The 130,752-nt window shown below is 46.0% G+C and overlaps 5 protein-coding genes across 6 annotated transcripts; 1 reads left to right on the plus strand and 4 right to left on the minus strand.

Annotated features, from left to right (window-relative positions):
* Window positions 1–12,132: 12,132 nt before the first annotated feature.
* On the minus strand, window positions 12,133–17,245 carry FAM177B (family with sequence similarity 177 member B). Its single transcript, XM_056110542.1, has 4 exons — window positions 17,075–17,245; window positions 15,426–15,492; window positions 12,558–12,655; window positions 12,133–12,297 (listed from the first exon to the last, which is right to left on the minus strand). The coding sequence occupies exons 1-4, from the start codon at window positions 17,243–17,245 to the stop codon at window positions 12,133–12,135; spliced, it is 501 nt and encodes a 166-aa protein (XP_055966517.1).
* Window positions 17,246–22,625: 5,380 nt separating this feature from the next.
* BROX (BRO1 domain and CAAX motif containing) lies at window positions 22,626–43,284 on the minus strand. The gene is made up of 13 exons (XM_056110757.1): window positions 43,040–43,284; window positions 40,610–40,726; window positions 38,591–38,697; window positions 38,069–38,165; window positions 35,476–35,571; window positions 34,394–34,466; window positions 33,364–33,469; window positions 32,655–32,744; window positions 30,682–30,767; window positions 29,588–29,669; window positions 27,398–27,548; window positions 26,589–26,748; window positions 22,626–25,286 (listed from the first exon to the last, which is right to left on the minus strand). Exons 2-13 carry the CDS (start codon window positions 40,708–40,710, stop codon window positions 25,200–25,202), a joined length of 1,236 nt encoding a protein of 411 aa, XP_055966732.1. The 5' UTR covers window positions 40,711–40,726; window positions 43,040–43,284; the 3' UTR covers window positions 22,626–25,199.
* Window positions 43,285–43,483: 199 nt separating this feature from the next.
* AIDA (axin interactor, dorsalization associated) lies at window positions 43,484–75,786 on the plus strand. The gene is made up of 10 exons (XM_056110633.1): window positions 43,484–43,756; window positions 51,364–51,433; window positions 58,514–58,567; window positions 59,843–59,897; window positions 66,185–66,248; window positions 66,475–66,581; window positions 69,530–69,652; window positions 71,978–72,100; window positions 75,083–75,200; window positions 75,302–75,786. Exons 1-10 carry the CDS (start codon window positions 43,647–43,649, stop codon window positions 75,396–75,398), a joined length of 921 nt encoding a protein of 306 aa, XP_055966608.1. The 5' UTR covers window positions 43,484–43,646; the 3' UTR covers window positions 75,399–75,786.
* A 3,056-nt stretch (window positions 75,787–78,842) lies between these two features.
* Window positions 78,843–97,018, minus strand: MIA3 (MIA SH3 domain ER export factor 3). 2 transcript variants are annotated; one of them, XM_056110669.1, is made up of 23 exons: window positions 96,828–97,018; window positions 96,299–96,424; window positions 93,785–93,806; window positions 92,338–92,426; window positions 92,044–92,121; window positions 91,855–91,965; window positions 91,088–91,159; window positions 90,811–90,915; window positions 90,162–90,284; window positions 89,942–90,053; window positions 88,308–88,363; window positions 88,131–88,221; window positions 87,816–87,954; window positions 86,605–86,706; window positions 85,472–85,532; window positions 84,932–84,967; window positions 84,152–84,219; window positions 83,944–84,044; window positions 83,674–83,823; window positions 82,591–82,670; window positions 82,378–82,449; window positions 80,442–80,601; window positions 78,843–79,868 (listed from the first exon to the last, which is right to left on the minus strand). In XM_056110669.1, exons 1-23 carry the CDS (start codon window positions 96,936–96,938, stop codon window positions 79,498–79,500), a joined length of 2,436 nt encoding a protein of 811 aa, XP_055966644.1. In that variant the 5' UTR covers window positions 96,939–97,018; the 3' UTR covers window positions 78,843–79,497. The 2 variants fall into 2 exon arrangements, with proteins under 2 accessions (XP_055966644.1, XP_055966646.1); XM_056110671.1 differs by lacking the exon at window positions 82,378–82,449 and having other exon boundaries at window positions 96,828–97,017.
* Window positions 97,019–105,752: 8,734 nt separating this feature from the next.
* On the minus strand, window positions 105,753–121,691 carry LOC130020042 (transport and Golgi organization protein 1 homolog). The gene is made up of 4 exons (XM_056110668.1): window positions 121,507–121,691; window positions 118,320–118,453; window positions 111,299–111,385; window positions 105,753–107,962 (listed from the first exon to the last, which is right to left on the minus strand). Exons 1-4 carry the CDS (start codon window positions 121,673–121,675, stop codon window positions 105,869–105,871), a joined length of 2,484 nt encoding a protein of 827 aa, XP_055966643.1. The 5' UTR covers window positions 121,676–121,691; the 3' UTR covers window positions 105,753–105,868.
* Between the last annotated feature and the right edge of the window lie 9,061 nt (window positions 121,692–130,752).

Below are 130,752 nucleotides of genomic sequence, written 5' to 3' on the forward strand. Positions count from 1 at the left end.
GGACCATAGTTAAAGTGAGCCCAGAATAATTTCCCACAGCAATAATAAGACTATTAATAGCTAACAAACAGTGAGTACTTAGAATTATGCCAGAAACTGTTCTGAATGCTTTACAGATTTCATCTCCTTTAATCCTCACAATGACCCTAGTAGCAAATAATAATTTTTCATCATCTTGGCAGGATTCTTCTTGCTTCAAGACTACTGACTCATTGGTATGTTACACAAGATTGATCTGTTCATCAAAAGGGAAAACCAGATTGGAATGAAATATAACACAACTTCCGGGAGTATCTGAAAACACTTTGTCCAAAATGAGTAGATAAGAGACTGTGTGTTCCAACAATCGTCATGCCTACATAATCTTCAGTCCATATGACTTATATACTTCAGTGTAAAATTGGGCTGGAGCGATAGCACAGTGGGTAGGGCATCTGCCTTGCACGCGGCCAACCCGGATTCAATTCCTCCACCCCTCTCAGAGAGCCCAGCAAGCTAATGAGAGTATCTCGCCCGCATGGCAAAGCCTGGCAAGCTACCCGTGACATATTCAATATGCCAAAAACAGTAACAACAAGTCTCGCAATTTGTTGTGAGATGTTACTGGTGTCCGCTCAAGCAAATTGATGAAAAATGTGAGGACAGTGACAGTGGCCGTGTAAAATTGTGGCAGGCAGAAGCCCAAAGGCAGAAAGGTAAAACCAAAAGCTCCAGCCCTCAAATCAAGAACAGGTTCTAGAACAGTTATTGTCACCTTTCCCTTACACTCAGCTCTAGACATCTCACGCAAGGCTATTTCTGTTGACTAGAAGCTTGGCTTCTATGTAGATCAAACATTGCCCCTAAGTGCTGCTGGAGTCAGAAACCAGAAATGTATATTCTACTTTCTGACAAGTGGCTAAGAAAGTGACTTCCATCAGAAAGTCCATCTGTGAGAACGGACCCAGAGGGTGTCTTACACATCTTGCAGAGAACGGAAATTTAGACCCTTGTTGCTTATCAATGAACAACTCCAAAGGTGAGAATATGCACATGTTAGCATGTTACCTGCACATATTAGCCACACTGAACCAGGAGAGTATTGATGTAGCAACTCTGGATTAACTCAGAGTACATGGATCCTAGAGTAGTGTAGGCAAAATTAGCAAACCTCCAAATGCTGGAGCTGGAGACATAGCATAGCAGGTAGGGCGCTTGGGTAGGGAACATGCCTTGTACACGACTGACTGACCGGATACCTAGTATCTCATAGGGTTCCCCAACATGCCCAGGAGTGATCCCTGAGTGAAAAGCCAGGAATAATCTATGAGCATGGCCAGGTATGGCCCCCAAACAAAATAACAACAATTAAAAAGAAACATCTCCAAATGTTGATGACATTACAATCATTTGTTTCAGAGTTTAAATTAGTAATTCTAGGTTCCCTGAGGTCCCGTGTACAAAGTCCTGGTCTCCTCCCTCAACAATTCTGTCCCTTGATGAACTTTTCCCATAATGGCAGGGCCCTGTGTCGCTGTCCAGTGCTCTGAGGTCTGCTGGTGTGTCATTGGTACTCCGTGGTCTGTCCCACACTGTTGGCATCTGGTGTTCTTTGGTTTGTTCCTAGTCCTGTGTGTGAAAACAACTGCTTTTCCTGCTGTCTGTGCACAGGTGAGGAGAAAACTAGAGATGCTGAGAGGTTTGGGCGTGAGTGTGGGTAAGCAAGGAGTCACTTGGCCTGTGCCCTAGACCCCACTGATGTTTTGGCCATCTCAGACCCTGGATGTTTCCATTACCTTCAGCTGGAGCTCCTGGTTGAGAGATCTAGAATGAGCAGCTGCAGTAGCCGGTTACTTGGTGCCCTCTTCCTGCACTCTCGCCCTATCGCCATCACAGCTTCCCAGAATGCCTGCACTGTGTTTTATTAACATAGGAGTTACAAATCTAGAAAAGAACATCCAAAAATCGTTATTAGGATTACAAACCCGCTTTTTTATTGATATGAGAAATAAGAATAGTGGCATTTGAAAAGCTCCTGATTAGGGTTAAGTGAACTTTCATAAACTCTACATAAATTATCAAAAAGAACCTCCTCTTGTTAAAAAAAAAGACCATGTAAAGCTCGTTGAAAATGATGACTTTGCTTCCAATACTAGCTACAGATGGTGCCCGACTTGCAAGGAATGACTTGACTTAAAATGTTTCAACTTTCCAGTGGTGAGAACTGATTGGTGCAGCCGCTAGAAAGCATATTTAAAGTTTTGAGTTTTGATCTTTTCCTGAGCCTGCAATCTGTTATGGACACCCTTGGGAGGCCTGACCGAGCTGGCTCCCCATCAGGCTGGCCTCAGGGAGGGAAGCCCCCAGCGAAACAGGCTGTTCTTCCCTTTCAGAACAGCAGACAGCTGACTGCCTGAGCATTGCCACACTTGATTACAAAATGGGCTTTATATGGACTGATTTTGCCAGCTGTATGTGAATGTAAAGAACACTTATGGGGGCAAGGCTGAGCCTCACCTTGGGTAGGTTAATGCATAATATGCATTTTTGACATACAGTATTGTCAGCTCAGAACGGTTTGTAGGGGCATCACCCTCTCATCCGCCTCGGAGCAGCTGTACTTTATGTCAATTGCAAAAGAAATTTAGTTAGAGGAGCGGTTCAAATGCGCAGGTAAATCAATTACTAGACTGGGATGTGATTTGAATATCCCTGGCCAGACAGAATAAAATTCACTTCTGAAAAACAGCTGGGATATCTGAAACAATGACCAAAAAGTTGGCTCTTTGAAAGCCAGCTGAAGACAGGTGTACAGAATTGAATTCAAACTGTTTTGTTTGTTCCTTTGGGGCCCACCCTGGGCTATGTCCTTGGGATTTGCTTCTGGTGTTTCTGGGGGATCACATGAGGTCAGGAAGAAAACTTGCAAAGCAGTTTGAGCTATCTCTCTGACCGTAACTCTGTTTGGTTTAATTCAGTTTGGGCCTCATGTGGCAGTGCTCAGGGTTCACACTTGATTCTGCACTTACTCCTGGAAGTGCTTGGGGACCATTTGCGTGCCTGAGATTGAATAGTTATTGGCAGCATATAAAACGAATGTCTGAATCCCTATATTATCTCACAAGTCCCAAACTAATTTTTTGTTTGGGGACATACCTGGCGATGCGTGGGGCTTACTCCTGGCTCTGCATTCAGGTATTACTTCTGGAAAAGCTCAGGGGACCATATGAGATGCTGGGGATCAAACCTGGGTCGGCCGCGTGCAAGGCAAGCGCTCTACCATCTGTCCTATGGATATACATTCATTAATTTCAACAACCTATTGCTGCCTTGGCTCAGGGATGAGAGAACAGAGTCAGAGGAGTTACCAAACCCAAGTTCAGATGCCTGCTAAAAGCCAGTAATTTAAGAGATCAAAAAAAAAGTTGATACAAGAAAAAAAATGTTTATAGAGGGGCAGGCAACCTGAGAGTGGCAAACTCTTGTTCCCATATCCGATCCAATTCTCAGGTTAAGAAATGTCAAAGTTGGAAGAACTGTCCCGGGATCATTCCAGCTGGCCCTGGTAGTTAATGGAACTGTGGAGAAACAGACACATCTGTTCCTGTGATATGGTCCCTCAGGTCCCTTCTTCGGGGTCTGCACAATGACCGTGAAGAGTCCTAGTCCTTCCAAGAGGCTGCTGCTGCTTCTCCCAGTGAGACAGGAACTTGGGCATGGTGAGGCTCCATATGTTTTGTAAAGGATCTGCTGTTCTTTTTGTTCACCAACACCCCCCCAAACACACACACACACACACACACACACACACACACATACACTGCCACCGCCCGTAACTGGGTCTGGTTCAACATCAAACAGAGCACAAAGACAATTTCTTTTTTTTTCTTTTTTGGTTTTTGAGCCACACCTAACAGTGCAGTGCTCAGGGCTTCGTCCTGACTCTGCTCTCAGGGATCACACTTGATCAGAGGACTATATGCTCAGAGGACTGGCCTTGCACACAACCCGTGGCAATTGATAAAAGAGCAGGGTGGTGTTCTTGGTCGTAAATCAAGATCTTAACTACATATAAGACTCACTGGAAGCAATCCCTCTGCCCAGCACAGAGCTGAGAATAGTCCCAACTGCCACTGAGTGTGGTCCAACAAAAAAAAAAAAGAAGAAGAAGAAGAAAAAGGAGGAGGAGGAGGAGGAGGAAGAGGAGGAGGAGGAGGAGGAGAAGAAGAAGAAGAAGAAGAAGAAGAAGAAGAAGAAGAAGAAGAAGAAGAAGAAGAAGAAGAAGAAGAAGAAGATATATAGATAGGCTTGAGTTTGTCTATTTTAAACTCAAACTATTTCAAAACAGAAGTTTGTCTGATTCAAGATATCATCTCCCAGGCTGGAGTGGTAGCACAGCGGGTAGGGCATTTGCCTTGCACGCAGCCAACCTGGATTTGATTCCCAGCATCCCAATGGTCTCCTGAGCACCCATCAGGAGTAATTCCTGAGTGCAGAGCCAGGAGTAACCACTGTGTCTCTCCGGGTGTGACCCAAAAAGCATATATATGCATATATGTATTATATATATGTGTATATATATATATATATATATATATATATATATAAAATCTCCTACCCTTAAGACCAAGAGACCAATCCTTCTCAGAGATGAGATCTTAAGTATATTACATGTCTAATACCAGAACAGATATGAAGGCCTGCTTTCTTGTGAGCAGCATTTTGTGTGTCTTCATCTAGGTGTTTGAACTGTAGGAACTTGCCGCCTTGGTTCTTCCAATTCTATTCAAAGAACCTCTGATTTGTGCTGCAGGTTAAGATCATCCTCGGAACAGAAGTTTCCTCAAAAAATAAATACAAATGGCCAAAAGGCACATTAAAAAATGCTCCAGTCATCGCATTAAAATCGCTAGTCATCAGGAAGATGCAAATCAAAACCACAGTGAGATATCACCTCACACCACAGAGACTGGCACACATTCAAAAGAACAAAGACAACCAGTGCTGGCGTGGATGTGGGGGAAAAGGGACGCTCTTTCACTGTTGGTGGGAATGCCAACTGGTCCAGCCTTTCTAGAAAACAATATGAGCATTCCCTCAAAAACTAGAAATTGAGCTTCCATATGGCCCCACAATACAACTTCTGGGAATATATCTGGAGGATGCAAAAAAGCACAGTAGAAATGACATCTGTACCTATATGTTCATTGCAGCACTGTTCACAATAGCCAAAATCTGGAAACAACCCAAGTGCCCTAGAATAGATGACTGGTTAAAGAAACTTTGGTACATCTACACAATAGAATACTATGCAGCTGTTAGGAGAGATAAAGTCATGAACTTTGCTTATAAATGGATAGACATGGAGAGTATCATGCTAAGTGAAATGAGGCAGAAAGATAGGGACAGACATAGAAGGACTGCACTCATTTGTGGAGTATAGAATAACATAGTATGAGGCTGACACCCAAGGTCAGTAGATACAAGGACCAGGAGGATTGCCTCATAGCTGAAAGACTGCCTTATGAGCGGAGGGGATAAGGCAGATGGAATAGAGAGGGGATCAGTAAGAAAATGATGGTTGGAGGAATCAGTTGGGGTGGGAGATGTGTGTAGAAAGTAGATAATGGATCAAACATGATGACCTCTCAGGGTCTGTACTACAAACCATAATGCCCAAAAGTGGAGAGAGAGAGAGAGAGAGAGAGAGAGAGAGAGGAATATTATCATCTGCCATGGAGGCAGGGGGAGGGTGGCGAAGGGGGGGTACACCGGGGATATTGATGGTGGGGAATATGCACTGGTGGAGGGATGGGTGTTTGATCATTGTGTAATTGTAACCCCAAAATGAAAGCTTATAACTATCTCACGGTGATTCAATAAAATTAAAAAAGAAAAAAAGTTCACAACTTTCTGCAAATTGACTGGAACCAGAAGGGAATTCTTTTAAGTGAAATAAATAAAATGGAGAACTGAAAAAAAAATCATACTCGGAATGGTTTTAAATTAATTGTGCCTCCCTTTTCCTGCTCACCATTTGCGTATTTCATCTAATTAGCTTAGATATCCTTTTCCTTCCTATAATGATAAATGAGAAACAACTTGATGAGATCATGTAGAAAATTGACTTTCTAACCCCAAAACCACACTGTAGAAGCAATCGCACCCCCTCCCTAATATTTCCATCAATTGCTCTTCTCAAACTTGACATCCATATAGCAGAAAAAATGTCTTTTATTCCCACATAATAGTAAAAACCTGCAGGGGCTCCCCCACAATAGTAAACCTTGAATTTACAAAGTTGTTAGCAACTAACACTAGCTTCTTTGAGGCTTCACACATTTTGAGAGTGAGAGAACAGAATAAAAGATCCCTGGGGTTCCAAAGAGGGATGGGAAATGGGCAACGGGAGGGAGATGACTAGAACAAAAAGGGAAAAGCAAATGTCACCTGCTGCCCTCTTTTCCTAAAGCAAGAAAAATACCACTTCTCACTTGTCAGCTGGATACACACGCAAAGTAGCACATGTGTTTAAAGACTTGAGTTATGGCCAAGAGTGCCAGATTGAAAGCCCTGTTTTGCCATCAATCAGGTGTGTGAGTTAGGGCCAACCCCTTTCCATATTTCAGTCCCCTCATCTGGAAATCAGGTGAAGAGCAGCAGCATTTCATAGGATGCTGAGAGCATCAAGATAAATGGTCAGAGCATCTAGAAAAGTGCCCACTCCATAGCAAGTTCCGATTAAGTTCTATTAATACAAGTTCTATTAAGTTCTATTAATACTCATGTTGCTCTTATAATTTAGTGATGATAATAACTAAGAGATCATTATTGTCTTTCTTTGCAAACATGAGTGATAGTACAGTGGGTAGAGCATTTCCCTTGCACGGGGCCAACCCGGTTCAATCCCCTGCATCTCATTTGGTCACCCAAGCAACACCAGGAGTAATTCCTGAGTGCAGAGCCAGGAGTAACCCCTTAGTACCACCAGATGTCAAAAAAGCAAAAAAATCAAAAGCAAAAACAAAAAATATGAATAATGAATGAAAGGGAAAACAGGTAACACTTCTCTAGATATTTCTTTATAGTCTCATGAGTAGTACTATCACACTGTACTCAATAGGCACAAAATAAAAAACTTTTGAGAGCTTTTATTAAATATGCATGCCACTGGCTGCCAAGGTTATATCAACTACCCTTGGAGGTTATTTGCTGATCAAAAAAGATGTTAATCTCATCACAGACTGCGGTGGAGGAAAAAAAAACACACTGCTCTCCATCACTGGGCATTTAAAAAGTTATTTAGTCAGATTTACAAATATTGACACATGAGTCATTGAAGACTAGAACTTTTTGCCTTTTTTTAGATAAGGGTATTTATAATGTTCTTCTATAATTTAGCTAATGTAAATTATGACTCCTCAATTCAATTGTGTGCCGCTTGCATCATTCACTCTGACATTATTGAATGTTAAAATATGAAAATGAATTACTTAAAGAATGAATTCAGAATCATTGGATTTGGGAGCTGAAAGAGACCTTTGAAATCAGATCCACTTCAGCTCGGGGAAGCCAAGGGTCTAGGCCAGCACACCATCACCAAGAAGAGGAAATTGGAGCTTCTTTCAAAAAGACATATGGCTCTGTCATCTTATATACACAGCCCTATGTATCTGAAAATTTTCATGATGCGTTTTCCTATAAGCTCTGGAGACCAAAATCCCCCCTGAAATTTTCCTCTAGAGGTTACATAAGAAGGTATGAAAACAGTGCAAAGATACTCTGTTGTTACTCAGTTCTTACTACCTAAGCTTACTCTGTTGATTCAATTATTTCAGCTAGACACTGATATTACACATCATCTTTCACCCTCGCCAGCTGCTCTATTTTCCATCAAAGCACAATGATGAGATGAAAATAGCACTTGCTATCAGTATTGTGATTGGAGAATTGTTGGCATTGCTCCCCCAGAATGGAAACCTCGGGAGGGTAAGTCATCATGTCCCCAGTTCATTGGATGTCCCGATATTGGATGGAGAAAATGAGGACCATGAGCCCTCCATGGTGCACATTTCAGCAGAGATAGATGACTTACCTTCAGTGTTTAGCCCTGAAAGATGGAAGATCAACCCAGGAGAGAGAGAGTTTTTCTCTGGTTCTATAACTAAGAGGAGTGATGTAGACAGAGGCTGCCTGCTGCCTGCTACCTTCCCTTTACCAACAAGAGTGAGAAGAACTTGATAAAGAAGCCAAGGGAGAAAAGTACCCAAGAAGGAATGGTACTGATAGCACGATTCATGGGAATGGAAGGCCAAGCTTTACCCGCCAGCCCTCTGAGTTTTTCAACTGGGTTCTAACAAAACCAACAAGAAAAAACACATTAAGAAAAGAAAAACAGAGGCTGGAGTGACAGCACAGTGGGTAGGGTGTTTGTCTTGCATGCGGTCAACCCGGGTTTGATTCCCAGCATCCTATATGGTCCCTTGAGCACTGCCAGGAGTAATTCCTGAGTGCATGAGCCAGGAGTAACCCCTGTGCATCACCGGGTGTGACCCAAAAGTAAAAAAAAAAGAGAAAAACAAGCAGATTGTGAGCTATCACTGCCTAAGCACACATGACGTGGAAGAAACCTGTGCCCACAGCAACTCAGAACTGGCAGCTGAGAATGCCTTCATCAAAGAGCATGCTTTCTCCAGAACTCCCCCAGGGGGCTCTCTGGGGTTGGGGGTGGAGGGGGATTAACAGAGGTTTGGTGGGGGAGTTCTCTGGGCTGATAAGAGTATATCCACATAAAAGAATTTATTTCCTGCCTTTTGGCAGGCAGTAAAGAGAGATTTTTCCCAGGTTGTCTGCTTCTGAATCACTTTCAGCTCAAACTCTTTTTTGTATCAAAGCACTGTCTGGGATGACACCGTATGGTTTCCTTCACCAGATGCATTCTCAGTTGCAGGAGTTCTAAAATGTCCCCAGCTGCTTGCTTTCTGGGTTTTTTGGTTGGTTTGTTTGTTATCGATTTTGGTAATTCATTTGGCTTTGGGGCTACACTGGGTGGAGTTCAAGGCTTACTTCTGATTTTTTTGCTCAGGGATCACTCCTGGTAGGGCTTGAAAAACCTTGTAGAGATCAAATCAAAGTTCTTCTGCATACAAGGCAACCTCACTACACCTGGCCATGCTCAGAGGTTACTCCTAGCTCCTTGCTCGGGGATTACTTCTGGCACGCTCTGGGGGCCATATGGGATGCTGAGGATGGAAGCCTGTTTGGAATTGCGAGGCAAGAGACCTGCGCCCTGTACTCTGACTCTAGCCTCTTAAACTGTGTTATTACTGTGGTATTTTAGCAGATGGAGTTTCAAGAGTTCTTCTAATTTTCTTCAGGTTTTTAATTACAGAGGAACAAAATCAAAAAGAAGGAACACTTATTAATCACCAAAATGGCTCATTTATTACTGAGACACTGTCTGGAAAAATATATGTATTGCAAATGTTTCTGCAGGTTTGGAGATTTTAGGGAATTAACAAAAACTTCTATAATTCACACAAAGAGAATATGCCTTGTGTTGCCAATAATATATTTTGATAAATTAGGCCCTAAATGTGTTGAGTTCAGGGGAAAGTGCAGATTCAACACTGGCCGCTGTAAGAGAGGCACAAGCAGTATTTGCAATGATGACCCCACTGACAGGGAGCAACAGCTCAAAAGTTGCCAGCGCCACCCAGAGGTGTGTGTTTGAGATTTCTGGCGGGAACTAGGTATTTCTGATTAAGGATAATGTGGATATTAAACAATAGCAAGAGCATATCTTGTCAGAAATGAAAAGAGGTCATATAAATTCATAAAACTTGTCTCTCGTGACCCTGGACAGGCCAGTGTCTAATTGATGTGTGTCCTGCACACTTAGATGTCCAGCACAAAAGCACACCCACAAAAAGGGCTCCCCAATCTCTGTCATAGGAGGAGACACCAACCTTCACCACCCTTTCTGGCTGAGCCATCAGTTTCCCTGATTCTGCCTCCTGGAGTAGTTGAAATGGAGCAGACCAGAGCTTGCAATCAGGCATGGCCCCAAACTTCTGTTCCTGCCACCTGCCTCTTCCTGTTCCCTCTTCCTGGACTGTTCTAAGAAAGAGGGTTAGAAGCACCTGACTAGAGGAAGGATGGCACTGGGAAATGAACTGCGGGAAAGAGAAGATAGAATGGCAGGAGGAGGGCCCAAGGGTGTGCCCGCTAATCTGTACCAGCCAGAAGATCATCCTCTGGACATCCTGCTCTCCCTGCCTCCCTCTCTCTCACCAGACCATCTGTGGTAAACCCACTGAAAGGAGCTCACCCATTGTCCCTTAATTAAAAAGACAGAAAAGGTGAAGGATGGGTGCCCACACAAGACCATCCCCTTACTAAGGGAGTTTTCCTCCCTCTTGTCCTCTTACCTAGCCCCTTAAATAAATTCTCTTCTAAATTTGACCATTTTGTCTCCACTCCCTTGCTTACGATTTTGGCTACTGAGGACAAGGACTGGGGTGTCCTGTTAGCCTTGGTGGTGCTCCCAGGTCCCTGCCCCCAAACATTGCACAGAACAGTCCATCCACGCTGGAGGGAGCCCCAACTCCAATACTCTCAAAGGAGAAAGTTACACGCAGTGATGTTCAAGCCCTGTGTGAGCTGCTGTGTGCCAGAGCCCCTGACTTCTCTAGCAGGAGTTGTCCAGGGACTCCTGCTGAAGGGAGAGCACCACAATTCACCTCTCACCTCTTACACAGGGCAGTGGAGAAACCTACTCTGCACTCTGTAGGAGTGCGCTCGGCAGCTGAGCATTGTGCAAACACCCGGTCTCTCTCTCTCAGGACCTGGAATCAAAGGTTTGCATCCTTTGCCTATAGTTTTAGGCTCATACCAGCACCAAGTAGTCCTTTGAGCACTGCCAGGAATTCCAGAAGGCAAGTTCCATGGGCAACTTCTGTAACTCTGTAACTGTCATGGATTTAAAAGTAACATCTAATACTCAGTTTTTCTTTTCTTTTTCACATCTATTACTATTATGTAGCAGTAAGTCTCAAGGAACAATATAAAAAAATTGCCACTCAAATTTGGCACTGAGCCATCCAGACACCTAAAATCACCAAACTAATAAATGACAGCAGTGAGATTTGACCTCAAGTCTTGTTACTGCAAATCCAAATGATTTTCTGTTGGGTCATAGCTTTTTGCCACCTCAAACTCTCTTTCTCCCTGTGAGTTCCATGTTTGATCTTTCTAGATTTTTGTTTTGACTTTGTTTTTCCAGGCCACACCTGACAGCATTCAGAAGCTACTCCCGGCTCTATGCTCAGGAATCTCTCCTGATGGTGCTCAGGAACATATATGCTGCCAGGGATCAAACTGGGGTTGGCCACATGCAAGGCAAGCAAGTACCTTACCTCCTGTGCTATCTCTCCAGCTTTTCCAAGTTTTCTAAACATGTTAGCAGATGAAGGAGGTGGGGGGGAAATTGTGATTTTTCTGGAGTTTAGATTGTTTTTTTTTATTCAGAGAAAATAAGGGTGATTAATTCCAAAAGACATTGATATATTGGAACAGGACTGTTTGCAGCCAGTGTTTATTGTAAAATACTCCAAGTATGCTTGCAGAGGGACACACTTGGTACCAAGTGCTAACAAGGTCCTGAGTTAGACTTTGCAGTGTCCACCCTTCCTTCTGGGAACACAGCTCTTGTCCTGCACCCTGAACACAGATCAAAGTGTTCCAGCCCAAAATATACATGCCCGAAGTTCCTTAGGCATTATTTTTGCGAAGTAAAAGACAGACCACAATGAACAGAACTTGCTTCCCTGGGGTACAGTTGAGTTTGGAGCTTAGAAATAAAACTTTATGTTGTTACTGTGTTTGGCATATCGAATACTCTCGGTAGCTTGCCGGGCTCTCCGAGAGGGGCGGAGGAATCGAACTCGGGTCGGCCATGTTGGCCGCTTGTAAGGCGAATGCCCTACCCGCTGTGCTGAGAAAGAAAAATCCCAACTTGTTCTCCTCATCACTTGCAATGTTATCACAAAATTAAGATCAGAAATGACCCAGGGACTGGGGGGCAGGTGCTATTGCCGCCAGGAAAATCCATGGCCCAGGAACCAAGATCTGGGAACTTGGCACAGCTGCCCATTAGGAATCTACCTCTGGGTTCCCCCTGAAACAGGAATTCTCATGGGGGGGTTCCCTCTGTAATGTCCCATACTCTTGACCTCCAAGCTCCAAACGACTCTCTTCGTTACCACCTCTGGCCGGCAGGGCCTGACACCCATTCCTTCCGCTTTGCTCATCAATTTTCTGGAATGAAGAGAAAATGGAGAAAGTTCTCATGGTAAACATAACGCCACAGCCCCGCTTCCTTGCCACAAAAGGTCTTCAGAAGGAGTTTTTTTAAGTCAGCTCAGATTTCAAACTTTGACAGCCCTATTGGTTGGAGCATTAGAAAATAAGTCATTCTGACCAGCGGGCCTCAGAGATATGGTAGCACATGATTGCAAGGTAGGAAAGTATATAGGAGCAGCAGAAATCCTTCTTTCAGGTTCTCTGACACCACGTACCTTCTCCTGGTTTTTATGGTACTCATCCAACACAAACTGATATTTGGGTTGATCGAGGCCCAAGAAGACAGCGATTCTTCCACCAAGGAATTCACATGCTGAAAGAAAGAACAAGCACTTTGAGAAACTGAATTCAGAAATATAAGCTTAGATTGCTGAGGGGTGAAGAGTTTAAACCTGTCTGCAAGTGATCATTTATGCCAGTTCAAGCCTCAGCCCCCAAAATGTCAATGAGCCTGAATTCACAACCAGTTCCAGGACTCAAAGGAGGATTATTCGTTCAACCTGCTGCCCTCTGTCTTTTGGGATTATACCTGAAAGATCCTCAGCAGATGAAGAGATCAGAAAAGGGATCCGCCTGCCCACTGAGAGGCCCAGCCTGGTTCCTGAGCAGGTCAGAGACAATGCTTTCACAGGTGAAGAGCAGATCTCCAGCCAGAGCATACTCCAAATCAGTCCCCAAATTCCATCCTGTGTTACCATCAGCAGCGTGAAACTGATTTGAGTTCCTGAGTAGTTGGGTCCTTGAGTACTGGAGAGAAGATTTGCATCCAAACTCCAGATGTTGAAGTTTGAGTTGTGGGGAGAGAGCCATAGTACAGCAGGTGGGGTGCTTGCCTTGCACGTGAATTAGCGAGGTTCAATCCCCAGCAACCCAGATGGTCCTCCAAGCCTGTTAGGAGTAGTTTCTGAGCACAGAGCCAGGAGCAACCCCTGAGCACATTGCTAAATGTGGCCCAAAAAAACAAAAGCAAGAGTGAAGTTTGAGTTATTTATGGAGCTGCTTGAAGGCGGTGGTTTGGAATCCCCACTGTTCTGTGTCCGAGCCCTGTTCCCTCACAGGCTTCTCATGCTACTGCATGTCCAGGGTCTGTGTTGATCCCTCACTGCTTACACCCAGCTAGGACAGTGCAGGCTGCATCTCACAGCCAGTGCCAGTGGCATTTCATCCCCTTAGTACAGTGGATAGGTTGTTTACCTTGCACGCGGCCGACCCAGTTTCAATTCCTCTGTACCTCTTGGAGAGCCCGGCAAGCTACAGAGAGTATCTCGGCCACATGACAAAGCCTGGCATGCTCCCCGTGGCGCATTTGATATGCCAAGAACAGTAACAACAAGTCTCACAATGGAGACGTTACTGGTACCCGCTCAAGCAAATCAATGAACAACTGGACGACAGTGCTACAGTGATTTCCTTTCGTGACACTCCAGCCACATGTGTGGATGAAAATGGGCGTTTCACAAAAGGAGACAAAGAAAGAAGAAAAGGAAGGTCTGCCATGGGAAGGAAAGGGGGGTGCAGTGTTGGGGAATGGTGGGAGGGAAATGGGGGACACTGCTGTTGGAAATGTACAATGGTGGAGGGATGAATGTTGGATCATTGTATAACTGAAACCCAATCATGAACAGCTTTGTAGTGGTCTATCTTATGAATATTCAATTAAAAAGTTAAACACAGAGACACACACACAGAGCTGTTTCCTGCCCTCTGCTCCACAGAGATGAGGACTCAGAGAGAAACTATCACCCTGGGCCAAGTGTGGGGTCCACACATACTTTATACTTTACCGTTTCCACTCCAGCCATTTCCAGTATCTATAGAACTGACTACCTTGAGATTTCAAAAGACCCATGAAATAACAGATGACATGAACCCCGCCCACATCAGAAATTCTTCCCTGCACAACATTCTCCTTACAAACAGCCTCAGGCCACAGTCAGAGTCCAGGATGAAGGTTCTGCATGAGCACTTTTCCCCAAGATGTCTGCGGGAAATCCTTTCTCAAATGATCGGGATGGCAGGTGTTGGAGTATTTGAGAATTTGTCCTGCAGGTTTTCTGGACTTTTCTGTAGTACCCCCTGAGGTTAATAAATAAGTCAAAAGAAGGGCTTTGCTTTCAGCGTTTTCTAAAGACAGGCGCTCCTTCGGCTCCTGTGAGGAGTCAGGGGCATTTCTGGTTTATGATAATACGATCAGGCCCAGGGAACTGGGAAGTGTATCATGTAGATGCAGTTTCCAAGTCTTTCAGGTGTTCAAGAGAAGAATCAAGCCAGGGAGCATCTGCATGATAAAAGAAGAATCCAAGATGCTAGTCTCTGTTTTTTTTTAAAGCCCTGAGGGGGCCCAGAGATGGCTGAGAGTCAAAGAATTCAGCACTCAACACCAAGCACCAAGTTGGTCATAACTCAGAGTCTAAAACACCAAGGCTGCCAGGTTGACCCCTGGTGCCACTGGCAACAGCAAGCAAAATCCTGGCACCTCTATTCACTGTGATTCCCCGACCCTACAAATGAATCCAGCTACCCCACAACCAGTGGGCGGATGACACAACTTGAGGCGTTGATACAAAAATGTTGTGCAAGCCCATAGCCAGGACCAGTTGGTGAATGGGTGTATGAGCACTACAAAAAACTGTGCAACTGCTGGCTTGTGCCACAACACGCATGCATACAAGTGCCATAAGTAAAGGGTATATCCTGATCCCCAACCCTGCAGGCTCATTTGCAAGTATGACAGCTAACCCAGGTAAGCCCAGCACTTGAGATCAAGTGTGTGCTCTTCAATCAGACATGTGACACCCCCCAAGGAATGAGTGCAACCCCCAACTTGGAAACAGCATCAGCAGAGCAAGTGGATGACAACTGGAATCAGTGTGAAACACCTTAAATGAAGACAGTAAACGAGTAAGATATATTTGCTAACAGAAGTTGGGGGGAAGATGGATCTGTGAGGTTCAATGTCTTCAGTCCGACTAGAGGTCCTCACTTCCCTGGAGTCCCTGGAAAGGACGGAACCACTGGAAATTCTGTTGGAGAGTTTGGAAATAAATCTCCCTTCAGGACAGAAAAATCTCTGGGGTACTTACTAGAAAAGGAGGCGCTTGTTACTCGCCCTGCCCAGAATCGGAGGTAGGGACCCCATGGAAGCTGAGACTGAAAGAAAAAAAAATCAACTTAGAGAAATTAATAGCAGTGTGAGCCACAGTCTCTCAGGTATGTGAAGTGGTCTGGCACAAACTCCCTTCAGTACCACCCCCTGAAGTTACCTAGTTTAATCCCCTTATCTACAAGGCCTGGTGCGCTGGGAGAGTCCCTGCCGGCACCATATGCTGTGCCTGGAAGACTCTAGAAGCCCTGCCTAGTGCTACTGCTCAGTTTCCAGAATAAGCTAGACACCCGCCTCACAGAGTGGGCTGAGCATGACAGTCTGGGACCTGCCACTCACAGCCTCTAGCTGGATGAGCTCCAATTACTCTATGGACACTCCACTGACTTCACATGGTTATAGACACAACTGTATTTTACAGGCTCAGAGCATCATACAGACACCATTTCCCACAACTGGCTACATGTGTCCTACTCACCCTCATCCCAGAATTAACTCATCCCAGAATTAACTCATCCTAGAAAGTAGAACCTCCCCACCAAAGCAGCCCAGACACAGAAAAGAAGAAACTGCCTAGACTTTCTCTGGAGACCGCGCCAGTCACAGTCCCAAGAGTAGGCTCATTTCTCTTTAACAAACTCGCTTTGCTCTGGCCTAAACCACCTTCACTCTTCTGATAAATTCTTCTACCATCCCATGACTCAAACCCAGCAGGCCTGGCTTGAAGCTCTTTCCCCATCAGTGCAGGCTTCATGTAGAATATATTCCCATTTCTTTCTCTCAGATGAGAAAGCTACGATTTTCCAAATCCAGGATTAAGTATGCATGGATCAAGAGAGCCAACCACTGAAAACAAGGAATCAGCTCAGAAGTGTTTTCCATTTCTTCTCCTGGATAAAGATACTATGGTACATCTATACAATGGAATACTACACAACCACCAGGGAAACCGAAATAATAAAATTCGCATATAAATGGATGGATGTGCTGAGTTGAAATGAATCAGAAGAAGAGGGACCTACATGGAACGAATTGGACACATTTGTGGAATATAAAAACACAGAAGGAGACTAATATTCAAAAACTGTGGAAACAAGGGCCAGGACGAAAGGTCCATGGTTGGAAGCTTACCACAAGTGCTAGTGGGGGAGGATAGGATAGAGAAGGGACCACTGTGACAAAGAGTCAGAAATGATCACTGTGAACTGAAAGTAGATAAGCAATAAATATGATAACCTCTCAGAACCTGTATTACCCATAAGGGGGGGGGGGAGAGAGAGAGAGAGAGAGAGAAACAGACAGACAGACAGAGACAGAGAGACAGAGAGAGAGATAGAGTCAGAGAGAGAGAGAGGAAAAACGCCTGTCATAGAGGTCGGCTGCGGGAAGGGGGCCAGGAGGGAACTGGGGAGATTGGTGGTGGGAAATGTACACTGGTGAAGGGACAGATGAAGAAACATTGTATGACTGAAACCCAATCATGAACAATCTTGTAACTGTGTATCTCACAATCATTCGATAAGAATTAAAAACAAACAAAGCACCCCGTTTTCCATAAACCTTGTCTGGCTTCCTCTTGCTCATATCACTCAGCTGCCACGTGCTCTAAGATCAATGTCCTACACTTACTGGGTCCAGGGCTGGCTTCCTTCTCTCTTCTTCTGTCTCATCCTCTTCTTCCTCTGTGCTATATTCTTCCAAGATGTCTCCATCAGCAAAGTGGATGATTCTTCTGGGAGTCGGCCTTGGGGAAGGTTCATGCTTTCCTGGTGGCAGCTGTTGGAAACTGTCTCCTTCCATCAGGAGCCAAAGAACTCAGAAACTCAGAAATGCATCTCAGGGTGGATGACCCAGGGCAGTGTGGGTGTCTCACTCTCCCCGGTGGATGGACAGACAGAGGACAGTGCTACTCACAGTGGGTAGCTCATTCGTTCTCCAAATTCAAGAGAGTACTGTTCAGTCCTGGACCCAAATGGGAAAGATTCACTGTCACTGTCACTGTCCTCCTGTTGTTCATCAATTTTGCTCGAGCGGGCCCAGTAACATCTCCATTGGAGACTTTGTTGTTACTGTGTTTGGCATATCCAATACATCACGGGTAGCTTGCCAGGCTCTGCCATGCGGGCGAGATACTCTCAGTAGCTTGCCGGGGTCTCCGAGAGGGGCAGAGGAATCGAACTTCGGTCGGCCATGTTGGCTGCGTGCAAGGCAAATGCCCTACCCGCTGTGCTATCGCTCCAGCCCATAGCACAGCAGGTAGGGCATTTGCCTGGCACGTGGCCGACCCGGGTTCGATTCCCAGCATCCCATATGGTCCCCTGAGCACTGCCAGGAGTAATTCCTGAGTGCAAAGCCAGGAGTAACCCCTGTGCATCGCCGGGTGTGACCCCCCAAAAAAAGCGCATTAAAAGGAAAAGATTCAATGAGCAATAAAAATGTGAACATAAAACACAATGGGAAATGTGAAAATGTGAGTCTTCAAACACAAATGCCAGCGAGGTTCTCTGACCCCTTAGATTCTCACCAGGCACAGCTGCTCTGGGAAGAGACCATTGTGGTCAGTGGTTGCAATACATATCACAAGGCAACATAGGACTAGCCAAAGTAAAGACCTTGGCACAGGGGGCTGGAGCACTGGGTACACTGGGTACACTGGGTAGGGCGTTTGCCTTGCCTGGCTGAATTCCCAGCATCCCTTAGGGCCCACGGAGCACCTCCAGGAGTAACTCCTGAGTGCAGAGTCAGGAGTAACCCTTGAACATCTCCTGGTGTGACCCAGAAAGAAAGAATAAAAAAAAATTGGCACAGAAATGAGGCAACATTGGCTAAGAAAAGGAATTTTTTACAGATAATAAAAAGAACTTTTACAATTTAATAAGTAAAGTAAAGGCCATCCCGTTGATCATCGATTTGCTCGAGCGGGCCCAGTAACGTCTCCATTGGAGACTTTGTTGTTACTGTGTCTGGCATATCGAATACGTCACGGGGAGCTTGCCAGGCTCTGCCGTGCGGGCAAGATACTCTCGGTAGCTTGCCGGGCTCTCCGAGAGGGGCGGAGGAATCGAACTCGGGTCGGCCATGTTGGCTGCGTGCAAGGCAAACGCCCTACCGCTGTGCTATCAAAATAAGGATAATAGGTTTGAATTTTTTTTGTTGTTGCTATTCTCAAAGATTTAACAATGCCAAATAAACGAAGAGAAAGACATTCATCAGGAAAATGAAACTTGAAGCCATAATGATGCATTAACTTTTTTGGATATTTATTTTTGTTTGGGAGCCACAGCCAGCAGTGCTCAGAGTTCACTCCTGACTCTCCGCTGAGGGATCACTTCTGGCAAGCCTCGGGGGACCATATGTGGTGCTTGGGATCTCACCTTGGTCAGACACTTGCAAGGCAAGGGGTCCCCTTAGTTCCATCGGGAGTGATCCCTAAGTGCAGAACCAGGAGTAAGCCACAAGCACTTCTAGGTGTGGCAAAAACATAATAAAAAATTTTAAATGAAAGTAGGTCCTACTTTTTTGGGGGGAGGGGGAGTGTTGGATTTTTGTTCTTGGTTTTCTGGGTTTTGTTGTTCTTGTTGTTTGGGGGCCACAGGCAGTGCTCAGAGCTTACTCCTGGCTCTGTACTCAGGAACTGCTCTTGGCGGTGCTCAGGGCCAAGTGGGGTGCTGGGGATGCTGGTGAGGCACCTGCAAGGCAAGTGCCCTACCTGCTGTGTTATCTCTCCCTCCCATGCCCTACCAGTTTTATTATAGGTAATACACTGCTCTCCAGACCATCTCTTAGCTCCTGAAAATCCAAAGCAAATAATCCACACCCCCCCAAGCCCTGCCTCCTACATAAGAATAGTATGTCAGTTCTCTGAAGAAAATACTTATTTCTGTGCTTCACCATTATATTGGTCGTTAACTAGACCTCTTTTAGTCAGAGGGTCCTTAGGGAAAGGCAGAGTTCAGAGTCCCATTAGTGAGTGTCTTCCTGCCACCTCGTGGACAATTTGGGACATACTCTGCAAAAAGCATCCTTGTAATCACAGTAGCCATTCACTGCAGTGCACTGAACACAGGTTACTTAAGAAAACTGGGAGAAATGATAACTTCATTCCCAAGTACTTCCACATGACATGCTCTAAATAATCTTTCAGAGTTCTTTTATTTCTTAAAATCCCAAGGCAAGGCTATCAAGAAAGGTCCTCAAGCAAATATTGTGCATGAGAGGCTTTATTATCTCCCTGACCTTCCAACATAGTGGCCAGATCTCCTGTTCATTTTCACCTGATAATCTAATGTGATCCCTGTGACCTTAAATACACATATCTATACCAAAAACTTTCTAGGTCAGATATTTATTTCCTGAAATCTCAAACTCACAGATCCAATTGCGGAATAGATTTCCTTGGATGTAAAATGACATCTCCAGTCTAAAGTCTAAATTTCCACCTTTTATTATTTCTAAAAATAAATCTATTTAGTTATGCTAAGGGCTTCCTCTTGGCTCAGTGGTCAGAAACCACTTCGGGAGGGTGGGACGGCATATGAGGTTCTGGGAATCACACCAGAGTCAGTTGCATGCAAGCAAGCGTCTTAACCCCTGTCCTAACTCTTTGCTCCTTCCCACACACTTCCTCACACTCATGTGCTCATTTTCTCAGACACTTCTCCACTTCAATCATTGACAACTCTAGTTACTCAGATCAAAAACACTGGGGTCGTTCTTACTGCCTCTTGAAGCACACCTAGCATGCAATCTTACGGAAATTCTCTTGGGTATTTCTGGAATCCTAAGACCACTACTCACTGCCACCACTAAGCAATCATTTCTTACCGAGTTTTGGAGGAGCTTCATAACTGGCCCACTAGCATCAATACTTGGAGGTAAAAAGCCAAGCAAGTGTTCAAGCCTAAATCGGTTCCTGTTCCACCTCTGCTTTAAACACTCCAGTGTTTTTTTTTTTCTGGGATAGTAGAGGATACACCATGTATGGATAGGCTCTTTATCCAGCCCCAGAAGAATACCACAGAGACTACAATGCTGTGCCCTGACTCCAGTCCTTTTTTTTTTTTTTTTTTTTTTTTTGGCTTTTGGGTCACACCCGGCAATGCAGTGGTTACTCCTGGCTCTGCAGTCAGGAATTACCCCTGGCAGTGCTTAGGGGACCATATGGGATGCTGGGAATCGAATCCGGGTCGGCTGCATGCAAGGCAAACACCCTACCCGCTGTGCTATTGCTCCAGCCCCTAACCCCAGTTCTTTTCTGACCTCAGGAACTTCCTACCTCAGCTTCCCTGGACCCACAGGCCTCTCTTGCAATGGACGTTGTGCCCTCTGTTCTCTGGACTCATCAACCCTCAGACTCCATCTGTCATCCCCTCTAGACCCTTCACTCAAATGCTGGGCTCCAAGCAACTCTCTAGCAAGGGGCAGGGGTCACTGCCCACCCCCCTCACCACCGCCAATCCCTTACCTCCTGTGTGACTTTGCTCAGCAGAACAGCACTGTTCAGTGAATGTCTGACACGTAGCTGAAACCCAGTATTTGTTTAATACATGAGTCAGACCTGATTTTAATGGGTGGGGGAAAGTGTGTGCAGTAGGTTAAAAAACAAGAACAGATGGCTAATTGTATTTCCTGTTGTGGAAAGGCCGCTTAGTCTTATATTAACTCTTTTCTTTGGAGTCAACTTCACTAGTGTTGGTATCTCTATCACATAAGTGACACCCTAGTTCTGCAACCGTCATTGAAGGGTGTACGACACCAACATTTCCTAACTGTTTTTTAATTATCCAAGAAATGTTTTCAAATGTCTCCAGCTGAGACCAAATGCAAGACAGGTACTAGCTTCTTACACTGGCTCCTACCTTCCCCCTTCCTGGAAGGAACCCAAGGTCCAGCTCTGAAATACCCATGCACAGAGCATCATTCGCCCTGAATTCCTCCTTTGGATCAGTCTCTCCAGCTGAGGAGAATGATCCGAAGCTGGTGTGGGGTCCGAGGTAAACGAGAGAGAGAGAAAAACATCAGATGCTATAGAGACCACAGCTATCCCTGCTCAAAAACCTCCCTCAGAGACCCCCCTCCACCTAACAGGTTTGTCCCTATTTTCAGTATTAAAATGTCCTCAACTCACACCATCCCCCATCACTGTGTCTTAGTGACCCGACTTTATCAATATGCCTGTCCTATCGTGGTGTGTTTGCCTACTCTCTCCACTTTGGGCAAATTATTTGAAATTCTGGAGCTTTTCAGCCAGTAGCTCCAGCCACCTGATCCCAGAAGGCGGAGATCCATAGCTGGTGGCCCACTGTCCAACTGGATACAAATCAAGACACAGCACAGCTGACATTTCCTCTGGAAAGCCCCCTTAGAAGCTTATATCTACCTTGAGCCTGTTACAGGCAATGCACCTAGTGAGCTGTGTCTGGCACTCTGAATAAACCAGAAGTTTTTGAGTTCAGAGTACTCGTTAGTTCCAGAGGAACTTCTTGGATCTCTTTAGTTTGCCACTAAAACATTCTTTAAGATAAAAACTAAATTCTAAGCCAATTGCTATAGTTTGTCTTTAGACAGTTATAATACACCAAGGATTTGTTTAGCTGTATGCACATATTAGAAAGCGTAAGTATTTTCTCAAGTATGGTCTGAAAACTAATGAAGTATTTCTGAAGTTTTTCCTCCAGTACATTTACATAACACTGAAAATGCCATCTTAAGTTCCAAAGTACAAAGTTCTCTACAGTACAGAACTGATAAACTGTCTTAGCTTTCCATTGTAAACAACACGGAATCATTCCAAAGAGTATCCTGAATAGGAAATAAAATACTGAAATATTTGACATGAAGAGGTGATAGGCACTAACTAGGTCAAGGAGAATGAATTCATCTCATAAAACTACATGACTGGGCCAGTAGCTCAGTGGGAATGTGTTGCAGGTGTGTGGCCCAAGTGTGAGGCCCTCTTTGGGAAGAGCAGTGCACATGCTGAGTGCGATCCCCATCACCACTAAGTGAGACCCCTGGCTGCTGGTCACTCCATCACCACAAAAAGAGGAGGAAGAAAAAGGAAACCATTCAAAATAAAGTCCAAAAATCTCTATCATTTTAAAATGTTAGTATTAGGTCTTGGTAGTAAATCTGTTACTGGTTTAAGGTGCAAAACCATTGCTGAAAAAGTAATTCCAACTGAAGTTTAAGTAAAATTATTTTTATTGTCATAAATAAAAGATCATCTGTTATACAAACATTTAGCAAAACATGTTAGTTGTAACTGGCTTAAATTAAGTATGAAAAGGACACAACAGTTAACACAAATAAGTTATAGCTCCCTATAATCTTCATGCAACTTTACATGTCAACTTCCCCCAATTTCTAACACCATTCCAAAATAGAGGAAATGGAATACTTTTGTTACAAAACAAAATGTCATCTTTGCCAAGTCAACAGTGTATTATCTGCTTGTCCAAAATGTCCATGATTGATTTAAAAGCAATACTATATTTACTGCATTTTACGGAAACTCTGGGAATATTACATGTTTTCATTTAAAGTAGTATGATCCATGAAAACGCCATGTGAAAATTTATTAACTAGCTTAATCAGTGTTTATGATAATAGGCCCTATGAATAGAGAGAATAATATGTTAGCATCAAGTACTATTTTAAATTTTGTCAGTAAATGGCACACAGCAAAGTTGATTAATTTTGAAATAACTATCATTCAAAATACACTGAAATTAGTATTTTTTCCTTCAGACAGTAAAATAACTGTCTATCCAGTTATCACTGCCCTTATTCTGGAAGCTGCACAAATAGTAAATGTTTTCACCACGACGAGTAAATAGCATTTCCATGTATTTATAAAAACCCTTGCTGAGGGCTGGAGCAATAGCACAGCAGGCAGGGCATTTGCCTTGCAAGTGGCCAACCCAGGTTCAATACCCGGCATCCCATACAGTCCCCTGGGCACTGTCAGGATAACCCCTGTGCATTGCCGACTGTGACCCAAAAAGCCAAGGAAAAAAAGAAAAAAAAACCCTCGCTGATTCTATGCAATTTTTTTTAGAAGTATAAGTTATGATCAGTTAGCACTTTTATTGAACACAATATTGATGTAGAATGTATCATCTTCATAATAAAATGTTTTATTCCTACTTAAATCCTCTTACACAGACTTGACCTATTTCTAAGAGTTGCTAAGTGAATGTAAAGGTTTACATAAGCACTCAGTGCTGTGCTCGGCACATGGGGACTCAAAACAGTCTTATTTCTCCTAGTAAAACAACCTATCTGTCATTTACAACAGGAAATGAGCTAACACCCTAAAAGAAAAATCAAAAGATAATTCTATAGATGTGTGGCCTCGTAAAAGTATTATGCATCTACTGTCCCCAAGTCTGTGTACATACTATGCACATCACAATCTATTTTTAAGATCATACTTCATGTCTCTCTCACGTCTGCCATGGCCTTTGGCCGGAAGTAAGTAATACAGTTCTGACAATACTTACAATAGAAACCACACAAAAGCAATGTGCACTGACATCGGACAAGAGGAGCATTTGTGTAAGTGCCGAGGGACAGAAGCTGAGTCCTGGCACCTTCAGACAGAGCTTGTTTAGTTTTCCAGTGTTTTCTTCCCAGCATCCAATGCTAATGGCTGCAGCTGCAAAGTCATTTTTATTGGTTTGGGTTGTTTTTCGTTTAAGGGGATGGGAGGGGAGGAGGGAGGGAAGCCACACTCTGTTGTGCTCAGGGCTTACTCCTGATTCTGTGCTAAGGAGACACCCCTGGCAATGCAGAGGGGAAAACAGGGGATGCCAGGGGTTGAACCCACGTGGGCCACATGCAAAGTAAGCACCTTGCCTGCTGTACTCTTTCTCCACGCCCCCATTTTCATTGTTTTTTCTCCTACAGAAACACTAAGCTGCCACAAGGTTCTGTCCTAAGTTAAAAAAGAAAAAAGTTCTTATAAAATACCTTCCTCGGTATTGAACATGATACGAAGTTTATACTATCAAAATAAAAGTTCTCCATGGTCTCAGTACACCCATAAACTAGGACTACCTTGATTTAAGTACACTGTTGATGCCCTCATGTTCACATATGTAAAGACATGTTAAGATGAAGATTTTCTAATCTTTGCCTAGAAATGACTTTCTATCAAATGACAATGTGGAACATAACAAGCGCATGGTACAGTCTATACCACAGTGAAGCGCATGTGTGCTGGGAATTAGGGAAAGGAGAATATTTGTTAAAAACTGAATCCAGTCATTATTCTGGCACCCAGTAAGAGGAAAGAAACCAAATATCACAAAATGTTTTTGTGAGCACAGAAAAAGCCTACATAAAACAGCATGATCCTGGCCTACTTGAACCTGAAACTTAACTATTATCTAGAGTTTTGTTTTTTTGTTTTTGTTGTTGTTGTGGGGGGAAAGGGGGATGAGAAGAGGAATCCCAAATCCTCCCCACCCCCCACCCCATTCCACCCCACATACACGCTTTAGAAGCACAATTCTTTCCCATGTTGTCTTGAATATAAATATAAGCAGTCTGGGGGGGGGGGGGGGCGGGGGGAACCCATAAACCATCACCACTATAGTAAAAATCCACAAATCAAAGAAAGACAGATTCCCTCTGAATCCACTAAAGTACTCTACAGGCTTCAGAGAAATCATTTCTAGAAATGAGAAGCTCCATGATTTATTTTCTCTACCAGCAGAAACACTCAGCGTGCACAGTGCATCAGTGTATTTTAAGAGACAGAACACCCGGTGTCCTTTTGAGGTTTGATATCTGGTTCTTTGACAGGTTTCACCGTTTCTTCTGGTTTGGGTTTGGCCTAGGAAGAAAGAGAAATACAGTTTAAGTATGTAAACAGGTCTAGGAAACATTAGGTCTTTTCCACTTCAGATTATGCAAAGAAACTATCACATTACTCAACACTGCACTTAATAGAGCTGTTCCAGATGCTACATATCAATCTCATTTAGGACCCAATCAGAAAGCAATGATCTCAGTGATGAGGAAAACCCAGATAAGCACGCAGAAATAATTATCCCAGTGAAGATGCAAACCCAGACAGGGAGAAATTCAACTAAGGGTACCTTAGCCTTTCTGAGGGAAAAGAGATGAATAAATTATGCATGTAAAACACTAAAATTTGGATATGCAAATAATATCCAAAAACAATAATAATAGGCTCTCTTTGAGTGTGAAACAAAAGAGGAGACAAAGATATTAAAGAAATAATAAATGGTTGGTTTTAGTATGGGTTGGAAATTATACAAAAGGAACTCAATTTCAAGGAAGAAAAGAAGATTGCAAAAAATAGTTTGTTCATATTTTTACAAAACCCTTGCTTTCTAGTAATCAAATCTCAACGTTTTCACTTAATCACTTGATTTAGTACATCAAGATATACTTAGCTATGAATAAGAGCAGAGTTTTACTCCTGGATTTTAAAGACTGCAGAAATGCATTCAAATCTTCCCAAACCTTGCATTATGTTGGGACCAGAGATGTAGGGTGCTTGCCTTGCCTGGAGCCAACTCAGGTTGGATCCCTGGTACCCCATATCTTGAGCAGAACAGGAGTAATTCCTGAGCACAGAGCCAGGAGTAATCCCTGAGCACCGCCAGGTGTGGCCCCAGGAGGCAAACAACAAGAACAAAAACTGCTGCTAAGGGAACGGAGCGACAGTACATCGAGAGGGGCATTTGCCTTCATGCGGCCAACCCAGGTTCAATCCCCAGCATCCCACATGGTTCCCCAAGCACTGCCAGGAGTAATTCCTGAGTGGAGCCAGGAGAAACCCCTGAGCATCACCAGGTGTGACCCAAAAAGAAAAAAAACTGCTGCTAAATAAAAACAGCAAATTGCTATAATGTAGTCATTCCTTTTTAACAATTTTCTCCCACTTTCTTCTTAAATGAGACACACAAAAATGTCAAAAAATGAGTGCAAACATCAGTCAAGAAGAAAATCAAAGTCAGCTTCGGCCTCGAGGTCATTTCTAATAATGCTACAACAGGTTATACCAAGAATGGCAGGTGGCTCACTTAACATTCAGGAAGACATCAAATGCTACTCATAAATTCTCTTTTTAAAGGTTTGTAAGTAAAAGGGGAAACCAATCTCGTACACTGTCGTCCCTGGGCCTTTTGGTCAGATCAAACGCAGCCAGCGCCTCTGGTGTCCAGTATGCACTTGTCGGAGGAAATCCAAAAGGCACAGGTTCCACGAGACCGTAATCAGCTTTGAGTTCTAGCTGTGGAGCATCTGTTGGGATTTTTTGGAAGTAGCTGCCAAAACACAATTCAAACAGCAATTCATTTAGTCCTTATTGGGAGTCTATTAAATTTCAAGTCCCATGTCAGGCATTAAAATAGCAACTTAACGATGAATAAATACAGCAGAGATCTTTCCCCGCTCATGTAGCTGACTGATGAGGTAGCTGGAGAAACCTGTGCTGGCGACAAAGCAAAGTCACTAAGCTGTAATGGGGCTGTAGGGTGCTACGAAGTTACAAAAGGAGGCAAGTAAACCTTACTTGATTGAGGGTTCATGGACAGTTTCTATAGGAGGTGATTAAGCTCAGCAGGTTCAGGAAACAAAACAGTCCCGTAAAACCAGATGAAGAATAAAAGGAGAAGAATGTAAAGAAATAAAACAGGACAAAACTGAGTCTATCAATACACAACCGGGGATGCTGATGTGAAGTCAAGTGCAGACAGAGGGAAGAACAGCAGGAATCAAAGTGAGAACGCCAAAAGAACAGCGAGAGTGGAAATAGGTTCATAGTTCATTTTCAAATTTGCTTTTAGATCTTCATGGAAATAAAATTTTACTCCAAGCAGTAAACCTGATCACCAATGTGGAGAGAAAATTAACACTAATGTTCAATACAATCTGACCCCCTTCCCGCCCCAAAGTCCTCAGAACCACACTCACATGAATCCGTTCTCCCTCTGACACTTCTCTAGAGTGTTCTTCACTAGGCTGCCCAGTTTCCTGAAGAACAAGTGTCCAGAAGGTTTCACTGTGGGCCCAGGGCCTTTGGTCTCTCCATACTCTTTGCACAACGCTTCTGCCTTCGCATAATCTTCAGGAAAAAGAAGCAAAGTCGTGAGGCTGCCGCTACTGGTGTGTCCACTCTGCACAGGCTTCAGCTCAGAGCAGGTGGGCTGCCTGGCTGCGTCTGGGCCAACGGCAGCACCAGCAGGAGGGGACAGTGGGGACTTGCGACAGATTCTGGCTTTGGAAAAAAATTTTCTCCTTCCTCTTCCTCAAGCACTTCATTCCTCGCACACCATAAATTCAAACTCCCTTACTCGGGGGTATGGATAGTGTCCCCAACAGGTCAACCTGTACCTGCAGGGCAAGTGCATCAGCAGCCTGATGTTAACTTCAGGTTTCCTGATACCCCAAAATTGCTGCTATGCCTTTGGCCAGACCCCAACAACTCGAGACCAAGTATACCAAGAAATTAAATGGCCAAAAGTTAGGTATGTGTGAATTATACCCACAAACCACCTCCTGCTCAGCTATACAAGCTCACTCAGAGTTGGGATGGGCTACCTCCCCAACTTCCCAATACACATGGAAGCACTGGCAGTCACACCCACGAACCAACTCCAGCGCCAGTCTGTTAGCTCTACTATTGGCCTTGCCTCAGAGACCCCTAAATAAATCTCAAAAGAGATCAAAAGCCACAGTCAAGCTCAGACCCATACATGGCTGAATAGACTGGAGTAAACTGGAGGGGGTGGGCTGGCCTGTGCCAGTCCAAGCAGAGTCCCCGGAAGCCACATTGCTTCCACAAACCAAAATTGCTGCCATATCTCAAGCCTGACTCCACCGTCTGAGGATGGACCTCACCAACATACAACCTGCTGAAAATTTTGTAAGTGAATCTTAGCGTACCAACAGCCCTGGCCAACAGACACAGAGGCAAGTCCTGGAAGACACCAAAGCACCGGAGATCTCTCTGGGCCCCATACCAAGCCAATATCACCAGGGTACCTACCACAGATGGAGAAGGTGCAGTCTCCCCACCTATTCCAGATGGAATCTGGGTGACCAAGAGCTTACACAAGTAAGGCCCAGGTATGCGGTTCTAGGACTAAATCTCCAGGCCGCATGGTGGCAGAGGACTTAGGCTGTCCTTCCCCGGGTCCCTGCCCACCCAGAAGACTGGCTGTTATGTCCACAATTAGCCTCCGGGCACCATCTTAGCACACCAACAGCCCTGGCACAGAGACACAGCAGTAAGTCCCAGATGACACCAAAGCGCTGGAGCTCTCTCCGGGCCCCATACCGAGCCAGTATCACCAGGGCACCCCACATGGAGCAGGTGCAGTCTTCCCGCCTACTCCAGATGGAATCCCTGTGACCAAGAGTTTTCACAAGCACGGCCCAGGTATGTGGGTTCAGGACAAAATCTCCAGGCCATATGGCAGCAGGGGACCCAGGCTGTCCCTCCCCTAGTCATCACCTGCCCAGAAGACTGTCACGCCCACGATTTGCCTCCGGACGCCACCTTAGCACACCGACAGCCCTGGCCCAGAGACTCCCAGTTGAATCCCAAAATGGATTCGTGCCATACAGAGATGTCTCTGGAACCCAACCATTTACAATCTAGAAATTGACATTTACAATCGCAGCCACACGAGCTTTCGTGATATTTGAAATGAGCTATGGAAAATATATTATCTAGCCTCTGCCCCTGGCAGGTAGGCTTGAACAGTGGTGGGAAAATTCGAGAAAAATTAATGCCCAAAATTAGAGAGAAATTATTGGGAAAATTCTCTGTCAGGGTAAGGACTGTGATGTGTACGTGTGTGTGTTGGGGTGGGGGTGATACTTGGGACATTGATGGTGGAAAATGTGCACTGGTGGAGGGATGGGTGTTCCATCATTGTAGGCTTAATCGCAAACATGAACGCTTTGTAACTCTCTCATGGTGATACAATAAGATAAAAAAGTAATGTGGAGTTCATGCCCAATTCAATCAGCTTAATCAATGGCTAAACAAACAGCAGTACTCCTACATTATTAAAAAAAAAAAAAAGACTCCCCTACTTCTCCTTTGCTCCTTTGGTAAGAAAATACTGCAGTTCAGACTCTGGCAGGAACACTTACATTTTTCTGCTTCTTGCAGAGACCTGATTGCTTCACCACATTTATCACTGGACAACAGTGTCTGGCCGTGGTAACAGTAAGCCTGAATTAAAAAAACATAATAAAAAATTTTTAAATGTACTCCTTCTCTCCCCCAAAAAAGCTCCCCACTACCATTCTGTGTGTGCAGACTTCACCCACTATTTAAAGCACCAATGAAATTCCTGCTTTTTTCCTTAAAGCTTTCTGCCATCTCAGGTAAACAGGAGAACTATGTCCTTAGAATCAATTACCCTTCTAACCAAGAGGTGAGAGCAGAAAGGATCCTGCTGAAATATATTTTTAATGTTAGAGCATAGTAGATAAATGAAGGAAATTACAGCCCTGATAAAGAGGGGGAGAAAGAAGGCTTTGAGATGGGATAACCAGGTTTGTGAACAGTATCAACATGAAGTAGGATATATTCACCCTTTCAATGTTCACACAATGCACGGATTATACACTGTTCTCACCTAAGAAATAAAAATATCTGGGGCAGAGATACAGCACAGTGGAGAGGGTGCCTGCCTTGGCCAACCCAGGTATGATTCCCAACACCTCAGAGGTCCCCCCACAACCCACCAGGGTGCAAAGCCAGGAGTTAGCCCCAAGCACTGTTAGGTGTTGTCCAAAATACAGATGAGTTAAAAATCTACTTAGATCTGAATAAGGGTTTTGATGATCTCTCACATTATATTCAAATCAACGAAACAAATAAGCTTGCTGGTGGTAAATGACCAGTCTAAACACTTCCCCAGAAGACGCTCATTAGCAGCACCTCACCAACTCCGGGATCTATGCCATTTTATGGCATGAGATCAGAATTGCCAACTATTTTCTCAATATATAGGATGAAACAATAAGTAAAAGGCTATTTGACTCATTAACTACAATTATCCAAGTTTAAATTCTCCATCACTTCTTCCCACCCACTTGGCTTGATACTCAAGTGGCCTCAGTGGCCAGTGTGAACATTTCTTGAATGCTAGCCACAACATGTGACAAGCACACAAGTCTGTTGAGACAACAGCCTGGCACAACAAACAGTGACCATCACTGGGGGAGCGAAAACTCACGTAAGCTGTGTAGAAGCACATCTTCAAGTGCAGGTACTTTCTCCATTTAGCTGAGTACACAGGCTCCAAACTGGATAAAGCATGATCTAAAGTTACATTTTAAAAAGTAAAATATAATTTCACCCTGATTCACTAGAAGACTTTCAGTTTATGTGCTCAGACGCTTAAAAGCAGAATGTCATTCAAGTTCAAAACAAGCATTTAGACTTCACAATCTTGCTTTAATGATGTCTTTTCCCGTCAAGAAACTTAAGTACATAAGGCTGGTTAAATACCATGGCACCTTTTCAAACAGTAGTTTAAAAATGATGTAAGAAATCTAGGTTAAGAGGAACTATATATACTATAAAGTAGTCTTAAGACTACTTTAGATAAGAACACTAAACACTAAAATCTCGGTTACCTAGGTGTGCAGCACAAAGGACCCCTGGGCTGGAGAAGGCGCCAAGGCTGGGCACAGGGTTCGTGTGCAGGAGGCCTGAGTCCAAGGCCTGGCACTGTGGGGTCCCCAGCACAAAGCCAGGCCCAGGCCATAAGCACTGTGAGCATACCTCCACACAAGGAAAAGGGAGCGTGGAGGGATGTCTACTGCCCCTCACCACTGAAGCCCAAACAGACCACAAACGTGTTCACCTGCCCCATCGACATCTCTCAGGCCTCTGCATCTTTGCCCTAATTCCTACTTTACGGTCTTCGTCATCAAGGCCAAGGAGAATCAACCTCCTTGACTTTAGGCATTTCTGCCCTGTACACACCAGGACCTTCCTTCAATAAAAACCTTGTCAGACTTCCCACTGTGCATGACTGTGTTGCTGGGGATCCAGAGACACTCCAGGGGGTGCTGGGGGGTAGGGGAGAGCTGTGCCAGGCCTCAAACACACCACGTGTGCGCTCTGCCTCACAAACCGCACTCTCCCAGCCCGAGTCAAGGTTGTGTGCTTCTCACAGGGGCGGACCTTCTGGAGCTATCTAACCTGCCAAGACGAGCTGGAAGGCCCACTGCTTATGCCCAGTGGTTCCGTGGCCACCAGGGCCGCCCCAGCCACTCCGGCTGTTGCCTGGGTGGCCAAGCAGTGCAGGAAAAGGTGTAGGGACTAGACAAGGTACCCAGAGTGGGCAAGCCATTCTGTTTACTGGATCGCTCGTTCACTGGATTCCAAACATCTACTAAATCAAGATCCTCTTTCCTAGGCTCATAAACCTTCCCATTTACATATGCATGCACCTTCTGAACCTCTCCATCACCCGATCTGTGCTTCAGCTTACAACATGCCTAGAAGGATCCCCGGATGAGCTGACACTGTGCCAGTCTCCTCTTTCTGTGCTTGAAATTCCCCTACCAAACTCGGAATGTCTATTTATCTCCCCAAATAAGGCTAAAGCTCCCATTCCTTCTAGGGGTTCCTATGGAATGTCCAGCGCCTTTGGGTTTTATCTCACAGCTATTACATCTTATTTCATGCCATAATGTGGCAAAGTATGCTTCTTGCCCTAGACTGCAAATTTATTCTTCTGATCTTTGTATACTGAGCAAATACAACAGGAGCCTCTCCTAACAGAAGCAAGAGTTTCCGAAGTGGCTGAAAAGAACAACAGGATAATAGATCTAAGTTATGGTTTCAGCCCCTTGCTGATAGTTACCTTAATAGTCAGATTAACTCTCCCTTTTGCCTCTTACCTAAAGTAGGTAACCATAGGCGGTTAGACCAAAAAGTTTCCAATGCAAACCAGTTGTATAAAGTCTTAAGCATTCTTCATTAGAAAGTATGGCTTCATTCTTTCTGTACAAATTATGCTCACATCAACACAGAGACAAATCAGTCTAGTTCTCTAAACAAGAATAAAATGAAGCAGATATTCCAATTTTGCAAAGGACGAGATAATCAAAATCTTTGATTAGCCTGTTTCCTATTAAGACAAAAGTAAATAAATCTGATAAAGACTAAAAGCATAGCCAGAGAATCTAAGCTCACCAGCTTTTTGATAGAAATTGGCTGTTTCATACGCCAGCGCAGCAATTAGTCCAGGAGCATGTTTCAATTCAATGGCACGGGCAATTGTTACTGTAACAAAAATGCAATAATGTGAAGGTAGGGCTAAGTCCATCTTAATTATTGAGGTGAATTACAACAGCAAAACAATCTGAGAAACTACTTGGGATTTTAATACGGTTTGTCAAGTTTTAACAAAAGCAAGCTATAAGAAATGCAGACAAACTCTTAACAATGAGTCTGTTGGTTTCTATAGCACTCCTTTAAACAAATCTCTACCCATCATCAGCTAATCACAAAAATATTTAGATATAAATAAACCTATTTTCAGGGCACTGAAGCTTGGAGGGGAGACCTTCATAAGTTTCTTTTTACTTAGTTGTCTTCTTTTTCCCCTCCAGCAAAGGTGATTTCAAGGTAAGTTAAATAGTAAGAGGAAATGAAATAAGCAAAATAGAGGGCATGAAAGATGAGTTATAGAATTAATGCCATAAAATCAAAACTCTCTTTTTAAAAGCCATTAATGAAACTATGAAGAGTTTCCTGGTTAAAATGATGGCAAATGCTAAAGATAAAATTATTGCTCACCATAAAATTTTCAAACTCAGAAACTCAGCTAAATCCTGACCTTATACAAGTTCATGCCAATATAAATTTTACCTTTAAAAGAATCTTACAATATGTAGGATACCTTCTTGAGCTTCAGCCTGACACTGGATAATGTAAGCGTCTATGAGTCGGCCCTCTAGGTCCCGCCCCTTTTCTGCAGGGGTGATAAGTTTGGGGATATGACTTTCCTGGGAGAGAGGAAAACAACAACAACAAAGTCATCAAATTTTATTTCAATCGAGTTGTTAGAAAGGAAGGCACAGGAAATGATAAGGCATTCAAAGGAGCAATTTATCAGAAATTTAGGGTGTGAGTAAAAACTGAACAACAAAAATAAGAGGAAGTTCTATTAAATTTACAAAGAACGAAAGTCTAGCCTAATACTAACAGTTTTAAAGCTCTTTTTAAGCTGTCGCAAATTTTAAGAGCCAAAATCGGGTTATACAATTGCTTAGCTATGCAACCCACATTTTCATCCTCAAAAAAGATATCTAGCTGAAACAGCCACCAAAGCTCCCTACTGTAGGCCAGAGTCGTCCGCTCATATTAATAACTGTGGCTACAAAGGGCTACAAGTCTACAGTCAACATCACAAGTTCCTAAGAACAAGACCATAGAGCGTACAATTCAGGCTGGGAAATATCAGCTTTCCTAATTGCCATCGCTTCTTCAGGCAAGTTTATACAGGTCAAACGTGTTGATGGCTTCTCTTGAGTTTCCAGAGATAAAGAGCACACGCTCAGAAGCTGTGCAGAAGCATGAGCGCTCCTGGCCATGCCACCAAGCAGGGAGAAACAGAGGAAGGCAGAGGCTTCTCCTTTGGTACTCTGAAGAGACTTTTCATTACAAGCAACTTAAATTTTCCAACCATAAAAATCACTGGTTTTCCAACATGCAGGCATTTAGTGTTTTGTCACTGGCTGCACTCATCAAGATAATTAGTCATGCTTTTTATATGATGAGACAATTTCTCCACAGCCCAAAAATAAAATCTAAAGATTGATGTATCTATTATAAAGTTTAACAACCTATAAATCCAAGAGTTGTTAATGATCTCCTAAATAGTGCTCGATTATAAAATGTTTACATACTTTTTATTAGTAATATTTTACCTTTAAATGTTTAAAAATTCCAGCTGCAATTTTTAGACTTCGATGGACATCTTTTGCTTCATCTTCTGTTATGCTTAACAAGAATGGTACAGTAGTCAGAGGAAAAATCTCATTTCTCTATTGAAACCAAACACACAGCATCTTACAACCAAATCAGTAACATTTTCTTAACACCGAATTTTTTCCTTTAAAATTCTAATCTGACCTTAAAAAGAAACAAATGCACTGAAAAGATATGCAGAGAAAAGTCATTGTAAATGAAAGAAGCATGTCCCTCTCTAGAGATACAAAGATCCTGTCTGTGCTTCCACATAATCATCTGCACAGAGAAGCATAAAATCGTACACATCTGATGCAAGCACAATCTACATACTCACTATTCTGCTCTTACTTTCATTGCCTAAATACCTTTAGATAGTTTTACATTAGCAGATATGATCTAATTCCATTTTTAAATAGTGCCTATTCTCATGCAAAGATGCATCACAGTGAGTATCTGCCATTTTCCACTCTACATAAGGTGATGTCCACTCTTATTATAAAATGTCCATTTGTCTTTTCTAATGGAACTGTATTTCCGTGAAGATTTGAAAAAATATACATTATATAAAAATTGTGGATTTTTTTTAACCAATCAGACATTTAATTTTCTGATGTTTTTATGTAGTCTGAAGCAATCAGTATTTAATTTTCTGGTATTTTTATATAGTTAAGCATTCGATCTTTCCTGGGCTTGGGATCTTACTTAGAATGATCTTCCTTCAAAACCATTAGGTTTCATAATTCTGATGAGACAGTGCTTTTTATCATAAGACCTTTTAGAAATAAAATTCTACACAGCTAAAAAAAATACACAAACAGGGGCTGGAGTGATAGCACAGCGGGTAGGGTGCTTGCCTTGCACGCGGCTGACCCGGGTTAAATTCCCAGCATCCCATATGGTCCCCCAAGCACTACCAGGAGTAATTCCTGAGTGCAGAGCCAGGAGTAACCCCTGAGCATCGATGGGTGTGACCCAAAAAAGCAAAAAATATATATATACACAAACATGTAACATCCCCCCTTTCCCACATTTAACTTACTTTTCTTTTCCAGCCAATCTCGAAGCATATTTGGTATACCATAAAGCTACATTAAATGCCATGGAAATTAACTCAAAGACAGCATCCTGCTGGGCACTGAAATCACAAACGTGGTCATGAGATTCAGTGGCTTATTCAGACATCTCTACAGAAAACCTCTAGTCCACGCCACTCAGAATCATTTACTGTGGAGAACTGGCACAGAGAAGACACAGTCCCTGTATGTCATACAAGTGAACAGACAGCCACACAATTAACAATGAAGGAAATAGACGTGATGGTCCAGTGTGTCACAATGAACACAAAAAAGTCATAGTCACCAAAATTTATTGTACGTAGAATAGCTTTCAAAGTACTGGTTTGTGACTTAACCTCTGAGTCCTGGGATGAGGCCTAGAATCTCCATTTTTCACAGGCAGTACCAGCTGATTCTAAAAAGTGATTCTTAAGAATCACAACCCACACCAGGCTGAATTCATCCAGGGCATCTCAGAAGGGGGTTGTGAGCCCAGCAACCACCCCAACAGAGCCTGGCAGCAGAAACCCTGGAGAATCCAGTCACTGCCATGCTCATGGCCAGTCTCCACAGGTTTGGGATGAGCCCCTCACACATGAGAGTGAATCTGCTGAAAAACACAGATATCACCTACTTCAGATGGAATTCTGGCGACAAAGAGCTTCCACAACCAAGGCCCAGGTATGAGGGTTCCAGGACCATATCTCCAGGCCTCCTGGCAGCAGAGGCGCCGGGCTGTCCCTCCCTGGCTCCCGCCTGCTTGATAGGCCTGGCTGTCACCCTGACAATGTGCCTCCGGGCGCCATCTTAGTGCACCAATAGCCCGGGTCCAGAGATGCCCAACTGAATCCCAAAATGAATTAGTGCCTTACAGATGTGTCTCTGGAACCCAACCATTTACAATCTAGGAATCCAGACGTGCACAGCTGCGGCACAAATGATATTCAAAATGAGCAATGGACAATAAATGATCTAGCATCTGCCCCTGGCAGGCAGGCTTGAATGGTTGTGGGAAAATCTGAGCAAAACATAATACCCAAAGTTAGAGAGTTTTGGGGAAATTGCCTGCCATGGAGGAGGATGAGGACTTGGATGAGGGGGATGTACTGGGGACACTGGTGGTGAAGGGTGTGCACTGGTGGAAGGATGGGTGTTCAGTCATTGTAGGGATGAATCTCGAACATGAAAGTTTTGTGACCATATCTCACGGTAATTCAATTAAAAAAAAGTAATGTGGAGTTCATGCCCAATTCAATCAACTTAATCAATGACTGAATAAATAGCAGTACTCCTACATTAAAAAAAAAAAAAAAAACCCCAAGAATAGCTGAGATCAGCACCAGGAGGATTACTCCATAACTTAGAGGCCAGCCGGGTATCCTAGAGGAAAGGGCTATTCAGATAGAGAAGGGAGCACCAAATAAAGGATGTTTGGAAGATCCTCCCAGGAGGGGAGATGCATGTCGAAAGTAGACTATGGACTGAACATGTTTGCCACTCAATGCCTCTTTTGCAGACCACAACACCCAAAAGGAGAGAGAGAACACAGGGGATTGCCCTGCCACAGAGATGGGGGGATGGGGGGATGGGGGTGGGAGGGATATTATCCATGGTGGTGGAAAATGGGCACTGGTGGAGGGATGGGTATCTGATCATTGTATAATTGAAACCAAAGCACAAAAAATTGTAAATCTACAACTTTAAAAAAAATAAAATAAAATAAAGGGGGGAAAAAAAAAAACCCTCAGGTATGCGGGTTTTGCGACTGAAATCTCCAGGCTCGAACAGAGTTGGGAATGGGCAACCTCCTCCAGCCTCCCTGGTCACACCCATGAACTGCCTCTGGCACCACAAAAGCTTATTAATAACCATGATCCTGAGACTCATAAATAAATCTTGGAAGAGAGTAACAAGCTGCAGAGATACCTCTGGACCCCAAAGTCACCCTTCAGTTAAAAATTTAAGTCCAGCTCTATTACACTATTAAAAATTTTAGATTTCCTGGAGCATGCAGCTGCTCTTGCTCCAGCCCAGTGTTCTCTCCTACAAGGGCTTAATGGCTCCAAGGTGAGATAAAATTTTTACAAACTTTCCTCTAAGGAAACCTTTTTGGGTCATTTTTAGCGGACTGTTCATAAGAAGCAACACAAAATAAATTATTCAGGATCTGCCTTTGGGGCAGACTTGGGTGGTGGTGGGAAAATTCAAAGCAATGGTAGTGGGAAGGTATAATGGTGGTGGTATTGGTGTTGGAATATGGAATGTAATAAATGATTGTGATCTTTATACAAAACCTAAAAAAGGAATAAATTTAATCATCACATAAGAACTATACTGCTTACTTTAATACCAAGAGTCATGAACAAAACATTTTAGCAAGATCTTAATATTTTATTAATGTTAATTAAAATTAATATTAATATTTTAATAATTTAAGTAAGATTAAAATTCTAAGAGGCAGGAGGAAGCCCTAAGAATCTTTGGCTGTGTCCCAAAATAACAAAAAACTTAAACGTTAAAAATTTAAAAATAAAGAAAATGGTTGTGAGGAGGCTTCAGTTTGGTATGTGGGCTTACCTTGGAGCCTGTCCTTGTAAAGTATCTGTCCACTTAAAATTCTGAATGTAACGCAGCTTGCTCTCTTGGGTAGACTCATCTAATGAATTTATGAAGCCTACAAAATGGCGTAAGACGTTCCAGTTTTAGAAGAAATATCAAGAATCCTATAAAATTTTTTCAGATGACTTTTGCAGATAAACATATGCAACTCCCAGTCCCTCCGTTCCTTTCTCTAGTTCAGCCCTAAGAAATAACATATCTAATTTTCAAAATGGTACAAAGTCCCCCTGCCACCCTCACAGTCTCCCATTTACAGACCTCGAACATACAAAAGAACCAGGAAAACTATAGCACTGTTAAGATACCACTGAGTCTTTTTTTAAGAAATTCAGCTGTTCCTTTTGGGAGAGCGGGGTCACAGATGGCAGTGCACCAGGGCTCCTCCCAGCTCTGTGCTCGAACCCAGGGCGTCATCAAGTCAAGTGAAATGCTCAACCAACAAGCCCCACGATAACCCCTCAGAAGCTCTCTGCCACTGACCTTGTAGGAGAGAAAAGTAGGCATCAGCAGCATTCTTCATCATCTCGGGGTTGCAGTTCAGGTCAGTGAACAGTTCCAGCAGCCGTGCCCTGGAGGCTCTCAGCTCCCTGATGAGACACAGAGAGGCAGTCATGCTAAATAGCTGGGGTGTGGATGCTTACGACCCACTTCCAAACTGGGAACACCCCACACAAACAGCAATGAACATCAGAACTGGGCAGCCAACACCCCAGCTCAGTCCTGGCACTCAACAGCGATAGGAGCATCAGGTCCTGCAGCTCCAGGGGGCTGTTCCCGAGAAGGCCTGGAGCCTGCCTGAAGCCAGTGGACAGCACTGAGGCAAGCACCTGGACCTCTGACAACTGTCAGAAAACCCCCACATCTTCCTCCTCCCTGGGTTCCATCAATGTGCCATAATGGCTCACAGAACTTGGAAAAGCAACATATTCTGAGAGGTTTTTGCTTTAAAAAAAAAAACAAAAACTATTTATTATAAAAGAATATCAATTCTGAATGGCCAGATGGAAGAGATGCATTAGGTAAGACATGGAGAAAGGGCAGAGAGCACCCCAACCCCTCCACAACCCCAAAGAACACAGAATACAAGAACACAACCCCCCTGCCCCATACCTCTGGAGTTTCCCCACTTGGAAGTCCCCAGAAACTGTCTCTCTAGGTGTCCCTGGAGGACATGCTCTTATGAATGACTGGCTCAGCCTCCACTTCTTTCCTCCAGAGGTGAGAGACTTGGCTGCAAGTCCCAGCCCTTTCATCAGGCAACCCGTCCCCATCTAAGAGAGCTCCCAAAGTCTCGGCTCTCACTACTTATGAAATTCCCAGGGTCTTATGGGCTCCATCCCCAGAAATAAAGCCCCAGGAATAAAGAGCAAGTATGTGGTTCCTTATTAAATACCACAGTATCACTGTATTACAGAATGACAGTCATTGGCATGAAGGAGCTTCCAAATTTCAGCCATAAAACCTTTAAAAAGCCACACAAACCTCTAAGGCACTAGTAACCACACAATGAGAACAGAAATAAAAGTTCCATTGAACAATTAATTCAAAAATTATACTAAAATACACTTGGTAACAATCTGAACCTATTCAAAAAAAAATTCAAACAGTTAAAAAAACATATAGCAATTAAAAATAAACATAAGCTGGAGCCAGAGCAGTAGAACAGCGAGCAGGGCACTTGCCTGGCAAGCCGAGCCAGGTTCAATTCTACAACCTCTATGGCTCCAAATCCATCAGGAGTGATCCTTGAGAGCAGAGTCACAAGAGTAAGCCCGGAGCACAGCTGGGTGTGCCCCGCCCCCCAAAACCAAAATTAACATTTAGGATGGAGAGGGAGAGAATTAAGAACAAATTAGGAGCTGGAGCAATAAGACAAGTAGGACACTTGCCTTGCATGTGGCCAACTTGGGTTCAATACCTGGCATCCCATATGGTCCCCCAAGCCCCACTGGAAGTAACTCCTGGGTGCAGAGCTAGGAGTAAGCCCTGAGCACCACTGGATATGTGGCCCAAAAACAACAAGAAAGAACAAATTAGGGTCAGGAGCAAAAGAACGGCAGGCAGGGCACTTGTCTTGCATGAAGCTGACACGGGTTAGATCCCCAGTACTGCATGTTTCCTCTAGCACCACCACCACCTGAACACAGAGCCAAGAGAAAGCCCTGACTCACAGTTGGGTGTGGCCCAAAAACCAAAATCAGAAGAATAAACAAGTATCAAGTAAGTTCATTAAAAAAAAAAAAAAGTAATACATGAAACTTGTTAGCGTTCAAAAAAAAAAACCTGCTGCAATCCAAAGAGCTCAGGTGGAGAAGCTTGAATTCTAGAGCATGGTCCATCCAAATTTAAGATATCTGTAACTGAACTCTTCACATGGCATTGACAAACTTATCAGAAGTTTAAAATTAGGGACACTGTATTTCTGCATTGCCAAAAGAACCTTAGCACATGTAGTCAAGAGAAATTTAGGCAGTACTTGTTGAGGTCAACTAAACTTACGTGCAAATTTTCGAAGCACTGGGGCCTGTGACTACACCATAGTAATTAAAGGGAACAGGAGCAGTGGCTTTCAGTGGGTTCCGATGGAACCAATGTGTCATTTTCCCCTGGTGTTTTCTAAAAAACAAGAATAATATATAGAGAGTTAAAAATAAAACATTTAACAGTGTACATATAAATACTATTGGTGAAGTTTACTACAGAAAATATGCACTTCACATAAAATACAAGTAATACATGTATGTTCCGTTTGCTGTAAGTCAATTTTAATTGTTTATTGTGTTTAAAGTCAGCCTACAAGCAAGCCCAATATCTGGAAATTCCTCAAAGTAACTACCATATGAACTACAACGGAGCAGTAACATTTCATTTGGAGGGCGGGGGTAGGAAGCCCTGGAGAATGGTGTTACAACGCAGGTTCTAATTCAACAGTCCAGGGAAGAGATGTCAGTCTCCAGGTAATACTTCTGAGAAGCAAAGAACAGTAAATCCTCACTCCTCATCCAAGGAGGATGCAGGGGTCTTCACTCATAAGTGAAATAACACAACACACTAGGGCCTCAAAGAGATTTGTTCACAACAGTGTTTTTATCATCATTTTAAAAAGCAATGTAACTAAAGGCCGAATGTTCCAGACATGGTTTGAACAGCTGAGTGTGATGGCCCGACCCAGGGGAAGGTGATTTCCCAAAGAGACCTGATTGGTGACCTTTGTTGAGCCCTCCTCACATGGAAGAATGGTTCAAATTCATGGCACTTCCCGCATGCTGTATCTGATACTCGACCTATAAATACACTTCGCACAAAATAGCTAGTAAGAATCAGTTCTCTTTAAAAGGTAAAACTTCTTGGTCAGTAACTTCTAAAAATCAAGGCACTTGAAAAACTACTTGATTGAAATGCCAATTTAAAGACGGTAAGTTTCAGTGAAACAGTTCAAAGGCATCTGGATGAATCCTCATGGAATAGGTTAAATGAACTTTGAATTTTTAATAACCCTTGAAAACAACAACAACAAAAAACCTGCATTTTTCAACTCGAATCAGGTCCCTAGGATCGAGCTGGATGAGGAACCAGGTGGGGCAGTCATCAGCTAAAAATTAGTAAGGGCTGGAGAAAGTATGCGAAGAAAAATTGTTCATCTTTACTCAAATTATTCACTACCACATACTGTCACTGTCCTCTCATTGTTCATCGATTTTCTCGAGCGGGCCCAGCAACGTCTCCATTGTGAGACTTGGTACTGGTTGGCATATCGAATACGCAACGGGGAGCTTGCAAGTCTTTGCCATGCGGGCGAGATGCTACGCAAAGAAAATCACCTGGCGGTGGGGCGGGGAGGGGGAGGACCGGGAGACAGACGGGAGGTGAGAGGCTCGGTTCCATTCCCCAGCACCCACCCGCCACCAGGGGTGACCCCTGAGCACCAAGGCAAAAGTGGAGTGCATGAAATTCGTACATCGAAACCCTAGCCGTTCTTGATTTACAGAAGCTTACGGTGACAAAGTATTGTAACCATACCAACTGAAAAACAATAATGTTTCAAACCTAGCGTAAACTTTTCTCTTGCAGCTTAGAGAACTCAGGCGCAGATAAACCCCGTTCCTAAAGGCAGTGGCAGCCAATCCTGCAGATGGAGCTGAAAACACCGCAATGCGATTCCAGGAAGGTGCCACTCACTGAAAACTGGCTGAGTATCTGAACACTGCCACAGATACTTCCGCGGCCTCGCCCACCCCCCGGCTCGCTGTCCGGTTAGCACCTTCTGCGGGGGGTGCTGAGGCCGCGGTCCGGATTCCCCGCGCACCCCACGGCCCCTGCAGGGGCTCGGCCCCCGGCTCTGCAGGAACTCCGAGAGGCGCGGCCGACCGGAACCCACACCCAGTCACAGACCCAGGGTGGCCGTCAGAGCACGGCGGTGCGAATCCTGAATCCTGGCTGCCACGCCCCGCACCCCAGGGTCCCTGCTCCACAGGCCGGGGGTCCCCGAAGGTACTCACCTGAACCCCGCCCCGAGCCGCCGTGGCCGCTTCCTGTTTACCGCCAGCCTCTTCCGGCAACGCGAGGCCTCGGCGGAGAGTGCGCACGCGCCACGGCTGGCGCCCGCCCCTCTGAAAAAAGGCGTCTCTGCGGAGCGCCGATCCTACCCACCCGGCAGCCAGGGACGAGGAACGCCGAGCAAAGCGCTACTTCGCTTAGAAAGCGACCCCCACTGCCGCCACCACCAGCAACAGAAAGCAGAGACGCGGCCAAGCGACACCGAGAGTCTAATTAGAAATGCAACTGGCTCGTGGTGCCAATGTATCTGCTACAATGCATGAACCTGGGGGCTGAGGAGGGGAGCCGCGATCCGGGAGACTTCTGAACCTAAGGCTTAGTATTTCGGGCAATCGACAGGGTAGAAAAGGCAATCCTCTCGGACATACTCACGGGATTGCTCGGAGGCAGTGCCGTGGTCCCGCGGAGGGAAGAGAGGCTGTGTCCTAGTCAGCCAGCAAGAACGGGAGAAAGTCACAGCTGAAGGAAGTCGCGGCTCCGGGTCGCCTGAGCGCGACTACTGGAAGCAGAGTCGGGAAATGATGAGGGTGGCGGGGTGCAAAGTCGGAGTCACGTGTTCCTGGCGGCCATGACAGCTACCGAGGCGGAAGTGAACGCCGCGCAAGGATGAAGCGTGATCGCATGGCCGCAGCACCTCGGGCCCTCGACCTCCGGACCATTTTGCCACCCTCCCCCGTGCCCTTTCGTTTCGAGCTCAGCTCCAGAGACCGGGTGCAGAAGCAACCGCGCCGCCTCGCTTTCACGCCGCCCAATGCCTCGGTAGCGATGGCGGCCAGCGGGGCGGGGCTCCGGGGCGGGGGCGGGGCCTCGGGCGCCGCAAAGTTTGGCTGTGGCGGCAAATGGGCTTGGGCGGCTCCTGGGCGGGTGGCGGCGGCGGCCGGCGCGGTGCGTCCCGGCTCTGTTGATGGTGGGGCCCGACCCGGGGCCGATGGCGCCCTAGAGCGCGGCCTGGCTGTGGGGGTCGGGGCGGGCGCCGGCCATGTCGGAGGTGACCCGAGGTCTGCTGCAGCGCTGGGGCGCCAGTTTTCGCAGAGGCGCCGACTTCGACTCCTGGGGCCAGCTGGTGGAGGCGATCGACGAGTATCAGATGTGAGTGATCGGGGGCCGGGGGGCGCGGGGGTCCTCGCCGGGGGCGCCGGGCGCCGCAGCCCACGCTGGCCGGCTCGGGCGCTGCGCTCGCGGGCGCCCCGGAGACGCGGTCCCGGGCGCGCTCGCGCCTCCCCGGGGCCGCGTTCATTCAACAGGTGGCGCCGAGCGGGCCGCCCGCGGGTCCAGCCGCGGCTCCCGGCTCCCACCCCGCCGCCTGCCGCCCCTCGGGGCTGGCCCGGCTCCCCGCGGGCGCGGGGGCGTCCCCCGCCCACTCCCGGGATGCGGGGGCGGGGCTGGGGGTCGCGCGCCCCTCCTCCCGCCGCCGCCGCCGCCGCGGGCGCTGCCCTCCAGGCTCCGCGCCCCGAGTCCGTTTCGCTTTCTGAGCTGTTATTTGCGAGACACCCTCCCGCCCCCTCGCCCCCCTTACCGGCTCCTCTGGGTGGAGTCGGCGCAGGATGTGAATAGCAGGGAGCGAAATGTGAATTGTTGGCGGGCGTGCGGGAGCGGCCGCCGCCTCCTCTCCCAGCGTGTGAAATGTGTGGCCCACGGTACGTGGGGACGGGGGCCCCAGTCGCGCCCCCCCCCGGCTGCTTTCTGCCTCGTGGGTGGCAGCTTTCCGCTTCTCTCCTCCTACTACCCCCACCCCAAAACCCCAAACACTTCACGGGTGTTTTTAAAATGAAAATTCGAGATTCGCGTGTCTGTAACATCTTGCACTCTTTACGCGGAATAGAACTGCCGGCTCAGAATGCTGTTGCTATCTTTTGGACTCTTTTTTTTTTTGCTCATCACGTAAAACCTTTTTTTTTCCAGTGTCTGCTGGGAAGACTGAATGATTGGTATTGGAGGATGGAAATTCTTTACCCTTTGGCCACGATAGTTGTTAGATTCTGTCCAACCGACTTGCAGAGGTGGCCCTATCTTTCCCCTAAAGTCCCTGTAGTTAGTTGCAAAAATTCCCCCAAGACCTCCCGGCCCCTGACCATCTTTGCCAGTTCTCCAAACTTGTCCACGCTTTTGCAAATTGACTTGAAGGTCATTTACTCTTGCAGCAAAGGATTATTATCCACAGGCAGCTGAAACTCAGCCGAAACTCAGGTTATAAAGAGCACCTGGAATCGCAGAAAATGAATCCTCTTGAAAGCTGAATTTTTTTCAGAATTTTCGAATCCCGCCTGCCTTTCTGTGTGTGGTCGCTTTCTGTGAGATGTGTGATCAGCAGGTTAGACTGTGGAGGTTTCCTTCAGTACCGCAGCACACGAACCCGTGAGTGCCTATGGGACACGCTTGCATGGTCACTGAGCTGGCGTCCCCGAATTACAAAGCTGGCTCTCCCTAGCAGTGCGGTGGCCCTGGCCGGTAGCAGCTGCTCCTCCGAGCCCACAACCCCACAGGACGGTGAAAGCAGAGATCCCCATGTCTAATTGACCTTACAAAAGGAAATAAAGACTGTTTGGTTGTAACTTCTAGGACCGGCTCAGTAGAGGGATAGACACTGCAGGTTGGGTGTTGGAGCTCCAGAGGAGCCTCTATACCAAATGACCCCAGGTTCTAGGCACTTGCCTTGCTCGCAGCTGACCTGGTTCCACCCTGGCACCCCACATGATCCCCTGAACACCTCCACGAGTGGCCCCTGAGTGCAGAGTAGAAGTAAACCCTGAATATTGCGAAGTGTCGCCCCTAAACCAAAAAATAATGGCACCTTCTGCCCACCCCCCCATCTCTTTACCTCCTTCCCTCCCCCACATACACATCAATTTTTCCTAATTTTTTTCATAGTATTTAGGAATTCCTACCAAAAGAGTCTCACAAGATTTAAAGAAATGAAGTCAAAATTAAAGTACTATCCAGAATATATCCAGTCAGCTAAAATGAATTCCGTTTAGCAAGCCACCTCTTCAACAACGTGGAGATACATGATTCCTAGTTATTTATTGTTAGAGTGGTACAAAAACTATTGTTCAGGGGCTGGAGTGATAGCATAGCGGGGAGGGTGTTTGCCTTGCACACGGCCGACCTGGGTTCGATTCCCAGCATCCCATATGGTCCTCTGAGCACCACCAAGAGTAATTCCTGAGTGCATGAGCCAGGAGTAACCCCTGTGCATCACCAGGTGTGACCCAAAAAGCAAAAAAAAAACAAAACCCATTGCTCGGAATCAGATGTTTCATGGGACCAGTCCTGTGGGATTGCTTTGCTACATGGATCCTCAGTAAATATTTGCAGCGGATAGGTCACTTGCCTGGCATACAGTGGACAGGGGTTCAATCTGGCATCCCATATGGGGGTTACTGGGCCCGCTCGAGCAAATCGATGATCAACGGGAGGGCCTTTACTTTTTGGGTCACACCAGGCGATGGTTCCCCAGAGCCCACCAGCTGTAGTTCCTAGACAGAGAGCCTTGAGTAAGCCCTCACGAGACACAGTCAGGTGTGGCCCAAAAACCAAAATAACAAAAACAAAATGAATAGATGAGTTTGAAGACTGGCTAATAATTTTGGTGAGTGGTCTTCCCTTCACCTTGTGTGTCAGTGCTACTCATAGTGATCACAGATGATTCTGATCTGCAAACTTACTGTCTGCAAAAGACTTCTCCAAAAGAGGAGATCTAAGCTTTAAGAGCCATCGATCATTTTTACATCTTGGCTGTATCTTTTCTTTCGTATTTAATTAAATTGTTAGCTTGGCACTATATTGGGGGGAAGGGGTTGTTACTTGTCCTTTATAGGTAGTTTGAGAAGCAGTAATTTCTAACATGGATTTCTACCAGTCACTTGTTTATGTGTTTAAAGTATATTTAAAACAACCCCTGGAGACTAATCCTTTCTCATCGGTAGGCACCCTTGTAAAGTGAGATTATTCTCTAGAGAATATTTGACAGATTTTTCATCGTTACTCATAGAAAATCAACTCTTACCTGCTCATGTGATGTTCAGTGCAGATGGATTTACCCTCACTTAAAGACATTATGTCTCACTTCATCTTAATATGATAAAATCATGTACGGATTTTGAAAAGAAAGTGGTTTGAGGTTTTTTGATTTTTGTTTTTTTAATGCAGGCTTTTCTAAAATCTGTTTGAAAAAGTCTTACTTGGACTGGGAGCTAGCCCAGCTGTTGGGGTGATTGCCTTGTGAGTGCCATGCCTGGGTGGTCTTTAGACCCAGCACGGTCCCCCAACAACTCGGAGTGGCCAGAGCAGCACTGGGTGGGCCTTTGCTGGACACTGCAGGCCCACTTGGCCAGAAATCACAGCGGAGCTTCCAGCTCCTGACCACTGCTTAGAAGCCTCCCCTGAAAGCAACTTGATTGAGCTAATCAAAGAGGATAGGGTGTTTGCCTTGCATGCAGCCGACCCTGGTTCAATTCCTCCGCCCCTCTCAGAGAGCCCTGCAAGCTACCGAAAGTATCCCACCCACGGCAGAGCCTGGCAAGCTCCCCATGATGTATTCAGTATGCTAAAAAAAGTAACAAGTCTCACAATGGAGATGTTACTGCTGCCCTTCCGAGCAAATCGATGAACAGGACGACAATGCTATTATTTATGTATTTTTGTTTGGGGGCACACCTGACAGTGCTCAGGGTTACTCCTAGCTCTGTGCTCAGAAATGACTCTTTGCTGTGCTCAGAGCACCATCTAGGGTGTCAGGGATCAAATCCAGGTCAGCTGCTTGTGAGGCCAGCACCCTCCCTGCTGTACTGTCACTCCGCACAACCCCTAGTTTTTGATAAATGTATCAAACTGTGCAACCATGACTTCAAACTTTAGAGCATTTTCAGCACCCACAAAGCAGCCTTGGGCCCGAATGCAGGCTCTCCCCATGTCCACTGCCCATCCGGGCCATCTCTCGTCTAGGTTCAGCCTCCGGGTTTGTCTGCTTGGTGAGAGCTTTGCAGAGGGCAGCTCCTCACCTCCTCGTCCGTTTGGCGTGGCAGGAAGCTGCGTTCCTAAAGCTAAACAGAGCTGTGGCCACTGAGATCCAAGTTTGTCTTTTCCGGACATTCTGTGTCCGTGAGCCCGAGTCAAGTGGAATCTCTCACAGGTCTGAGCGCGGGTGCTTCCTCTCCTGCCGTCTGGTCTCCCCGGGGGGGTTACTGCATGGCCCATTTCCAAAGCCTGGGACACACCACATCAGCGCTGTTGTTTCTCGTTGACTCTTAGCAGAGTTACACCGCTATGAAGAGTCACAAGAAATATTTTTGCGTACGTGTTTTTATTTTCCTTGCAGTTTTTTTAAATTCTATTTTAGGTTCTGTGGCTTCGTGGATAACACTTGACAGTACTACACCCTTCACCTGTGTTTGCTTCCCTCCACTGTCGTTCCTGTGTGTCACCCCCACACACACCCCACACCCATTCAGTCTCCACCCCCACCCCACCCGCTTCTGTGGTATGCTTTCTGCAAGGAAGACCAGTTTGTTGACTTTGGGCATTTGTTGTACCCTTTCTTTCCTTTTTTTTTTTTTTGGATTTGGGGCCACAGCCCTCAACATTCAGGTGTTGCTCCTGGCTTTGCACTCAAGAATGACTCCTGGCAGTGCTTGAGGGAACCATACAGGGTGCAGGGGATTGAACTCCTGGCAGTGTGCAAGGCAAGTGCCCAACTCACTCTACTGTTCTTTGGGTTTGTTTGGGGGTCACAGCTGGCGCTGCTCATGGGTGACTGCTGGCTCTGCACTCGGGAATTATTACTTGTGGTGCTTGATGGATCGTCTGGGATGCTGGGGACTGAACTTGAGTTGGACAGGCTGCGCCCTCCCTGCTGTACTGTTTCCAGCCCTCCCCCTTGTATCTCTGCACCCCACTTCTGGAGACATCATTCTGTGTCTGTCCGTCTCCTGACTGACTTCACCCAGCATCACCATTTTTAAAGAAACTGCCCTGCCACGCTCCCTGCCTTGGCCTTGCTTAGGGCATTGCTGCACCATGAGCTCCTGTTTTCCACACGGCTCTTGTTGACAGTGTTTGTTGACGTGTATAGAATCCATACAGTCGGGGTTGGAGCGATAGTACAGCGGGTAGGGCATTTGCCTTGCACAGGGGCGACCCAGGTTTGATTCCCAGCATCCCGTATGGTACCCTGAGCACTGCCAGGAGTAATTCCTGAGTGCAGAGCCAGGAATAACCCCTGTGCATCACCGGGGGTGACCCAAAAAGCACACACACACAAAAAAGCATACAGTCAAAGCGCATGAAGGCGAAAAGATAACAGCTTGCAATGTCAATTTGTCATGTGATATTTATGTCTGTTTTTACAAATTTGTAGGAGTGAGAACCCTAAGAGAGTTTAAAGAAGTTTTTAATTGAAAGGAAACATTTTCCAGCTGCTGAAGAATTTGAAACTGACTTCCAAGCATAGGACTCAGGGTGGGGACGGGGGCAGGACTAAAGGGCAGCAAGTGTGAGATTTTCTGGCAAAAAAAAAGGGCTCACCAGCTTGTCAGGGGAACTGAACCACGTTACTTTAAACAACTAATATTAATTCCTTTTCTCCCTAAGCTAGAAACCTGTATTCCTTATTCCTACTTCCCTCCTTTTAGTAGTCCATTGATTGAATTTTATCAATTGATGAACATTTGGGATGTTTCCACTTTTTGGTTAGTGTGAATAGTGCCTGCCGTTGCTGAGAATATTCAAGTATAAGATGTTTTTTTTTTTCCCTGTTTTTTTTTGGGGGGGTTGATAATATGTTTTTGGTTCTCTAGGGTATACAGTTAGGGCTTTAAAATTGGCAGGTTACATGATAGCTCTTTTGGGGGAACTGCCAAATTGTTGTCCACAATAGCTGTGTCATTCTGCATTCCCACGAATAATGTTTGTGGGTTCCCATTTTCCACAGCCTTGCTACAACTGGATTTTCTTTTTCTCTCCCTTTAAACAAATTATGCATACTCATTTTTGTGGGTATGAAAATTGCAGTCTCTGTAGTTTTGATTTACATTTCCCTAATGACTAATAGTATTGATATTCATGTGTTTATTCGCCATTTTTTATTCACTCTGGGAGAAATGTCTATTTGGATTCTTCCTCCATGTTTAAATAGCCTTGACTTTCCATTGTTTAGTTAGAAGACTCAGCCATTGGTGTTAACCACTTCCTGGATGAATCTGGCTCCTTGCTGGTGAGCTTCAGTGAGTAACTTCAAGGCAGCTTGGAGAACATGCCCAGGCCTCTCTGCTCCCTTTAAAGTTGGGTGATCTCAAAAACTAGAAATTGAGCTTCCATATGACCCTGCAATACTACTTCTGGGAATATATCCCGAGGATGCAAAAAAGCACAGTAGAAATGACATCTGTACCGACATGTTCATTGCAGCACTGTTCACAATAGCCAAAATCTGGAATCAACCCAAGTACTATAGAACAGATGACTGGTTAAAGAAACTTTGGTACATCTACACTATGGAATACTATGCAGCTGTCAGGAGAGATGAAGTCATGAACTTTGCTTATAAATGGATAGACATGGAGAGTATCATGCTAAGTGAAATGAGTCAGAAAGAGAGGGACAGACATAGGAGGACTGCACTCATTTGTGGAGTATAGAATAACATAATATGAGACTGACGCCTAAGGACAGTAGATACAAGGGCCAGGAGGATTGCCGCATAGCTGGAAGCCTGCCTCATGAGCAAAGGGGAGAAGGCAGCTGGAATAGAGAAGGGATAACTGAGAAAAAGATGGCTGGAGGAATCGGTCAGGATGGGAGATGCGTGCAGAAAGTGGATAAAGGACCAAACATGATAACCTCTCAGTGTCTGTATTACAAACCATAACGCCCAAAAGTAAAAATTATGGGGAATCATGCCTGCCATGGAGGCAGGGGGAGGGTGAGAAAGGGGAGTGCAGTGGTGTGCACTGGTGGAGGGATGGGTGTTTGATCATTTTGTGATTGTAATCCAAATATGAAAGCTTGTAACTATCTCACGGTGATTCAATAAAATTTAAAAAAATAAAATAAAAATAAAGTTGGGTGACCATTCGTCAGTGGCAACTTCTGTTGTGATTGGTGAAGGGTCTTCCAAGAAAGAAGCGGGTTCAGAAGATGGTGTGATAGGATACTCTTATTGCTGTAATTTGGATACATCTCACCAGCAAATTAGTGATTAGCTGATAAAGTGTGTCTTTATGCTCACGGGAAATGTTTAAGCAGAAGCTCAATAACCGTTCATTGATTCGTTATAGCAGAAATTCATGGATACTAGAGAAGTGAGAGGCCATTAGATATTCTTCCTAGTTCTGTCTTATTGCCTAGAGCTGAAATTTTTCCCAGTGAAATAATGTGAAAAATACAGTATCTTATTTTCGTAGTCTTGTATAGAGTTTGATACTAAAGATAATGCAGATTCAGCCTCTGAATATATAACAAACTTTTTAATTTTGTTTGGGGGGGAGGTCACACCCTTCATGTTAGTTGGCTGCTCCCATCCATCGTCAGCATCAAACGCTGACCTTCCACAGTGCAGAGCAGGCACTATCTCTCCAGCCCAGAACAAAGTATTGTTGTACTTCACTCCCTTTTTTCAAAAAGCTAAGTTGTAGCCTTACTGCGCTAGGCAGTTTACTTCAATGGCTTGAAGTAAAGGATGCTTTTTGTTCTCCTTACAGATTAGCAAGACATCTGCAAAAAGAGGCCCAAGCTCAACACAATAATTCTGAATTCACAGAAGAACAAAAGGTACCATAAGTAATCTTGACATGTATTTGTATAGTTTCTAAATGAAAAGGGATCTGTCTATCTGTTGAACCCATTATGGGCCCAAAAAAAAAAAGTTACGCTTAGGTATAAAGAATGATACTGACTTGACTTTGCCAGAGTATGAATGGTCATCACTTAGAGAGACCACTTAATGAATTTCTCTCTAGCAATGAATCTCTTCATCCACCCAATTTAATCTGTTTGACTTAGTGGGGACCATGTACATGCAGGCTAAGGAGGGGAGACGCCAAACACTTGTTGATTAGAATAGCAGCCCACCTCGAAACCCAATTCAAACCTTTGTCTTTTCTGTGTTTGGGCTGTACCTGGTACGGTACATGGCTTACTCTCATCTCTGCTCGGGGCTCACTCCTAGGGGTGATTGCGCCACCACATGGTGTTGTGGATCAAACCAGGGTTGACCCCCTGCAAGGCAAGCACCTCACCCCTTGTTCTTTCTCCAGCCCATCTGATCTTTCTTGACTTCTCCACATCCTCCCCAATTGAGAGAAAATTCGCTTTGTCTTGATTGGCTTACCTTTCTGAGGCTGAAGTTGTCATTGAAAATGCTGTGTTCATCCTTTCATTTGTGACACTTCCTAGTAGCTACCTGGCTTTGCTTTTTCTCCTTTTTTCCCAACCTCCACAAACCCACACAACTCACACTCCAAATGGCCCAGCCAGCAGAGAGCACTCGAGGGAGGAGTCTGACTGGAGGGTTTCGCTCTGCGGGCCTTAATTTCCTTTTGTGTGAAATGAGAACCTAGTTAAGCCTTCATGATCATGACAGGTGCCCAAACCCATCCAGCAACCCCTTCCTCGGAAGCATCTTGTGCCCCTTCTTTCCCGGAGGCCGAACCTCAAAGAGGTCTTCGCTCTAACACCTGTGAGAAGGCATGTGTGGCTACCCTGCTGCCTACAGAGAAAGCGTGTGCCCACCTGTTCCCTGGCCTTTATTTTTGGAATTGCCCCCGATCACTCTGTACTACATTCTGCCTATAGGGCAAGTGTGTCTGCATTTACAGACTTAATTTCCTTTAAGATATATAGTTAAAATATATAGGTGAAGTCCAGAGTGGTAGTGCAGTGAAGTGGGTGCTTGCCTTGGCATGCGGCCAACCCAGATTTCATCCCCTGCATCCCATATATTCCTGAGCCCACCAGGAGTGACCCCTGAGCACAGAGCCAGAGGTAAGCCCTAAAGACCACTGGATGTTGTGAGAGAGAGAGAGAGAGAGAGAGAGAGAGAGAGAGAGAGAGAGAGAGAGAGAGAGAGAGAGAATTTAAAACATTCAACAGGGAAAATTCCTCATGCTGATACTTGAATGTGTCAAAGAAAAACATACTCTAAGTTGGTGACTAGAAAACAAAGATTCCCAATGTGTCCTGTGGTGGCTGTTAGCTCTGAAGAATTAATGGATGGCTTTTGAACAGGAAAAATTGGTGACCTCTCAAGGCATTTAATGTGGTAGTGTAGATGTGAAGTTTTTGAGGAGTTTGGGTATGGATTGCTTTTTAAATTGGATTTTTTTGGAGATCTCTGCTCTCTCTCCAGAATGTGTCGCTGGGTCTCTGGTTCCTGAAGCACACGTAATGGCAGAGGTTGGGGTGCCCGCTGTAGGCAACAAGGCAGTGGCAGCCCAGACTTGGCCACAGGCCGAAGGAGAATAACCGGGACTGTTACTCTCCAGGAGGAAAAAGGAGAACGTTCCTTGTACTAGTCAAGCAAAATTGGTTTCTGCCTTCTATTTTGAATTTATTTCTGTTTCTTGATTCTTTTGCTTTTCTTAGTGTCTTAATAGCAGTGAAGAATTTTAGGTTTAGGAGCACTTAAATTTTTCCTGTCTTGTACAAACACTGTCCTCCCATTGTTCATCGATTTGCTCGAGCGGGCCCAGTAACGTGTCCGTTTTTTTTTGAGACTTCTTGTTACTGTGTTTGGCATATTGAATACGTCGTGGGTAGCCTGCCAGGCTTTGCCATGCGGGCGAGAGACTCTCGGTAGCTTGCCGGGCTCTCCAAGAGGGGCGGAGAAATTGAACCCGGCTCTGCAGGGCTGGCTGCGCGCAAGGCAAACGCCCTATCGCTGTGCTATCGCTCCAGCCCCATCTTATAGAAATTGATTTTTTTTTAATAGTTTATTTCTTTATTGAATCACTGTGGGAAAAGTTACAGAGCTTTCGGGTTTAGGTCTCAGTCATGTAAGTATCAAACACATTTCCCTTTACCAATACTTATTTTTAACCGTGAACCCCAATAGAACCCCACCTCCCACCCCTCCCAATTCCTGTTAGGCAGATGAGTTCTAGTTAATACTCTATCTACTTTGACTAGATACATTGTTTCAATAGAAGATGCACAGTTATTGTTTAGAGTTTACGACCCCCCCCCCCAATCAGATATGCTGAAACAGCGTTGCGAAATGATTTGCTTTCTATAGCTTGGTTTAAGAATAAAATGATGTTTTGGATTTCTGCTGTTTAACTTATTAACCCTGGAAGTATTTCTATTAAAAATTAGATAGTTAAGAGATTGGTTTCTGTGCTCTGGAGTCGTGGCCGTGCCGGAGAGCCGCTCGTGGGGGGCAGCTGGTGACCTCGGGCGTGAAGGACGGCCCACAATGCCCCCCTTCCCATGAGGCCCCTGCCGCCCCCCGCCCCCGGCTCAAACCTGCTGTCCACAAGGCTCCCGTGCGGCCGCCATCTTCCAGAAATTGATTTTTTTTTAAAGTATATTTCTACAGTGTTCTGAAACTTTTATTGCTTAGCGTCCAATAAGTTTTAATAATGACTAAATGCTTTTTTTAGATCTTAGTTATTGATATTTATTGATGCATGATTGTTAAATAATTACGTTTTCACAGGGCTTATTTTAAAGTTACAGAACAGTGAAGCAGAACGACAGTCTAAAATTTATTAATTTTTCATAGTGGTCTTCTTATGATTGCCCATTTATAATAATTTCAAAGATTCTTGATGAATGGCAAAAGGAAAGAATCTTAATATTCTTATTTGAATCTCCCTAGTGGTTAGTCCAACTTAGCTTTCCTTTCAGCTTTCAGTAGTTTTGTCATTATAACAACTGTGTGTCGGGAGCCAAAGAATGGCTGCCAGCAGCTTTCCTTCCACTCACTTCTCCACTCCGTACTATTGATTGTCTCTGGCCAATTTCCAGACAGAGGAGCCCATCTGGGGGGCCGAAGTGATGGTACGGCATGGAGGTGGCTTCCTGCCCTCAGTGGACCGAGTTAGAGTGCCCCAAGCCCTGCTAGCAGTGATCCCAGAGAGCAAAGCCAGGAGTAAGCACTGCTGGGTGTGGCCCCCCCAAAAAAGAAAAAAAAAACACGAGAACATCCTGTCTCAAGATGCTTAGAAAGTTTTTCAGTTTCGAATCAGATTTGATAGTAGTGAATATTCCAGCATTATAGACTTGCTTTCTACCTAATTGATTCCTCTTTACTCATCACTTTTTTGTAGCCTCACCTTTTTAATATCCCTGTACCTGTCACTCAAAAGTAGAATACTGGCTCTTTTAATTAAAATTTAAGTCTGGATTGAGAGTGTATGCTGCAGGGAAGGCAGGTGCCCTGACCTCTGTGTTCTCACTCCATCCCATCCATCTCCTTCTTTGACTCTTTTGGATTGCCCATTTCACTAGCAGTGTGATCAAGCGAAATAGCCAGTACTCTGGAAATGAGAACACTGCCCATTTGTAGCCTTTCATGGCTTTAGCAGTTAATTTGAAGTGCTTTCCTTTAAAAATAGTTTAAATTTTTCTAAAATTCAGCTCCTCTTGGTCACTTGCCCTCAAGACCTCCCTGGGCCTGGGTCAGTGGTACTTATATTCTGACACTTTTACTCAGACCTGTGTTTCTGAATCATATTCCTGAAATATTTGTTTCTTAAAAAAACAGACATTTACAGTAGTACGCTCGTGATTTTGACACCAGTTAATGCAAGATTTTTAAAGTAATTGTTACAGATGAAAATGGTTGTGTCTCTGCTCCATTCTTAATACTGATGTTGGGTGTGGTTCCTTAAAATAGTCATGAATAATGTCTTTTGGTATTTTGCCATAGTTTCGTAGTTGTTGTATGAAAGCTGTTGCTTCTGCCTAACTTGAAGAAATATTCAGCTTTAAAATAGGCTGTTTAAAATGGATTCAGAGTGTTAAATTACATTTACCATAAATATTAAAAAGAATCAAATCAAGTAGATTTTATAACAGGAAAGGAAAAGGAGTTGTAAAATAACTAATATTTTAGAAAGATGTATTGATCATATCTCACTTAATACAGACTTCCCCTTAAATAGTATTGTTTAAAAAGCGTACAGAATATGGCTAAGTTATGTTTAAGCAAGTGGATCCCTTTGTTATATGGAAGACATTGATGTCTAGGACAAGTCATTCACTCCCCCCTGTTTTACTTCTAGAAAATCGTTGTATCTAACTCAGGGTTATGGTGAGAAGTAAATTAATGGGTGTGACTCACTTAGAGTCTGCCACTTAAAATGTTCAAAATTTGTTAACCAGTGTTACTACTATAATCTACCTCTGTTTCAATGTATTGGCTAGTTTTGTCTGAGTTGCGTGGTTGACCAAAAATTACTTGGGGATGGTCAGTTTTCTAGAGAGAACATGTAGTGCGTGTGGAACAGCTTTGGGAGGGTAACTGACATCGTGAATATCTTGAAACCTTTTGCTTGAACTGTATTTAAATGTAATCTTAAAATACAATTTTTGTATTAACAAAAATCACACATTTTCTCACCTTTTATATTGGGATTTAAATCCATTTGTAAAGAATCTGGGTGAGACTGGAGAGAGAGTACAGCGGATAGGGTGCTTGCCTTCACACAGCCAACCCGGGTTTCAATTCCCATCATCCAAGCCCCAGGGAGCACGGAGCCAGGAGTAAGCCTTGAGCACTGGGTGTAGCCCCCACAACTTATTTTTAAAAGATTGTCGAAGTAGTTAACGGTAGGTACCTGTTTTCTGACCTAAAGTCAGAGCTTGCTCAGTAATATTTCTTTTTGTGAGTTGTTCAAGTATTTAAGGGCTGAAAAGACTGTCCTGGGATTGACAGTTGCCTTTCATGCAGATAATTGCGAGCATAAAGCTGGGGACAGCTCCCTCATACAATCAGGTGTGCCCCCCTAAAAAACAAAAATAAACAAGTAAATAAAATTGCTGTTTATTGTTTAGAATTGCATAGATTTCATGAGCTCAGGTCTTGGGACCAGGCCAATGCTTTTCTCTTTGCTTAAGATTTATTTTCTAAAGAAAATTGACAAAGGAGAAAAAATAAAACACAAACTTCAGCTTGCTAAATTTTTGCAAGTCAACAGAACATGGGAAAACATCTTTTGGGGTTGGAGAAAGTGCAGGAGGTAAGGAGCACCTTGACGTGCAGCTCACCCAGGTTTGACCCCTGAGGATCACTCTGAGCATAGAGCCAGAAACAGCCTAGAGCACCACCATACACGAGGTGCTTAAAACCTTTAACCCCCAAAAACAAAAACAACCTTTTTTTAAAAAAAACTCAGGATACTTCATTATATACAATATTGAAAATATGCATAAATCCTTCACGTTATGGTCTGGATTTTATGTAATGAAAACTTGGGGAATGTTCCTCAGGAAGACTCAAGCCTTACCCCGTTCATCAGTGTCAACTGCCTGCTCAGACAAGTGTCTTCTGTGGATGCCTTTACTTTTTTTTTACCTCGGCCCATTTTTGTTCTAATCATCGGTGACCTGCTCAGTTGAAATCAAGGGATTGATTTTTTTTTTCCTTTTGGGTCACACCCAGTGATGCACAGGGGTTATTCCTAGCTCATGCACTCAGGAATTCCTCCAGGCGGTGCTCGGGGGACCGTATGGGATGCTGGGAATCAAACCCAGGTTAGTTAGCCGCTTGCGAGGCAAATGCCCCACCTGCCGTGCTCTCGCTCCAGCCCTCATCAGAACTGATCTTACCTTTGGTCTCTTCCTTCCATCTTCTCCTTGAGCCGATGTTTACTGCTCGTTCGAAAGTCTCCTTCAAAGGCGCCTGTGATTCGCATTCTGTTCAGCCTGCGCGCTTTACTGGTTAAGTAATGAGAGGCCCTCGCCAAGCCCCCCAGAATCACCGCTCCCCACCCTCTGCTTGTCATTTCACACTTGCCTCCCCTGCTTCTGTTTGGTACTTGAGACAACTGAACTACGACAGATTTCAAAACTCTTTAGTTTTAGAAATCCTCCCAGTCTCATTCCTTGGTTTCTGATAGAGCTTCTTGTCCAGTTTTCAAGTCATCTGGTAACTCACAGTGTGTAAAATTGAGTTTCTCTTTTTTGTTGTTTGTTTTATAGTATCCTGTATGTGTCCTATCTCTTAAGAGGACATGAGTTGAGTAAAGGCCAGGACTCTGCCCTCTCACTTATATCCAGCTCATAATATATCAAACAGCTGGCTGTAAATTTACCATCACTTATCACAAGTATTGATTTTGTTCAATATTGCCTCTATACTTAACCGAACATGTCAAGGTGTTTAACATCAGAATTCAATCATACTAGTGTTTTCTCTTCCAGAATTTGTATTTTTCATCTTTCAGGAGAATTTTGACTTATTGGAGAGAAGAAGACAAAGCCAGAGAAGAACGGAGGCAGGACACCTTTTCCTTCCTCTTATTAACTGTCTTCTAGGGCATGGGGCAGAGCTCCAAGGGCTGAGGCCTGGGGAGCCCTGGTCAATCCCCAAGGCTTCATGATCTCTTGAGCCCCACCAAGAGTAGCCCCCATGGACAACCAGATGTGGCCCCAACCAAAAATAAATAAATGTAAATTATGTGTCATCAAAGCAACTTAAAATCGGTTGCAGCCTCTTAGATCAGGAAAGGCTGTATATCCACCTTCTATTATCCAGCCCTCTGCCTTCCATTTCTCAAGTCTGCAAGATGCAAAAAAAGAGATGAAGCTTACTTATTGAAAACTTACAGTTCCTTGTCATTCAAAATTAACTTGAGAACTAAGCCTCTATAATATGTTTGGTATTTTAGCTTTTTCTTTTTTCTACAGAGAACCATAGGCAAAATTGCAACATGCTTGGAATTACGAAGTGCAGCTTTGCAGGTAAATAGATTTCTTTTTTATCTTTCTGGAATATAAAAAGTGTATATGAACCATTCAGATAAAAAAACTAAACATTTACACCCAAAGCAGAGTTGTCTCAAAGAGTTTTCTGAGAATGGTTATTGAAGTGCTAAATCCATATTAAAAGGTCTAATCAATAAGGCCAGCCCGTACAGCCGCCGGGGCACTTGCCTTTCCTGCAGTCAACTCAGGTTTGATCCCCAAAATGATCCCTTGAGCCCTGCCAGGCATGATCAGAGAGCGCTGAGCCAGAAATAAGCTCCAAGCATCACCAGGTGTGGCCCCCAGCCCCAAAACACAAAACCAGTGACAATGATGGGTCTCATTCTCCTGACCCTGAAAGAGCCTCGAATGTGGCACTTTCTAAAATCTCAGGGCTAGGATGAAGGAGACGTTACTGGGGCCTGCTCGAGGAAATCGATGAACAACAGGATGACAGTGAGTGATACAATAAGGCCGGAGCAGTAGTACAGTGGGTAGGGAGTTTACTTTGCATGTGGCCCACCCTAGTTCAATCCCCAGCATCCCGTATGGTCCCCCGAGCACTGCCAGGAGTAATTCCTGAGAGCAGAGCCAGGAGTAGTCCCTGAGCATTGCTGGGTGTGACCCAAAAAGGAGGCGGGGGGGGAAGGAGAAGATTAGTCAATTTTTTATGAACTGTAAAGATGAAGTACATCAATTCATTTTTTTTTTTTTGTTATTATTCTGAGTGGGCTGGAGCCGGTAGGGCGTTTGCCTTGCACGCGGCCGACCCAGGTTCGATTCCTCCGGCCCTCTCGGAGACCACAGCAAGCTACTGAGAGTATCTCGCCCGCACAGCAAAGCCTGGCAAACTCCTCGTGACGTATTCGATATGCCAAACAGTAACAACAAGTCTCACAATGGAGATGTTACTCGGCCCGCTCAAGCAAATTGATGAATGGGAGGACAGTGCTACAGTGCTATTCTGAGTGCTGCAAATATATAAAACAAACAAAAAGCAATATGTGAGACTTCACTTTCTACTTTGAAAGCAAGAAATTGGGTTCATTTATTTTGTCTACTTTCAGAATGTTTGCTCGAGCTCGAGCGGGCCCAGTAACATCTCTATTGGCGACTTTGTTGTTACTGTGTTTGGCATATCGAATACTCTCGGTAGCTTGCCGGGCTCTTCAGATCATATAAATCTTTCAGAATGTTTAGTCCACACTAAAGACATAGGGTTTGGTGAAATTCTTATAATAAAACTCTGTAACATGAATATTTTAAATTCAGTCCACACAGTCCCAAGAAGAATTTAAGCTGGAGGACCTAAAGAAGCTAGAGCCAAGTAAGTCAGAGTTTATGTTTTTCAGTGAAACGTCTGTCAGAAAAGTCTTATATAAAAAAAAGTCATATAGAAACAAAGATTGTTTAGCATAGATACTAGCTTCATTTTTATCAGCTGGGCCTACTTATGTGATTTTATTTTTAATTCCTATAACTTTTATAGGAATTATTTAATTTACCATTATAGAATAGAAAAATGATTTGATTCTAGGTTATGGCTGCCTAGCAATTTTTGAATTCACCTTCATTTTGCTTTAATACTTTAATTGGATCATAATTATTCTTGTAAGCATTTACAGTAGAATCTACCTGAGACTATCAAGTGAATAATCATTGATGCCCTTTAGGCTGTGTGTCATCAGAAGTTGTCGTCCAAATGCTTGAGCTGCTGCAAAATATTTCTTTGTTCCTATTTTTCTTTCCTTGAAAGCTTTTTTGAAGTAAATAATTCTTGCAAATGTTTTGAGGTTAGAATGCTGCCAAGTAATGCTTTGCTCCCTGGTTTGAATGAATACTCCCTTAGAGACTGACATGTTAGCAATATAGGCAGAGGCACAAGTGTCAGCTGTCCCCCCCAGTCAATCCTTGGACACTTATCAGCCCCAGAAGAAACCCTCCGCTGATAATCATATGATATACATGGTCTTTTGCAATTGACTGTATATTAGTTTATCTTAAAGAGAAGTACATTGATGGCTTAAAGAAGATTATAACTGTAGTTAGGATGTTCCCATTAGATAATGGTTCTAAATACAATTATAATGTCCACTTTTTAAATGATAGAATAATTAAGGGTTTGGAGTCTTCTGTAGACACTCTTTTCCTTTACCGCTTCCCCACTAATTGTTTACAGTTAAAATTTAAGAATTGCACATGCCATAGACTGTGAAGATTGTCAACTACTCATTTTACATGTGGGCTACAACTACTCATTTTACATTTTATATGTGGGCTATAAAGATCATAGGACACTTACCTTGATGATATATTGGCTATCCCTGCCTGTAAACACACTTTAATTTTTATTTATTTTTATTTTGGGGGTTTAGGGGCCACATTCAGCATGCTCAGGAATTACTCCTGTCTTTGCACTCAGGAATGATTCCTGGAAGTGCTTGGAGGACTGGATAGGATGTTGGGAACCGAACCTGGGCCAGCCACATGCAAGGCAAGCGCTCTACCCACGTTCTATTTCTTCAGCCCTTTAATTATTTTTCTCGTTGCCTTGTGGAATACTTCATTGATAGCAATGATTGCCTTTTCTAAAATAGCTCTATGCTGAATATTCAGATAAATCCTCTCGACCGCATTTTATTAACTGACCCTTGTATGTTACCTTATAGCTATAGATGCAGAACTGCATGTTGACCAGGCCTCCAAGTGACCCCCAGCACACTTGATCTTAGGAGCTAAAAGGTGGCAATCAGCATCAATTTTAAGTGCCATCGACCTTTAGTTTCAGGGCCTGGGACAATCCCCACTTCTTACAGTGGAAGCCTGGATAAATATTTATATTTTTAATTTTCTGGTTTTTTAAAGGTTTGTGGTGAAAATGGTAAAAATTATGTTATGCTTTTATAAAATTGTTATTATAACACCGCCATTTATAAAGTTGCTCATGATACAGTTGTTTTGGGTATGCAACTTTCCTACACCAGTCCCACCACCAGCGTGACTTCCCTGCCACCAATTTCCCAACTTTCCCTTCACCCCCAAGCCTGCCCGCTTAGCAGGCGCAAACTTATATTGTATTGCTTGTTCCAATAAAATGGCCAAGGAATCATCAGAAAACAGATCAACAAAAGTCAGTTTGTGGTAGTTATTATATCTCACAGTGGTGTCATTAAAGTCATTTTCTGAGGATTTTCTGAGCTGGTTGGCGCTTGCTGAGCTTCCATGTTACCATTTTAGCTCCTTGAGTGTGCTGGGATTCCACACAACAATCAGATTGCCTTGCTCTTACTGGGTGGTGTGCACTGTGAAGTTTGGAGGAAGTGCTAAGTGCCCCAGCGCTGTAGGCACCGTGGAGCTGGGCCGTTTACAGGGTGGAGAAGGTCGGGCCTGGCGGTTGTTGGGCCAGTATTGAAGGGAAGCCTGACCGCCTCCATTCCAAGAAGGACACAGAGTTTTTGCCTGGACATGGATCGACCTGAGAGGCTTTGGCGGTTTGGTGGCTTGTTGCATAATTTTTTGTATTTGGACTTCTCCCTTCTTGGACTTGCCCATTAAACTCTAAGACCATATATGTGCACATCTCACAGCATGTATTTTTACCAGTTATTTCATCAGAAATAACATTTTCTAGAAATTGATATTTGACTATTCCAGTGAACTGGCCCTGTCTCCCAGTCAGGGCATTCAGCACCAGAGCATCCCCTTGGGGGTCTGTCCCCCAGTCTGCATTCAGCACGGGGGTGTCCCCCTAGACTGCATGTGGCACAGCCCTCAGCAAAGACTCCAGTAAGAAGCATTTGGAGAAAAGTGGACACTGGAGCCTGGAATAATAATGAAAGATTAACGAGTAAAAACTTACTAATGTAATTCTGTAGATATCAGCTAATATCTGTTTGCGGGCATACCTGGGATGCTCTGGGTCTTTTGCCTGTTCAGTACGCGGCACCAGGTGATACTAGGGATTGGAAAGCATGCGCTTGGTCCATTTGGGCTCTTTCTTTGATCCAGTGATCATGTTTAGTCAGGCTGCACTAAGCCTCTTTTAAGGCTGTAGGAAAGGAGAGACCAGTTGGCCAATATTATTCTCACTTTCATATCTGTCTCTTAGCCTTTGTGTTTCCCCCAACAGAACCTGTCAGTGTTTCCATACAGCATGACATTGGCAAAAATCTTAAGTTAAATAGACTTGAGCATCTTTGAGTGATTTCTCTTAATTTAAAAAAATAACCTTTTTGAATGGGAAGCACGTGTTCGTTTTCCCAGCCCCTCATATGAAACAAATCAGGCAGAAAAGCAGAATGCAGTCTGCTCTGTGTGTGTGTGTGTGTGTGTGTGTGTGTGTGTGTGTGTGTGATTTTGTGAGTCTGTATCTGTGAGTGTGTGTAGTGTATCTGTGAGTGTGTGTCTTGGATTGTGCATGCGTGTGTGTGTGTGTGTGTGTGTGTGTGTGTGTAGGCCTCAGAGGGTAGAGAACACGGGGGTGCTGCCATCTGACTAGTGGAGAGCATGAGAGCACCCTCAGATGTCTCCCCAGCAGCAGGAACTAACTGATCCCAACCCATAAGGGACTTCGTCCTCATCATGTCCAGGAAATTGACCTTGATTTCCTTCTCCAAATTCTCCTGCGGTCTCCTAGTTTGAATGAGAGGAAAATCCAGGGTAATGTTTAAGTGAAGCCTTACTCTACAAGGGCATCAGAATCTCCATCTCCATAGTTCCTGAGATGGAAACCTAGCCTGTAATTACAGAAAATAAAAAGAGCTGTTCTTATTTCTTGAAAATTACTCATATGAGTTTAAAAACCAGATATACGCTATCCTTTGAAGTACAGTACCAAAATGGATATTTTCTTTTCAAGGTATCAATAGCTAAGAAAATTATATGATGTTAAATTTTCTATTAAAATACAAATATGCGGTACTACTAATAGCACAGTTTTCTTTTCCATTTATAGTTTTATATGTATACAAATGGCTGATTTTTTTTCCCCTTTAATTGCTGTTGAAATATCATTGGACCAAAGAAATAACTCATTGGGCTGAGTGTATGCTTTTCCTTCCCTAGTTTCACCTGGTGCCTCCAATCAACCCTGGGTATGACCCCCAAACAGATACTAATTGATATGTGCATCATTACATTAGTAATTTTTTATCCGAGCTATAGCACAGCGGTCGGGCATTTGCCTTGCACGCAGCCAGCTTGACTGACCCGAGTTCGATTCCTCCATCCCTCTCGGAGAGCCCTGCACGCTACTGAGAGTATCTCGCCAGCACGGCAAAGCCTGGCAAGCTACCCGTGACGTATTCGTAACAACAAGTCTCACAATGGAAACGTTACTGGGCCTGCTCCAGCAAATAGATGAACAACTGGAGGACAGTGTTACAGTGTTACTCTTTACTTTTTGCAGGCTCCAGTTTCCACTCTTCTCCAAATGCTTTTTTCTAGGATGATGTGCAGAGAGGCCTGGCTCTGGAGAGGGTGTTCTCGAGTTGTTTGAAATAGTGTTGCAGGGGCTCAAGTGTTGAAGCTCATGCTGAGCTGTGCCAGGCCTGAGCTCTCTCCACAGCACTCCTAGGCCCTGGCATCACCAGTGTTGTCCTGTGGCTCCCTTTGTTGGGTTGAGTACCTCGCCTCAGGCCCTTGCCAATAGCCACACATCACCAGGAGAGCCCCAGGCACCCCTGACAAAGCACTGCTGGGGATTGCCCCATTACAACAGGATTTCTTAATGAGGTCTGAAGTAGGATCTAATTATCTGGACACCTCAGAAAACTCTGGGCGGAATTACTGCATAATGAGGTAGCCTTCTATAGTTCTAGTGTTTTTTAATTATCCCGTGTAGTTTCATATGCATTATTTAATTGAATTGCCTCAACTGTTGAGAGAATTAGATCTGTATTTTAGAATTGTAAAAACTCAGACTCAGTCATGTAAATCTCAAGTCACTGGCAATTGTGGGACCAGATTCAGCTTTCCAATCTTGGAGATTTATCAGCAGCCACTTCCCTGTGGCTTATCAGGCTGAGCCACAGGGTTCTTCCAGTTCTTAAACAAGCCAGACTAGTTCTGTTTCAGAGCCTCTATAGTTGCTCTGTCCTGTTCTCTGGGTACTTGGAAAATGCCTGCTCCTTATCTACACAGAAGGTCCCACTAGCCTGAGTCAGGTGTCTTCTAACAACTTCCTTTTGGAGGTCTACAGTGCCTACTGTACTGAAACTCTCCCTCTGTGCCACTTACACAACTCAGCCTATGTGTGTGCTCCAGACCATGAATCCCCGTGCTACTGTTTCGAGATCTGCTTTTCCTAAGTAGGGCCTGAGATTGGTGCCTACAGTGCCTGGAGCATTGCATACTTGTTGAGATAGAAGAGGAGGGATGAGGGAAGGAACTGGAGGGAGTGAGGGGTGGGCGAGAGACAGAACCAGAGTCTTAGAGTCTTTCTCATGGAGGGACTTGGTATTGAAGCAGGACGTCTGCAACCAAATGGACTCCTGTTTTGCACTCAGATAATTGCAGCCTCTACACTTGGGATTGCCTCCTTTGGGATGGCGGCACGCACTTTGCTGCAGCTTGCATTGTGGGACCTGGAATTGGAGGAGCTGAGGAAGCGGAGGACAGAATCGTAGGCGGCTCTGGCATTGCCTGGGCAGTGCCATTCCTTCACCTTAGTGATTGCCGAGTCACTGGGATCCTCCAAGGCCAGAGAGGCTCTTACAGTGCCTCTCCAGCTGTAGCCAGGATAGGCTGATTGTGGAGTGCAGGAGCTCTGGTTTGAAGGCTTTTCTCAAGGATAAATGTTTCTTTTTGTATTTATGTTTGTATATAACAAAGGGTCAGAAGGGGCCAGGAGGTAGCTCCAACGGGAGAGTGCTGCCTCAGAGAGTGCTGCCTCGTGCTCGCGTGTGAGACTTGAGTTGGATCCCCAAGGACTGCCAGGTGTGGCCTGAGAGCCCCAGGGTGCTATCAGGAGAATCATTGAAGTGGGCTTCTGAGCAAAGTATCTGACAGCTGTAGCCTTCCTACTACAGTCTTAGCTTGATGGAGTTGAAGGGAAGTCTGTTCCAGACATCTGTTCATGCACCTCTAATCGATCATCTTCAGTGCTGAGCTTTCCACCGGCATTACTGTCTTTCTCATGTACCCCTTGTTTTCTTATATATAGAAAAGCTGTTTTAGAGTTTGCTACCCTTGAAAGTTTGAGTCAAACTAACCTTTTCAAGGATCTGACCATATTCCGAAATTACTTCTACCTGGGGCGTATTGTGGGTATTTTCATTTTCTTAAGATCTTCAGTGGGTAAATACATGTGGCTCTGGATTTTCTTTTTCTTTTTTTTTTTTTTTAAGTATCCAAATGCTGAGTGAGGGGCTGGAGAGATAATACAGTGGCTAGGACACTTGCCTTGCATGTGGCTGACTCAGTTTCACCCCTGCTAGTCCATAGAGTCCCCCAAGCCCTGCTAGGAGTGATCCCTGGGTACAGAGCCAGGAGTGGATCTGGCAAGTGTGGCCCCAAAATAGATAAAGCGCCTAGTAAAACTGATTCAGGGTGAAAACGTGCATGGTAAAGTTGGGGCATTTGAAGGACTCACGTTTCTTTCTCTTTTTATTCCAGTCCTAAAGAATATTCTTACATATAATAAGGAATTCCCATTTGATGTTCAGCCTGTCCCCTTAAGGTAAAATAAACCAGCACTAATTTGTCTTCGTTTATCATCTTACACCGGTGCTTCAGACGTTGCTGCATTTGTGTGATCAGCATTAGATTGTAGCCGTTGTGCTCAGCCGTGTCACTGACACCGGTGCAGCCCACGTTCATGCTCAGTGTGACATGGGGAAGGAACAGCTCTGAGACCTCCCTTTGTATTAGCTTGTGCTGCTCACTCTTCTGTCCTTTTCCCATAGAAGAATTTTAGCTCCTGGTGAAGAAGAGAATTTGGAATTTGAAGAAGATGAAGAGGAGGGTGGCGCAGGCGCAGGCTCTCCGGATTCCTTTCCCGCGCGAGTGCCCGGTGGGTGTCGGTCAGACAGCAAGGCGGGTGGCAGTGCAGTCCTGAACACGAACCCTGTGGGCATGAGTCTCGAGGTCGGGTCCCCAAAGCCAATCTAGAGAAATCACTAATGTTCTGTTTCACCGAGGCCAGAGTACTTGGAACTTCCTTTGGTTTTTGCTAGCGGGAAATAAAACCTCTCCAGAGCACATGCTCATCTTTTTCTGTTTTTTTTTTTTCTTGTTTGGGGGCCACGCCCGGTGATGCTCGGGACTTAGTCCTGGCTCTGCACTCAGGAATCATTCCTGGTGGACATCAGAGACTGCACGGGAAGCCCAGGATCAAACCTAGGTTGGCCGCGTTCAAGGCAAGCTCCCTAGCCGTTGTGCTGTTCCAATCCTAAACAGATTTTTAAGGCTGTTTGACAAGTGTCTTTTGTGTGTTTGGTTCCCCCCAAGACCAACTGCAGGCACAATGCCTGCCTCAGAGTCACCTGACTGCATACAGCCACCTCCAGCAGAGGAGAGAATGGCCTGGGCACAATCTAAGGGAAGCCAGGTGCAAGCTTCCTAGCTAGTGTTTCATTCCTCCAGGAGCCACGTGTGGCAGTGCTTGTGGAATATTATTTTCTGGGAGGCTCCATAGCCGTGAAGGGACGCGGTTGCTCTGAAAGTCTAAAAACACGCTCCTGAAAATAGTAGAGTAGTCCTACAACTCAGGAAAAATTCGTACTCTGGTTCCAAAAACTGCCAAGGTGGGGCTCGAGCAATAATGCAGCAGGGAGAGCATCTGCTTTGCACATGGCTGACCCAGGTTCTATCCCCAGCCCCACATACGGTCCTCCAAGAACAGCCAGGAGTGATCCCTGAGCACATCAAAATCAAATCAAAAACAAAAACAATACCCAAAAATTACTGCGGTTACCGAACAGGCACATATGGACAGAAAATCCAGACACGCACTGTGGGAAGGTTCTTGGTCACATTAGGTTTTGGCGACATGTACATTAAAATGGCACCAACTTTCCTTCATACCCATGTGACTGCAAAAAAGAATCCTGTAGTCCTAAGTGCTGTGAAGGATACGGAGCAGTGGGAATTGCAACCAGAAGTAGAAAGTACCAATCCACTTTGGAAGTTTGCTCTTACATAGTCACCCTGGTTTCATTGTTCACGTAACTTGGAAATTCGTCTCCGGGAACGGGGGCGAGAGCTCTACAGTCTGAGCGCATACTATGCCTGCAGGAGGCTCTTGTTGAATCTCTGGTATCAGATGCACCCCTGAGTGCAGCCTCTGAGCCCAGAGCTGGGAGTGGGTCCCTACGGACACTCCAGATTTGGCCCCCAAATCAGTAAATTCCTCTGTGTCGAGAATTTTATACATCCAGAAATGTATGCCTGTGTCTTATCAAAATATGTGTACCGGGAACATGTTTAGTAGAAATACTAACAATATCACAAAACGTATTAATGATATCCAGAGAAGCACTCAAATGGCCATCAGCAGAAGAAATAGGTATATTAACTGTGGCTCGTTTCTAGAGTATAATGCTCGCATTGTAAAATTGAACAAGCAGCAGGGGCTGCAGACAGCCCAGTCAGGGCCTGAGCACTGTTTACATGCAGGTTGATCCTGGCACCACACAAACCCCAGAACACCTCTGGGAGAGACCTGCGAGTGCTATTTGGGTATGGCCCCCAAACAAACAAAAAAAAAAACAAAATTATACATTACAGTCCTTGATAATAGCTTGAACACAGTTTGGCAGCAGGCAAAATTTTTTTATGCCTGGGTGCATCGTAGCCATTCTCTAGAAGCCAGGATTGTGCGGTGGGATCAGGGATACCAGGTGGGGAGAGAGGGGCGGTGTTTGAATTTTTTGACCCAAGAAGTGGTTTGTGTGTTTGCTTTCAGGTTTTTCTGTTAACTATGTGTTTATTTGCTCTTTTTGCTATATATGTTAAAGAGTTCACAGATAGCCAGATAGTGGATAGGGTAAAAGACCTTTTATCTTCAATATAAAAGAAAAATGAGGAGCTGGAGCAACAGTACAGTAGGTAGGGTATTGTGCCTTGCATACAGCCAGCCTAGATTCGATCCCTGACCCCACCAGGAGTGATCCCTTAGCACTTACAGGTGTGATCCCAAAACAACCGAAATAAAACCTTGAAGAATGTAAACTGCTGCATTTTATAAATAAAGGCCCTGTAGTTTGTGGTGCTATCTGTATGTTACTGGAGTAAATCTAAATTTTGGTTGCATGAATATTTGAGGCAAAAACTTGCTCCATAAATATTTGCAGTAATAGTAAATAAACTATCAACAATTGATTTCTCCTTTTTTTTTTTCCTTTATTCACCAAGAAATGTTGTTGTATAGTTCTGGATGGATTTTCAGTTTTAAAAAATGTGACCTATGGCATAGAAATCAAGCATACAGTTGCTGTGGTGTGTGTTACTCAGTGTGACTAATTCTGAGGGAATATGCAAAGTAGAATGAAGAAAGAAAAGGCTATGAGACTGAAGGTATTAAATACATGAACATAAAAATGTAAAGTTTTCCTCTTTCCTTAGTAACTAGAGGTGGATTCTAGCATTTAATTTCTCAGACTTTAAGATGATATATTAGATGTCATTCGACATTGAGATATGCATTAGGTAAGTGCATATGAAGACTACATGCGTGCATGTAGGATGTATATTTTAGTGAAGTAGTCATTGGGCTTCAAGAAGCAAGTTGAATTTTGAGCAAACTTGCTTTCATGTTGAATATGAGGTATGAAAGTGCAAGTGTGATGTGTCCTATTGTGCACAAAAAACATGATGTCAAATATTTGGTGGTTTGGATGTCCAAATTGTGCCTGCCTGGAGACCGAGTTAGGAACATCGCTTCGCTTCTCAATGACCTCAAGATATTCACTGGAAAATCAATAGTGACTCTCATCTTTTTTGCTGTTTCTCTGTTGCCAGGTACTTTATTGCCGCGGTTGCCCTCAGAACCTGGAATGACGTTACTCACAATCCGAATCGAGAAGATCGGCCTAAAGGATGCCGGCCAGTGCATCGATCCATATATCACCGTCAGCGTGAAGGGTAAAGGCCGTCCCTCTTCCCTGCTGAACTCCCTGATTGTTGCTTCTCATTTGGGAACATCTCTTTTTTGGTTGGGGGGTGGGGGAGCATTCTAAGAAGTAATTGGGAGGCCCAGGGCCACACAACGATCTCTGCACCCCTAATCTCGGCTCCCAGGCTGCAGCTGGTGACGGTTGGGGACCGTGAGATGCCAGAAACTGAACCTGGGCTGGGCAGTGACTACTAAGCCCTTGTCTTGACCACCACCATCCTGTCTCCTGCTGCCTGCAGGGACATTGGGAAGAAAGAGGCTGGCTCTTCTGAGATTGACTGAAAGCATTTCTTTGCAGATGTCTTTTTGTTCTTAAAATTCTGTCACTGGTGCTGACTGGGCATACACACTGTCTTTAAAAGAAAACAAATCCTTCAGGACACAGGCACCAGAAGTCAGAGCACATGGGCCGCATGCAGGTGGTTCTGGGGGTGTTCCTCAGACCCATGTGGCTCCCTGGCATCATGGCCTAGAGAGGCCTGGCCCCAGGTCCCACTACGGGGTCAGGAGCTGACCCCTCAAAACAAATAGGAATCTCCTCCACTGGGACCAGAGCACTAGGACAGCAGGGAGGGCGCCTCCCTTGCATGCAGCCAACTTGGGTTCAATCTCCGGTATCCCAGATGATCCCCTAAGCACCACCAGGAGTGATCCCTGAGCACAGAACCATGAGTAACCTCTGAGCATTTCCAGGTGTGGCCCCACAGCCAATAAGAGTAATTAAATATTCCCCAGCTTCAATGGTATTTGGTTTTCTCAGCAAAGCCCAGTGGTGTCCAGCCCACACCCCAACTCCCCCAGAACAGGAGGCCTCTCGTTCCTTCTCCTTAGGAAAAGCCTGCAGAGGGGGAGAGGCAGGACACTACCAGAGTCCATCTGAGCTGAACGTCGCACCCCTGCCCTTAACTTTGCCTCCCTGTTGGTCAGCGCGATTATTCTGAGGTGTGAATTTTCCTTCCCACCGATGTGGCAAACTGTTGAAAGCAATTTTTCGGCCTTTTTAAGAGGTCACAGTGACTGAATTCTTTTATTGTATGAAAGGCCAAATAACACTTGATGTGTAGGTTACTCAGCAGTCTTTTAAAAATAATTACTGGGTAATTGGGGATTAAGTTTGTACTATTCAGGAATAATCCAATCTACAATTAATCAGCAGTTTTAGGCAATTTAAAGAAACACATGAACTGAAATTGGAGGAAATTTTTAAGAGTAATTAAAATAAATATAACCAACAGCTCCACCCCGCCTGCCTGGGTTCATTGTCAAATAAGAATACCAAATAAAAGAAATTAGAATTTAGCCCCAGAGAAGAATTTTAGAGATAGCATGAGCCACAACATTCTCTTGTGAGTCTTTAACTTTTGGTGTCAGGATAATCAAAATCAGTCTACTGGGCAGTACTTAATCTCATTTCTCATTTTTGTTTAGTGGCACTGTAGCACTATCCTCCCGTTGTTCATCGATTTGCTCAAGCAGGCACCAGTAACATCTCCATTGTGAGACTTGTTGTTATCCATTGTGAGACTTGTTGTTTAGTTGATCATTCAAAAATACACATTATATAACAAGTATGTATTAATTTATGGTAGTACTATTTCCCCTTTGCAACACATTGAACCTCACACATGTGTTTGCTTGTTAGGAGCCGACAGAAATAAAGATCTCAGTCATCTTAAATTCCCCTAAGATGGTTCTGAGGCGTACGCGCGAACTCTGAGTCACCACTAAATGACTGTTGACTTTGATTAAACTGGAAGATTCCTGGCTCAACGAAATCAGAGCCATGCACCAAAAATCTGGTGTTTTGAGTTGGGTCGTGTTATGGCAGCTGTAACCAGAACTTGGGTCTGGTACAGAGACCGTGATTTATGCAACAGTTTTGTTGGCAAAGGTGGTGTTGGGTCCTGTCTAAATATAACAAGGACTATCCATTGCTTTTCCAAGTCATGGGCTTGTTCCCTCTGGGAAAGAGGGCGTGTGGTGGCCACTTTGTCGTGTATTATTCTCACCCCAGATTTTTCTTCCATACAAAAGCATAGTCTTTCCCTCCAGGCACTCCGGAAGTCCCTCTCACTTCTTAGTAGTTCCTTATACTCCATCACGCACCTCTTTTTCCTCTTAGACTGCCCCTCTGCCCTCCGCACCCGACACCCCCCAGAAACCGGGAGCTCCTCAAATACCTGCCCACACAGATGCCAGCATCTCCTCTTCACCTGAGCCCTCTGCAGATTGTTGGCGGGTTCTGAGTCTCCGTGTATGATCACATCTAAGCAGAAATGTCTTCTCTTCCATAGATCTCAATGGTATAGATTTAACCCCTGTGCAAGATACGCCCGTGGCTTCGAGGAAAGAAGATACGTATGTGCATTTTAATGTGGACATTGAACTCCAGAAGCATGTGGAAAAGCTAACCAAAGGTTTGTCCCTGTGAATAGCTGCAGCTCCCACAAGCCTGTGGGCAGAAGTACATGCCACCTGGTGTTTTGGTTTCAGTGAACTAGAGTTTTGTGTTTCATTGTTGGAGTTAGGATTCTCAGTATGTAGCTGTACTCTAAGGAAGGCAATATAGTGTTCTTAATCTGGAATGGTTCTGCCTTTAACAGGAAACATGGTGACAGTTTTGCTCATATTTGAGAGTAGGGGAAGGTGGGAGCTCCTGGATCCTGATGCTCACATCTCTGCCATTTAAAAGATTTGGAAATATCCAGATGTTTCTGGGGTTTCTGCTGATGTCATTGGGCGAGATACCGCTTGCAGTTAGTTGGCTGGAGGAGCAGGACAAAGACGGTTTTTGAAAGGAAGAAATCACATTTCCACATTGAGCCAGTACTGGGTTACGTTCTCTCCAGGCCCGGCCTTTGCCCGCTGGGAGTGTCTGTGTGCCGAGGTCCTTTCTCCCAAGGCAGGAGGTTTACAAGCTTGTGTGAGATAAGTAACTAGGACCGGGATAGGGAAATAACCCATGTAGTTTGCATGTGCCTGACCCGCATAAAGCCCTGAATTGGATTCCTGGCACCCTGGGCCTGTCCACACAACCACCAACACCACATGTGGCCTCTGTTTTTTTTCTTTTTTTTTAAAGAAATAAAGTAGAAGGCATATTGATATGCCAAACACAGTAACAACAAAGTCTCCAATGGAGACGTTACTGGGCCCCCTCGAGCAAATCGACGATCAACGGGAGGGCCTTTACCTTACCTTACCTTAAAGTAGAAGGACTGGAGAGATAGTACAGCAGGTGGGTGTTTGCCTTCCACACAGCTGACCTGGGTTTGATCTCCAGCACTCTATATGGAGTCCCCACCCCAACACTGCCAGGAGTGAATCCTGAGTACAGAGCCAGGGGTAACCCTGAGCATCATGAACTGTGATGCCAAAACAAAGGATGCAATTATACCTTGTGAAGAGTAGAAATAGTGTCCGGGCCACTGCAGGATGGTGCGAATGTCTGCATAAACCATGACGTGCACTTGTTCAGCTTTGAAATATGGGCCCAGTGTGGACTGGGGGGTGAGATGGAGGAAGAACCCAGACCTGATTTTCCTCCTTCATCCTGCTACATTCGAGACTCCCCCTAAAGCAAGACCTATCTTCCAGGTCCATGATTCAGTGCTCACTCACTTTTCACTCATTCTTTGTCATGGTCACTGTCAAAGGTGTCTGTGCTGATGAACGCGGGCCTTCGTCTTGCACACATTTGGGTGAATCCTGGACTCCACTGGTCGCTCACCTGTGTTCTTACATGGGCCAGGGAGACTTGGGACACCAGAAACGGGAATTTCTCATGAGAGGTACAAATAATGTTCTGAGTTCCTCCAAAGACTGTTCTCAATTTGGATTTGATTGTTGTTTCCAAATGTGCCTATTTTCACGTGGATTCTATGAGATGGATCCCCTAGCTGAAAAGACTAAGTCTGATTTTTATCTTGAAGTTGAGTGAGTTTTTTCAATAGTCAAATCATTCTGTTGTGGGATAGGAACTCATGGGCCTTAACAGTTCTGAGAAAAGGAAAATGAGAGCATTTGAAAGCCCAGCCAGCACCAGGTTTATGCTCTTTGGTCTCTAGTACACCCCCCTGGAGTTTGACTCTGTGAGGTTTCAGTTCAGGCGTAGGGGAAAATGAGTTGATGAAACCTTTAACCCTGCCTGACCGCTCAGGCCTGACTCCTGGCTCTGTTCTCAATGACTCCATATGGGGTGCTGGGGTCAATCCTGGTCGGTCACTTACAGATCAAGTTCCTTACCCCCGGTTCTCTCTCCCCAGTCCTCAACCTGCTTTTTTCACCTAACACATTTCTGTGGCTAATGTTAATTCTTTTTTTTTTTAATTTTTTTATTAGTGAAGCACCATGAGGTACAGTTGTAGATTTACAAATCTTTGTGCCTGAGTTTCGGTCATACAATGATCAAATACCCATCCCTCCTCCAGTGCCCATTTCCCCCCACCCCCCCTCCCACCCTGCCTCTGTGGCAGGGCATTCCCCCTTGTTCTCTCTCTCCTTTTGGGTGTCGTGATCTGCAAAAGAGGCATTGAGTGGCAATCATGCTCAGTCCATAGTCTACTTTCAACATGCATTTCCCCTCCTGGGAAGATCCTCCAAACCCCTTTCATTTGGTGTTCCCTTCTCTATCTGAACTGCCCTTTCCCCTAGAATATCCGGCTGGCCTCTAAGTTATGGAGTAATCCTCCTGGTGTTGATCTCAGCTATTCTTAGATATTGATCTCATATTTTGTTGCTTTATATCCCCCAGATGAATGCAATTTTTCTATGTCTATCCCTCTCTTTCTGACTCATTTCGCTTAGCATGATACTTTCCATATTGTACCACTTAATCACTGTCTTCCTTCAGTGGCATTTCATATTTTACATTCTTCAGCACTGTAGCACTGTTGTCCCGTTGTTCATCTATTTGCTCAAGTGGGCAGCAGTAATGTCTCCATTGTGAGCCTTGTTGTTACTGTTTTTGGCATATCGAAGACGTCACAGGGAGCTTGCCAGGCTCTGTCGTGTGGGCAGGATACTCTCGGTAGCTTGCCAGGCTCTCCGAGAGGGACGGAGGAATCGATCCCAGGTCGGCCACATGCAAGGCAAACACCGTACCCACTGTGCTATAGCTCCAGCCCACATTCTTCAGAATCCAATTAATTCTCAAATGTACGTTCTCCAAGTGTAGTCCAGAAATTTTGCTGTGCCTTATGGCACTGATGGTTAGGGAGACACGTCACTCCATTTAGAGCTGTTTTAGTCCCAGCCTGTCACCTACCACCAGTACGTTCCACATAATAAAAGGACCCGCTTTTCGCTTGGTCTGGCTTGGGGTGATCAGACTTTCTTGTCTCACTAGAAACTTACTCACCGTCCAAGGCTAATGCTGCGTGTTCATTTTCTCACCTCAGGGGCGGCCATCTTCTTTGAATTCAAACACTACAAACCTAAAAAGAGATTTACCAGCACCAAGTGCTTTGCGTTCATGGAGATGGATGAGATTAAACCTGGACCAATTGTAATAGAACTGTAAGTGGCACACACAGAGACTGGGCACTGCAGACTGGCGTTTCTCCTCAGGAGGTGGCCTTGTAGTGGGTCAGCTAACGATGGTTTTCTTGTGATTACAGGTACAAGAAGCCCACTGACTTTAAAAGAAAGAAATTGCAACTGTTGACCAAGAAACCACTTTATCTTCATCTACATCAGACTTTACACAAGGAATGATCCTGATATGACTAGCCTGGAACTTCTGTGAATCGGACTGCTTGGTCAAAACCATCACAACAGCGTACTGGTCCTCCGGCAGGCAGGAAGCGAGTGGTGATGTGCCAGGCCTGCGAGTCCATTGTGATTCCGTACGGCAGAATTCAAATCCCAGCACGTCCTGGCATCTCTGACCCTTTTGGAAACAGGCTGATTGTAGATCGGAAATGTTTTCACTCTTCTATTCATTGTGCAATTGAGTCTCTTGTCCGATTTGCCACTACTCCTGCCTTGCACTTGGAACTGTTGTGGGTGGTTCATGCTCATCTTCAGGCTGACTTCAGGAACAAGAATGTGCTAGAGTTTACACATCTCTTCACTCTGCTCGAATACACTCTTTTGGTTTTCTCAGTTAATGTCCAACTTGGGGTTGAAGTGGGTGGGACCTTTTGAAGCAGCTTGACCAGGAGTTGAACTAATAACGCTGCTTAAGAATGTGGGTGTGGAAATTTGAGGCTTTTCCTCAGAGGTGGCCTTCCCTCCCCTCCCCCACCCCACTCATTTCTCTGTTTAGAATGTGTGCCTTGGCCAGATGCATAGTCCCTATGGACATGTTCCCAGGTGATAGCTGCAATTTTCCCAGATTACGAGACTGATTTTCAGACAGTGAGTATATTTTTAGTCATATCAATTTAGCTGTTCTTCTACTTCACATTCCTTGATTATAACCTTATTTAAGTTAATGATGGCACCATCTCAAAATAATTACAAAGTTTTAGATGGGTTTATAGTGTCTTACTAAATCATGCCATGTAAGAATGATTTGGGTCAGATGCTAACGAGATATCGCAGGGATATTCCGATTTTTCTGACAACTGATTGTGAAACCTTAAACCTGCATACCTCTTCTTGGAGTGACAAGTATGCAAAATCCGAAGATTATGTTTTTTATATAGGTAGTTAGGCTTACCATTTATTTCCTGTTTAAATATACTGGCAGCCATCCATATGGAAACATGCAAGTCATTAGCTTGTTATAATGACATTACTATTTTAATGGGGCATAAATAAAACTTTTATAGTACACACACAATGGGTATTTGATACACAGAATGTGAATGTTTAGGGTGGGCTTTTGGGGGGTTAGGTAGAGAGCCCATGTTACCATTTTAAATGACCAGTGCTAAGCAGGAAAGGAACGATGTCAGTCCTTGGCCTAGTGTTGAGTGTAGTAACCAGCTGTACCATACACTGTTGCTTTTCAAATAAGATAGCACATAAAAGAATCCAAGCCCTTTGCCCTTGAGGTCTCAGCTTTACTCTGTCTGGTAGGTCATTTGTCTCTCTAAACTTTGATCCGCAATGTTTAGCCAAATCTGTCTGGTCATCTTAAATTCCAAAATAATTGTCTAAAATGGCTCACAGGGATGAAGAATTTGCCCTAATTACTTCCTTACTGATTGAACTCTTAACTAAATCTTCAGCCCCAGCCCCTGCAGACTCAAGTTCCTCACGAGGCAAGAACAGTTTTTTCCCCTCACAGGGTGTTTCACATTGCCTGGTAAGAAGAACTCGGTACCTTGCGCAATGTTCGGCACCTCTGATTATCTAAATGTTTCTGAACCTTCCCCTTGTAGCCGATACCACCTGGAAAGTTACCCCTGGGAAAAACATTAAAGTGCATCAAAAATCTGACATTCTTTTCTCACCAACCTAAGACATGTGCAATCCATTGTTCTAGAAATGTCTGCAGTCGCACCCATGTGGTTTCTGTGACAGCCGCTGCTGCTGTCAGCATGAAAGGCGCTGATGCTGACGCAGAATTGACGAGCCTTCAGAACCAGCCATGGAAATGACGGGCTTGAAACAGTACACACACTGCTCCTCTCCTGTTTCAGTTTCACTCTCAAATCAGCTCTTCAACCAAGCTACAGTAGGCATTTTCCAGGATGAAATGCTGCTGCCTCATCACCACCGTATTTCTCAAATAAACCCCAAGTTATTCTGTGGCCGCTTGTGCCACCGACCCACCCCACTGTCCCCTCCAGCTCTCCTGGCCCCCGGAAGGCATCACCACAGCAGAATCAGGACTGCTCAAGCCACTGTCATTGGCATTTCTCTGATAACTGATGTAAGCACACAAACAGCTCCAACGCTATAGAAGACCCCAAGAGCTTTGATTTGAAATTTAGGTTTCATTCACCTTTCCTGTTACATTGTCTTCTCTTAACACTATAAGTCTATTAAAAGATGAATCAAGGAACCAGGGAGATGGCACTGAGCGCAGCAATGCATGCTGTGCGCACATAACTCATAGTTCAGTCCTAGAACCCAGTCCCCTAGTAGCCATAAGTATAGGGTAGCCCTCATAGTTCCCCACCACAGGGACCCAGCACTCACCCTGCAAAAATCAAAATTTCCTTCATGTCATTATTTTGTATCTTGAGGAGGTTGGCATTTTCAAGTTACGCTCTGAGCATCTAAATGTTTCTCAACCTTTCCCTTGTGGCCCCTGTCCTACTCCTGGACCCCCTTCAAGGTCTCTTGCCTTGCTCCCAACTTGGCTTTCACCTGTGGCTTCCTTGGGTTACTCTGATGCCCACAGGGCCCCGTGTGGCTCCCGGTTGAGAAATGAAACCTGCCAAATCATGACGGGACAGATGTGTTGCAGCGCATGTGTGATCCTGGGGCTTAATCCCTAGCCCAACAGTCTTTTAAAATTTTGCCTTGGCAATAACTTACTGAAGATGTACTGTCATCATGGGTCTAATATTGTAGAGGGTGCCACCCCTGGTTCTTAGGTTTACAATCTTTAGATTTAAGAGCCAACGTTCAACAGTTCTGTAACTCTGTTCAGCACCAGAGTCCTAAGCAACGCTGGTGTTTTTTGTCACCCCCGACCACCACCAGGAGTGATTGGGTGTAGCCCAAAACAAACAAAGCTTACTTGTAGCCCTTGGGCATGTCACTAGCATATCCTAGATCTTCCTTTCTCCTAGTAGAGTTTTTTGTTTTCTTTTTCAATCCTTGAAAAGTCCATGGCAAGATCTGGCAGAAATACTCTGGGTTTGGGGGCCACACCCAATGGGCCTCAGGGCTTATCTTGGCTCCATGAACTCAGGTGGGCCACATGCAAGTTTCAGCATGTTACCACTGTGCATCTCTGGTATTACTTTTATGGCTTACACACATTGTTTACATTATTTGTTTAGCACCCTTAAGGTGAGAATGATAAAAAAGCACAGCTGGTGCTACTATAAATGTAATCCAAATCATTCTCAACTAGGCAGTGGTGCCCACAGCACCCGCTGGCTTTGCTGTCGCAGTCAAAGTCAGTCACAGGTAAAGACCACTTAGGTCGAAGAACCTCCTTAGCTCTAAACCACCACCTTGGGTTCTGACAGCTCAAGACACTTGTTTCCAAAATGGAGCAAATCAATCCACAATGAATCAACACACTCTGGAAACAGTAATAACCAAAAGTTTTATCAACTATTACTACAAAGAATTTCAGCGAGAGGCAAAGAGAGCCTTTAGTGGTCTTTAGTAAACATTTTAGCGTAACAGTCTTTGCGACCAAATATTCTTTTTTTTAAAAAAAAAAAGCTTATAAACACCATACTCTGTATTCAGTTGGTGTACACTAAAAAATAGAATGGAAATACATGTTCTTATAGCATTTCCACAGGAAATGTTCATATTTCTCATGACACTCTAAATCATTTAGCAGTTACATATGCTACATTTAACTAAAACACAGGTATTCTTTATTGCACATTTCAGAGTTGTAAGGAGGCTCTAGCTTACAAGATAATTTTTATTAAGAGGAGAAATTGTATTTTTGAATTGTTTGGCTCAAAAATGGACTCTGCCAGAGCAGCTTATTTTGAAAAACCTTTAAAATCACCCTGCAGATTTGTTGGGGTCTGGGGGTTGGGGCTCTACCAGGCAGGCTCGGGGGAATCATAGTTGGCTGCTTTAAGGCGAACGCCCTACCTGCTGTAGCACTCTCTCCAGCCCCACCCCTGTAGATGTTCCAGTCAGTGAAATTTTTTATGGACAAACGCATAGTGCCCAGTCAGCTTTCTTGTGGACTGACCAGCTGTCAAAAGTCACAGTTCTAAGGGCTCTGTTTCAGAGCCTGGGAGGCTACTGGGCTGCCCCTCTGAGATGCAGGGGGAGCTTCATCTCGCAAGCCGGAAGGCATTAAGTTTCTAGCAGCCGATGGCGGTGGGTAATCCTGGGGCCCGTGAGGTGGAGGCGGATAATCCTGGGGCCCGTGAGGTGGAGGCGGATAATCCTGGGGCCCGTGGGGTGGAGGTGGTAATCGGGTACCAGGAATAAAGTACTCTCGGGGGCCCAGAGGGCCTAATGGTCTGAAAGGTGCAGGTCCAGGTATGAATTCTCGAGGGTCATAGGGCCCGTCCCGTTTTCCAGGTGCGATGCATGGAGCATATTCTTTCAGGCCCAGTGGTGGGCGCAGGCCAGGACCTAGGAAAGAGAAAGTCCCATGAATGAACAGGACCGTGACTCGCACCTTTCTGACTGATGTTTCCCCAGGGAGGCCTCAGGAGGCCCTCCAGGTCAGTGAGAGCCCCGGCGGGTCAGGCTCAGCTCATCCTGTGTCCTTCCCAACACAGGCCGGAGCCAGGAGTCCACTCTAACTGCTCTGGCAGATGTGAAATAAACTGACAAGAGGCAGCCCCTCTGTGCACCACCCGCAGCCAAGTCCCAGGGGCTCCATGGGGCATGCCGGGGGCCCAGGGTCCCCCCTCTTCTTCTCAGCGTCCCTCCCATGCAGAGCCGTGTCTTCCCAGAGCTCGGGTGGCAAGTTCTCAGCAGGACAGACCAGACCAGCACACAGTCAAAGGCATCTGAGACACTCAGAAGCCCGATTCTGTTCCTGTGCTCTATCAAGTGGCTCTTAAGAAGCTAGAGCAAAATGAAGCTACTCGGTCAGTGTCCTGCGGCACTATTAAACTTGGCTTTAAAGCAAGTTTCAGCGAGAAATAGAAAAGATGGAAACTCTTCCCCCAGCAATCGTGTCACTATCAGGCGTCATACCGAATGTTGGCATGTTCGGAGGGATCGGCCGAGGTCCAAAAGGTCTTGCGTGCTGAGGCAGCAGTCCGTACCGGACGGGCGGTGGTGGAGGGCCGCCCATGGGGCCCCGCAGGAGAGGCATCCCTGGGAACTGCGGGGGGCCTTTCATAGCCATTGGGACCTGCACAGAAGCAACTGAGGTGCTTGAAATACTTTGTTAGGAGAGAAAAAAGCACCAATACCAGAAAAAGGTAAAACCCAGAGAAGCCTCTATCAGGAGCCTGATTGTAAGCAGAGTCAAGCAAGAAACTCCACTGTCCAGCTGGGTATAGGCAGCTGGCAAGGAAGTGCCAGAGAGTACTGGGCTCTGAATGCAGGTGGCCCCGCTCAACCTGAGACCAGGTGTGTGGCCCCAAAATTGCTTTTTACAAAGTCACGAGAGAGCCTAGTTTCAGCATCCTCATACTAACAGTCTGAGTCATGGCAAGCACAGAGGAGCGCTGTCAGACTACTGTAATACAACCTACGTGAACAGTGACCTGTCCCCACAAACCTCCCATCACAGAGCTATTTCCCAGGGGAAATGCACAAACAGTGACTGCCGTGCACGGGGCATGCTACTTGTCCATTCTTTCACTCTCACGGTGAGGTCAGCTGAGGGGCTGAGCTGTGCACTGTCACCCCCCACGGAAGAGGCTGAGTGAGAATTCTGACCAGATCACCTCTGACAAAGGAATCTCTCCTCCCACTACTTCAAATGGGTCTGGGGTCTCCATGCTGTCCACACGTGAAACCAGTCATTCCCGAAACTGGGTGGTTCTGCCCAGGAAAGTGAGATGGACGGTGGGGAGTCCAGGAAGCTGAGAGCATCCTCCATGCCCTTGTGTGTGTGTGTGTGTGTGATAGGGCTGGCCTAGTGTCCAACTCAAGAATCCTTCACATCTGTCAGACGTGGAGAAACATCCTCCATGCCCTTGTGTGTGTGTAAAGAGGAAAAATTTTCTGGAAAAGAGGATGGCAAGCAAGTAAGTTTGGGGCGCATTGAATAAGATGATCTCTGGAGAGCTGTGCCTGAGTCCAGCGCTAGAACATGGAGGTAAGTCTGGGTTATCTACACTAGGTTGGCAGGTAGTTTACCAGGATCTGTACTTGCTGTCATGAGTCGCACCGACAGAGCATGTCCCTATGGGAAACTGGGACAAACATTCTGATGAGGGCTGATGAGCTCGGAAGCCAACCAACACAAAAGCATACACATGAAGAGTGCTTAAAACAACGGGGAGACTCAGCAACAGCTAACACACATTCTCACTTTCAACTAACGTTCTTCTAATGGCAACCTGCAATTTCTAATTACTCCAAGTAGGGTTGGCCTTGGGCTGGAGTAATAGCACAGCGGGAAGGGCATTTGCCTTGCAAGCATCCAACATGGCCAACCCGAGTTCAATTCCTCCGCCCCTCTCGGAGAGCCTGGCAAGCTACCAAGAGTACCTTGCCCACACAACAAAGCCTGGCAAGCTACCCGTGACATGTTCGATTGTCACAATGGAGACGTTACTGGGCCCACTCAAGCAAATCGATGAACAACGGGAGGACAGTGACCGTGACAGGGCTGGCCTAATGTCCAAGAATCCTTCACATCTGTCAGACATGGAGAAACATGCAATATGGAATGTGCTGACCCCCGCCTTAAGGCACTCAACACTGAGCACACAGTATTAAGTCAGAGTGAAGACTTTCCACATAGTTTTAACTGGTTAATCCAACCCCAACGGCAAGGAAGCAGGAGAAAGCCCACACACCAGAGATTAGCAGCCAGCAGTGCTTCTAGGCACAGACCACAGCTGGCCAGTGCTGCCATGCAAGGGAAAGCCTTCGAGGTGGTTGTCATGCCTTCACGTCCTCAAAAACATACCACGGAAAAGCCTAGGGCAGCTCTCAGCCTCTTAGTACTTACTGCTACTGGGTGCTCAGTCAAAGCTGCACTGCTGGGACCCGAAGAACTACCAGACTCTTGGGGGACAGTTGGCTTTCCAAAAACAAATGAATGAGACAGTGCAGGTACAGTGGAGCACACAAAAAGGAGACAGGTAGGGCAAAGAGGATGTTACCAAAGATCTAAATATTTGGTAAAGTACCTCGCCACAATTTCAAACAGCAGAAAATTTACCTTGCCCTCATCCAACATCCTGCTGGGTGAAGAGCTTCTTGAGCTGTTGTTCATCATGGGGGCGGCACTGGGTCCAGCATCTGTGGAAGGTCAGAGGGCACTTGACACTTCTCACTTGGACATGTCTCAGCGTTGAGAAGCACCCAACATCCTCTACATGCTTCCCTCACCGTCCCGGCTCTCCTCACACCAGGTCTGGGGCCTATGGCACCCAGCATGACGACTCACGGGCTGTGCTTGGACTGTGGGGAAAACCTGAGCCCACTCAGTGATTGTCCCCAGAATAAACTACCCAGAAGTGCACTGGGGTTCAAGTCCACCTAACATTAACATTAGCCCAGTGGCCTCTCAAGATAGTGAGGGGTAAATTATGATTCATGTGCAGGCTCATGGAACTAAAATAAGAAGTGGCACGGCTTGAACGAATGGCAATAAGACTATATAAGGCATTTCAGGCTACAGGCTCAATGCAATAGTATGGGCTGATTTCTTCCAGTCTGTATGTTATGTGACTTTCACATCTCACGTCCTTAGACACTTATGATTAGAAAAAGAGCACTTCATACTGTAACGGTAAGAAATGAATGTAATGTTGCATACGTTATAAAGTTTCAGTTAACTTTTATAACATTAAAGAGAAATGCCAGAAATACAAAGAGGTGTCACAGTACAAAGAAGCCAAATTAGTATTTATATATTTCTTAATCTTAAGAATAAATGCTTCCCATTCAAAAGTAGATTTTTTCAGTAGACTAGGCATCAAGTTTACAAAATAGGAGATTTGGGGCTCAGAAGACAGTGTAGTAGGTAGGGCCCATGCCTAGCACGTGCTCAGCCAGATTCGATTCCACTCCCGCCAGACAGCACTGGGGTCCTGCAGTCACCAGTGACCAAGGAGGAAGGACAACCACTGGGGCCTGTGACTTCCTGAGCGCTGCCTTGGGAGCCGCCCCCAGGAAAGGATAGTTTCTTCTTTAACTGGGATAGACCCCAACTTGTAAAAGTGTTACTGAGTTCTCAAATAAAAGGGACAAAAGAACTAACTCCCAAAAGTTTACTGCAAGGCGCCAAGCAAGTACTCACCAAAGTCACTCCTGGGCGCCTCTCTGCGACTGAGCGAGGTGGCCGAGACAGGCCTGGCAGGCGGCTCTGTCATCAGCGGCATGGGTGGTGGCGAGCATTCTCCACCGCTCACAGGAGAGGGGCCGAAAGAGCCGTTCTGGCTTAAAGGACCTGCGGGCCACACACACAGGGACACGTCAGCCCCCTGAGCACTCTCCTCTTCAGCAACCCCGTGATCTCGCAGGCTGCACACGGACACAGCAGAGGCCCACACCCAGGGACAGCCTGTACCTCTGCGGGGAGGGTTGTGCACGCCGGGTCTCCCAGGCATCGGCTTCACAATCACTGGCTCTTCCTGCAGCATTGCCATCTTCTCGGTGACTTCTAACAGTCTAGAATAAACAATGGGATTAAACATAACACAGAAAATTAACTTCTCATTTGATTCTAGTTACAAAACCCGGAAACATCCTGAAAAACAGGTCTCAAAAGCACATACTTCTGTCTCAAGTTGGCAGACTCTTTCCTCTCTTCTGCCAAGGCTCTTTCTGCAGTCCGAGCTTTGAGCTGTTGGGGAGAAAGCTGGCTACAGATATCCATAATAAAGACCAGCATGTAAGCGTGCACGCGCGCGCACACACACACACACACACACAAAGAAACACACACGCGCTACAGATATCCATATAGACCAGTATGTAAGCATGCACACACACACACACACACACACACACACAGGCTACACATATTCATATAGACCAGTATGTAAGCACGCGCGTGCACGCGCGCACACACACACAGGCTACAGATATCCATATAGACAAGTATGTAAGTGCACGCATGCGCACACACACACGTACAGGCTACAGATACCCATATAGACCCGTATGTAAGTGCACGCATGCGCGCGCACACACACACACACACACACACACACAGGCTACAGATATCCATATAGACCGGACCAGTATGTAAGCACATGCGCACACACACACACACATACACACGCTGACTACAGATATCCATATACACCAGTAAGCGCACGCGCAGACAGACACACACACACACACACTGGCTACAGATATTCATATAGACCAGTATGAAAGCACGAGCATGCACGCACACACAGGCTACAGATATCCATATAGACCGGTATGTAAACGCACGCGCACACAGACACACAGACACACACACCCCCCATCTCCGCCCCCCCACGCCCCCGTGAATATCCAATTCAGGTGTGGTAAGCTATGCCCAAAGGGGAAGCAAAGAACCTTACCCAATTTTCATGTGCTTTCTTCTCATGCGCAGCAATCTGAAAAAAGCACATCAAGAAACGCTCGTGGGGACCCTGGGGTGGGATGCGGCATCTGCCACACGCGAGTGAGGCTGAGCCCCAGCACAGCACCACCTGTCTGCTGTGTAAGACCCATTGACTCACTGGCCTCCAGTTCACAAGGACAGATGAGCCGGCAGTGAGCAACACAACTGAGCCTTGTGGCTGGGGGCGGGGGGGAGGACACGACACGACACCTTCAGTCAGGGTTAGCAAGCGCCCTCCACCACCCTGCGCGGCCACTGGAGCGACGACACTGTGCATCGGAATCCATCAAAGGTTATCCTGGCAAGCGTGCTTGCCCACCTGGCCACAGGCATGTGACCCCCACAGCCCAGCGATGGTAATGGCAGCACAGCTCCCGAGAGAATGCAAGCAGCAGTGAGGGGAAGGAGCCCAAGCAATAAAAGATGGAGTTTTATTCAAAATAAGTCTGGGATGCATTCTAAGAACCCTGTGGGCCACAAGGCAGCAGGGCATTACCTGGTCTTTGTAAGAGTGCTCCGTCTTCTTTAATTCTTCCTCCATTTCTTCGATTCTCCGTCTAAGAATCACATTTGCATTTATCAGTTGGAGCACAACTAACAGAGTAACACCGGGTTACTTTGACAACTGTACACTTACCAGACTTCACTCCTCCAGACAACATGAATTTTATGTCAACATAAAAACACAATCCCAAGGTTAGGGAGACAGCTCCAGGGCTGTACACAGGTCTCCAGCTGGGAGGTCCAGGTCTGATCCCGAGTACCCTGTGGCCTCCCACTGAGCAACACTGGCAGCAACCGCTGAGCACCAAGCCAGGAGCCTCCCCAAATACCACGTCAGTCACTGCCAGTCACTGTCCTCCCGTTATTCATCAATTTGCTCAAGCGGGCCCAGTAACATCTCCATGTGACACTTGTTACTGTGTTTGGCATATCGAATACATCACGGGGAGCTTGCCAGGCTTTGCCGCACGGGCTGAATACTCTCGGTACCTTACCGGGCTCTCCAAGAGGGGCGGAGGAATCGAACCTGGGTTGGCTGACCCGGCTGCTGTACTATCGCTCCAGCCCAAATACCAGGTATGACCCAAAAATAATTTTAAGAATTCAATATAATCAAAAGCAATGTTACATAATTTATGTATCACTTAATGCCCAGAGATACAGAGCTGACTTAATTTCCTATTCTTCAATATGTTCTTCAACAATCTACCATGAATATCTTCCTCCAAGAAGCTTTTTCTTGCTTTAATTATTCTCAAGTAAAAACTTTCCCAGAACAATGAATTCTGGGTGGATCGAATGGCATGATCGTGTGATGACTTTTTATGTATCATGTAACAGACACCTTCCAAAAATGAATCCCACACGCAGACTCACCTTCAGCCATCAGCAAGAACCAAATATTCTCAGAGTTGTGCCAGCATTACGTTTAAGAAAATTTCTGGTTTTTTTTTTCTTTCTTTTGCGAACTTAAAATACTTTCACACTCATGAATTAATTATATTCAATGTCTCTTGACCATTTATGTCTCTGGACCATTTTGTACGACCCAATGTAAAAATGGATCTGAAAAAAGTTCCACTACTTTTATCAGCCACTGATAGTCTCTTTAGAAGATGAACTCACTTGTAAGTTTTCACTTCCTCGGCAGCCAAACCCGCCTTTTCATCTGCTGCTGACAGTCGCTGTTCCCGTTCCTGCCGTTCATGTTCTTCTTGACTCAGCTTTCTAAGATAAAAATCAGTTGTCATACAAAAATCTCTCTTATTCCAGCAGTCTATCTGAATTTTTCTGCTCAAATGTTATTTTCCCATCTTCTCTAAAACATACAGACTAAAGTAATGCCAGAAGAAAAAATCAAACCTGCCACTCTGGGTGAAAAAAATCACTCTCTGGCCCACTGGCAAATCACCTGCAATCTCTAACTTCTCATATACCTCTAATTCAAAACAAATGTGAAGAAATACTGTATCTTCTGGACAAGTGAGTTTGGTGTGGAACCTGAGTAAAATATGAAAAGCTGGGTCTGATCAGCAATCAAGTTTATTAGCATGATGCACGGGATATCACTTTCCACTCCCATGATAATTACTTCCCTTATTTCTATCACAGAAAGACTGTCTTCAATCCAAAACTCGTAAGATGATAAAGATAACCAAAAAGTCTTTTAGAACTGATCTTCTGACACTGAGTCAACCATGGAACACTGCCACTTTTCAGATACGCAACTCATAATTTTTCAGTGGAAGGGTGGTTAAGAGGAAATATCTTAAAATTGACAATGTTCACGGACTAGAGAATCAAACTGTTCTATAAGCTGATAATTACTATCTAGCAGAAACTGGTTGCAACCGTTAAATATGTAAAACCTACCATAATAAATTAGAGTGATACCATTTAACTGTCTTAAAGTGCTATTTTTTTTCTATCCTTGGCCTTTGATTCAAGTTCTGTTTCTAAATATATCTAGCTTGAAACTTAATTTTCTATGAATCAGAAACAAACAGAGGATCTATAGTAGAAGTAAAAAGGTAACTACCAGCAAAGGAAAAAGATTTATATATTCTTTTAAACTGCCCATTCAATATTTCAGCAAGTATTTTATGACTTGCTATCAAATACTGATTTACAGACAAATCATTGTCCCTGCACCAACAATCAGCTGCCCCCACTGAGGGAGATGAGTAAGAGAGAATCTGCTTCCAGAGTGACTGAGCCAGCGGGAGAACCATCAGAAGGCCGTCTACAAGAGGGCACAGGAGAGCCCAAGGCAGGCCTGTGGCCCGGAGCTGAAGGAGTGCGCTTGGGCGGGCAGTGCAGTGGCTGCCAAGACTTACTTTTGTAACATCATCTCTTTCTCCTGGTAGAGCTCATTCAGAATCTCTACTTTCTGTTTCAGAGTTTTACATTCTTCCTCCAGTCCAGACTTGACCGACAGCAGTGAGCTCCGCTCATTTTCCAATGTCTTTATTTGATCTAGCAAGAAGAAAGTACCTCATGAGCTTCACGTACGCACACAAGGCCGCAGAATGAACATGCAGAGCGGATTTTGTTTATTGAGATAGGGAAGAAATGGGAAAACTGGATGCCATGCTCTGTGCCCCTAAGCAATCCCATTCACTTCCAAATTTTCTGCCTAGGAAACAACCCACCTTCCAGATTAGACTTGGTGGACATTGATGCTCGCAGTTTAGACTGCAAAAGTTTCAGGTCCTCTTCTACCACTGCCACTGCAGTCTGGGTCTGCAAGTTGCACAAGAGGGAAGTTTCTTACAATACTGCCCTGAGAACTCAGGAGCACTGATAGTACTCTAGAAAAAAGCCCGTACCCGAGAAACATCCATCATCTGTCTGATCCGATTTTTCAGCTTCTCAGGTGGGTCACCTAAAAAAAAAAGAGAAAGAAAAAAAGAAAGTCTTTCATTGATTGATTTATTCTCTCCCTTTTAAGCTGTTTTTTCCTAACTGCTTATCCTTTAGGGTTTTTTTTTTGGATCACACCGGCAGGCACTGAGGCCTTAGTCCTGGCTCTGCACTGAGAGTTCAGTTCTGCACACAAGGCAAGCACCTCAATCACCTTAATCTCAGTACTCTCTCTCCAGTCCCCCGTCCCCCAGTTTTCTTAACTATATTTTCCTAAAATAAATCATCACAAGCATTCAAAAAGGAAATCAATTTAGCCTATAGAATGGTAAAGATACTTGACTTCAAGACAACTGCATTAGAATCAAATAGTGAGTTTCCGGGCTGGGGAGACAGTACAACAGGCAGAGGCTGGTCTCGTGCACAGCTGACCCAGGTTGGATACCCAGTACCACATAACAGTACCATAAGCCCCTCCTGGAGTTATCCCCAAGTGCAACTGGGCATGGTCTAAAACAAACCAAAAAAGTGAATTCACAGGAGCGACAGAAATAGAGCAGGTGTTAAGATTTATACCTTGCATGCAACGAACGTTAGTTAAATCCCTGAGCATCACCGTCCTTACATAAACTCCCAGGATGTCTGAAAATATTCTGGAAAGACCCCCTCCCAAAAAAGGAAGTGAATTTCAAGCTTGTAAAATATTATCCATGTCATTCTTAAGCATGCAGGAGACGCATGAGCATTATCTTCTTGGACTAGAGTTACAGTATAGCAGGTAGGACATTTGCCTTACATGTGGCCAAACCACATTTGCTTTCCAGCATCCCATATGGTGCCCCAAGCACAAGCACCCCTGGGAGTAATTCCTAAATGCAAAGCCAGAACAAGCCCTCGTCACCACCTGGTGCGGCCTGAAAACAAAACCCAAACGCTCTTTTTCTTCTCTCTCAAGCGCCTGATTTGGGGACACCCACTCCTTTACTCTCCCCAATCTGCTACCAGGGTGCTTTATACAGTCACACTCAGCTCAGAAAACGCAGCATGACACACTGTCCTCACGAGTGAGCACCCTTAATCCACGGCTCTATCCATCTCAGTGCTCTGGATCTGGCTGTTTCCATAAACCAGAGCTAGAGATGAACACTGAAATCAAAACGCTGTGACTGGGGCTGGCGCAATGGTACAGCAGGTAGGGCGTTTGCCTTGCATGCGACCAACCCGGGTTCGATCCCCAGCATCCCACATGGTTCTGAGCACCACCAGGAGTAATTCCTGAGTGCAGAACCAGGAGTAACCCCTGAGCATCACCGGGTGTTACCCAAAAATAAGCAAAAAAAAAAAAAAAGCCGTAACCATGGTGAGAAGTATGTTTCCCCTAACGAACAACTTACACAGCCCCAGCCTCAGTGCGCACACAGAGTCCTCATGGTCCAGAGAAAGTCCATGTGTGCAGCGCGCCTTCTGCTTCACCACAGACAAGCAGCCCCTCTGCCCCATAATGTCTACAACTCCAGTCTACTCAGTCCACTGAAAAGCAGCTCCAGACCATAGGGAGAGGAAGGCAGAGAGAGACGCAGCCTTTCGGAGACCACCTTACCTGCCACTTCTCCATTTGCTAACTCATCTGACTCATTTCCTCCTCTGTTTTGACTCTCAGGTTCAGATTCACAATCCAGTCGATTCAATTGTGTAATACAATTAGTCAACGCCTAGTTGGGGGGGTGGGGATAAGATATTAGAAAAAACTTCCCAGTAGACTTACAAGAATTCTTGAGAATTAGCCACGTACTTGAGAAGGAACTTCCACAAATACTTACACCAATATCATCATCCTGGTGGTTGAGAGTTACTTCCAAGTCTTTTTGAGTCTGTGCAAATGATTTGATTTGCTCGCTCAACTCCGAATGTGATTTAGCCATTTCTTTGATTTCTTGCTGTAACTGGTAAATTGAAACAATGACCTTCTTCAGAAAACCAGAGTAAATTCAAACAACTCACAAACAAAAGGGGTACAGGGTACACCTTACAGTCTCCCAAATTCAACTCAAAATCACTAACTCGCCTTTTGTCAGTGGGGTATAAACTGTTCAAAGAACAGATTACAGACACCTTTTATTTGATGTTCGATACTCAATACCTTGATCTGAGAAAACAATCTGATGCTCCCTTGAAGCTATTCAAATGAATGACTGAGGACTTGACAACTAAGCTTTGTACAAGAAATTATACAAAGAGACAAAAACATCAGATCAAATGGAGATCATACAAATACACTTAATTTGAAGAGCATCACCTGAATTCGTGTATCTAAGAATAGAATCACACATCCAAATTTGAATATTCAACTTCATGGCATCTGGTTGCCTTGTTCATATACTCGAAGATATTTAATTTTTTTAATTTTCTCTTTTTAACATTTTAATTGAGGTACCAAGATTTACAATACTAGACGTGAACTTTCTTTACCTGATCCTCCTTCCTCTTCAGTCTAGCATTTTCTTCTTGAACTCGGTGACATTCAGACTTCACCTTTTCTTCACTCAGTTTAGCCTCATTAAGAGCAATCTGAACCTAAAAAAACATTGCCATTCATAAAATTACAAAGAAAAACAAAAAAATGTTACACTCTCCCATACTTAGTCATAATTCTTGGTTTATACATTTTTAACATGTATCAAATGTTTGCTCATTAACAAATTAAGATACAGTATTAGTATCCTGTAGAAATTATATACAACTTTACCTCTGACAATTCAGAAGCGTTCATTGAAATAACATCCTTTAACTTCTTTATAGATTTTTTGTTTTCCAGTATCTGCCACATGGGGAAAAAGAGTATTAGAATTTTAGCAGATAATCAATCTTACCAGGACTATATGGGAAAGGCCACTCTACCATCTTTGGAACTGTTTTGGGGAGAGCGGGATAAGAAGATGGGGATCACTTCCAGTCCTCAGGGCTTACTCCTAACTATGTGTTCAGGGATCACTCATGGGTGGTCTTCGGGGATCAAAGATTTAAAGTGTCAGGAACTGAACCCAAGTCAGTTGCATGCAAGGCAAGGGCCTTAGCTCGCTAGCGCTCTCTCTCTCTCTCTCCCCCCATCCCTCCCCCATCCTCCCCTTCTTCTCCCCCCCTCATCCCACTGCAACTTTTATTATAATTCTGAACCTATTCTAAAGTTAAGAGTAAATTTTTTAAAAAGAACAAAGCAAAATAAATCAAGGTACTGGGAGTATTCTATTGGACTACGATTTTTCAGTTGTTCCACTTACTACAGAGGGCTGAGTTAAACAATAAGAAAATTATTCAGGGCTGAGGAAAAAGACTTCCTAGGCCCATAAAAATTTAACTTGTGACATTAGCATTTAAAATTCTTCAGTAATGGTCAGGAATTTCATTTCTCTCCTAATTTTACTCAAGTTAAAGCACTGAAAAATGCAGAGTTCAACTCTATTTACCAGAGTTCAAAAGACAAATTACAGTAACACCTAGCAGCAAAACTCTTACCAAGTCCTTATTCTTGGCATTCTGGGCTCGCTCAGATTCCAACATATCTCGCAGACGTCTAGCTTTGTTATTCAGAGATTCATTACTTTCTTCAAGCTTCTTGATCTTATCCTACACAAAAATTAAGACAATATTATACTTCTGCTTTTCTCTTTTAGAATGAAATACCCAAAAAAGGGATTTTTTTACCTCGTATTTTGCAGCTTTATCAGAAAGAATGACGTTCAGTTTCTTGGTTTCTTGAGCAAGCTTCTTGGATTCCTCAAACTGTATGAAAGCATTCAGAAATCAGAAACACACTATGCTGCCTCTCTAAATAGGTGATGAAAGCAGAGCTTTATATGTAGGATGACTTGTATTCGAATGGTTAGTAGGACATAACAAAAAATATGACTTTAAAATCCATTAATGAACTAGAAGACAGGAGCATAGGATTCAGCTGGAATCGGGGGTGGAGGGGAACACAAGAAACAATCATCATACCTTCTGTTCATAATTTGACAATTCTTGAGCAAGTTCTGAATTTTCTTTTTTGAGATTCTCCACCTTCGCAGAAATTTGTTGTTCCGTAACTAAAGGTTGGGGGAGGGAGGATAGGGGGAGAAATCCAGGAGATTCATGACCAAATCGAACTGCCTTTCCCCTTGTTTAGGCAGGCATGGGTGACCTAGCATGACATGGAGAGGCCTTCTAAGCATAACTATCATGTCTTCCAGCACACCGCTACGGACAGCTTCTGAGCACCTCTCGGAAACAGCTCCCACAGAACCACTGGATGACCCTCCGCTCTCCAAAATTGTAATTTGTAGCTAGTACAATAAGGCACCATAAAAATGAAGCACCATAAAAATGAAGTCTCTGAGGGCCGGAGAGATGGTACAGATAGTATAGAGGGTAAACTACCTGCCTTGTACACAGCCTTCCCATATTCAATGCCTGGTATCCCATGTGGTCCCCTGAGCACCACAAGTCAGGAGTAGCCCCTGAACATCGCCCCGTGTGGCCCAAAAACAACAAAAAAGAAACCATAGGGAAAAAAAAATTCTTTCTGGGCCCATCCAAGCAGAGCTCAGAAGAGCCAGATGCCACTCCTTGTACTATCTGTCTAGCTGTGGCATCCAGCAGTTCAGTGCTCAGGCAGGCAGATCAGTGCTCTACAGGCCAAGCAGTTCCAAGCCACATCTGATGGTCCTGGGTGGAGAGGAGGCCGCTAGGGCGGTTGCTCAAACTGCAAAGCAGAAGCTCCAGCCCTCTGAGAGCCCCCAGTCCAGAATGACTAACACTTAAGGGCAATTACTTTTATTTCAACCAGATTCCAATTTATTTATTCACTGGCTCTTTAGCCACACCCAGTGCCTGGACCTAACTCTGCGTGGGGGACAGTCCCAAAGGTGAGCATGCCATTCCCCCTTCCCACACGCAAAGCGTGAAGTCAGTCTGCTGAGATCTCTCTCTGGCTCCAGATCCAATTTCTTTTCAAAGACAGGAAATATAGATTGGTTTAGGCCAGTATCCTCCCATTAGGAAGCATCTTTCTTCTCAGAAAATGTAATCACTTCAAATTGTTAGTTGAAAGAAGAACAAAAGCAAGCATACTGGTTTGTAATCCTATTCCCGCAGTTATTTACTTACACCCTATACTAACTAAACCATTAGTTTAGGCACACCATTAACATGTGATAATTTCTTTGCATTTGTTTAATGTTCATAGCCAACCTTCCCAAATTAGACTAACCATGATCGCCCTATCATGTTCCACCTCATTCCTCTCAATTCTGCAGCATCACCATCTACACTAAGATTAGCAAAACTTTGAAGAGCTGTTTAAGTCAATCCAGATGCCACTGATTGAGTTATAGCTTATACACAATTCATACCAAACACCAATATTAAGGGTTAGCATAAATAGCAAAGAAGTCTAAATATTTACCTTGATACTTTTTATTCTTTACCTAAAAAATTGAAAAAAAGTGAAAACATTTTAATAAATTATTATAGTACCTAAATAATTGTCAAATTGTAAACTTTTTTTGGTTCAGTAAAATTAATCCATGGGATTAATGAAATTGACATGCACTACATATGTAATTTTGGTGTTGATAATTCTATAAATTATAAAACTGAGCACAAAAGTAGCTTTTTGTAATTAATGTTTATAAATCTGCTATATACACATCAGCCTTATTGAGTTCTTATAAAAATTATTTTTCATGTAAAATATCCTATACTTCACAGTATATATAATTTTATAATTATCTTTCATAGTTTTCTAAGAAAACATTTTTTGACAATCATCAAAAAGCCAAAATAAGGCCTAGAAACAAAGATTTTTCAAAAGAATCTGCAGAAACAAAATTGAAGGTAAAATTTTTAAATTAAAATATTCCTCTTTCTCACCAAAAAGCATCTTAGAAATCATACTCAAAGTTGGCTTTAAAATTCTTACAAGCTAGCAATGGGACACCAAGTGAATGAGGAGGATCGCAAAACATCTTTTACATGTCTTCAAATCAGTAGCTTTGACTTAACTATATGTGTTTTACTTGATTTAACTATTTTATGTTCCTACTATCCAGCATCTCATCAAAACTTTTTGGGCAAGGAGCCAACAGGTGGGAAAGTTTAAGCTAAGTCACTTGATGTCCTTAAGTTCCTAAATAAATCTGATAGGAACGAGGGAAAAGACAACATCTAAAATAGTCTTTCCTAAAGTGGATGATGACATCCCTCAACCAGGGGCACGGGAAAAATGGGGGTGCACATTGCCTTAGCACTACCTGGGCTCACTTGAAGAAGGTAGATGATGGAGGGGGTGGGGGAGACGGAGTAATTTTTCGGAAAGAGGGGAGATAGGCTAAGGAACTCTGGGAACCTCAGTACTAAAGAAAGCATGATAATAAAATTCAAGTATCTCAAAAAAAGGAAAACGAAAAATACTATCTTTGTAACCCACAACTTTATTACCCCATTCAGATAAATGTTTGATTCTGATCAGTGCACAAATCATACATCTCTCAGTTTTACTTCAGAGCTCCAACTTATCCAAAACAAGAAAAGGAAAGGACTCTCTAATGTCACCACCTTAGAGCAAAGGAGCAAAAGCCCTTTGCCTTCCCTCCATTCAATTCAACAGGCTAGAGAAAGGAGGAAGCACGCAAGGTGGAGTCCAGTGACCAAGGTTCTTTCTCTGTGAGTGAGCAGCGAGGTCACAGAGCCTCCGGAACCTCAGCAAAACCAAATGGTTGTCAGGGGTTTCTGCAATGGGGAAAACTAGAATAGAAAACAGATGATCTCCTCTTTTTCCCCTTTACTTTCTTCTTTTGTTTTACTTTTTGTTTTTGTTTTTGTTTTTTTGCCCACCCCATCCCCCACACAGCTCAGGAGTCTGACAATTCCCAATCTCCCCTTTTTCCTTCTGCAGAGAAGAGTCCCAGGAGATTATAGAAGTTTTCAGAGGAATACAGGAAGATTTGTGATTTTTTTTATATAAATAATATAGGAGTACTGCTATTGATTGAGCTGATTGAATTGGGCATGAACTCCACAGATTTGTGAATTTTTTTATAATCACTTGAGAAAGTACTCAGTTTTAGAAAGCTGTGCATCCAATCTACTGGGCAACTTTAAAACTATTAGTCTTCAATTCATTTACACAATTAATCTTAGTACATAATACTACAACATAAAACATGCAGCACAGTCACAAGTGCACGTAAGTACACATATATACATAAGCACACACATTCTGCACCAAATGAATTAAGGAATAAAACTAATAGAGTCTGCTTCTGAAAACTATTAATCCAAATCTGAAAATGGCTTATTTTCTAAGCATAATGTAGCTGATCCAATCAAGATCCATAAAATGTATATACAGACATATAAGGAGAAAACACTCTAAAATTATCTAATCCATTTTTTTTCTAGTCTGTTGTGTTTTCTTGCATTTCTTTTCCTGTGCATAATGTATTTATAGAATATACAATTTACTTACACTTTTAGATACTGGTTTTGGATCTCTGTTTTCTCACATACCAAATTATGAGCATTTTGGTGCCCAATGTCTTTGAAAGAGATTTGAAAAGCTACTTAATAACCCATTAGATGGATATACCTTTGTATCATTTACGATACATAGTTTTTGATACAAGTTTTTGCTATAGATGCATGATTAGCTATTTCTTTAGAATAAATTACTACACATGGCAGTATACTATAGAAAGGTGAAAGAGTTCATACTGAACTGCCTTCAGGACAGTTTTAAGCATTCCCACCTCTACCACCAGCAAACTAGGTTTTGCCCTAAGGGATGGTACTGAACTATTTCCCAAGTTTAGCTCGGGGACGATCAACATCCCTTAGTCTTCATGCTTGGAACCCAAAAGAGCTGATCAGAAGAGGCCCTTTCTACTTTGTGAGTCAAGACACAAATTAATTTACATACCTCCAAAAGCGTCCTCCATAAGAGCACGAAGGACACAATACCCAAAAAGGCAGTCGCCAGCACAGGTTTCCAAGTAAAGCCATAGACCCCTGGACTCTGTCCATCTTCAGGTAAGGTAGTCATCAGCTGAAGGAGAAAGGAGAAATCCGGGGAGACCTTCCTGCCACCCGCAGCGGGCTAAGAAACGCACCCTCACCGGCTGCCAGGGCGACCCCCGCACCTAGGCGCCTCCGTGCAGAGCCCCGGCTCCCCCTCCCGAGTGGCCCAGCAACAGCGGAGACCACACTTATCTCCTAGATGCTCTTCTTAGGTCACAGCGAGCAAGACTGCGAAGGGCAGGGGGTGCGATGGAGAGGGTCAACCCCCGCCCCCGTTCACCGACCCTCCGACGGGCCTGAGACTGTCCCTGGTAGCCCCGGGTAGCGACCCCGGGGCAGGGGCCGGGAGTAAGCACACACGGCCGCCCGGCCGCCCTCCCGTCCGTCCGTCCGTCCGTCCGTCCCCGGCGTCCCGGGCCCGGGGCCGTCACCTGCAGCAGCTTGGACACCAGCGCGGCGTACAGCACCGACAGGGCGCCCAGGAAGCCCGAGTCCCCCGGAGGGGAGCTCACGGACACCCCGGGCGCCGGCACCGACTCCATGGCCGGGGCGCCGCTGACCGGAAGTCAGCGCTCCTCCGGGCCGCCCTGGGCGGCCCCCACTCTCTCCGTCCTCTCCCTCAGTCACTGTCTGGTCCTCAGGTCGCGGGACAAGCCATAAGTGGACTTCGCCTCTTCGACCCACTCCGCTCAAGACGCGTTCCGAACCACACGTCACAAAACGCCGTTCCGGGGCGGGGCGTCCGCGCGCGGGGGGCGGGGCCTCGGCGGGGTAGCCAATGGGCGTCGCCGCGGGCGCCCGGGGCCAATAGGCTCGCGCGGAAGAAAACCGGCGTTTGTTCTGGGCTCACCTGCCCTTAACGCGGAGGCGCGGGCCGAGGAGGGGCGGGGCCGGAGCAGGAGAGCGGCGCGCCCCGCCCCGCCCCGCCCCGCCCCGCCCGGCCTGGCGGCCACCTGCACCCAGCTACTGCCCACCACAGCCACCGGCTCTCCCTCCCGGCTAGGGCCCACCGCCCTACCCGGGCGGGACCCTCTCCAGCCCCCGGCTCGCTTCCAGCTCTCCCATTCGGGCTCTTGCAAGCCTGATTCTAGGGCACTGGGCATTGATTGCCCCATCGAGCCGTGCCCGCGGGGCTACAGCCAGGGCTTCTGGACTAGGGCTGTGGGAAAGGATCGTACGAGGCACGGTCTGCGAATCCGAATGGCCATCTGAAAGTTGGATTTAAGGTGGGGGCGTGGGGAGCGGTGTCAAAATGTGCAGATCTTAAAAGGCATGTCTCTTCCAAATGGAACAATCAAATTCACAAGAGGACCCAACCGTGAATAGCTCTGTAATAACTGTACCTCACGTGATTCAATAAAAAATAAATAGGTAAATAAATAAATAAATAAAGGAGAAGCTGGGAAGTCCTGAGCCAGAAGAGCAGCGGAGGTGGAGTGGGAGGGAAGGTTGAAGCCAAACTGCAATGAAGGAAACGTGACACTGGCCCAAGTATACCAACAGGCAAAGGAACAAAAGAAAATCTAGAAACACCTAACTGCGTTGGCAGTTTGGGATACACACAGTCAGCTGGGGGGGGGGGGGGGGAGGAGGAGACTGCAGGGATATCACCACAATAGGAAATTATTTATTTTGAAAATATAGTTTTCTCATCCATGAATTCCAAATCGATCAGAAACTTTAATTTAAAAAAAAAATACTAGAAGCTGGGCTGGAGCAATAGCACAGTGGTAGGGCGTTTGCCTTGCGCGCAGTCAGCCTGGTCGAGCCAGGTTCAATTCTTCTGCCGCTCTCAGAGAGCCAGAGAGCCCGGCAGGCTACCAAGAGTATCTCGCCCACATGACAAAGCCTGGCAAGCTCCCCGTGACATATTCAATATGCCAAACACAGTAACAACAAGTCTCACGATGAAGACGTTACTGGGCCCACTTGAGTAAATCAATGAACAATGGGAGGACAGTGACAGTGACTAGAAGCTACCTGGGTAGACATATATGGGTGTATTAAGAGTGGGCAAAATCTTCCTAGTTATATTTCAAAATCCAAGAGGAAAAGAGTTAACTTGATCACTCAAAAAAAAAATTTCACCACACAAAAATAATTTTAAGGGGGCTGGAGCGATAGTATAGCGGGTAGGGCGTTTGCCTTGCACGCGGCTGACCTGTGTTCAATCCCCAGCATCTCATAGGGTCCCCCAAGCACCGCTGGGAGTAATTCCTGAGTGCAGAGCCAGGAGTAACCCCTGAGCATTGCTGGGCGTGACCCAAAAAGAAAAAAAATATTTAAGAGAAGGCTGACAATGACAACTGCAGAAAAAAAATAATTGTAACAATATTATAAAAACTGTTCCAAAAATATATAGAACTGTACAGACAGTGATAGTATAGTAGGTGGGGCGATAGCCTTTCAGCTGATGTTGGTTCAATTCTTGGCATCTGCAGCTAATCCCGAGCCTGGCAGGAGTGACCCCTTCCTTGAGTGCAGAGCCAGGAGGAAGTTGTGAGCACCAACCAGGAGTTGCCCCAAAACAAAAAAAATTAAAATTTTTAAAGTGCATAATTTGATATTTTGACATTTTAACATGTCAGTGAAAATGTTTTGATAATCTAAAGGTGCTTTGGAACCCTTTTTTCTTCTGATCACTGGCTAAAAGTTAATAAAATTTATTTCACTTTAATAACAGCTTTTGGGGGCCGAAGAGATAGTACAGCAGGTAGGATGCGTGCCCTGCATGTGGTCAACCCACCAACCTGGCTCTGCTCCCCGGCAACCCATATGGTCCCCCCACCACCTCCAAGAGTAATCCTAAGTGAAGAGCCAGGAGCAACCTGTGAGCATTGCCAGGTGTGGCCCCAAAAGAAAACTAATTAAAGAATGGGGGGGGAAGCTTTTTGGTTTCAAAAGCTTTTGTGTTTTCCCTGTTTCTGTTTCACTGATTTACGCTCTTCTCTTGATTTCTATCTGCTTCTTGGAGATCAATTTGATACTCTTTTCCTAGTCTCTCATGGTGGGAACCAAGGTGACGAGGCCTTTTTTCTTCTCTGACATCACTATGTTGGACTGGGGAGACTGAGGCCCAAGGGCTGGAGCTCATGCTTTGCACATGAGAGGCTTAGGTTCAATCCCTGGCCTGCACAGGGTCCCCCAAGCACCGCGAGAAGGGACTCCTGAGTAAAGAGTCAGGTGAAGCCTCCAATCCACTGGGTATGGCTCCAGAACAAAAGTTATACTAGTATTGGTGGCGCTATAAAATCACAAGGAATGCTTTAGTCACATCACAGAGAAGTGGGATGTTTCCAATTTCACTCAACTCACAAGACCTTTTGCTTTCTTTGATTTCTTCAAGCCATTGCTTTTTTGTTTTCCAAATACAGGGGGATTTTCAGATTCAGATCCCCAACACCTGGGGATCTTTTGTTTATTTTAATTGTCACCAAAAGAATATACGCTGAATGATTTGAATCCCTTTGGATTAAATGACACCTGTACTACAGCCCAGAATCTATTTTATCCGGGTAGATGTTCCCCAATATACACAAAAAGAGAATGTATTTCTGCTTACCCGGAGAGAAGTGATCTAAACATGTCAGTCAGGCCAAGTGAGCCAATTACATCATTCATATCTTCTAGTTAGTTATACTCACAGTTACTGAGAAAGGAGGTGCTAACATAACCAATTACAATTCTAGACTTTTCCTAATACTTTTATCAGTTTTCCTTATAGTTCTATCTTTTTTAGTTTTGGTTTGGTTTTTGGGCCACAACAAGTATTGTTGGAATCACTCCTAGCGGTATTCGGGGGCCCCACGGGACACCAGGAATCGAACCCAGGACTGCTGCATGAAAGGCAACCATCCTACCTAGTGTACTATCACTTCTGGTGCCAGTTCAATTTTTGACTCAGGTACTTCGAAGGTTGGCTGTTAAGAATACATTATTTCTAAGAAACCTCACTGTCAACCCTGTCTTAGTGTGTCTATATCTCTAAGAGCATTTTTTTCTGGTTTATTTTATAATGGGGTGGTGGGCCTCCCAAAAAGTGCTCAGGGGACAAGGATTGGGAGGTAAGGGATCTATACAACTCCCAGCAATGGTCAGGCAGTGAAAGCCTGTGAGTTCAGAGCTTGAACCCCAAAAATGAGGAGTCACAGTCAGTGGTGCTGGGAGGCAGGAGGCCCCTATGGTGCCAGGATCAAATTCGGCCTCACTGAACCCTCTGTTCTTGCCCTTCATGAATGGCATATCCCTGCCACCCCCATGCTTTGTGCCCAGGCGATATAGAGCTCAGTGCACCTCTTCAAACGAAATAAATAAAGACTTCCTCCCAAAACTGGAGATTGTCCAGATCTTGAAGTGATGGGGATTCATTCGGATAATGCAGTTCTGGGTTCTGACACTGCCTTAGGATTAAGATCAGGAATGTCAGTATTTTAAATTCTCAAGTCTCGCGTGGCCTCCCATGGGCAGCTGCCACCACCAGGACCACGAGAAGCAAACTGGGCAAGTTTGCCTGTCCTGTGTCTCTCCTGTCCTAGGGATCAGGAAAGCTCTCTGCCAGGTAAGAACTGTCTACACTCTTTGACCATCCAAAAGAAGAGGTGACATGGAGTAAGCTTTGGCAGAAAGAAGCACTGAGATATGTTTCGCACCTGTTTCTGACAACTGCAGCCCCTGGTCCCTGCAGCTTTTGTTTTGTTGGTTTTTAGACCAAATCTGGTGGCATTTAGGGTTTACGCCTGACTCTGTATTCAGGGATCACTACTGGAGGGCTTTGGGGTGCCAGAGATCAAGCCCAGGTCAGCCACGTGCAAGGCAAACTACCTACCACAGTCCCAATAACTGTTTTGTTTGGGGCCGCACTCAAAAAGGTATTCTGGGTTAATCCTGCCTCTGCACTCAGGAATCATTTCTGGCAGTGCTTCGAGAATCACATGGGACGCGGGGGATCAAACTCGAGTTAGCTATGTACAAGGAAAGCACACACACACACACACACACACACACACACACACACACACACACTGTACAATGGTGCCCCTCCCAGAATGCATTTTTTTTGGTCTTGTTTGTGAGCCATACCCAGTAAGGCTCAGTGGTTACTCCTTGCTCTGCACTCAGGAATCCTTCTGATGCTCAAGCCCCCACTATCCACATTTTTAAAGAGGAGGAAGCAGAGATTTAAAGTTTGTCCAAGCTTAAAAATGAGGAATCTGGTACTGGAAACCAAATTGTCATGGCTCAAACCCACATTTTTTATAAAACAACTAAATGAAACAAACAAAAGAAATGAAACAAAATGTTTCCTTATATGGGTCTTGAAAGAACAGAGTCAAGGAGGAAAAACACCTGTTGAGAAAGCCCAGAGCAACTGGCTCTTGCATGGAAAGCCCAGCCATGCCCATCCTCTACAGAGATAAAGGCTGAGCTCAACAACCGCCACCAGGGGGAGCTACGTCCCAAAGCGCCTAGAGAAAAGGTCTCACTTGGAACCTCCCTTTGGAAAGCGAATTCTGCACAAACATTCTTCCATTAGCAACTTTGACTCTTTCTAAGAAACTAATCTGATTTTATTCCTGCCCTGCTTCCAACTTTCAAGGCATCCCTGTCCTGACAGTGTCATATCACATTCAGGAAGAAACTTCCTTTAGGGCTGGCTGGGTTTCCCTTCATGAGACCCTCCCCTCGGAGACTATCCCTAGAGCCCCCTTCCCGTCCCCCATCCCACCTCTGCCGTCCCCTTTCTCTCCCCGCAGCACTTTAACTCAACAAGTCACCCCAAACTCCCATTTGTCTTCACCTCAACTCAAAACGCGTCTATGCTCATTTCTGATCGCCTTCCTCAGCACAGTGCACCCACGCTTCTTCCCGCCAAATCACCTGTACAAACCCGCTCCCGGTGCTGAAATGAACTGAGACCCACCAGTCATAGGTGTGTTTCCGAGGCACCTTCAGACGATCACAGGAATTTTCACAAGGATATTTTAAGTGTTTTACCTCATGTTCCACAAAAACTTAAGGGGCCAGAGAGACAATACAGGTGGTAAGATGCTTTGTGCATGCCAGGCTATATCTCTGAAACTATTTAGGGTCCCCCCAGAGCCAAGAAAAGCCCCTCATCTCTCTGGGAAAGGACCCAAACCTCTCTCCATTCCACATCTCCCCTCTCACCCCTGCAACCACCAAAAAACAGAAAATCAAAAAACAGGAACACACCAGCTTGAACACTCTAAGAACCGACTATAGATCACAACGAAAGTGTCCAACTTACCATCTGAAACAAGTAGGCCATGCACAAATATATCAGATAGGCTGCACCATCCAGGGGTGTAGATCGTGCTGCATCCTCGATGTCTGTTTCCAGCTGCCTGCCAGCCCCAATGACATCAGCAGGTGAACCCTCAGGGGCGAGCATCCCTGCAATCCAAGAGGACAAGGAGTATTGGGCCTTATACTTACTTCCCAGGCAGAGGTCTGTTCTGGTTCTAAATAGCCAATGAGCATCCACAACACAGCACTCACAGAGAAACATGAGTTTGGTTTCTCTTATGGAAAATTAGACAAAAGAAAAAAAACCAGAATTCCCTACTGGCACCCTTAGACCCCCCAACTCTGAGACATACCATTTCCCACCCATGCTCCAGGCCCAGGTCCCAGCCCATGAGCTGCTCTGACCCCGGGCTCAAGGGTAAGCTTCCCAAAACCACAGGGAGACCACGGCCACCTCTCTAGGGCGGGCGAAGCATGGAGCAGGAAACCAGAGGCTGTCGGCAAGGAAGGAAGGGGAAGACTCTTAGGGGGTACACCTAGGTTTAGCCTGGTACCTAGCAGCTGGCAGGCACCCATCACTGCCCACTGCATGATACAGACAAGCCACACAAACCAGCATGTAGCCGCCACGAGGAGCGACTGTGGGGAAAGTGCATGAAAGTCCCACGAGAGGGGGTGGAAGGGAGGGACTGTCTGCACCCCAGGGCACGACCACAGGCAGAGCCCCTCACTGTTGATGTCTGTGCCCACACCTGGGCTCCAGAATGTCAGGGTGTGCTGGGCAGCCCGCCCGAGGTGCAGGAAGAACATGGAGGAGATGCACCTGGAGAGGCCGCTCTGTGTCCACAGGGACTCCCGGAAGACAGTGAGTGACAGGAGTGGTGCCCAGCGTGGCGGGGCCAGACTCAGAGTGACAGGCAGGCACGAGACAGCACATGGCCGGCTCCAAGCTCAGGACATGGAGGCCTGTGGACTGCATCCTCGGTGGGCAACAGAGGCCGGGCCCATTGGCATCATGGGGACAGCTGCACCTGACCATATCATGCCTCTATGACACTGTGGTGGACACACAAAACCAGCTCCACAGAAACTAGAGAGCTGCCAATATCATCGGCCCACCAGGCCGTGGGCGTGTTAACATTTTCATTTGGGGGTCAGAACAATAGTAGAGTGAGAAGGGCACTTGCCTTGCACACAGCCGACCTGGGTTCACTTCCTGGGTGCCCCCAAACTCCGCCGCAAGTGATGTACATGAGCCAAGAGTTAGCCCTGAGCACCACCGGAAAGTGGGGGGGGGGAAACTCCAAAAATCAAAATAAATGAAGAAATACGACTTTCTGTTTTAAAACAACTCTCTCGATTCAGAAAGCTCCACCCTGCCACCAGACGTTTGTCATGGTCCCTCTTGGGTAAATACCACACCACACATGCAACAGCCCAGGGCACATTCCCTCTGATCCAGTGGGACGAAGGTACCGACACGGGAAAACCCCCCTCCTGGTTTTAAGAAACCTCTCCCGCATCCAGGCAGCCAGATGCCTGAGGGCGGACATATCCGAGGCCAGTGCAGGACTGCAACGTGGAGGATTAGGGACGGGCCCCGGCACCAGGGGGCCCCCGAGCACTGCTCCTAGAGACTGCTGCTCACACATGTGGGAGCAGCCCCTGAGCACCTGTGGGTATACCCCCTGTAGCACCCCCTACCCCCAAAACTGACCATCACTCTATTCTGCTGGTTGGGGGGTAGAGGAAGGGTGACAAGACTGGAGAGTCTCCAATCAGTGGTTTCTCAACCTTCGACTTGCAATGAAAATCTTAAGTTCTGGAGGGGAGCTGTGTGACAACAGTGGCTAGCTGTCACCCCCAAGATTCTGAGGCTGCTGGTATGACGGAGAGCTACACTCCACTCTCAGGGCAGCAGGCTACTGGGAAAAAGCTTCACCAGAAGCCACGGCAGCCTAGCATGGCTCTGAAGGTCCGTGGGGGGGGGGGGGGGGGGGGGGGGGGCGGGGGGGGGGCAGGGGGGAGGCGTGTTCATCTGTCTGAAAGTCTGCACTGCTCTCGTCTCCTTCGTGATGGGCCTCTGGACCCATGCACACCTGTTCCTCTCCTTTCCTTCCTAACCCCAGGCGGGCTTCTTCCTGGCATGGTCCCACCTCATGGGGCAAAGCCACAGGCATACCTGCATCCGCATCTTCCTCAGGACTCGACTCTGGGGACACTTCTGTGGCAACCGTGGCGCTCTCCCCGGGTGCGTCCACGGGACTGAGCTCTCCGGGAACCGGCTCGGGCGCCAGATCCTCCACCTTTTCTTCTGGAAAGTCCTCTTCAATGGGCGGCTGTAGTTCTACAGGAAAGGACGGATGGACCCCTTGGCTTCCCGCAGAGTGCAGGGGCCCGGACCCACTCAGCTCCTCCCCCGGGACCACCCTCCCTCCCTCACTCCAGCTCCCCCCACCATGCCCCAGCCCCCTGCAGTCCATGCCAGGCACCAGGGCACTGAGTGTTTCAACTGTCCTGACCCCCTCAGGAGAGGCAGCGAGACAGTGCAGGGACCACAGCTCTTTCTATAAAGTTCCCTTTTGAAAATGCCAGTTTGTATGTTCCTAAGCAGAAACAGGCAGGATCTGCCTCCAAGCAAGGCAGAAAGAAGGGACCAAGGGCGCCTACTGCAGATAGCACCTTGCATACTGGCGTGAGCCCCTTCTCCCCTCCTTTCTCACCGCCCCCCCACAAGGCCATACCACGAGCTTTACCTTCCACGAGTCCCTCCCAGGCATCCCTGGGAGGCGGTGGCGTGGCCGGGGGCGCAGGCAGCTCTGCCGCAGAGTGCTGGTACCGGACGAAGTAGATCAGATCTTGGACATCGTCGAGCACGGCCGCCTCCTCGAACACCTGGCTGTCCCTGGCACTCGGGTCCCCGCTGTTGGACGCCCGGGCGTCGAGCATCTGCTCGGCCGCGCTGAGGATATGGGCCTCAGCGGCACGGAAGACCTTGTCCAGGACCTTCTCGGCATTGTAGGGCAGACTCTCGCGCTGGGCGGCCGCCAGCCGTGCGGACAGGTCCTGTAGGAGGGCCTCCAGCTCGGACACCTCCACGTGCTTCTGGAACCGCTGCCACGACCGCAGGTCCTTGAAGAAGCTGCCGATGATGGGCAGATGCTGCGGGGGCCAGTGGGCCAGACCGTCACTGCCGTGCTCTGGGTCAGGTGTCCCCACAGCCTTCGTGTCCGTGAGCTCCCCGGAACCTGCAGGGACCTCCTCCTGGTGGTCTCCCTCCCCAGCAGCCACCTCTGGGGCCGGTTGAGGGGTCTCTGTGCCAGAGACGTCCCACCCCAGGGCCAGGCTCTGGGCTCCAGGGCCTGTAAGGGCCCTGCCTCCCTCGGGTGACACAGGGCCACCTGGCGCCCTGCCAGCGGCATCTACCCCGGTGCCCCCCCATTTCGCTTCTTCTCCCAGCTTCTTCTCTGTGTCCTTGAGTTTCCAGAACGCTGCTGGGAGTGCCCGGAGCAGCACCCCTGGGGCCCTGCGGGTCGGCGCCTGGGGGCCAGTCCTGCATCTCAGAACTAGCAGGGCTGGAGCCTCTGGCCTGCTGGGCACTGAGCGCATTTTCATCCTCCAGCTGTTCTTCGGGGGTGTATTCATCGGCTTCTGCCTCTGCCTCTGCTTCTCCAGGATGGGAATCCGGGGCCTCTGCACCCCCGGTCTGGCCGGTGGGGTCGGCTTCCAGGGGGCCAGGCCCTGCTTCTTCCTCCTGGAAGTCCTCCTCTGCCTTCTCCTCCCAGAGCCTCCCCTTCCCCGTGCCCAGCTGCTCCTTCTCAGTGGCAACGGCCTGTTCCAGCTGCCCGGGGCCATCTCTCCCCTGGGTGGGGGCCCCTTCCTCCAGCCCGGGCGGCTGTGGGTGAGGAGCTGGGGGCTGCTGCTCCTCTGACGCCTCCTTCGGGGCCGCCCTGCTAAGAGTGTCCAGTGGCCTGAAGGAGCCCAGGACACCGTCCTTCTCCGCTCTGGGCACGTCCTGCTGCTTATTCTCTCCCTGGACAGGTGCTGAGGACACATTTGGGGATCTGTCCCCCCCAGGACCCCCTGTCAGGGTGGGCTCTCCCCCGGACTCTTCCTTCGAGACGTGGACAACCGCGTCTGCAGCGTTCCCATCCTTGCTGGCAGCGGCTGATGGGATGGCGTCTGCCCCCTGCCCGACCGCCAGCCCCGAGGGCTGCTGGCTGCCCAGAGCAACGCTGGGTGGGGCGGCCCCGCGCTCTGGGGGCTGCTCGCTCTCTGCTTCTGTCGTGCCCAGGACTGGCCCCCTCTCAGCTGCCACTTTCCCAGGGACGTGAATGTCCGCGTCCACTTTGGAGGCTTTGGCTTTGCTTGCTTGGAAGACCCCACGGATCCCAAGAGCACCCAGTGCCCCTACTGGGCCTGTGAGTTCCGGCGCAGCTGGCGGCGGTGGGTCCAGCCCGAGGCTCCCTGCAGCTGAGAGGCCACCTGCGTCCTCTGAGTTCAGGTGCTCAGCCTGCTGCTCTGACCCATCCCTCGGTCTGTGGCTACTGCTGGTGGCGCCACCCAGTGCCTGCGGGACCTGCTCCCGGGCCTCCTCGCTGGAATTCTGTTCCCGCCCCGCTGCGCCTCCCCCAACTCCTGTCCTCCGGGGGCTCGGCCCATCGGCCCCGTCATCCGCATCCTCAAAGGTGAGCAACGGCTGGTCCTCAATGCCATCCTCCTCCTCTTCCTCTTCCTCCTGCCCCATCATGTAATACTCAGCCTCTAGGTCCTCATCGAAATCCTCCTCCAGCGACGTCACCAGCCTGGTGGTTTCGTCGTCCGACACCAGTGCATCTGCCGTGGAGCCAAACTTGGTTTTCAAGTCCAGGGTCATATCCTGTTTCAAAAGCTTATAGGCGTCCATCCGCTCTGGCTGCTCCCCAGGACCTTGGGAACTGTTGCTGGTCCTGTTGCTGTCACCTGCGGGCACCTGGGGTGCATCCTGCTGCACAGTTTCTGGCTCAGAAGGTGGCGTTGCCTGGGCCTGCCCCATCGGAGCCTCCACGCCATCCTCTGGCACCTGGGTGCTGGCTGCGGCCGCAGTGTCGCTGCTCTCTGAGCTGGAGTCCGGGGGGGACGGAGGGCCACGGTTCTCAGATACCTCAGTGGGGGGTTCCACATGCCGAGAAGCCTTTTCTATAGCTTCCTCCGAATCTTTCGATGCGGGACTGGGCAACTCCAAATACGCTAAGAGCTCCTCCACGCTGTAATTAGTGAAATCGTCTCTGCCCCCATTGAAGCAGACGAAGTCCGTCTCCTATAAGATAAAGAAAACACTTGTGCCACAAAGTCAAGCCTCTGCCTGTGCAGAGGGGCGGGCAACTCAAATTCATTCCTAGTTTTGTAAGGGGGGACCCCCAAAGCAATGCTCAGAGGCCACTTTCAGGGATACTCAGCCCCCTGGGCAGGCAATTCAGTGCTAAGGCCTGAGGCTGCAATGCTGGTTGGTGGGGGCACACCAGGGCCAGCCCAACCTTGCTCAAGAGCTTCCAAGCTCACATCCAGGGATGCTCCCCACAAACAAATTCACTGTAGAGAAGCCCTGGCTGGTTGCGCCAGCCCTTTGTTTCTGAGCTTCCTGTTCTATGCCCAGTGATGCTCAGAGCTTAACTGCTGGCTCTGAGCTCAGGAGTTACTCCTGGAAAGCTCGGGAGATTTTATAGGGTGCTAGGGATTGAACCCTGGTCAGCGTGTGCAAAGCAAGTGCCCTGTCTGCTGTACTGTCTCTCAAGCCCCTGCCACAAGCTTTTCACAGAGTACTGTGACTAGGAGGAAGGACCACGGCCTGAGGAACGCTCCTGAGGCTTCCCTCAGCCCAGGGCAAGGCTGTGGAGGGGGTCAAGCTGCACCATGCCCGTTCTCCACTTTGAACCTGCCAGCAGGAAGACACAGCCTCTGGCGTCCATCTGCACTGTCAGCTGGACAAGGATGGTCCCCCTGGGAACACTCACTGGCTAGCTGGCCCTGTCCTTGTCTGGAAGAGTCTTACTCCAACAGAAAGGGTGCTTGCCCTGCATGCAGCCAACTCAGGTTCAATGCCCAGCACCACATGTGGTGCCCAAGCACTATAAGGAATGATCTCAGGGACAAGCCCTCAGCATCTCCAGGTTGCTCAAAAAAACAACAAAAGAAAGTGTCCTGTTGGCCTCCACCCTGGTTTCTGACTCTCTCCATCTGTCCTCAGCACAGGCAGTTACAAACCACATACCCTTTATGGCTGCCCCAGGCCCCTCCCAGGTGTCTGCTTGAGGTTCTGGGAATTGCCCTGGAGATAAGACTCTGACGAGGACAGCTCCAAGTCAGGGTTCCGGCAATCCTGAAGGTTTGCTTTCAGGGACCTCCACCAAGCAAGTCTTTCCTTGCCTCTAAGAACAAACAGGCTCAGGGGCTGGAGCGATAGCACAGCAGGTAGGGCATTTGCCTTGCACACAGCCAACCCAGGTTCGATTCCCAGCATCCCATATGGTCCCCTGAGCACCGCCAGGAGTTAATTCCTGAGTGCAGAGCCAGGAATAATCCCTGTGCATTTCCAGGTGTGACCCAAAAAGCAAAAAAAAAAAAAAGAACAAAAGAGCTCAAAGGGGGATGATTTTATAATTCTTAGGGGAGACTCAGCTGGAGCAGCGAGAATGGGTAATCTCTTTCCACCACACGCATCTGTAAACCACTCTCTTATTGCTGTTGAGAAAGCCATATCTGCCAGGCACTAGGGGCCATACAGAACGGGAGATCCAGTCCAGGCACCCACACGTGCAAGACCTGTGATCTGCCAATGGAGCCAGACCTCAGGTCAAGTCACTTCTTCCTCCAGAATGGAAGATGCAGGGAGCCTGCAGTGACAAGGCGGACACCAACACAAGGGGTCAGTGTGTGCCACATGCCAGCCCCCATGCTCTCTTCATGAGGCACAAAACCCAGCTGGAACTGGGTCTGAGGTAGGAACAGAAACATGTGAACAGTCTGGGCCCTGTGGCCATCCCTTCTGCTGACTTCAGTTCAGAATAGCCCTTGACTAGCAGAGTGCTTGCAAACCCATGCCACAGCTGCTCAGAGAACTATGAAAGAAGGTGGGACTGAAAACTCCAGAAAAGAGGGGCTGGAGCAACAGTACAGCAGGGAGGGCGTTCGCCTTGCATGCGCCGAACCTTGTTCGATTTCCAGCATCCCATATGGCCCCTCAAGCACTGCCAGGAGCAATTCCTGAGTGCAGAGCCAGGAGTAACCCCTGTGCATCACTGGGTGTGACTCAAAAAGAAAAAAAAAAAACTCCAGAAAAAAAATCAGCTAGAATGAGGATGCCAGAACCCAGAATCCTTTTCTTCACAAAAATCACCTGGACTAGAAATGGGGAATGTCAAGCCCCAGGGGCACCTAAGGTCCATGAAATTGTGTGCCCTGGCCCAAGAGAGGCCAGGCAAGGATGCGACTCAGCAAATCAGCTGCCCCCAGCCCATCAGCCGATAATGCACAGCCTGCAAAAGATGGTATAAATAGCCAAATGGGAGGGATGGAAAAGTAGTAAAAGGCCTAAGGCACTTGCTTTGCATGTCCTAACCTAGTTCAATCACCCAGATCACTTATCATTCCCTGAGCACAGTCAGGGGGATGATTCGGAGCCCAGAGTCAGAAGCAGCCCCTGTGTTCTACTAGGTATGACTTAAAAATTTTTTATTAAAAAAATAAATAAATAATGAAACAGTTATTGGCAGTAAAAGGGCCCCCAGCCCTGATCCTCAATGAATGTGTCATCACTGTTCACTTTGTACCTAACAAACTGTACCTACCTTGCCCTTATCTGAAACTCTCCGGCTCCCGTTCCCAACTCTAGAATGTGACAAGAATCCCCCAAATCACGAAAGGACCTTACTAGAATAGAAAATCCTTGTGAACCTGTAGTTCCAGACTAGTACATAACTTAGGGCTTAATTTATTTACTGTTTCAGTGTACATACATGTCGCATAGCTTATCCAATAAGGAGTGTAGAAACTACGACAATTACTCAAAAAATCATTAAATTGCAGAATACAAAAATAGCAAATTCTTCATTTTTCACATATGAAGCAACAAAGAGAAAAATTTTTTAAAAGTAAGTTGCCTTTGGGGCATGAGATGCCCTGCAGGAGTTAAGTGGCTTCTTTGCAAGCAGCTGACACTGATTCAATCCCTGATCCAATGGTTCTCTGAGCATCACTTGGGAGACCACACCCTCTGCATCCCCCCCCCCCCAAGAGTAACTGCTTATTTAAGAACAACTGTTCTAACTGTTCCAATACGTTATCATCAGATTGTGCCATAAAGTCTCTTCTAAGTCCTTTTCAACTTTTTGTTCCTGTTCCTCTATTTTTAAAGGTAGTCTGATTAAAATCTGGCTAAATTTTTAAAAAGTAAATTAAAAACTTTTTGATTAAAAGCTGGCTAAAATATGGCTTAAATTAAAACGTAAGTTAAAATCCAGAACACAAATGTACCTAGCTCCTTATTCCTGACCGTAGCACATTAAAAGACTTTCAAAAATAGCTCACTGAACATAACTGATAAATTCAGAAGCCAATTTACAACTGCTAACAGCTCAAAAAAAACCCCACAACTTACATCTGCCGGGACTTGTAGTTCTTCTTTAGTATATTCATGGGCAACTCGGATGAAATCCTTTGGAAAGTATCCAAAAGCCTGCCCAACCTATATGGAAGAATGAAGAGACAATATTCAAGTAAAATGTTACACCACAAACATAATCAAGAGTCTCAGCTATTGGAGCAAATACACGGGGATGCGGGCAAGTGTGATGACAAGAGGTGGCTGCTGTCCTGGTCACGCAGACATAATCCCAGTGGAAATGAAGCATGAAACCTCATGAGGCAATTTTCCTAAAACCACTCAAGTTTTCTTTCAGCATCCAGGTTCAACCTAAACGTGGGCATATACAGTAGATCAAAGATCTGTACAAGTGGGTCAAAGAGACCGTATAGCGGGGAGGGCATTTGCCTTGTATGCAGCTGACCCGGGTTCGATTCCCAGCTCACACATGCTCCCCTGGGCCTGCCAGTAGTGATTCCTGAGCGCAGAGCCAGGAGTAAGCCCCGAGCACCACCAGGTGAAGCCCCCAAAGATCCCACCCACACCCCCCCAAAAAAGATCTGTACAAGACAAAATCATTTTTCTATTCTATAATTAACACTATCAATCAAGGATGGCTCGAAATACAATTCCAAATCACCTGTAACAAAGACTCAACCTGTACAGACTCAGAGAATTGCTCATAAGTCAGTATTTTGAAGTCTCTTACAACAATAAGCAGTCATAAGGGTTAGGAGTAAGGGCTGGAGAGATAGTACAGTGGGTAAGATAATACAGTCAGCCTTGTACCGGGATGGCTTTGATTCCTATTTGATTCCTTTTTTATTTTTTTATTTTGATTTTGACTATTTGATTCCTGGCACCCCATATGATTCCTTGAGCCCACTAGGAGTAATCCCAGAGTGCAGAACCAAGAGTCAGCCCTGAGTATCTCTGGGTGTGGCCCAGAAAAAAAAATAAGGGGGCAGGAGTGATAATATAGGGGATAGAGCACTTGCATGCAGCCAACCTGTGTTCAATCCCCAGCATTTCATTCATACAGTCCCCAAGCACTGCCGGGAGTGATTCCTGAGTGCAAAGCCAGGAGTAGCCCCTGAGCATCACCAGGTATAGCTCCCAAAACAAAAATAAATAAATAAAAGTAAAGTAAGAATCAGGAAGCAAAACGAACACAAAGTTTCTGTAATATGCAAGCACTCCCATATAAAGCAAATTAGTATTATTTACAGAACAGGTTTGTACTAGCTTTTTCATGCACAGATTCTCAAATACTTGGGGAGACAACAAATTCATAATAATCTGACAATGGGCTTCATTTTTTAGTCTCAATCAAAGTAAGCCTCTATAGAAGTCAATTCCACTTATCCCCCTGCTAATAGCCAAGGGATCCGAATATGTCTCTTTGGGACATGTCCATTGTCTTTTATTAGCAAGAGTCTCAAAGGGAGATCTCTTCCCTGGGCATGGACGGGGAGATAGGGGAGATACTAACATACAAATAGGGGGAAAGACTATCTTATCGCCAACTCCTAGAATAGCCTCATTACAGAGGCTCCTTATAATCCAAAACCACCTGAGAGCCTGTGTTAGTGCAGAATACTGCCCTGAAGATTAGATAAGAAGGAACAATAAAAAGAGCCACACTGGCAGGTCAAGTCTGAAACTCGGAGAAAACAAAAGTAAAAGCAACAACAAACAAAACAAAACAAAACCAGCATGACAAAAACTAGGAAAGAGAAGAACCCGATCAGAGTTCGAGTGTGGTAGGTCTGGCACCTGCCTTGCTTGGGGCTGGCCTGGGTCTAATTCGTGTCATCCCATATGGTGCCCTGAGTTCCCCCCCTCCCCCCCCCCCCCCCCCCCGGGCACAGAGCCAGGAGTAAGCCTTGAGCACTGCTGGGTGTGGCCCCCAAACAAAGGGTTGGGGGGGAGAGTCACTTCAAGGGGCCAGAGAGGGTACTAAGAGGCCGACTCGGCTCTGCTCATAGGGAGTCTGGGTTCTGTCACCAGCACTGCTAGGAGCAGCGGCTGAGCACTGTTGTGAGGAGCCCCCAGCAGCCTTGAGTGATGCCTTCCCCAAGGGCGGGGGGGGGGGTACTATGAAAAAGAATCACTTTGAGGGGCTGAAGAGATAATTCAATGGAGCACATGCTTGGCATGTACAGGGTCCAGGCTCAACCCCCGGAATGGAACAGTCCCCGGAAATGAGCAGTCCCCTAAGCACAGCCAGGAGTGCTCCTAAGCACCCCGAGGATATGGATCCTTCCCTCTCCCCAAAAAATATCACTTTGAAAGCTAATATGAGCAAGAGAGAGAGAGAGAGAGAGTGTGTTTCTGATTCCCTAGAATATAAGATCCCTGAAATGAGAGGTGAAACGAAGAGAAAATATCCTTTACCCCTAGGAAAAACTTTACTGAGAAAGTCAGGAAAGGGTACAGAAATCATATATCTAAAGGACAGACATTTATCTTCATATAGTATTTGCCAAGGCCACTTAAATTATCTAAAACTCCTTATTTTTGCATGGGTGGTGTTGTGTTTCTTATTTTAAAAAGGCTACAGAATCATGGGCCTTCACACTAGAAATAATCTTTTTGGTGTGGCTGGATTCTTTGGGGACCACACCCACAAGTGCAGAGGGGTGAATCCCAACTCTGCGCCAGGGCTGGAAGCAGGCCACCTGCATGCAAAGCCTGAGCTCTGCCCTTTGAGCTCTGCTTGTTTCAGTGCTAGAAATTATCATTAGGTTTAATTTTGTTTCCATCCTGCAAAGGAAGTGTTGCTTTGATTTGAAAACAGAAGTAGCACATTGTTTCAAGGGAATGAATTCTGCTGGTAGGGGCTAGAGAGAGTACACTCGGTAGGGCACGTGCCTTGCACTAGCCAACCGGGGTTCAACCCCCCAGCATCCCATATGGTCTCCATGCACTGCTGAGGAACATTTCCTGAGAACAGAGCCGGGAGTAACTCCTGAGCACTACTGGATATAGCGACAAGGATAATAACAACAACAACATAAAAAAAAGAAAAGGAATGAATTCTGCTATAGGCACAATCGGGGCAAATAGAAGTACCACAGGTCTGAAAGAAAATACTCCAAAGGAAGACAGGGAAGACAGTGGCCTGCCCTTACAATAGAGCTCTTGGCCTTCTCCTCCTCCCCTCATCCCCCTCCCCTGCTCTTGCCTTCTAGGACCTGAAACCAGGCACCCACCACCTGCAGCAGAAAGCAGTGACAGGTAAGCCACAGGTTCAGCGACAGGCAGGAGAGATGGTACAGCAGGAAGGGCACTTGCCCTTGCAAGCAGCTGACCCGGGTTCAATCCCCCACACCCCATATTGTCCCCCAAGCCCACCAGGAGTGGTCCATGAGTAGAGAGCCAGGAGTAATCCCTGAGCATTCCAGGTGTGCCCCAAAAATAAAACCCCCAAAATAAATAAATAAAGCAGAGGGGCTGGCTCTCAAGAAGTGAAGGAGGTTACAGGCACTGGTGAGGACAGAGGGAAACTGAGTCCTGCTTCCTTCCCCAGCTGCCCAGACCTAACCACTGAGAGAGAAAGGCAGCCCCGGGGCTGGGGGAAGGATAACTTCCAAGACAGAAGACTGAGAGCTCTCACTAGGCAGGCTGACAAGAAACAATCTATCCTGCTCTATGCCCGCTGATTCACTGGGCTGCTGCTTCCATGACAGTTAGCCTTTGCTACTCGCACCCAGAAACCTGCACTCCACACACACAAATCTACTGTTTCAGTGCAGCTTCTGAAGCCTCCTGTTCCACCGTTTGCTCTTTTGTTGAGTGGAAGATTCTGCAACTGGCACTGGGTGTTTCTCTCGGGATGACAATCCTTGGGACATCAGGAACTGTTAGTGCTTCGCGCACATACCCAGGCCACGCCTCATTGAGTCTCTGGTTCAGGCCACTCCTGGCAAGTCTTCCATTACAAACACTAAAGCCTGATCCATTAGTCCATGCTCAAGTCTCATCTCAGATACCCATGAAAGGAGCTGGGTACAGAGCAGGGGAACAGGTCAGGGTTCCTGAATGCCTGCCTGGCAATGCAGGGTAAGCTTCATCCCCAAGGTTGCCCCATGCTCCTAGCACCTAGCACAGTACTGGCAACTGTGCCAGATGTGCCTGTAGCTCTGCTGTGCTGACCCCCAGCCCCAAAGGAGATTTGCAGCCACCTGGCAGGTAGGTGCATATACGCACCCCAAGAAAGGATGTAGCTCCCCACAACCCTATAACCCCATCCCCATCTGCTCCATAGCTCCACAAGGTGCATACACCATGGCCAGGAAGTATGACCCTTAGCACTACGAGCACCACAGCAAACTCTGGGGAGCACTACGCCAGCCTGTTGTGAACAGCCCACAATGCACACCACAACTGTGAGACCAACAGAGACGGGCATGTGCGCAATCACTGCAACAAAGGGAGAAGGGCGGGGATGAGAAACTCTGGCCAGAAACAGAGCTGGGGGTCAAGGAAAGGAACAGGTGTCTGGAAAGTGGAGAAAGGATGAACGAGACACTGCAAACATGAGCAGGGAGGAGGGCGGCAGTAACGTGCAACAAAGTGATGGTGACACTTTGCTCTGAGACTGAAGGCAGCCCCTGCAATGGAGTGGCAGGTCCTGAAGCTGCCAGTTTTTCACTGCTATTGATAATTTAGAAAACACATCCATGAAACCAACTTTCCACATGAATGCCTGAAGCAACATCCCACACATGGTTTACGGGATCCAATCCACGTATTCATGAATCCGCCTTTCTTCAGACAATGATGTTGAAGAGTGGTTCAAAACTGGGCCAGAAAGATGGTACAGCAGGCAGGGGGATTGACTGCCTTGCATGCGGCTGACCCGGGTTCAATTCCAGGCAGCATGTGTGGTCCCCGGAGCCTATCATGGATGATTCCTGAGAGCAGAGCCAAGAGTAACCCATGAGGGGTCTGAGAGATCGAACAGCAGGGAGGGCACTTATATTGCATGAGGCTGACCCCGGTTCAATCCCCAGCATTCCATATGGCCCCTGAGCACTGCCGGGTGTGATTCCCGAGTGCAGAGTGAGAAATAATTCCTGAGTGCCACAAAGTGTGGCCCAAAAAGGTTATCTGAACATAAACACTTTCCCAAAGAAAATGGCCAGTGGCCACATAAAAAGCATGTGTTGCGTTACTATGATCAGGGAAATGCAAGTCAAACCATAAAAATTACTTCATGCCTATGAGAATGGCCTGGATCAGAAAGAACAGAAATATCATCGTGGGTGACACTGTGGAGGAAAGACAACTCCAGCATGCAGTGAGCAGCGGGGCTGGGGGCTGGTACCGTCTCTATGGAACACTGTGTATCAGCCCCTTAAACAGTTAAAACCAGGGACCACCTCCTGTCCACTCCTCTGCCCTGGAGCTGAGGCAGCTACTGAAGTTTGGAAACTTCAGCCTCTTTAGGACAGTATCGGCTCCAGGCCCTCCCCTGCTCCCTAGGCCTTAAACAACACCTCTCCTTTCCCAAACAAGCAGGTGCCAAAAGTCTGATCACAGAGGCAAAGGTGTGGAGTTGACAGCCCCCGCCTCCCTTCCGGCAAGTGAACAGGCCGCTGCCCATGTGGAAGGATGGTCTTCGGACCCAAAACCGCTAGGCTTTGGGCCACAGGAGTGCAATTGTGGAGTCAGCCCCGGGCTTGACATTGGGACTATCCAGTCAAAATGGTTTGCTCATCTTTACCAAAGCCTGGGGCCCATGGTGCTGTCGGAGCTTGTGAGCCACCTTATGCCTTTCCCCGCGTCCCTGGTAGGCTCCCCTGCAGGATGCTTTGCCACATCACTGCCACCACTGTGGTGGCCCGGCTAAACTCCTGAGGGCACAGGCATGCTTTGGGGCCAATGGTGATTTCCCTTTCCTCAAGCAGCCTGTACCAGCCCACCCATTAGGCCTCAGATACTCCCTAGCCTGGACTTTTCAAGATTTTGTGAAATAAAATAGAGAGTTCTAAGAAACAGAAAAAAATTTTTTAAAAAGTTAAAACCAGGGGTTGGAGAGATAGGACAGAATGTAACGCACTGGTCTTGCACACAACTGACCCTGGTTCAATCCCAGAACCACAGATGGTCCCAGGAGCATCACCAGGAGGGATTCCTGAGCACAGAGCTAGACGTAAGCCCTAAGCATAGACAGCTGTTGGCCCCAACACCCAAAACCTAAAAAGTGAAACTTGATCTACTGTGTGAGCCAGCAAGTCCACCCCTGAGCATCAGTACAAAGAATACAAGAGCACCACTCCTAAAAGATCCAGGACTCCCAGGCTCATCTCAGTTCTACTCACAACAGAAGTGGCCTGGGAGAGGAGAGTGGATCACAACGATGTGGTATATATGGAGTATGATAGTGGAGCATGACTCAACCATAAGAAATAAGGCATTTGACATTTGCAACAACAGGAATCTGGAAAGAATTAAGCTAAGCAAGATCAGAAGGAGGGAGACATATAAATGACAGATGATTTCCCTCTAAGTGAGACATAAAGAAACCTAACAAAGCAACGAAGATAAGCCAAAATGAACTGCTGGATTCTGGTTGCAGAACTGAGGTTACTATGGCGGGGAGGGACGATGGAAGCAGAGGGCAGAGCTGCCCAGTGAACTGGAGTGCAGGATTACTGATCTCACAGTGGAGGGGCTGGTAATGACATACACAGTTGAGGGACAGAGCGACAGTACAAGCAGGTAAGGCATTTGCCTTGTATGAGGCTGACCCGGATTCAATCCTCATCCCATATGATCCCCTGAACATCACCAAGAGTAATTCCTAAGTGCAGAACAAAGAGTAACCCCTGAATATCTCTGGGTGTGACCCCCCCCAAAAAAGAAATACACATCTGAAAATATATCTGTACATACATATGCAGTGTTTTATATATAGTGTTTTATATGCACAATATTATAAACCAGTGCTACCTTGATTAACATATATATGCAATGTTAATATGCCAATGAACAGTAAGAAAATTAAATATGTTAAATTTTAACTTACACTTCCGGCCCAAACTTCAGGCAATATCCCAGTCAGTTTATAGTAGACAAATACTGAATCACCTTTTTTGAAATTCACAAAACGACAATCTGGGCCTTTGAAGTCTTCAAGAGCTTCACCCTGGTACATTAACACTGTACATTAAAGAGAGAAAAAGAACACCAAATGAGGATCAACTTTCACCACTTACATGGATTTATCAAGCAACATGAGAATCAAAAAAGCAACTTTCTCCAGCCCTCTCTGGAATCAAAAGCTTTCCATTCATTCGCTCCTGCAGTGGGCAAAGGTTTGCAATTCTATACCATGATGCCCCCTTCAGAGAGGACAGTGGAACGCTACCCTAATTCACTTGATGGAGAGAGCCAAGAGATGAAAAGCTACATGTCCACCACTCATGGCTGGCCTCAGTAAAACTCTTGGTTTCCTACTCAACCTTTTTGTTTCATAATCACCAGAGCTTTTCCTTTTATAGTTAGTGAAACGTAAGCACAGATGTTACCTGGCTTCAGCGTGACTACATCTAGAGGGAACAGAAACCCACAACAAGCGCCCAGGAACCCCCATGGGGTCAATTAACTTGAACGAACCACCAAAAGGTAAGCTCTGGGAATAACTACCTCGCAGCTGTAAACACTGTCAACTTCATTTGTGGCCAAGTTGTCCTCTCTCTTCCTTAGCTGGATACACTGAGCTCACTCCTGATGTGGCTCCAACTACATTACAAAGCAATCTTCTGATATCAAATAATTTTGGCTGTAGGAAATTTCAGAATAAAAAAGGGGTGCTCCTCTATAAACAATCAAAATTAAACATACGAGGCCCAAGACATAGTATAGTGGGTAGGGGACTTGTGTGATACACAGCAGGCCAAGGTTTGATCCTTGGCACAGCAGAAGATCCCGTTAGCCCAGCGAGCAGTGATCCCTGAACACAAAGGCAGAAGTAAGCCCTGAGCACCACTGTGTGAGTCCCCAAACAAAACGAAACAAATAAGAATGCACGTAATCAAAACTCTGAGAATTGCACAATAATAACCTGTTTTAATCTTAAAACACAGGACTTAAAAAGTCACAGGGAACCTAGAAACTGGTAGAAGTGGTATTTTTCTTTGCATTGGACAAATGGTTTCTTTTTTGTTGTTGTTAGTTTTGGAAAGGTTGTTTTGGGATCACACCCAGTGGTGTTCAGGACTTACTCCTGGCTCTGTGCTCAGGAACTCCTGGTGGTGCTCTGGGGGAACTATATGGAATGTCAGGGATGAAACCCAAGTCGGCTGCATGCAAGGCAAGTACCCCACCTGTTGCACGTTCTCTCTGGCCCAACAGTCTCTGATGTAAGATGAAATGAACAGCAAAAACAGTTAAAGAGCAGAGAATAGGGAGGAAGGGAAAGCAATACTTTTTTTAGAAGTCAACTAGCAATAAAGACATTATAACCTATCTTGAATTATGTATGGGAGGAGTAAGCATAGAGCTCTGAAGAGGGTTAATTGAATTCTGAAGCTAAAATCTAATGGTTTCATAACATTTCATTTTGTTCTGTTTTGATTTTGGCTTCTGGGCCACACCCTGAAGTGCTCAGGGCTTAGGGATCATTCCTGGCTGGTTCATGGGACCATATAAGGTGCCAGGGTTAAAATCAGGTCAGCCATGTGCAAGGCACACACCTGACCAGCTGTACTACCTCTCTGGCTCCTAAAATCTAATGACTTTAATACATGTCAATATTCTAATTCAGAAAAAAAACTGAATGGGAAGCCAGGCTGAAGGTGGTGGAGAATTTAAGAAGGGGATTCTACTGGAACTGGAAAAGGGTTTTTTGTTCCCCTATTGAAGAGATCGCTGAGATTCATAATTACATATAAAAATGACAACATAATACACACACACAGCCCTTACTAAACACTCTGCACAGCCTCACACATGTGAGCATGTCGGCAGCTGCCTGTGTGTTTGGTTACATCTGTTTGGACATATGCCACTTCTCAAGTTCTAGGACATGGTTTTGAGGAACCCACTGGGAGGTGCCTGAAAGCAAAGCGTGACCTTTTGCAGGATCAGCCCCAGGTCCTTGTAACCTGCGATGGCCTAGTGGGAACCGGAGAGAAAAGACGCCATCCTTCCGGCTGTTTTTTTGTGGCATTTCATTCACATTGGCCTTAGACTTACCTCCTGGAATGGCTTGAACACAGAGCACACCCTACTTTCATTCCTTTCTTTGACAATGTTGTATAGATGTAAACTTCAATTATGGAATCTCTGCATTAACATCAATTTGAGTTATGAATCTCTCTATACGTAGGTGTACAGAGATTCTCAGACGTTTCCCAAAGCTGGTCTCAGTACAGGGATGCGGGAAGACGATGTTGGCCAGACAGACAGACGGGAAAGGTTTCCCACAAAACAAGTGACTAAGGCTAAAACTGGTTCGTCTTATAAAACCTTTGGAGTATTTATTATTTACTTGATCATCTCTACACAAGAGCTCGCCTGTCCGGGCCGCCCACAGTCCACTGCCCGTCGGGAACGAGGGACCAATTCCACTTCCTGCGCACGGCGGGGGAGCCGCTGGCCCCAAGGGGTCCCTTGCAGCTCTCGGCCTCTTTAAAGAGCTGTGGATCGTGGCCTTCCGTGTCGCCCTGCCTGCCTGGCCGTGTGTGCAGGGACACCTTCCAAATCCCGATGACAGCACCTAAGCAGAGCCCGGGGATGGGAAGGCGGTGGCGGGGTGGGGGGACGTGGGGGCCACTGCGTCCCGGGTCCTGAACCTAAACTCCAATTCCCATTCCAAAGTCCTCCCAACCCCGATGGAAGGGAACGGCCAAGGAGCCGGCGCCAGGGCGCCCTTCCCGAGCCCGCCCGGGGGGTCCCGGCGCATCTGCCCAGGGCCGCACCCCGCGGGGTCGCGAGGCGAGGCGGCGGGGGCAGCCCGGGCGCGCACGCCAGCGGCCCTGGCGCCGGGAGAGCGCACGTTGGGACCGTCCCCCGGGGAGTCCTGGGGGCCGGGGGGGGTGGGGGGGACGACCCCCAACCCCCCGCAGCCGCCGGCCTCGGCCAAATCCGGGGCCAGGAGCCGCTGGCAACAAGTGGGAGCTCAGCGAGCGGCCGGGCGGGCGGCGGGTACCGGGCCCCTCGCCGCCCCCGCGCCCCGCGCCCCGCGCCCCGCGCCCCCCGCCGCCACTCACGGCTGCACTCGGCGTCGCCGCAGACTTTGTGCTCCGAGAAGCGCCGGTCGCCGCCCGCGGGCCCGGGCGACTGCGGCGCGGCGGGCGGCGCGAGCAGCGGCAGCAGCAGCAGCAGCGGCAGCGGCGGGAGCGGCCGCGGCGGCAGCGGCAGCCCCGGCGCCGCAGCCATGTTGAGGCCGCGTCGGAGCCGGGACGCGGCGGACGCGGAGGCCGCGGGCAGCGGGCGGCGGGCGGCGCCGGGGCGGGGCGCGGGGCGGCGCGCTGCGACACGTCAGCGCGGGACGGGGACCCGCGCGCCCCCCGCCGCGCCGCGCCGCGCCCGCCGCGGCTCTCCCCGCGCCCATCGCCGCAGTTCGGGGGTCCAGCCCGGGCGCCCCCTCGTCCCCGCGACGAGCCGCCCCCACCCCCGGGCGCGTGCTGCGGGCGCCCCCCGTTCGGGGCTGCCACGTCCCACCCAGGGCTGGCGGCTCCTACCTTGGCGTGGCCGATCCCTGCGTGGTGCAACCCCCGGCCCGAGCGATGGGGGTGCGGTGGGCTCTGGATGCCCCGCAGAATCCCCGGGTTGCGTGCCAGTGGGAAAGTGATTTCTTTCAGAACCAGATGCTCAGCATCTGTGTCGCCTGCCAGATCCTGGACCAGGCCCCGCGAGGGAAACAGTGAGGGTGGCAAACCAGGTAACGCTCTAGTAGACGCCCACCGACAGAGAAACGCGGAATAAACGACTCAAGAATAAGTGTTGCTGGGGCTTCCAGGCATAGGAAGACGGGGTAGGGCGCTTGTCAGATAAGCAAGCGGGTTTGACCGGGTTTGATCCCCGTCACAGATGAGGGTCCCCTGAGCCCTGCCAGGAGTTGAAGCCCGAGCACAGACTCAGGAGTAAGCCTCGGACACAGCTGCCTATGGATTTAAAAAAAAAAAGGAAAGAAATGTCAGCGTAAGGGGATACAAGTAACAGCAAATATTCTTGCGTGTTATTCTAACCTTATGTGTCTGTTCCTTGGTTCTTCAAAATAGTAGGTTCCGTTATTGTCTCCATTCTAGAGATATGAATGTAGGGTCGTTCTTGCAGTTTGCAGGGTATTGGAGCCGAGATTCAAATCCAGCTAGGACCCTCCCTTGGTTCTTTATTGGGGCCACACAGGGAGACACTCTGGGAACTTATTCAGGAGACACTCCTGGTGTCATTCTGGAGTTGGGGATGGGGGAAGCTAAAGGGGAGGACCACTGCTTGGAAAGATGGAACGGGAGCCTGCTAGGTGCACACAAGTGCTCAGCCTCCTCCCTTTCCCCAACTCAGTAAAGCCAGACCAGGCAACAAATGTTTGTTCTTTGACAAGAGGGGAGTCCTATTTAAATCATGTGACTGAATTGTGAATATACACGATAAATATTACCCCCCATAAAAAGGGGGGGCCACAAACCCACAGGTCAACCCAGGGAAGATGACCACAGTGTTCCGGCCCTGACGACCATGTTCTGTACTTGTCTGTGACTTTAAGCTTCTTTGCACCATCTGTTCTTCAGAAGCAAAAAGATGCAGGCCAGAGAGGTCGTACTCTAGCTAAAGCACTTGCCATGCCACACAGCTGACCCTGGGCACTGCAGATGGTTCCCCAGCACCACCAGGGGTCACTTCTGAACAGAGCCCAGAGTAATCCCTGAGCACTGCTCAGTGGGGTGCCGGAACACTGCCCTCTGCCAATAAAGAAATAAAGCAAGAGGAGCTGGGACAGTAGCTCGAAGGAGAAGAGCACAGACTTTACACATGGGAGGTTGACTTCAACTCCTAGCACCTCAGGGGCCCCAAGAGTAGCTCTGGAAGGGGCCCCAGAGCACTCCTGGTGGGGCCTCAAATATAAAACTCCACAACTAGCATAAAAGCAAGAATTCTGTAACCCATCCATGTACTCTTGATCTTTTTTTTTTTGGAGAGGGGAGGGGAACAGGTCACATCCAGCAGTGCTCAGGATTTATTCCTGGCTTGGCCCTAGGGAACCAGTCCTAGAGGTGTGCAGGGGATAGCAGGGATTGAACCTGGGTCAGCCGCATGCATGGCAAAAGCCTCCCCAGTGGAGAATTGCTCCAGCCCCATACTCTGATGTTGAATAAGGGAGAGACAAAGAGATGTTCCCGGAGGCTGGTCTATAGGGTCCTGAGGCAGCTCATTGGTCCAGTGTAGTTAGTTCTGGCTGAGCAGTGCAAAGGCACAATGCCTTAGAATCGTAGTTGTGTTAAATAGGCCTTGCCAAATTCCTGTGTTAATTACCATATGGAGCCGGGGAACTTGAAGACAGTTTAAGTGCTGGGACGCATGCTTTGAATACAGGAGGCTTGGAGCTGAGCACCACCAGGTGTGACATCCCCAAAAAACAAACAAAAAAAAAAAAGGAAAAGGGAAGATGCTATTTTCCTTTTCAACACCTGCTCCCTGTTGCCTGGCAACTGAAGTTCCTGTCTTCCAGGTGCTCACAGAAAGATCTTATGAATCGGCTTTGTCTCACTCCAAACCCAGCCCATTTGACAGTCATCTCTTTTTTGGTTCAATAGCTTCATTGTGGGGCCAGAGGAGTAGTACAGAAGGGAGGGTACTTGCTTTACGTGCAGCTGACCCAGATTTTGATCCCTAGCACCTTATATAATCCTCTGAGCACTGAGAGGAGTACTTCCTGAATGCAGAGACAGGAATAACTGTAACACCTAAATATCGCCGGGTGTGGGAAAAACAAACAAAGAAACACCAGTATCTTCATTGAGGAATCCCTGATAGAACAATGCCCCCCGTGTTGGAAGCTTGCCGTGCATTCCATCCATGAGAGCCTCACCACCATCAGGCTATCTTCCGCGGTCACCCCAGCATCTGTGTGCTCCTGTTGTCCTGCCTGCTCCTTTCTGTTTCCTAACAGCCTTGGGTGGCAATAGACTGGCACTACTTTAGGATTTGCTCTCAGTGGAATCTCACAGAATGACTTTAAGTTTCTTTTTTGGACTAACTTCTTTCACTTTGCATACGTCTTTGAAATACATCTGGAATGGACCAGTTCTCAGCCCATCCTGTGCTGACACAGCAAGCTCAGCTACCATCACCTGTCACCTATAGGTCACAGTTGCTCCTTTGCCCTGGCCCCCCCAAAATCCTGCTGCCATAGTAGCTTCTAGCGTGGTTCTGTGCATTCAAACAAGTATACTTCAATGAAGGTGAAAACTAAAACTCACCGAGACGTAACAACCTAATCACACTGTCTCAGTCTTCCCCCAGGAATGCAGTCCCAACTGGTCAGGAAAGAATTTTCTGGTTAGAAGCCATGAGATCATCTTTTTTGCAAGCCAAAGGAAAAAATAATCCATCACAAGACCTTTATCCATTTCCCATAAGTAGGTTACCTGAGCCTGCAACCGTTCCTTCTTCCCTTATCTTTTCCTTTCCTGGCCTATAAATGTTTAATTTTGAATAGTCAGGAATTAAACCCTGGCTCTTACACATTCTAACCATGTATGTGAGCCACTTCACCTTGAATAGTTTTCTTTTTAATTTTTTTAAATATCTTTTAGACAGCCAGAGAGTGGGTTGGGCACTTACCTTTAATGGGGCCAACCCTGGTTTAATCCCTAGCACCCCAAACAGTCCCCACATGCCTGCCACAAGTAAGCTCTTAGCACAGCTTGGTGTGGTCCAAAACAAAAAACAAATTAAAAACAAAAATATTTCTGGGGAAGGAGTGCTTACTTAGCCTATACCCAGTGGTGCTTAAAATGGTCCCTGGTTTTGTACTCTAGGAGTGCCCCCCATCCAGTGCTCAGGGGACCATATGTGCCGCTAAGAATTCAAAACAGGGTCTGTGGGCTTAAAGGCAAGTGCCTCCTCCCCTATACTGTCTCTCTATCCCTGGCAAACTTTTCACAACACCTTCCTACTTGCTTACCCAAAGTGAGAATTTTATAATTCTGTTAGCAATACATTAGAGTTCCAATTTCTCCTCATCCTTGCCAACACTTGTTATCTTCCTGTTATTAATTATTATTAATCCTATTTATCCTACTGTATATGAAGTCATATGGCATTGTGTTTTGGGATTCCATTTTCTTAATAACTACTCGGATTAACTATCTTTTAATCCCTTTTATAGTTTTTGAGAAATAAATGTCATTGCCTATTTCAGAAGATAATCAACTTAAAAATAAAATGTATTGTGATATATGTGTATAAATTACAAACATATGAGTAAATTTCATGAGCACAAGAAAATCAATATAGGAGAAATGGCAGTGTGCTTGTGTAAACTATCAGAGAAGTAATAAAATGTGACATAAAGATATACTGGAATAAGTAAAAGATGCATTTTACAGACTATGCAGCAAGAACATCAATAAAACCACAGTTATAGCTGGTGAATCAACAAAGGAAATTAACATATTCTTAACCCAAAAGGAAATCCAAGAGGAAAGAGAAAAAAAAAAGATGAGGGGCTGGAGCAATAGTACAGCGGGTAGGATGTTTGCCCTGCATGCGGCTGACCCGGGTTCGATTCCAAGCATCCCATATGGTCCCCTGACCACCAACAGGGATAATTCCTGAGTGCAAAGCCAGGAGTAACCCCCGTGCATTGCCGGGTGTGACCCAAAAAGAAAAAAAATAGATGAGAGGCCAGAGCAATAGTACAGTGGGTAGGGTGCATGCCTTATACACAGCTGACAAGGTTCATTCCCTGACATCCCATATGGTTCCCCTGAGCTCTGCCAGGCAAAATTCCTGAACACAGAGCCAGAAGTAAGCCCTTAGTACTACCAGTGTACCCCCAATCCCCCGCCCCCCAAAGGTGAAACAGATAAAAAGCAAATAGTAAGACCCGAGATTTAAACCTAATCCCAGTATTTAAATCAGTGATTTTTCAGACATTTTACACCCACTAACCCCCTCTGCACACCAGTAGTTGAAAACCACTAGTTTAAGCCGTATCAATAAGCAGTTGGAGAGACAGTACAAAGGTTAAAGTGCTTGTCTAGCATGTGGCTGTGGTTCAGATACTGGCACTGCATGTGGTCCCTCAGCATCATCAAGAGTGATCCCTAAGCACAGAGCCAAGAGTAAGCGCTGAGCACAGCAGTGTGTGGCCAAAAGTCAAAGGGGATAAAAGAGAACCCAGGATAGGGCCATGGAAAAAGCAAAAAGGACTGGAGATCATGATCTGCATGCCTGGAACCCAGTTTGAGCTACGGAACAGCCAGGTCACCCAAGACTCTGGAAGTGACCTATGACCCCTGAGTTGGGAGTAACCCCTGAATACTGCCAGGTATGTCCACAACCCCACCCCACCAAAAGATATACATGCACAGTAAAAGTCATTCCTTATTTATCAATGTTTATAGTTTAAAAAAAAAAGCTTGTCCACCAACTGAGTTTTAGAGTAATTAAATATTAAATTTTAGATTATACTGTGTATCTCACTGTGATTCAATTTTTTGATTAATTTAAAAAATAAAAAACTTTTATTATTGCTCAACAACAATAATGATCTATTGATATCTATAAAGGAAAGGAAATCCTGAGTGAAATAAGCCAAATTAAAAATACATGCTGCAAAATCCCATTTCTGTACAAGTCTAAAAGCTGCAACTATCCCATAACCATGGAACATCTGAGTCGTTACCTTCTGACAAGGAAAGGAGACAAAAGGTAGGCACAACTGGGGAGCAAAGATGTTGCTTCTCTTGTCTGGGGTGATGATTTCAGATGTCTCTGCATGGATTAGAATACAGAAAACTGTACAATTTTAGTACTTCCTTTATCATTTGTACCTTACTTAAACTGTCCAAAAAAAACCTGTATGAGGAATAGTAATTCGTAAAATAAGACAGAAATGAGTAAGATATAGTTATCCTTAAAAGTAATGAAAAAGGGGCTAGAACGATAGTACAGAGGGTAGGGCATTTGCCTTGGCGTGCGGCCAACCCGGGTTCGATTCCCAGCATCCCATATGGTCCCCTGAGCACTGCCAGGAATAATTCTTAAGTGCAAAGCCGGGGTAACCCCCCGGTGCATTGCCGGGTGTGACCCAAAAAGAAAAAAAAAGTAATGGAAGAGTCGTAAACCAGATAGATTCTAGTAAAGGTCTAGTCATTGGTTACAATATGAATCAGAAAATCAACACCTCAGGGGGAGTAGGATAAGCCTCCACATGGTGGTTCCTTGGTGAGTCCCCAAGTCCTCTCTCTTTCTCCCCTCTTTGCAGATTTCTGGCTTCTTTTATGTCCAGTGCTATCCTTTTGGTGAGTCTAAGAGACAGGTGCACAGGTGTAAAATGAGCCACAGTCTTTTTCTTTGAGGGGGGGCGTCGCACCCGGCAATGCACAGGGTTTACTCCTGGCTCTGCACTCAGGAATTATTCCTGGCAGTGCTCAGAGGACCATATGGGATACTGGGAATCGAACCTGGGTTGGCCGCATGCAAGGCAAACACCCTACCTGCTGTGCTATTGCTCGAGCCAAAAAAAAAAAAAAATGAGCCAGTCTTGACACCCACAACTGAGGGAGGAGAAACTGAGTCTTCCTGGGATCTGACAGAGTGGAAATTCCTAAAATACAAACAACTCTCTTGCCCTCCATACACCACTTTCTTCATAAGAATGGGGGAAGGGCAAGGACCCATCACAGAGTAAGTGATAAAATGTACTTTGGCATAAATTATAAAACCCGGGGGTTCAAAACAGGAAAGAATGTGATGCTGGTGAAATTTGAGCTTGAACTTGGTGAAGAGGTAGGATTTAGCTTTTAAAAAGAGAGGGGGAAAGCTAGTGAAGTAGCAACAAAGAAAGAAGAATGAAAGGCAGTATTTGAAGAGCAGTAGGGACTTTCTTACAAGAATAAAATTATCTGCGCCCAGAGAGATAGTACAGCAAGGTAAGGTGTTTGCCTTGCATGCAGCCGACCCCATTTTGATCCCTGGCTTTACTTACGGTCTCCTGAGATCTGCACTGATAGTATTTTACTACTTTAAGAGCTTTTTAAATTAAAAATTGTTCAAAAATTTAAAAGGGCTTACACTTCTCTTACAGTTTTATATGATGCAGTACCCCCAGCTCCCCACCCCCCCCAATAAAGAATGGTTCTATTAAAGATGAGTCGAAGGTGAATTTGGGTGGTTAGGGTAGCTTCATTTATAAAAGCCTTTGCAAATAAAGCATGAGAATTTTAACTTAATAGAGTAGTAAAAAACAGGGGCTGGAGCGATAGCACAGCGGGTAGGGTGTTTGCCTAGCATGCATCTGACCCGGGTTTGATTCTCAGCATCCCACATAGTCCCCCAAGCACCGCCAGGAGTAATTCCTGAGTGCAAAGCTAGGAGTAACCCCTGAGCATCGCCGGGTGTGACCCAAAAAAGCGAAAGAGAGAGAGAGACAGAGAGAGAGAAACCCATCAGGCTTCAAAGAATAGAATTTCATAAGTAGAATTTTAGCCAGTGTGTGGTCTTGAAAGCCAAAGAAAAGAAGTTTTGGGTAGATATGACCAGTAGGGTTAATTCCTCCATAATTAAAAAGCCATGTCAATGACCGTGCTACAGGGAATGAGTCACATCTGAGGCACAGTCTTCTATCAGCATGTACTATTTGTCTAGTCTTGACAAACATTATACCAATTTCTATTGTACAAAGAAAGAAATGCAAACATCTGAAATTGCCACAAATATACAGGCTCATGTACAAGTTCCTGTTTCCTGTTCTGCTTGATTTACTTTGGCACTATTTTTGTAGAAGTCAAACATTTGGTGCTTTCATACAAATACAGAACAAATTCCAGGATGGGTGGGGTCAGCACAACTCAATTTCTATAGATTATTTGGCATTCTACATTTCAGTTTTCAAATATATATTATTTCCTTAGCAGAATAATATTGGAAGCAAGGCAGGTAGTCAAAACTTATGTTTAAAGCCGGGAAGATAGTACAGTGGGTAAGGCACTTGCCTTACATGCAGCCAACCCAGGTTTGATCCACTGAACACTGCTGGGAGTGATACCTGAGCACTTCTGGGTGAGGCCCCAAAACCAAATTCACTGCTTATCACTGAAACATAGAAATCTAGTTGTGTGACCTTAAGTCATTGATTTTTCTAAGTCTTAGGTTCTTCGTCTACAAAAATTGGCGAGGGTAAAGGAAATCACTGGAGGGGCTAGTGTTCAGGCTTTGCTTGCAGAAGGCTCCAATTCAATTCCCAGTAACACATAGTCCCCAGAGGGTCATCAAGAATAAACCAGGAATAGGGGCTGGAGCTATAGCACAGCAGGTAGGGAGTTTGCCTGGCACACGGGTTCAATTCCCAGCATCCCATATGGTCACCTGTGCACTGCCAGGAGTAATTCCTGAGTGCAGAGCTAGCAGTAACGCCTGAGCATTGTTGGGTGTGACCCCCCAAAAAAAGAATAAACCAAGAATAGCCCCCTGAGCACTGCTGGGTATGGTGAAAACACACAAAACAATAAACAAAAAATCAAAAGTATGGAAAAATGGAACAAATGTTAAAATTTCTCATTTATTTCAAAAGCGAATAAGGTAGAATACAAAAAAAGGAAGCATTTTTAGTTAATACCTACTCTGGAAACTAGTTTTCTTATTAGAAGACAGGATAAGGATAATAATCCTCCCAGGCTATGCTTGTCAACTCAAAACAACTCCTGGAGGAGACAGTAAGGATTGTAAGGGAGAAAGTATGTTTTTGAGGATAACAAATAATCTGCTAGAGATCACACATCCACAAAAGACAAACCTCCAGAATTGTTATCATTTAAATTGTGGCTATAACAAAGCAATGGGAACATAAATTGCACTATGAAGACTGTGCTTAAATGTGGATAATAAGCAATTAGATACAGAGCACTACCTGAAATTATAATAGCTTGCTTCTATTTAAGTCTACCTTAAATCTATGTGGGATTTTAAAAGGTAAAGGCCCTCCCGTTGATCGTCGATTTGCTCGAGCGGGCCCAGTAACATCTCCATTGGAGACTTTGTTGTTACTGTGTCTGGCATATCGAATACTCTCGGGAGCTTGCCGGGCTCTCCGAGCGGGGCGGAGGAATCGAACTCGGGTCGGCCATGTTGGCCGCTTGTAAGGCGAACGCCCTACCCGCTGTGCTATCGCTCCAGCAAATAAGTAAGAGAATGAATGAATGACCTCAAACCAGAATAATTATATTTCTCACTGATTCTCTGGAACAATGCCATCCAATAATAATATAATTCTAGACATATATATG

Source organism: Sorex fumeus, unplaced genomic scaffold (genome assembly GCF_029834395.1).
Source record: "Sorex fumeus unplaced genomic scaffold, SorFum_2.1 ptg000010l, whole genome shotgun sequence".
In the NCBI taxonomy this organism is placed as follows: Eukaryota; Metazoa; Chordata; class Mammalia; order Eulipotyphla; family Soricidae; genus Sorex; species Sorex fumeus.

Excerpts from the sequence above, each read along its gene's own strand:
- AIDA (XM_056110633.1), top strand. The coding sequence starts at position 43,647 with ATGTCGGAGGTGACCCGAGGTCTGCTGCAGCGCTGGGGCGCCAGTTTT. Across the intron at positions 43,757-51,363 it reads GCGATCGACGAGTATCAGAT|ATTAGCAAGACATCTGCAAA; the intron begins GTGAGTGATCGG and ends TTCTCCTTACAG. Across the intron at positions 58,568-59,842 it reads TACGAAGTGCAGCTTTGCAG|TCCACACAGTCCCAAGAAGA; the intron begins GTAAATAGATTT and ends TTTTAAATTCAG.
- LOC130020042 (XM_056110668.1), bottom strand. The coding sequence starts at position 121,675 with ATGGCTGCGGCGCCGGGGCTGCCGCTGCCGCCGCGGCCGCTCCCGCCG. Across the intron at positions 118,454-121,506 it reads CGGCGACGCCGAGTGCAGCC|TGTTAATGTACCAGGGTGAA; the intron begins GTGAGTGGCGGC and ends TTTAATGTACAG. Across the intron at positions 107,963-111,298 it reads AACTACAAGTCCCGGCAGAT|GAGACGGACTTCGTCTGCTT; the intron begins GTAAGTTGTGGG and ends TTTATCTTATAG.
- BROX (XM_056110757.1), bottom strand. The coding sequence starts at position 40,710 with ATGACACATTGGTTCCATCGGAACCCACTGAAAGCCACTGCTCCTGTT. Across the intron at positions 33,470-34,393 it reads GAATTTTTAAACATTTAAAG|GAAAGTCATATCCCCAAACT; the intron begins GTAAAATATTAC and ends CCTCTCTCCCAG. Across the intron at positions 29,670-30,681 it reads TGTGCTTCTACACAGCTTAC|GCTTACTGTTACCACGGCCA; the intron begins GTGAGTTTTCGC and ends TTTTTAATTCAG.
- FAM177B (XM_056110542.1), bottom strand. The coding sequence starts at position 17,245 with ATGGAAGGAGACAGTTTCCAACAGCTGCCACCAGGAAAGCATGAACCT. Across the intron at positions 12,656-15,425 it reads AACAAGCGCCTCCTTTTCTA|CATGTGAATTCCTTGGTGGA; the intron begins GTAAGTACCCCA and ends TCTTTCTTTCAG. Across the intron at positions 12,298-12,557 it reads ACCATAAAAACCAGGAGAAG|AAAATTGATGAGCAAAGCGG; the intron begins GTACGTGGTGTC and ends TCTTCATTCCAG.
- MIA3 (XM_056110669.1), bottom strand. The coding sequence starts at position 96,938 with ATGGAGTCGGTGCCGGCGCCCGGGGTGTCCGTGAGCTCCCCTCCGGGG. Across the intron at positions 93,807-96,298 it reads TATGGAGGACGCTTTTGGAG|GTAAAGAATAAAAAGTATCA; the intron begins GTATGTAAATTA and ends TCAATTTTTTAG. Across the intron at positions 83,824-83,943 it reads GCACAACCCTCCCCGCAGAG|GTCCTTTAAGCCAGAACGGC; the intron begins GTACAGGCTGTC and ends TGTGGCCCGCAG.